The sequence below is a fragment of the Dermacentor variabilis genome, chromosome 1 (genome assembly GCF_050947875.1).
Source record: "Dermacentor variabilis isolate Ectoservices chromosome 1, ASM5094787v1, whole genome shotgun sequence".
Taxonomy (NCBI): domain Eukaryota; kingdom Metazoa; phylum Arthropoda; class Arachnida; order Ixodida; family Ixodidae; genus Dermacentor; species Dermacentor variabilis.
The window spans coordinates 118,714,633-118,817,101 of NC_134568.1; the positions used below are offsets into that span (position 1 = coordinate 118,714,633).

Here is a 102,469-nt window from a genome sequence, read left to right on the forward strand (position 1 = left end):
CCTTACATATATAAGCATGTTCTGCACCGGGATGAGGCGAGGTTGTTTGGATAGCACGGCAGATGGACCGCTTGTCTACAGTCCCCTCTCCAGCTTTCTAAAACTGCTCCTCTTGTTGCCAACGTGCGGGCGTTCCAGCGCACTCAATGCAAAGTCGGCATTTGTGTGTTTGAACGGAAGGTTACCTTGCAGCTTGTCACTGCGCAGAAAAAGCCGACAAGAGTTTCACATATCACAATTTAATTTTTTTCTATGCTTATTATTGTTATTTCTTTTTCCTATCGCTCGAAGCGGTGAAATAGTAGTCGGCGACGATGCCTCGCCTGGCCAGCCGTATTTCGGGGTTGGTGTCTGGGCCGTCCTCGCGGGAAACCACGCTCCTAGGGTACAGACAATCGCTCGCTGGGGCAGTTCTCCGTAGCCGGCGCGCGGGAACTGAAATGCCGCGCGCTACAAGCTGTATACGTGCTCAAGAGAGCGGTTTCCCGAAACGGCTAGGCTCGAGAACACGTCCCGGTTGGCTGCCGTCGAATGAAGTCGCATCCCTAAGACGTCTTAACACCACAGGTTCCGCTGGCCCTTTTCCATTCCTCCAGGTAGTCGGGCTGTAAAAGAGATAGCACGTCGTGAGTTAGTTGAAAACTTAAGAACGTTTTAACGTGTGTGTGCGTGCGCGCGTGTCTACTACTAACTTCTTATCTTTCAAGTCCCCTTTCTCACTTTCCTAGTGCATGCATGGTAGCCAACCCGGATCAGCCTGGTTAACTTACATGCATTTCCCTACTTATCTGTCTTTCTCTCTCTATCTATGTAGGAGAGTGCGACATCCGCTAACGGCTTTTGTTATAGGTGATAGATACGCTGATTTGACGAAGTGGCAAGCTCCTTTGTTGCTTGAGAAGAATTGTTAGCGATGTGTGCCCAGATAACTCTGTGATGCACTGTTAGACTTCCGTCGGCGGCGCGCCATAGATGCACACGCGGCGTACAGATCATGCGGTCGACGCGCCCAGGGGCCTTTACTCGGGGCGTCACGTGATGGGGAACTCGGCGATCGAGGCAAGTAATGCTGCTGGGAGAGAGCGAGAGAAAATAGAATTGAAGAAACTGCCGTAAGAGAAAATTACAAGCGCTTCCGAATTCCGAATGCGCACATTTTCCGGATGAAATCGCTTAACGGACTATGTTGTCCCATCGTTTCCTACGATGTCTTTTGCTCCCTACAGTAATTTCCTTTTCTAAATTCAGTATTTGAGGCTTGCTAATTAACGTGATATGATGTTTTCCTTTTTTCCTAGAGTGAGTATTTGGTACTTGTTTAAAGATTATATGATATGCTTCTTTTTTTTCTTCGAATCCCGTATTGATGCTTGCTTTATATATTAATGTGGTCTCTGTATCATTTCCCGTCATTTCAAGTTACGCGGTGAGCCGCGCTCAGGGAGCTGTGACAAACAAACAAACACACACACACGCAAACGCACACATACAAACACATAACTGAACACACAAACACATAAATAAATAAACAAGCAAACAAGCGAGCAACCAACCAACCAAACATAGAAACGAACAAGCATACAAGCAAGCAAACAAATATATAAACGAATATACAAGCAAGCAAATGAACATACAAACAAGCATACAAGCAAGCAAACAAACATACAAACAAACAAGCATACAAGCAAGCAAACAAACATGCTAACAAACAAGCATACAATGAAGCAAACAAACATACAAACAAACAACCGTACAAGCAAGCAAACAAACATACAAACGAAAAGCATACAAGCAAGCAAACAAACATATAAACAAACAAATAAGAAATTAAATAGACTATGAGTACGTCCTTGAATACGAGTGCGAACCTCCGTCAGTAAATATCTTCTCTCATAAAAAAAGGGAATAAAAGAAAAAAAATGTGAGCGCCTTCTGCACACGGAAGTGCGCTACTGCCCTGATTGAAAACTTTATTATTCGACCAAGCTGGGGTGCCCGCCTCTTACCCTACAGGCAGGTAGGGGGGGGAGGACGAAGCAGTCCCCGCGCGTTGAGGACGGAAAGCGGGAATCTCGCTAAGGTTAGACAGAGCAGACAGCAAACATTTACGGACTGGGTGAGAAAACGTAGAATTTTCGAACAGTTTATGGCCATATATAGTGCAGTAAAACACAACACTAAGTTGTTCGCATATATATATATATATATATATATATATATATATATATATATATATATATGAACATTGATTAGCAAGTTGCCGCCATATTTCATATATACTTAAGTAACGCGGAGGCGCGCGTCTTGACACTGGCCTTCGACGAAGGTAGTTTTGATGCTCCTACTCGATCAACAGACCAATTTCGCAACAACGGAAGGATATATGATCATAGCGATTGCCTACAACAATGAACCACATGTCGTAAATTGCGCGATTATACGAAGGTTGGTTACGTCTTCATAAAACTGTTACATCGCGGCGTCCGGTCGATCAAACAATGTGGTCGCACACGTAGATTGTACACATGCTCTGCATTGATTTTTGCTTTCTGTGACAAACTTTGTAAAAGTTCATGCTGAACACTTTCTTATTACAAACTGTATTCGTTCATTTGCTAGCGCTTGGCGCAACCACGATTTGGCGGTCTACTTTAGCTGCCATTTACTATACCCGAGGGAAGCGGGTAGTCCAAGAACAATTCCTGCTTTACAAGAAGACACTGTCTCTAATTGGCACCAGGAAGGAAGTTGGGCAATTTGTTACATCCACAGTAATTGGCAGAAGGAAGCTAACAGTGGGATTGCGCAGCTCATCAGACATAAAAAGACAGAGAGATACACGCGGGAGCAAGCAAGTAAAACGTGGATGCCGTGCAATGAAGGCAATGGTATGGCAACAAAGAAAAAAAAAAGGAAAACCAAGCAAACAAAGGAAGCCAGACGCTATTGCTTCAGTGGCACAAGACTGTGGAGGACAAAGGCTCTGAAAGCGGCACATTTTCGCCCTTGTCGTGCTACTTGCAAGTAAAATAGGACAGCCTCATCTGCAAGTCAAAGCCGTGAGCTCACTCGCAGCTACTGGTGCCCAACAGCCGCAAATTGCACGGCGACAGAAACACGCGTGGTAAGCTTAGCCGTTGTCAAATCGTTGGTAACAGGGAAGGTTTTCTCGACTGTGCTATGGAAATAACTACCTTTACTATTCCAATCCCCCATAATGGATGTCCCAGGGTGACAGTAGGTGTATGTAGCCTTAAATATATTAAAGCGATAGCGCCCCATCCTCAACAGACACATCCACGTTGCCTAAACACCGTTACACTTCTGAAAAAAAAAGGGAAAAAAAGCTAATCGCGAAGCGCCATCACTGTATTTCCTGTACGTGAATCTGTTCTGACTCATTGTCACCATGGTTTTCGAGATAAAGGGTTAACAAATATGGAAGTGTTAGCTTTGTCTGATTACGTTAATTTACACTTGAACGACAGAAAAACTGTGCTAGACGATTTTTCTAGAAGTGCGAAAACCGTATGATACTATGAATAACGACATATTGTTACAGAAGTTATAGAATGCTACAGGTTTTCCAGGCATAACTGTTCAATTATTTTTGCAGCTACCTTAGTAACAAAAAACAGGTAGTTGCCGTCGTAGATACCAAATTCGACATTTTGGCATAGTTATAGGTATTCCTGAAGGCTCGGTACTGGGGGTGACTTATATTTCTTTATATGCAAATGATTTTCCCAGTGCCTTAAGCGACTTCTGTAAAGTATGCAGACGGTACCGTTCTTCTTTCTGCACTAGCCCCGCCAGACCAAGCTTTCCAGAATGCTAATAATGAGATTTTACGTGTTGACGAGTGGTTCCCGTCAAATAAGCGAACTATGAACAAAAATGGTATATTGCCTTTACTTCTTCGTGGAAAATACCTCTTAAAAATAATGTCATTCTCTTTCTCTAAATGATAGTGTACTTAAGCGCGTAACCTCTATTTTTTACTCTATTTAATACTGTTCAGTACGAAACCTCTTAAAAGGTTTTTAACCTACCCTCTTTGGTCTGCGTTCTCACTGTTTCATTCATTCAACATGCCCCCTCCAGACCAGACGAGATGTAGTCAAACCATCCATTTCATCAAGCTAGGACAGGCGTTCGGCCGAACTATAAATAACTCAAGTTCATCAGTACATTTCGCTGATGGTCAGGGTGCCTTCGTTCAAGGCCCATTAAGTGCAGTTTATTTTCCGTGAACAAGGCTTCCGCACGGAAGCCGAAAAGTGTTAAGAGCTTACGACCTACCCTTTTTTTGGTCAATGTTTCCACTGTAGTTCGTCCGTTCAATATTCAGTACTTGGTTGTCACATCAGATCAGCATCTTCACTGGAAGCCTCATATTACTTCTCCGTGTAAACAATTAAACAAAGCTTATTTTGTCCTTTACTGCCACTCTGAGAACAATTTAGGATATTTCCCAGCCATCTACCCTAGTGTATTGTATCCTGGGGTCATACCTATGTACGTTTCATATATAGAACCAGTTGCACTTCTTCAAAAGAGAGCATTGCGATTTATGACGTTCTCTTATTACAATGCTAAATCTACGCCGCTGTATACTGCAATTATACTGCCTTTCAATGTATTACAAGAATAAGAGGCTCAAATTAGCTTAATCAGTAACTGCCCTTCGAGGTCATCAAAGTTTTTACACTCCGATTGCTATACACGCAATGACTTCAAAGGGAACTTTCTCTTGCCAAAAATTCACAACGTATATGGAAAGAGAAGATTAAGCATACAGCACTGGATCACTCTTGTGGAACAACTAGCCATCAGAACTAAAAGACGCCTAAAAAAGCTTCATCATCATTGAAACGCCATTATCATGGCTGCTATGATCTGTGTAGGGTTAGGTTCTTGTTCCATTTGTCTGCTTTTGTAACTGCTTGTGTATCTTTAATTTTAGTGATATCACCATCTGTTTTAGGTCTGTCGTAGTCAATATCAGAAATGCCTGCCTTCAGTTCTGTATATACGCATTTATGTATTTTTGATTTGTTGTACTTTTTTGCAGTTTCGTCGTAAATGTTGTGTGGAAAGGCGATAAGGGCCGAGTAGCTACGGCGCACTACGGAAGCCTCACAGGGAAGCTACATAGTGAGTTGCGTGTCTCTTTAACGTGCTAGCCGGTGTGGCCGTAGGCGGTCCTAGGAAGGCGTCGCCGTGTTCAGTGAGACTGCGGTGCTTGTCCTGTGGAACGTTCTTATTGTCCTTAACATTCTCATGCTAAGTGACGCACTAGGTTTGAGGATACTCCGCTTGCTTTAGCAGCGCTTGTTGTCAATTACAGTAGTCAGTTCATAGCTCAAAAACAACATACAAATACAGTAGCTCAAAGCAGAGAGACGCAAGAAAGAGAGCGGGGCGTATCGTTCTTGGGTCTGTTTTAAGCTATAATTTTTCTGGTAAGGTCACTTTGCGCCTTCATTACATTTCGCTTACGGCGGTGATACTTTTTTTGCAAATGCTTTGTTGGGCGCGCAGGCTCGGAACTGCGTTATCATGAGTTTATTCCCACAACCCGTACGTTGCACGCACAAGATGTGGTGAGGAAGACGGGGTAAACGCTGCTATAAAGCAGCCGTGACCATCCCCAGCTCCCGTCTTTCTGTTTCTTTCCTTTGGCAGCCCATACAAGAATAAATACAAGTAGGCCAAGTAGGGTCACAACGACAAAATAAACAAGATCTCGACGTTATACAATTCAACAAGAATAACATGCGTAGGGATTCAAGTGCAATAAAAAAATTCTGCTCTTAATGTGTCACCCGGCCATGCTAGATATTGTAATAAATAAAAAATGTACGAAAAATACGCAAGAAGAAAACAACGCGCAACCGAAAATAATCACAGAGCAAAGTAGGACACGACACTGCAATCCTACGGAAGAAGCAATAGAACAAGAACACATGCACACACACACAAACACACAAACACAAAAGGCACACTACCTTACAAAAAAGGTATCGGGTTTTACGTGCTCGAACTACGATCTCATTATGAGGCACGCCGTAGTGAGGGACTCCGGAAACGGTGGCCCCCATCGAAATGCGGCCGCCGTGGCTGGGATTCAATCCCGCGACCTTGTGGTTAGCAGCCCAACACCATAGGCTTACAAAAACAGCTGAAATAATAGAATATATTTGCTGAGATTTGCTTCAGCAAAAGATCACGCAATCTATTATTTGGTTAATTCGCGTAATCCTTCCTCTGTTAACTTGTCTTTGTGCACAATATGTGGGAGACTATATTTTAACGTTTGGAATCCATAGTTCGAGCGTGGTGTAGGAACATACCTATGTTCGTGGCAATGGGTAGAGTGAACTGAAGTGTTTACCTGCAGGCCTAGCTGTAAGAGTGTGTACGATAGCCTATATTTATGAATTTATGATTTAAGTGTTACGGGAATGTGGTATTCGTAAAGAGAAGTCAGTTCTTCAATTTTGTATTTTTTAAACAATAGGGAAGTATGTGCATTGTATGACAGGTCTGCTGTCGCACACAATGCCCCCCCCCCCTTTTTTTTGCAGCACTACTACACTATCGATTGATTTCTTGGTGTTGTTTTTCTACACTAAGTGGCAGTAACACAGGTTGGAAAAGAAAATGCTTGTACCACAGCATCAAATTCTGAGGGACAGGTAGGATTTGCTGAACACTTCTCATCACACCAAGAAATTTGCATAATTTGGATTGTAAGCTATCAGTATGAGAGCCCCATATCATGCTTTCCGGAAATATTACCCCCAGTGTTCTTGCTGTCGACGAAAGATGTATCTCATTGTTATTTAGTGTTCGTGTACTAACAGCAATATTTGTATTTTTAGCGTTCATTCGGCTAGTGTTGAAGTGTTTCAATGCAATGCCCCCACCTTTGGCACTATATACCAGACAAATCAGCATGGCGAAAAGTCTCGTTTCTCACTGTACACTTCAGGAAGCGCCGCCAATAAGTGGGTCGTGCACGCGTGCGGAAAAATCCCGACTTCTTTATTTTTTTTATACAATCAGTGCCACAGCCACTGCCAAAGCCAACGAGGCAACTCTCAACCGCATTCCTCGGCAGTGTCCGAAAAAGAGTGCCGACTTGCCGCGCGCTGACGCAGTAATGAAGCTATTTAGAACGCGAGCCGAGAGACGTTTTCACCCCTGTCTTTGGATTTATTTCCGCGTCCGCGGGCATTGCCTCTCCGCCACCGCTTTCGGAGCTGGTGCGTTTGCCCGTGGACTGCCCACAGCTGGCCTTTCTCCCAGCGCGCTCTCTGAGCCTCGGCGATTTATAAGTACGCTGGCTATTTCGACGCCGCTGCCGCGCAAATCACAACTACAGTCCTATTCATAATGTGAGTGCACCTCTCGTGCGTCGACGGGCGCAAGCAGATGGCCGCACCGCTACAAACTTCCTGCAGGAAAAAGAAGCAGAAAAAAACAAACGAAGCGTTTTCTTACCGTGTGCAGGAATGGTAGAAGTTCCTTCTGCAAGCACAAGAAAGAGTTCTCGTTTTAGTGCTCCGAAGTAATTATTAATGAGAACACCTTTTGGATTACGTATACACGCTCCTCGATTAAACATATACGTTCAGAAAAACGTGACGATTCAGGGGTCAGAGTTCTTCGACGAGTGGTCCGATGCCTCCTATCCGTCGGGCTCGAACAGAGTAGCAATTAAGAAATGTCGTGGGCTGCAAACATTCCGCGAACATATCGTGCCAAGTGAATTATTTTCTGCTTTAGGAAATCGACGCCTTTTTATGTCGTTCTTTTATTTCCAATAAAGCTTTCGCTTTCAGTTCAGCACAATGTTCTCTGCCGTAAAGCTGTTCAGTATGCATGCCAGTTCACCTGTTGATCATTTCAGACTAGCCGCTGCATGACTCCATGAAATATATGTATGTCGTTTATACAAAGTATCGAATCCACTCGCAGCTTTGGCAATTCGGCCCGAATAGCCGACTCGACCGAATTTTATCGAGTTTGTTAAACTTGCCCACTACGCGAAATAAAAAGACGGCGTTTTGATGTCGCACATGCTGGGAGCGTTTTCGTAAGCTGGAGACCTAATGTGTGCACGTATACAAGTGTTTTTTTTTTAGCTGCGTCAATTTTTTTAAAGATTGCCTATGGCAGATAGCATAATTCTAACCCTTGATCTAAATTACTCGACGAGGCGGCCATTACTTCTATGAGAAATCAAAATGTTCAATTGAATAACGTAAATTGCGCTAATTACTTTTTAATTATTTTACATCACGTGTTTCAATCTACGACTTATAGCAGCTGAGTTCGCACGGCGCGTCCACTTGGAAGAATTCTCTGGACAGCACCACTTCTGAGATATTAATTTTATTTTTTTTATTTAACGAAAAGCATTGGCGTTCCAGTTACTTTTTTTTTGTTTTTCAGAAAACGCTTTTTATTCTTTGAAGCACAAAAGTGACTGGAACACAAACTCATTTCGACAGACACATTGAAAATTAATATCTCGGAACTGGTGATGTCCAGAGAATTCGTTCCAAGCGGACGCGCCGTGCGAACTCAGCGGCTATAACTGATAGATTGAAATGTAAAGCAATTAATTAAAAAGATAATTAGCGCAATTACGTTGAATATTCAATTGAGCATTTTGATTTATCATTGAAGTAATGGCCGCCTCGTCGAGTAATTTAGATCAAGGGTTAGAATTCTGCTATCTGCCATAGGCAATCTTTAAAAAATTTGGTGCAGCTAAAAGAAAAGAAAGAAAACGTCCTGTACACTGACACGCACGAATGCGGCATCCCGCTCCAGGTGAAAGAAACAGCGCACAGCCGCGATTCATTACGCGCGTCCGCAGTTCGTCCCCTCCAGATACGCGGAGCCCCCGGCGCTTCTTGGTACGGGCATATTCCTGTATACGCAGAAAAGCCCTGGCAATAGCGTGATTACTTTCAAGCGAACAGGTTTTCCCGTTTGCATTCTGCGAAACCGCTTGTCTAATCAAAGTGGCTCATTAAGTGAATGGCAGATGCTGATGTACTCAAAGAAAAGACGCACATACACAAAAGTATAATAATAAAGGAGGGGGGGTGGGGGTCGGGCAAGGTCAAAACAAAGAAGATATCAAGGTTTAAAAAAAAAAGGCCGTAGATTTTCTTACGAGATTTCCGCCGTTCTGGCACACTTTGCGGATGAAAGCTCCTCCTTTGGACGGCAGCCTGGCCATAAATTCAGCAACCTGGAAGAGCCACAAATGGTCGGAAGCGAATCAAACACTGTTCGGCGGTATACTGTGAAAACGCTTCCTTCACTGATAAGCAATCTCTCTATATTTGAATATATATATAGTGCACGAGGGGTGCAGCAGGTGGCGTAGAGGTAGAGCATCCGCCTCGCGTGCAAAAGGACCGTGGTACGAATCCCGGTGCCGCGCAATCTTCCACCAGATTAAAAAAAATCAGCGTGTTGATAACATTGCATAAAACAGGCCTGGAGTGCGGCCTGATCCCGGTGACCAGAACCGGTAACGCACTCTCTCACCATAGCAGGATAGGCCACCCTGGTGCAGCACTTGGCCACAACCTCCTATATGAAAACAACAATCCAACCCCGGCCCTCAGTCCCCAGCAGCGGCGAAGCAATTGACCACGGCGGCGGTCAGACCTGCGACGCAGCAGAGGGTGCTAAGAATCCCTGGTTCCGGAAAGGCCGCCATTGGAATCTGAACCTGGCAACGTTTAGCGCCAAAACGTTATCTAAGGAGGCGAGTCTAGCAGTGCTATTGGAGCAATTAGATGGCAGTAAATGGGATTTAATAGGGCTCAGTGAGGTTAGGAGGACAAAAGAAGCATATACAGTGCTAAAAAGCGGGCACGTCCTATGCTACCGGAGCTTAGCGGAGAGACGAGAACTAGGAGTCGGATTCCTGATTAGTAAGGACATAGCTGGTAACATACAGGAATTCTATAGCATTAACGAGAGGGTGGCAGGTCTTGTGGTGAAACTTAATAAGAGGTACAAATTGAAGGTAGTACAGGTCTACGCCCCTACATCCAGTCATGATGACTAGGAAGTCGAAAGCTTCTATGAAGACGTGGAATCGGCGATGGGTAGAGTGAAAGCAAAATACACTATACTGATGGGCGACTTCAATGCCAAGGTAGGCAAGAAGCAAGCTGGAGACAAGTCAGTGGGGGAATATGGCATAGGCTCTAGGAATAGCAGGGATCATCCGGATCATGAGACTGAAATATTCAGAAGAATAAGAATGGGCTGGGGTGCGTTTGGCAGGCATTCTTAGATCATGAACAGCGGGCTGCCATTATCCCTCAAGAGAAAAGTGTATAACAGCTGTGTGTTACCAGTACTCACGTATGGGGCAGAAACCTGGAGGCTTACGAAAAGGGTTCTACTTAAATTGAGGACGACGCAGCGAGCTATTGAAAGAAGAATGATGGGTGCAACGTTAAGGGATAAGAAAAGAGCATGCAGATTGGGTGAGGGAACAAACGCGAGTTAATGACATCTTAGTTGAAATCAAGAAAAAGAAGTGGGCATGGGCAGGACATGTAATGAGGAGAAAAGATAACCGATGTTCATTAAGGGTTACGGACTGGATTCCAAGGGAAGGGAAGCATAGCTGGGGACGACAGGAAGTTAGGTGGGCGGATGAGATTAAGAAGTTGGCGGGGACAACATATGGCCACAATTAGTACATGACCGGGATAGTTGGAGAAGTATGCGAGAGGCCTTTGCCCTGCAGTGGCCGTAAGCAGGCTGATGATGATGATAGTTTACGTGTTAAATGACGCCATCGCGCAAAAAAAAAAAAAAGGGATGTTACACATCCGCCCACCATGGCTCGTGAGTGGAGCTGTCTAACACTCCCAGGACTAGATCTAGTAAGCATAAATACCCAAGTTAGTGGACGAATTGGTAGCCGTCGCCGTGGCACAATTAGAAGTGGAACGCGCGCGTAATGTGGAGGTTGTGGGTTGGGCTCCCACCGGCGGCAGGTTATCTTTTCGCCCAATTTCATTTCACTTTTCTTGATTATTTTCTACATATAAATTTCAACCACAGTGAATTTCCTCGATGGGTCCCTTGGCTTCATTGTCTGTTGGATTTATGCGGTCATGATTAACAAAAAATGAGCCCCTTGGTTTCCCGCCTCCTCTCGTTTATATATAAATGTATATTTGTAATAGTAATTTTAACGAGCGGTTAATTTAACCTCGAGCTCCATTCAAGCAGTTGCGTCGACTCAAGTTAGGAAGAGTAGTTTGGTACATTCGAACCAGTCATGAAGTTATCCGTTGAAGCAGACGACACCCGGTACAAGCCATAAATGTTGCCACATGTACAGGGTGCCCCACGTAACTTGAGCTAAACCTTAAAAATACGCTAATGCCACGTAGCTGGACAGAACCAAGGTAATGTTTGCCGTCGCTCGGAGATACTCTGATTATTATTTTTTCATTCTGCCTAATTAGATAATTAGGTTAAATATAATTATTCAACTTCTAAAATATTGTAATTAGATAAAACGTGAACATGAAAAACTCGCTATACAGCTTTCTGTAGCACAATACGTGCTACATAAAACTGCTTTTCCAAGCGTGAAAGAAACCCGCGAATACACGCAAAGTGCCTCGAGCGGCCTAGTAGCGCGGCAATTTTGCGTGCATTTGCGGGCTTCTTTCACGCTCGGAAAAACCATTTTATGTAGCACGTATAGAGCAACAGAAAGCTGTATCGGGAGCTTTTCATGTCGCTCTACAAATTTTTCTTTGAAATTTTTCATCTAATTACAATATTTGAGAAGTTGATTAATTAATGTAGACTAATCTGACAGTCTCGGAAGAAAACAGCAGTTTACGATAGGTAGCGAGGCGCTGGAAGTGGTAAGGGAATACATCTACTTAGGACAGGTAGTGACTGCGGATCCGGATCATGAGACTGAAATAATAAGAAGAATAAGAATGGGCTGGGGTGCGTTTGGCAGGCATTCTCAGATCATGAACAGCAGGTTGCCATTATCCCTCAAGAGAAAAGTGTATGACAGCTGTGTCTTACCAGTACTCACGTACGGGGCAGAAACCTGGAGGCTTACGAAAAGGGTTCTACTTAAATTGAGGACGACGCAATGAGCTATGGAAAGAAGAATGATGGGTGGTTTAACGTTAAGGGATAAGAAAAGAGAAGATTGGGGGTGCAGGAACAAACGCGAGTTAATGGCATCTTAGATGAAATCAAGAAAAAGAAATTGGCATGGGCAGGACACGTAATGAGGAGGGAAGATAACCGATGGTCATTAATTGTTGCGGACTGGATTCCAAGGGAAGGGAAGCATAACAGGGGGCGGCAGAAAGTTAGGTGGGCGGATGAGATTAAGAATTTTGCAGGGACAACATGGCCACAATTAGTACATGACCGGCGTAGTTGGAGAAGTATGGGAGAGGCATTTGCCATGCAGTGGGCGTAACCAGGATGATGATGATGATGATGATGATGATTAGGCGGAATGCAAAAAAAATCTGAGCATCTCCAAGCGACGGCAAGCAACATTAGTTTGGTTCTGTTCAGCAACGTGGCATTTGCGTATTTTTAAGGTTTGTCTCAAGTTACGTGGGACACCCTGTATAGTCCGCGTAATGCCGTCAAATCTTGGCCCTGCCATTCATTCGCTTAAATAACGCGAAGAACTCAGTTTTTCTTTTTCTGCGTCGGGTGACACGTGACGTGCGTCTCCGTCTCTCTCTGTTTCCTATCTGAGATCTCAGCCCGTGTTTTCATGGTTTGATCAGAACTCGAAAGCTTCAGATTTATTTCACATTGACACTCGGTTCAATTTAAAATCCCGTCCACATCGGATACAACCAGAGCCTTTGAAGCACTCATTCACCGTCTGCGGCTCGGTACCGCGTATGCAGAACACTTTCTACAAAAGATTTCAAGAGCCGATAGTGCGGAATGCACTTGTGGCCTCGCGGATGAGGATATACACACCATCTTCTCTTAGAATGCCCGCGACACGACACACACAGACAACGCTTAGCACTTGATTTAGTGGCATTGGATCGCAGGCCATTCAGCCTCAAGAAGATCTTAGGTCCTCGGCCAGCATATTCATGGCAAAGACGAGCGTTACTGGCCCTCCAAAGATTTCCAGAAGCGAGCAATATTCTCTGAAACTATTGAATAGACTGTTTATCTGTGATAAGCTCACTCTATGTGATTAATCTGGCCCGACTTTGTTCCATTCAGTGCCTGGACTCATGTACCTTCGTTTGAATCTAATCCGTGTTTTCTTATGTGCTCTGATTTTAGTGTAGTTATGTGACCGGACTTTGTGTTGCTGCGTTTCTGAGTCGGCTTTCAGTTTTAGTGTGGCATTAGTGTAGTTAGGTGACTGAAGGTCGTGTTATTGTGGTTTGCAGTTTACGTTTAGTTTTAATGCTTTTCAGTAATTTTTTTTATATATCCATGTGAAAAGAAGTAGCCGGCGCCAATTGAAGGCGACAACATCTCCTAAGCTCCATATAATAACAATAAAAAAATGTCCTCGCGTTTTCACGCGCTACGTATATAAAGTCAAGACGTATACCAACTCGCCCAAACCACCCCACTTGTGGGTCCTTCCAACTTCGACATAACGCGCTGCACCGGCCAGTAAACGACCCGAGGGCATGGTGCGCTACACACAGAGACGTGGGTCAAGCCGCTACGTCGCAGTCGTGGACTACTGTCTTGCTGTCACAAAAGTCCCAGCGTTGGCGCAACGCGTTCGTGAGTTGTCTGAAGTCTCGTCAACATATATTGCAAGTGCGAGGAAGCTGGAGCTGGCGCTGAGCCACTCACGTGACCAATATAGTGGTGCCTTCTGTGCACAGCGCTGGCGTCGAAGAAAATGGTAAAAATTGAGAGTATTCGCAGTATCGTTCGTGTCGTATAGCTTAATTCTACCATTCAACAGCGTTTGTGGGTTATACGGTATGCCTAATAGCTTAGCGGTGGAAACACATTTGCCGCCTCATATCGACAACGACCGTGTGTGTTTGTAAAAAACAGCAGGTACCTAATTACGTGCGGTGCACCATTTGCACAGCAGCCTGGATTGAATTTAGGCGAAAGTATCTATTCTGGAGAGTATCGAGCTGTCGCGAACCAACTTTCTCGTATCTGAGCCGCATCGGCGCGAAATCGGCCGTCGCACGATCAAGAAGCAGTTAGCGGAGCGGGCCAGCGTTGCCGCCAAGGTTGCTTTGCGGCGAGTCTCGCTTTTGCCTTGCGAACTCCTTGGGCTCGAAGGACAGCTTAGATAGTACACTGCACGAGAATGGCGCATATTGGAGTCAGGTATTCGCCCGTTTATCCAGTGAGCAATCAGTATAGATACCAGATTTTACGGTACAATGCCGGCTAAGGTTTCACGACGCATATCCGTCGTATACTTATCGTACCGGAAACCCAAACGCCGTTTTACCACAACGACTCAGCAGCGCCTTTTTATACGCATAACTCGTTACACTGCAACGACCTTCAAAGCGACATCACTTTCGATCGACACCGACCACTTCAAAGGGGCTGTTGACGATGCACAACTTACACTCCTTCTGTACACGCACCGCCACGTAGGAAGAATGTGAGATAAGAACAGATATACAGTCGAACGGATTTATAACGAAGTGCTTGAGGCCTCCGAAATCATGCGTTATGCATGATTTTGCATGCATGATTATACAATCATGCAGGTCACTTCGTTGTAAAGGCGTTCGTTGTATAGAGGCATTCGACTGTACAACAGAAATATAAAGCATGGTGTCTACAAACGTCATCGTAACATATACCATGTACAAATCTTTATACGCGCTGAGGGCTGAATTTTTTCATGCTTAGAAAAAAAGAAAAGAAAAAGAAAAGCGCTGGCCGCGATTTTTATTCCGTAACATTGAAGGCGGAACAACGCATTTCGCTTAATGTTCCCGAAGCTATGAGCGTCTAGAGCTCTTCGACCAACTGGAGGGCTGCCCCACGGTGTATACATGGTGGCAGTGCGCGGATGAGCTTGTGCTAGAGAATATTGGCGTCCCAGGCGCGACGTCGGTAATGTGAGGCGCTCCGCAGGTAGCTCTTCAAATTTTCGCGCAAGCGAGACAGCTCTATCCATGACCCTCGGGGCTGTGTTCATTCGAGTCGCGGCAACTGAAGGGCCGCCCCTTCCCTGGCGCAGACGGTGGTCTCAGCTAAAGAGCCCTTGTATACTTACAAAAAAAAAAGGCATATATCGTGACTTTAGACTCGTCCCACCACCGGCTCATCCTCACACCAGCATTTAGGGAGCGGCGAAGGCGTACGCTGCGGTCAGTAGTGGCCGTACGTGTGCAAGCTTCCTGCTTGCCAACTCTGGCTCTACAAGTGTGCGCAACACCGCGGAACCAAGAAATCTCGTACGCGCGGTACCGCTTGTTGTGCTTTAAAAAGAAAAAAAAATGAAAAAAAAACGTGCGCAGAAGAAACTAGAAACTATGCACCGAAGCATGCTTCGCGAGTGCTTCGCAGCGTGCTGCACAGATCACAGTGCTGCGATTTATTGCTTAATACATACAGTAAGCACATCTCGGACTCTGAATGAATTCTGGGGTTTTACGAGCCAAAACCACGATTTCATTATGAAGCACGTCGCAGTGGAAAACTCCGGATTAATTTCGACCGCTAGGGGATCTTTGACGTGCCCCCAATGCACTGGACACGGGCGTTCTTGTATTTCGCCCCCATCGAAATGCGGCCGCCATTTGATCTCCAGACCGCGTGCTTAGGAGTGTGACAAGCCGCTAAGTAATTACGTCAGGTCATCTCGGACTCTATGTGAAGCGAAGCTTTCGATCGTGAAGCGGTGAACCAAAATGCTATAAATTTGCCCATTCTATTCCTGCGTATTTGTCGCGTGCACCCGCGCTACACAGATTGTTACATATGTGGCGATCATCTCGAATAAGTAGTGGGCGTTGGCACAATAGAAGTAGATACGTTCTATTCTGGCTTAATGATTCGAGAGCATCGAGGCTGCTGTGCACATCAGACCGAGGTTCGATGCCACCGTGGGGCTCGTAATTAAGTTTTTCTTAAAGAGTGAGCAAGACAGCAGCCACGGTCGCGAAAGTCGGCAAGGGTTCGCAAAGAATCAAAGCTTCGCTTTAAAACGCAAACTGATATTTGGGGAAAGGAGACGAACGCAACCGTCCAGCAAACTGTCCATTCGAAGTTCGATCGAGGCGCGTGCGACGCCCATGTCTTTTTGTCGTTTCACTGCGGGATAAACCTGTGACCCTGTCGTTTAAGCAAGGCGGAAAGCAGATCCTTATCGCACGGCTTGTACAGCAATGCGACTACCTCTGACGCTGACGCATTGCCGTTTGATCGCGACTTGCACAGCAGCTCTCTGTGCGTCATGCCGACTGTCTCCATCGCGCGCCAGGCGGCGGAAACTGCCACAGCGGGAGAGCAGGGAACTCTCGATGTTATACTGCGCATGCTGGCGCGCGATGCACCACTTCGTCAGTGGGTGGACAGTGGGGTCAGTTTCGGTATCGGTCAATAAAGCGTCGAACCATGACAGTGGTGGCCGAAGGAAAATTCAATTACTTGTGCATATGTGGCTCTATCTTTCCAACCTACATAACAACAAAGTGAATTGATGCAATTATGTGGCGAAATAAAATGTGCTTTCGGATAGTTTCTTTTTCGGCGTCTTATATCTTTATTTGGTCGCTTCATTTGTTGCGCCAACGGGCGGCGCTTTCGTTCTTATCGCTTCGTCTGCTCCTGCCGCTCTCTGTGCACGTGCACGTTTTTTTCGTATGCTTCGAAGTTTAAAACTTCCTTTCTGTGCCTGCGAATGTTACGGCAATGTCGGAGAAACTGAGGAAAGGATGCGCGGCTATGCGATGTGGCAACTCGGGGAGCAACACGAGGGCGAAATTTTTCCGCTTCCCGGCGGACGAGAGATGAGCACACTTTTTCTGCGGTTGTTATGAAGAAACGAGCGCTGTGTTTATCAAAACAGCTATAGGACGAAACGAAACATCTTCCGCGCTTGTTTTCCAGTGAATATCTTTTTTGGTTTGGCGCGGCGCATTTTTCTGTGGTGTTGTAAGAAACTGGAGCTGCTTGGCCGATGGATGCAAGCTGACGGGCAGGTGGAATTTTCGCTTCGGCATATATTAGCGGTTGCTCCTCATTTTTTCCACGAGCAGAAAACTTGCAATTTATATCTGCCGCAGGTATTTGAATGCTTGCTGAACAAACTGATTACGCTGGACAGCATTCCGGTGGCCAGTTTTTTGTTACTACATTACCACCTTTGAATGGTCATTAACACGGTCGAAGTAAAAAAAAAAATATTACGTAGCAGTCACCGTTTTCGTTTTGAATTACAAGAAGTTCGAGCTACCTATGTGACGACATAGGTTCGCTTCAGTTTTCAGCCTGTGCTTAAAAGGTCAGAATTATTTAGTCGCTTCTTCGTATTATCAACTTTGGTTTCGCTTTTAAGTGTTCTTTAATCATAACCACGCAGTATTGTCCATTTTTCAGATGTGACAGGTGAAATGACGCTAAATGGGCAGTCCTGGCGGGGCTGGCACGGGAACAGATGTGCAACGGCTACGGCCTCTGCTCGGACCACTTCGGAGGAAGGGACTACGCCGACCCGGTCGTGGTCGGCTGCACCGACTGTTGGAGTGCAAGAGCGGTCCCTGATCGATGAAGGTAAGGAAAACAAGTTATTAGGGGTTGCCAATCTGTGCTTCCGCAGTTCATTATTTTCGCACAAAAACCACTTGACAGGGGACGGCGCAAGCGTAATGAGCACGGCCAGCGCTGTCTTTTCCTCGTCGTTTGCTACGGTGCCGGGTGCCCTGTGACGTTACGAAGCGAAATTTGGTCCGCGTGCGCGAAGACACCGCATGCTTGTCAGCTTCTCGTTATCGCTTGCTCGTCTGCGGTACGCGATGTTCCCGATTATAGGCTAAACTAAAAAAAAAAAATATACGAACAGTTTTCTTCACGTTCGTAAAATGTCGCGCCTTGCTTGGCGCTACCGCATACGTCGCGGCGAAGCCACTTCTTCCCGCGCGCCGCCGTCTTCTCCCTAAGCTTGGTTTGCCGCTTTATAGCAGAAATTCTTCTGGAGCGAAAATCCAATTCTCAGTTGCCCAGCATCTTTAAACTATTGGAACTTAGTTTTGCTGTTATGGGTATATTGCAGAAAAAAAAAATGAAGCCAAAGTAAATAACACGCTCAATTACCCAATCCTTAACAATAAGATGAATCAAAACTTTAATCGATCAACAAAAATAGCTCTAAAAACTTATGTCTAGTATTCTCAGCCAGCTATTGATAAACCAGATATATAATTAACATGTTACATGTAGCAACACTGAAACTTGGAACATTTCTTATTAAATTTTAGGGGCGTATTTCTACTTTAAATCTTGCAACTAAATATAATCAGAACTAACCTGCATGGATTAAAAGTACTATTTTACGAAAACAGTTCCGTTTTTTGTCACGTGCACTAGAAGTTTCATAATGAACGGGCTTTTCATTGTCGTCTTTTCATAAACGTAAAGCGGTGTCACATGGCACGCGCGTGTTACCAATGGAATTCTCTTTATACAGTGGAGCATGACACTCAAGCAGAGACAGGGCTCTGCGCGTGTCCTGTGTGCCTGTGCGTAGTGTTCCTTGACACAACGTGCAAGGTCGGCGAAAATTTGCCAACTCGCCTGACAAGACGTTCTGATGGTGTATCTGTCTTTACAGGCTCTACACTGCCGCAGCGAGGCCGAAAGCAGAAAATATGCCCACCAGAGACTACAGGCTTCATCAACCTATTGAGAGATGATACACAAGTCAGTATCACAAGTAACGCAAGTCAACAAAGTTTAAAACCTGCAGAAGGATTACCACGAGGGAAGCGCCAGAGAATTTGGTGTATCATGTGAGCTGTTACGTTTCGCCTACGACGCGCGGTTTAGCCGGCGCGACTGCAACAAAGCGGCAGACATTTTGGCCCGTTCGGCGTCGCCGCTACGCCTCCCCGCCAAGCGCGTCCAGGCATGTTCCGATGCCACGTGTCTTCATGTGCGTGTGTGAGTGTATGTGCCATTGTGCCCGACCGGCGGCGATACGACAGTAGGAGTCACCTTCTCCTCCCCATTGTGCCCGACCGGCGGCGATACGACAGTGTGAGTCACCTTCTCCTCCCCATTGTGCCCGACCGGAGGCGACACGACAGAGTGAGCCACCTGCTCCTCCCCATTGTGCCCGACCGGCGGCGACACGACAGTATGCGTCACCTTATCCCATTGTACAATCACGTGCTCGTCTATTGAGGGGTTCCTTCTTGCCCTCAACTGCGAGAGTATAAAAACAGCTGCCCCCGGACGCCAAAAGGAGGGCTCCGATTTCTTCTGTTGAGTAAAGTGCACTCCCGTCTCTCTACTTCGGTCAACCTGACCGCCAACTCTTTGCGATGTTAGAATAAACAAGTTGTTTTGTTGTTACCAGTCGACTCATGCTTTGCCGGGACCTTCGGATGCTTCCAGTTGTACCCCAGGCCGCCAGGCCAACGCTACCCTTGGGGCTTGCGACCCAGGTGCAACAACGGGCGTCAGCGCCGAGTTCCCAACAACTCGTACCAGCGGGTACGACCACAACAACTGGTGGCAGCGGTGGGATCGCGACAACGGAGGCCAGCAGCGAAGATATGCAGTTGACTGTATGCTGAGCAGCTCAACGACGATCCGGGAGCAGTGCAACGAGCCCTGTGTGATGACTGGTTGCCTGCAGCGGAACGACTGCGCTGAACTCTTGGCTGCGAGGTTTGGTGAGTGCGGGACTTTCTTCTTCTGAGCTTTGCCAGGCTTTTGTTAGTGTCAGAAACAGAGCTGGTAGTTGTGGTTGTCGTTGCTGCCGGGTTAGATTGCGGCAAGACAATAATAGGCAGTAGAGAAAGCAGCATTCAGAGCAGCCATGGATTTGAAGTCGTTGCGCAAACCGAAGTTGTTGGAGCTTGCAAGAGAGTTGGGTCTGGATGTCTCGGACAAACTCAGAAAACCAGAACTGCTAAAGGCTATTCTTGAGTTAGAGGCTGAGGATGACGAGCTGTCGGAATGCCTTGAGACTATTGAGGAGAGGTCAAAAAGACAGGAGCGCGAACTTAGAGAGCAAAAAGAGAGACAGGAGCGCGAACTTAAAGAACAGAAAGAAAAAGAAGAGCGCGAACACGCTTTGGAAATGAAGCGTCTCGAGGTAGAGATGGAACGCGCTCGTAATGGAAGTCAGGCACACGGTGCAGGAGAACGAGTATTGTTCAAAAGGACTGACCTGATGCGGCCGTTTAAGCTTGGAGAGGACATTGGTTTGTTCCTGGTTAACTTTGAGCGAACGTGCGAGAAGCAGGGGTTCTCTCGGGAAACGTGGCCACAGCGCTTGCTCACTTTGTTACCCGGCGAGGCGGCCGACGTAGTCGCTCGCTTGAATAGAGAGGAGGCAGAGGATTTCGACAAAGTGAAATCGAGTCTGCTAAAGAAGTACAGGCTGTCAGCGGAGGCGTTCCGTCGGAAGTTTCGGGAAAATGAGAAAAGCAGAAGTGAGTCATACACAGAGTTTGCGTACAAGCTTATGTCAAACATGCAGGAGTGGCTCAAAGAAGAGAAAGCGTTTGGTGACCACGATAAAGTTCTGCAGTGTTTCGGGCTAGAACAGTTTTATAGTCGGTTACCTGAGAACGTGCGGTACTGGGTCTTGGATAGGCCAGACGTTTGTACGGTGGCTAAAGCCGCTGAGCTAGCCGAGGAGTTTGTGACGCGTCGGGCTCGTGGAGCTAAGGACGGTCAAAAGGGTGAATTTGGCTCGAAGTTTGTGAGGCCGAAGTTCACACCCATGAGAGCAAAGGGGAACACACGTAGTGCGGATGCGAGTGAAAGCAGTGCGACCGAACCTAAGGAGACGGCGGCAGCCGAAGCCGAACGCAGAAAGCGGTTCGAGATGAGGCAAGCGCGCGTTTGTTATACGTGCCAGAAGCCGGGTCACTTTTCGGCGCAGTGTCCGGAAACAACACCAAAAGTTGTGTTTTTTTCATTATGCAGCACTGACGAGAACATGAAGCTTCTCGAGCCTTACATGCGAGACCTCCTCGTGAACGGGAAAGAGTGCCGAGTGCTTCGCGATTCCGCAGCTACGATGGATGTAGTTCACCCGTCTTACGTAGAACCCCATATGTTCACGGGCGAGTGCGCATGGATCAAGCAAGCCGTGGAAGCTCATAGCGTGTGTCTGCCGGTAGCAAAAGTGCTTATTGAAGGACCTTTCGGAGCGCTTGAGACGGAGGCGGCAGTGTCATCTATGCTGCCCCCCCAGTACCCGTACCTATTTTCGAACAGGTCCGATCACCTCCTGCGCGAGAAGGGGCTTTTGTTTGGTGAGGCTAGCGTTCAGGCCTTAACCAGGTCGAAGGTTCGGGAGCTCGCTGCAAAGGCGGTAGTTGCGGGGCCGACGTTATCGAACAATGAAAAAGGGTCAGAGGTGCAGCAAGCTGACGAACTGAATAAAATTGAGCCTGTAGCGTTGAAGGCGCCAGATACTGGAGAAGAAATGCCCGATAAGGGAAAGTTAGAAGAGCTATCTGCAGATTTGCTCATCGCGCCTACGTCAGACGGACTTGATAGGTTGCTAAAAGTCAGCCGGTCGGCTTTGATAGCCGAGCAAAAGAAGGATGGCAGCCTAGAAAACGTGCGCTGCAATGTCAAGGAAGGTATCGCCAGGAAAAATGCGCGTTTTGTGGAAAGAGGTGGAGTCCTGTACCGGAAGTATCTAGACCGCAGAGGAGTGGAGTTCGATCAGCTGATCGTGCCTCAATGCTATCGTCAGGATCTGTTGCGCTTGACGCATGGGGGTTCGTGGTCCGGACACCTTGGAGTTAAGAAAACTAAGGACCGTCTCTTGCAAGAGTACTATTGGCCAGGGTGTTTTCGGGACGCAGACCATTTCGTGAGGACATGTGACACTTGTCAGCGGGTGGGCAAACCAGGGGACCAATCAAGGGCGCCGTTGAAATTGGTACCTATCATTACGGAGCCTTTTAGACGGCTCGTTATTGATACAGTGGGACCTCTGCCGGTAACAGCCACGGGGTACAGACACATTTTGACTGTGATCTGCCCAGCGACAAAGTTCCCTGAAGCAGTGCCGCTTAAAGAACTCAGCTCAGTTGAGATAGTCAATGCACTACTGTCCATATTTGCGCGAGTTGGTTTTCCTGCGGAAATCCAATCAGATCAGGGCACAGTGTTTACTAGCGCTTTGACGACAACTTTTCTCGAAAGGTGTGGGGTAAAGCTGCTACACAGCTCAGTGTACCACCCACAGTCGAATTCCGTTGAGAAGCTCCACTCCGTCATGAAGCGCGTGTTGAGAGCATTGTGTTTTGAACATCGAATTGACTGGGAGCTGTGTCTGCCTGGGGTGATGTTTGCATTAAGGACCGCGCCGCATGCAGCTACGGGGTTTTCGCCAGCTGAGCTGGTGTACGGTCGCTCGCTTCGGTCTCCGCTTCGCATGCTTCGAGAATCGTGGGAAGGCAGGGGCGACGACCCAGTCGTGGTGGAGTACGTGCTTAAGCTCCTCGAACGCTTAAGAAGGGCACAGGAGTTGTCAGGTGAAGCAATGGCAAAGGCCCAGCAGAGGGCCAAGGTTTATTATGATCGGACAGCCAGGGCCCGTCGTTTTGAGGTGGGCGATGAGGTCATGATATTGCGCACATCGCTAAACAACAAACTAGACGTGCAGTGGGAGGGCCCAGCACGAATTGTTCAGAAACTGTCGGACGTTAACTACGTGGTAAGTCTGCCAGGAAAGCGGAAAGCACAGCAAGTTTACCACTGTAATCTGCTCAAACCTTATAGACAAAGGGAAGCAGTGGTGTGCATGATGGTAAACGTTCCTGAAGAGCTTCCGGTCGAGCTTCCGGAACTAGGCTCAGTGACGAACAGGGAAGACACCGGTCAAGTCATTAGTGACTTAGTCAGTGGAGCATCGCTGTCGCGTGAGCAGAAAACCGAACTACACCAGCTCTTACAAGAGTTTCAAGGTCTGTTCTCTGAGAGGCCTGGTAGGACTTCTGTCCTTACTCATGACATAGAACTTACCTCCCCAGAGCCAGTACGATCCAAGGCGTACCGGGTGTCACCCCGCCAGAGCGATATTATGGAGGCTGAGGTAAAGAAAATGCTACAGCTCGGTGTTATTGAGGCAGGTGAGAGTGATTATACCTCCCCTTTGATTTTAGTTGAGGTACCGGGCAAGGAACCTCGTCCTTGCGTCGACTACCGCAGGCTTAATTCCATCACTAAGGATCAAATTTATCCGATCTCTAATATCGAGGAGCGCCTTGAGAAAGTTAGTAGCGCTCAGTTTATTTCCACCCTAGATCTTGTCAGGGGTTATTGGCAGGTTCCACTTACAGAAGAGGCTAGTAGGTATGCGGCGTTCATTTCACCAATGGGAACATTCCGTCCTAAAGTGTTGAGTTTTGGTTTGAAGAACGCGCCATACTGTTTTTCAAGCCTCATGGATAAAGTGTTGCGGGGACAGCAAGAATTCGCTTTACCGTATCTAGACGACGTAGCGATATTCTCCGCATCCTGGTCTGAGCATATGGCACACTTGCGGGCAGTGCTAACCCGCCTGCGCGAAGCGGGCTTGACAGTCAAGGCTCCTAAGTGCCAGTTAGCACAGGCCGAGGTTGTCTACCTCGGTCACGTGATTGGTCAGGGTCGTCGCCGCCCCTCTGAAATAAAGGTGGCCGCTGTGCGAGACTTCCCGCAACCGCGCACGAAGACCGATATTCGGTCGTTCTTAGGTGTCGCCGGCTACTATCAGAGGTACATCCCCAGGTACTCTGATATCGCGGCTCCCCTGACGGATGCTCTAAGAAAAACAGAGCCTCAAACAGTCGTCTGGGACGAGACAAAGGAAAGAGCTTTTAGCGCCCTAAAGAGTGCCCTAACAAGCCAGCCTGTGCTACGATCGCCAGACTATACAAAAGGGTTCGTTGTTCAGTGCGATGCTAGTGAGCGAGGCATGGGCGTTGTACTGTGCCAACGGGAAAATGGAGAAGTAGAACACCCCGTCCTGTATGCTAGTCGTAAGCTGACCAGTCGTGAGCAGGCGTATAGCGCCACCGAGAAAGAGTGTGCATGTCTCGTGTGGGCCGTTCAGAAATTGTCATGCTATCTAGCCGGCTCGAGGTTTATCATTGAGACGGATCACTGCCCTCTCCAATGGCTGCAGACCATCTCTCCCAAAAATGGCCGCCTCCTGCGCTGGAGCCTCGCTTTGCAACAATATTCCTTTGAGGTGCGTTACAAAAAGGGGAGTCTCAACGGTAACGCCGATGGCTTAAGTCGAAGCCCCTAACGTAGGAATCAGCCTCAAAATTGTTTGTTACTGATGTTTTTCTTCCTGAGGCAGGATTTTTTTAACATATTGCTTTTGTTTAGTGTTTCAAAGTGATGATATGCTTTCTAGTGCAATTTTCCAATTTGTGGACGCGTTCTGAGTGATGCTAGACTACTGTAAGGAACTAGGCAGTGGTATAAAAGGGGAAAGAGCCTGGCAGGGCTTAGTGAGGGTTGTGCCGTGCTTGCTGACTGAGCGGTTGAGTTTCAGCGTAGTTCTAACGCTTGCCGGGAACGAGAACAAAAATGTGAACTCTCCCGAAGTCACTTTGCAGTGTCCCGTGCGAACCTGAACGAGAGAACGAGGCCTTCTCTGTGCGCTGCGCTCAAGAAACGTCGAGGGACGCCCGACTTCGGTTATGAGCATCATCGAGCGACATCCCTCCGGACAGCGGATGCAGTCCCCTGTCCATCGGGATCTCCTTCCCCCGGCGGGGCGGTCTGTTACGTTTCGCCTACGACGCGCGGTTTAGCCGGCGCGACTGCAACAAAGCGGCAGACATTTTGGCCCGTTCGGCGTCGCCGCTACGCCTCCCCGCCAAGCGCGTCCAGGCATGTTCCGATGCCACGTGTCTTCATGTGCGTGTGTGAGTGTATGTGCCATTGTGCCCGACCGGCGGCGATACGACAGTAGGAGTCACCTTCTCCTCCCCATTGTGCCCGACCGGCGGCGATACGACAGTGTGAGTCACCTTCTCCTCCCCATTGTGCCCGACCGGCGGCGATACGACAGTGTGAGTCACCTTCTCCTCCCCATTGTGCCCGACCGGAGGCGACACGACAGTGTGAGCCACCTGCTCCTCCCCATTGTGCCCGACCGGCGGCGACACGACAGTATGCGTCACCTTATCCCATTGTACAATCACGTGCTCGTCTATTGAGGGGTTCCTTCTTGCCCTCAACTGCGAGAGTATAAAAACAGCTGCCCCCGGACGCCAAAAGGAGGGCTCCGATTTCTTCTGTTGAGTAAAGTGCACTCCCGTCTCTCTACTTCGGTCAACCTGACCGCCAACTCTTTGCGATATTAGAATAAACAAGTTGTTTTGTTGTTACCAGTCGACTCATGCTTTGCCGGGACCTTCGGATGCTTCCAGTTGTACCCCAGGCCGCCAGGCCAACGCTACCCTTGGGGCTTGCGACCCAGGTGCAACAACGGGCGTCAGCGCCGAGTTCCCAACAACTCGTACCAGCGGGTACGACCACAACAGAGCCGAGAGTTCTACCAACTCTTGCGATGCCAAGTGACGCTCCATTATCGCAAGAGAAAGGGAAGGACATGGATAAATCTTTTCCGGAGCACGTTGGTGTAGTTGGGTTGTACGGTGTGTCCACTGTACTGAAAGATAAGCTAAACAGCAGTGTACTATAAGAAATATTTTGCTCTAATAAGTATCGCATAGACCTGCTGCGGTAGTTCTGCTATGCGTGGCTTACGCTGCACAGAAATGATATCAATGTGGATCTCAAAACTGCTTGAGAGAAAACCCGCTGCAAAAAGAAAGCTCTAAAAGCTTGAAAAGTAAGAAAAGTTTTCTTACTGATATTTTATTCTTTTTGAATTCCGATAGCTCTTACGGCGGTCTCCTGATTAGCCTATCTTTAGAAAATGTTCCGGCATATTTCAATATTAGCATAAACGTTGTGCAACGTATTCTTTCTGCAGACAGTCATTGCTCCCACACTTGCACCCTCCTCTTCAAAGGTTATTACATAGCTACCGTACACGGATATCGGGATGCTAGAATGTTCTTGAGCTTGCTTCAGTAAAATTGTGCAAGTATTAATGTTGCTCAACACTCTTCAGTGGTTTCATTAATACGGCAAAAGTGGGAGGGGGTCTCCTTTCGGCAAAGTGACGAATAATCTTAATAAGGAAAGAAAGCATGCTGCGCCAGACACGAGTGTTCTAGAAAAGTTGAAGTGCTTTCGCCTCCCTGTAGAGTCGACGCCGAAATTCTCGTGACTGATGACCTCCAGCCAATGATGAAACTCGTAACGTAGCTCTAACACCTGTCCTATGCTTCAAACAAGTCGCACAAAACTGAGGCTATAGGCTCCGTTAAAGAAAGTGCGTAATGTACGTTCAGCGTATTAGAGGAAGGTCTTGAAAACCATTCAAAAGAGAATCGTTCTGAGCAGGTTTCCCTGATGCATTGAATGCAGCCGGCTTGCGTTGCTTTTAGAAAATATTTATCCGTGTCCCGAAGCTACGCGTTCAATAATATCTTTGTGCATCAACCTCTACTGACGATCAACCGCCGATTGACACATGTTTCTCCTGCATTTACTGTTACTCAAATAAAAAAGAGCAACTTAGCGCTATCTGTTGTTATTGTCTTGGAACAGGTGACGATAGAACAAACGAAGTGTATTACAAATTTTAAGAAACATCTGCAATATGCTCGCGAGGAATTTCGTATTGAGACATTTTTCGCAATGTTACAGATCTGAATGAAACTCTAGTGGTCTTACGGTTGCATTGCAAAACAAAACCACATATGAAAAAAGACTATAGACATTTTCAATATAATTTGCTGGATATGTATGGGCACATTAACACAAGGAGAGCTATGCAGAAAATTGAGTAGGTATAGTATGTTGTTTGGACTAGCAAGTATACTCGTTGTATGGAATAAAAAGAAGTTCTTGTTGCTAGTATGCGAAAAATGTCGATCTGCTGCTCTTGATAATCTTATCATTCACAAATAACTGTTACGAAAAAAATTGCTTTGGTAGAGTTCTGTTGTGGACAGCAAACAAACATGGCCTCTGTAGCAATTTTCTACCTATGCGAAATTGTAGAAAGCTGTCTTTCGTATTTATGATCGTAGTACAGAATATGCCCATTTGTACTGCATGGCTAATGAGACACTCAGCTCTACATTATTGTATTGTGTATTGAATGCCTTGCTGTGCGATAGGTTGCTAATAAAAACAGTGAAGTGAAGTGTGCCACCAGCGGACGTGAGCTCCTCAGGGACCCGCTTTTTCGTCTTAATTTGTGAGTTTCCTCGCTTGACCAGAGCACTCACTAGCCAAAATTCGGTCGACGACTTCCCGCCTCACCAGGCGGCAGAACTTTTTCGCCTCCAAGCCGTACCAGCGGCTCCCACGGCAACCGAAGGAGCTGGCAAAGAAGGGACCCCGTTCCTCCCTGCGCTTGCCTGATGCAAGTGGAGAGACGAATGCTGCTGCAGAACAACAAACGCCCGCTGTGCAACCGGCTGGCAGTGACCACTTCAACCCAAGTGCGACAACGGATGCTGACCTCGAGGCGAACTATCCCAAGAGGGCATACTTCCGAAACCAGCCAAACAAGATTTGTTTTAACGTTTTCACCACAGTCACAAAATCGCGATCCTCTCTTTTTCACGCGTTCATTCTTAACAATGTATTCGTTTCTCACGCAAGAAGCTTGTGAATACACGCAAAATTGCCGCGCGACTGGCCGCTCGCGGCACTTCGCACGTATTGGAGGGCTTCTTTCACGCTCGAAAAAACAATTTTATGTGGCACGTATTGAGCACCAGAAAGCGGTATCGGAAGTTTTCCATGTTGCTCTACAATTTTCCCATTGACACATTTAATCTAATTACGATATTTGAGAAGCTGTTTGATTAATTAGGACTAATTCGGCGGAATGTAAAATATATAATCTGAGTATCTCCAAGCTACCGAAAAGAACATTACCTTTTTTCTGCTCAGCCACGTGACGTTTGCATATTTTTAATGTTTGGCCAAAGTTACGTGGGACACCCTGTATACGCTGCACATCGATTTTCACAATAAAAACTGTTGAGAGTAAGTGCCATGTGTTAATTCTTCCGCGCGTCCTGTCTGCTTTGCGCTGTGATTTTAGTCATAAAAAGACGTGTTGTTAAGAAAAAAAAATCAGTGGGACATGTAGCGCAGTTTACCCCAAGTTTCACGGCTCCTGTCTCATAAGTGGTGCTATAGTTTCAAAATGCATTCCAATCAAATGTACCTTGAGAATTCACCGGCATTCGTGAATTGCAATATGCGCTCTAAAGCAATTAGTTTAAAAGTTGATTAGTAATATTTCGCTTAATTTTGCGTTTCAGTTTCTTGCGAAAGTAATGGCCGCCTTTTTGAGCAATCTAGTTCAAGGATTAGAATTGTTGCGCTATCTGCCACAGGCGATGTTTAGAAATGAGCTCAGTTAAAACGTTAGCCTGCGCTGTATAGTTGGTTCATTGCTCTAATGAATGCGTAAACGGAGCTGAAAAAAGACAATTAAATACAAGAGTAAAGGCACACTGCATAAAACACGCGGACGGTTGCGCCCACGTGTGTGTCGTCCGCATGGCAAGGTCACCATCGGCGGCGGAAGTTAATTAAAATAAATTCTGCAGTTTTACGTGCCAGAATCACGATCTGATTATAAAACATACTGTATAGTTCGGGGACTCCGGGTTAATTGTAAACACGTAGAGTTCCTTAACGTGCACCTAAATCTAAGTACACGGGCGTCCTTGCATTTGGACCCCCATTAAAGTGTGGCCGTCGCAGACGGGACCGAACCCGCGACCTCGAACTCAGCAGCGCGACGCCGTAGCTACTATATAAGCTACCGCGTCGGGTGGCAGAAATTTGTCAGCGAGCATCATATATGAGGTGAAGTTGACCCGCATGTGACGAGTGCTGTGCGGTGTGTATTCTGTCGGTATACTACTCCACAACTATTCAGAGCAGCGCAGGGGAAGTACGCTAGCATTTACGTTTTTCTCAACCTGCAGAGCGATGAATGAGCTCGTGGCCACGCGGAATCCCGCTGCATGACTCGGGGCCCAGCGCGTCGTCAAAGACGTCCTAATTCACAGCTGCTGCGAACGCGTCGCGTCAACAATTGCGTGAGAAGCGCTATGCACAATGCGATGAATACAGTATAACAGAGGAAGGAACCAATTTACCACTTACATTTTGACCATAATGGATACGGAAGTGCTTCTCGACGGCACAATGGCTGACTGGGCAGCGAACGGGCAAGGACGGACATAAGATGCAAGAGAAGATACGGACGTAGGATATAAACGACATGTGTATCCTGTCGTATCGCGTGTCCCTCCTTGTCCTTTTACCGCTACACAATCTCCCTAACAGACCGACCAGCCCGAATTACTGCGCTTCTCAGTGTCTCGGCACTCAGATACCGCCTTCCTGCCGCTTCTTCTAAGACCAACGATCGTCTCACCTCGCCACCAGAGTCAAACTGCGCGCTCGCCGAAAGCATATGTTTGTGCTTCGAGTGGCGACCTTGATAGAACTGCCGTATCTGCATGCAGCTACGTCTAGCTAACGCAGTTAGCTGCGTCGGCTGTTGTCTGCACGTCCTCTGAGAGTTAAATTTATTGATGACCCAGCTCGTAACGCGTGACGCAGATGAGAGGAAAAGAGCAGACCGACTCGCGGGTTCTTCCGCAGTGAACGCACATCTAGAACAAGCGCTGTTGAAGACTGGCGGAACCGTCGCGCGAGCGGCCTTGAACGACAGGCGAGCTTTTATTTCGAAGAACAAAGGAAAAATGAAGACAATGCGGCGTTTCTCGAGTGCCGGCGAAGGGAATTCACCCTTTGTTTCCGTCCCTTCCTGGGAGACCGGCCGGCTATTTGTTATTGCCCACATTTTGCACCTACTTCATTTCGACTCGAAGAAAGAAAATAGCAACTAACTCTCTAGCAGCTGTAGCAGCCCGTTTACGCGCGACCGTCACTTAATGCCCCTTCTCGAGATCGCGCTGGCGGGAAGTACGAGGAAGAGAAACGTTCTAGCCAAATTTGGTGCGCCGCTGTGGAGGAGCGGCGAACGACGACGTCCGTTACACAGCGAGATGATAGAGAGCGACGCCGTATATGCGTCACCGTCTTTGGTTAAGTAGTTTGCGGCGCAGTGTGTGCGCTTTATTGACCCGAAAATAGCAGCGGAGGCTTTAGTGCGTGCGGACAGAACACTCGAAACCTTCTCGAGGCGACATCGCTCGCCTGGCATTACTGGTCATTACCCATGGCGGCGCGAATTAAAAAGAAGAAAAAGAAAGATGGCATGCGTCCTTCCCCACGAAGTGCACTGGCATGACAGGTGACTCATGGAGACCGTCGAAGATATAGCGCGCAGAAAAATCATGCACTGTCTATGCAAGCGAACCACGACACGCATCAAACTTTCCGCCTCGCATGAAGAAAGAAAGAAAAAGAAAGAAAGAAAGGAAGGAAAGAAAGCGCGCCTGTGCCGTAATATGGTCAGTCATAATGATATTGCGAAAATTCGGCGTCCAAATTCACGAAGCTTTTCGTTCGTGAGAACTGTTCGTAATTGGCCGACCACCCTTTGCTCTTACAATTGGCGAGCGTCTGATGTTACGCCAGTTCTAACGCACATTAGAGCTGCCTGCTTTGTGTACGCGGAATCAGAACTAGCTTGCGGCATATATACAAAGCAGTTCGTGCGCTAGAACGTTTCACAAGGTCAGGCGTTCGCCAATATCGTGGCAGCGAACATAGGTTTTAAGGGGGGGGGGGGGGGGTCGGCTAATAACAAGGTGGTAGTGGCAGAAACATTTTATTCAAGAAGTTAATAAGAGAGTTGCTTGCTGTGCGCCTGAGTGGCAGCCCCTATTCCGAGACGCCATTGGAGATGACCGCTGCCCGGGCGCGCGTCACCAAGGAACGTTGAGCTTCCAAGGTAAACATCAGCCGAGCAGGTACTCCTCCCAAGCCTCTCTAGTAGGGATGGGGTAAGGGGATGAGAAGGAGAGTAGAGTTGCGGGGCACGAAGCCACAACGTGAAAGGTATCGGCAAGGACCTGAAAAGTCGGGCACATGCCTGAGATTTCCAGCATGAAGTGCCGGGCGACCGCCGGACTAAGGAAAGTATTGGTCTGAATGCGGCGTAGTAGTCGTTCGTCCGCTTTCGCCAAACCGCGTGCAGGGTTAGGGTAGAGTCGGCGCGAAGAGCGGTAATAATCCAGAATATCGCTGTAGCGTGTGAGGCTCGAGTTGCCAGAATCCGACACAGGACATAAAGGGGCAGCGTCCCGGAGGAAAGAAGCGCGGGCAGCGGCATATTCGCCGCCTCGTTACCGGAAAGACCTGTGTGGCCTGGGATCCAGACTAAATTTCAGCATTGCCATTTGTTGGGCGTGTTGGTAAACTGAAAGCATATTTAGCGCCAGCAAACAAGGACGGAAGGGAGACGATAGCGCATTGTGGTGTCGTCGCCCTTCCGTCCTTGTCTGCTGGCGTTAAATATGCTTTCGGTCCAGACTATTCTGATGGAGTGAGGGTTGAAGCACCAGGAGGCGACCCGAAGGAGACTAGCCGCCAGCGGGGCGATGGAACCCTGCATGGATGTATCGAGAACAGGCTGAGCGCGAATCTGTCAAGATAATGCGAGTGGTGGGGTGGGAGGCGGCCAAAGCGATGGCAACCTCCTCTGCATGAGTTACAGTGTCGGCTCTGAAGGAGAGGCCATCGACGTGGTGACCCTCGGTGATCACAGCGGCCGTGCAGTGACCTGAGGCGCGTGCCGCGCCTGAAAGGCAGCGGCACGCGCTTCCCTGCGACCGGGGTGTTGTTCGGGATTCATGTTGCGGGGGAGTGGCTTCACCCACAGCTTGTGGCGCCAGAGTTCCGGTATCGGGGAGGGAGGGACCGGGTTAGAGATTGTGTTGAGGCCAAGTCTGTGTAGCAGGCAGCGACCGCAAGGCGTCTGCGACAGACGAGTGAGTTGGTTGACGCGATGGGCTTCCCGCAGCTCTGCGAAGGATTCATTATGCAAAAAGGTAAGGCGTGCAGACAGGACACACGAGAAGTGCGAACGCCGCTCGACGTCGGCGTTCGTGTTGTCCACTTCTCTTGTGTCCTGTCTGCACGCCTTACCTTTTTGCATAATGAACCCTTACCAACTAGCTCAGCTTTCTGTCGTTCTCTGCGAAGGAGTTGTGTACCCCCAGGACCGCAAAGCGGCGATTGTCAGTAGCGATGGGGAGGTCCAGCGCGCGGCTTGTACACGGAGCGGAGAAGAATATCCAGCTGGTTTTCGTGGTGACGACGCAGGCGAAGGTAGGCTGAGGCGCAGAGGACCCGACTGGTCACAAAGGCTTGGGCCAACTGCAGGGACTGGGTCCCTCGGAGGCCGTCACGCTTGGTAGAGACCCGCCGAATCATACGACTCACTTGTTCGCTGGTTCGTCGGAGAGCAGCTATGGTACGCTTAGTGTCCAGGGAGGATGAGAGGTGAACCCCGAGAATCCGAAGGTCCTGGACCGACGGGGCGGGGCCGGACGGGAGAGAAATCTGGGGTGGCGGTAGGCGGGAGACCGATAGGAGGGCCGATTTGGATGGGGAACACACTATGCCGCAAGAAGCGGCGTAAGTGTCCACTAGAAGGGCCGCCTGTTGTAGGCGTTCCTCGATTTGAGCCGGAGAGCCGGTGTTGGTGCAAATTGTAATATCGTCAGCACAGAGCGCATGGTGTATCCCGTCGATCTTCTGCAGGAGGGAGGGGAGGCTCAGCATGGCCAAGATGAAGAGTAGAGCTGACAAGACCGCTCCTTGAGGTGTACCCCGTGTGCCTTGTGGGTACGGGCCGTGTTCAGTGGAATCGAGGCGGATGTAGACGGCGCGATAAGAAGGAAAAGCGCGGATGTAGTCGAAAGTCTTCTGTCCGCAGTCTGTGGTGGAAACGTTAGCGAGAATGCTACTATGTTTGACATAGTAGAACGCGCCCCGAAGATCGAGAGCGAAAACGGCTTTGTCATTTTGGCGCATAGTAGTTGGCTCTGTGACGTCGTGGTGGAGCTGTAGCAAGACGTCTTGTGGCGCATAGTAGTTGGCTCTGTGACGTCGTGGTGGAGCTGTAGCAAGACGTCTTGTGCCGACAGATGCGGACGAAAACAAGCAGTTCTCACGAACGAAAAGAGTTTGTGAATTCGGCTCGGTGACACTCTGACTGGCCAGAATAGATATATATAGGCCTATATCAAACACGGTGGGGCTTTCAGCAAGCTCGCTGAGTCTAAGTACTTCGATCCGGCTGCCTTAATAAATCATAATAGAACAGAAAATTGGGCTATTTGGTTAACACTAAACATGGTCTTAAGCAGCGCTAACTTGTAGCACTTGGCGTGTGTCTCCTTTCTTCGTTCTTGTGTTTCGTCAAGTTCGCGCTACTTGAGACCATGCTTAATAATTGAATCGCATTGATTGATCAAATAATCTACCAAATAATAATAGAAGTAAGCAAAAATTTCTGAGGCCAAATTCATAAAGCTTTACGTTCCTAAGTGATATCTGTAATTAGCCGGCCTGCCTATGCTATAATAATGTATTCGAATGCTATAATAATACGTCCGACATCACCATTGGACATGGCATCTGCTCTGACGATCAGTTCTAGCGTAAAAACTTTTTTGTGAATACGGACCCAGTTTCTTCTGTGCCATCTTTCTAACGTTATCCTTTACAGTTCCAAGTATCTGCGAATATTAAGGTGGTCGTCGTCGAGGCACCGAAAAGCAGCCGCTGTGTTGGTTTTCGTCTGTACGAAAGTGGGCCAATATGTCCGTATACAGGGTGTCCCAGGTAACTTGAGCCAAGCAATAAAAATATGCAAATACCACGTATAGCTGGAAAGAACCAAGGTAATGTTGTTTGCCGTCGCTTGGAGATACTCAGATTATTTATTTAATTGCACCTAACTGCATAATTAGCCTTAATTAATTAATAAGCTTCTGAAATATTATAAGTAGATGAAAAGTGTAAATTAGGAAATTGTAGGGCAACATGAAAAACTCCCGACACAGCTTTCTGTTGCTCAATACGTGCTAGATAAATGTATTTTCCGAGCTTGAAAGGAGCTCACAAATACACGCAAAGTGCCTCGGCAACTTTGCGTTTATTTGTGGGCTTCTTTCGCGCTATGACTTGCGCTATGATTCACGCTGTTTCACGCTTTATTAACTTTTGTTTTCACTTAGTATTAATTGCTTTTAAGCAATTAAATAATACTTCGTGATGAAAAAAATACAGGCCATAAGTACACACGACTTCCGCTACTATGCAGTCGGTACGATTTCTCTAGAGCTCTTGGATTTTTTTTAAACCTTGGTCCAAGTTAACCGGTACACCCGGTATAAAATTACGTATAGAAAGTGGCACAAGAAGGCAAATGAAGCCCGGTGATGCTCTCTGTTAACCGCACCGATGACACGAATGCAGGAGAGGCTTCTATAGGCTCCTCTTAAAAAAAAAGGAAAAAAAATAAACAAGAAGAAAGCATGACCCGCCTGCCTTTGCGCTTCGAGAAAATAGCTCCCGTACAGATCGGTACATGGCACGAAGAGGAAGTGCATCTGTGGTTCGTTAGCGAACACGACGCGGCGGTGGATACACGCGCTCGAACAGCCGCAGAGGCATACATTTGAAAATTACTCGATGTAGTAATTACTCAAGTAATTATGCAAATTACACCCCCAATTCACTTTTTAAACCAAAAGAACCTTGCGATTGATTCCCAACACAGAAAGTGAAACTGAACATCCGAAGAGTGCAACTGTCACGCCCTCAATTATTAGATGTCAATGAGTGACGTCACTGTTTGCGCCTACCGGGGATCAGGGGCTCTATCCTCGACACGCATAGCGGCTGCACGCCGTCGTTATCCGCCATGTTGACTCTCTGATTGGCTGTCGAGAGGTCACGTGTTTTGACATTTCTGCCGGGAAGTGGAACTTTTGCAAAATGCAATTTTGCGTTTTTATCGACATCATTAAACGTGATGTGGAGCTGCAAATTTTATCTACTAATACTTTTTTCTGCACCTTGGAAGCTATATTGTGACGTAAGCGCTTCAATAAGAAATTGAGTGGTAGTTTGCAGGAGCCCGTGCAATAGATTTACACTTTTGCGAATATGGGGTGGTGGTCCACGATAACCGCCATGTGAGCTTGCTGATTGGCTGAAGGAGTATCCCGTGAGAAGCGTCACCGGAAGGGCCGTTTCGTAAATGTCAATTTGACGTTGCGTGACGTTGCACTGAGTCGCCATTGCAGGTATTTCCCACCATAATTTGCGGTGCGACGAGCCGCGCGAATTATGCTAATGAGCAGCCAAATGCAATGGCAACCGAGAGGCATGCGTATCGCCGCATTTTCCCCGAAGTTTGGGGCCATGACAACTTTTTCATAACGCGTGCTCATATTATTTGCATCGCTATCAGGTGGTGTTGACATTTGTGTTTTGGGTCATCATTTTTCTTAAAAGCACGTTTATTTGATATAATATTGGTTGACCATCGCAAACCTTCTGCGACGTTTTCCACTTTTCACTGCTTTAAACGCGGCAGTGAAAGGGTAACTTGAAGGTAACCGCAAGGCGGGGCCTTGAAGTTACCTCATGCGGTGAGGGTAAGCGGCGAAGTGAGCAAGAGATGGCAGTGCCGTCGCTTGCGTCGCACAAGCGAATACTTCTGGCGCGCGCAACGCTATTGATAGTCGGCCGTTTCTCAGCCAGCCGAGTCGGGCTGAATCACTTGCGGTTGGCGAGATAGCGATAACGCGGCCTAGGACATTCGCTCATCAGCACTGGTGGGTCACGTATGTTGTCTCAAGGCAGAAAACAAGAGCGTTGGCGCCAATATACGACGACTCATTCGGTTTCCCGGAGACGCGCATTCTAGCTAATCAAGCAGCCGACGACTTGCACGTAGTAGACGATGGAAGCGAGAGGCGTTTTAGACCAAGTAAGCGTACGCTTTGGGCTAGCTGCTTTATTTTTACTGAGGAGGAAGGCTGTTTTGCTTTATCAAGAATGTTAGGTTCACTTCATTTCAGTTTCTTAGGCAAAGCGTCAAGGTTGCGTCCCGTTATGAAAGCAAATCGGGCCCATCAGCGCCATTTCGTACGTGTCGTGCCTTCGTCACGCCTCGAATAAAATGGCGGAATGTCCAGAATCATTGAGTTTCACACAATAATTACTAGAGGGAACTCTGGCGCTAGTCTCTACGGGAACTTACGGGAGCTACAATGAGGGCGGTTGTGCCAGTATGAAAATTGTGGGAAGTACATGGATTTGCCTAAACTTCATCCTTTCTAATATGAATAAAATATTTCGCACTAACCATCCCGTATTCGTATTCGAAGAGGAACCAAATATTTCACAAGAACCGACGTTTCTCTGTCTACTAAACAAAGTATCGCAAGTTATTACAAGTGAAATAAGGGCACTTTTTTTTTTTTGAAGCACTGCAGAAGGAAAGCCTTATTTTAGGTTTTCCGGCAGAAGCCTACATGACAACCTGCAAGTTTTGCTTGTTTGTTGCCATTCAGTGTACGTGGCAGTGTCGCCACGTAGCAGTTTCTTTTTTATTGCGATAACAATTATATGGACACTCCAGGCGAACGTTCGCCGTCGGCGTTGACGTGAAGTTCCGTATAAAGTCCATGCGCGATAAGATCCTATCGCGCCCTGCGTTAGGATCTGTGGGTATGGTGGCTATAGCGTACTGTGGATGCGAGGGGAAGCGTGCGAGGGTGAGCCGAGAAGGACGGTGGCTTGATGCGCACCCAGCGTTGAAGGGCACTTGATAAAGCCCGCGTAAGGTGAGACAGGCGGAGGGGGGGGGGGGGGTAGCGCACGTCTCTCTCTCTAGTCTGGCCGTGCGCCTCCCGCACGCTATATCGGAGAAATTCGAAGTCGAATTTCGCAGTAAGCTGAAAAACACTAATAATTCACAGATATATATAGAAAGGCGAAAACTGTTTATTCAGACGTTTTGCAAACCGCTCTTCAGCTTTCTAATTGGAATTCGTTGCTTCAGAACTTGGTTAATTAATCTTGACTAATTATCTAATTAAGCAAGATACAATATATACCGTGACACACTACATAGAAAAGTGAGCAAGATGCATTTGGTCGCATCGTCTTAGAGAGCGTCCGCACATTTTCAAACTCTGGCTAAAGTTAGCTGAAACACCTTGTATGCGTCCGCGTTTGACTATTTGATTTGATATTCGAAAAATTTGATATTTGGCCCACCTCTAGTTTTTTTATGTATACGCACTACACCGCACACCAACTATGTCGAAATGCGAACACCTTATTAGGAGGATGCACAGTGTCTGTCGTCTACGCGGCGATATACTGAGGACGAAGGCGAAATGTGATGCTTGTTGAGGGAAGAATGTTGATGAGAGGTGTACAGGGGCGCAGATAAGTACGACATATATTTTGCCACATTTAATGCTGATGTACCACTTGTGTCCCATTCCAATTCTGCAGGAATGGCAATGAATGGGGCCACCGTTGTTAAAACAAAATAGAAAGCTACTAAATAGTTGGTAACTGCGGCAGTTACTTCCTTTGACTGACCGTTACTAACTTTTTACTACCTATTCACTAACATTAGTTATCCATGCAGGTGCGTGGAGGCTCAGTTAATAAAATAGGTATATTACTTCGTCTCCGCCGTGGCCGATTATGTCATGTTGTGACAATCTTATGCAACATTTAGATAAAATTGTTTCTCTCATTATGTTGGACTAACAGTTATGTGCCCTGTCGTGGCGAACATATCTGCAGACAGCACACTGTAGAAATTAGATACCAAAACTTTGAATAATTATGCTAATAGTTAAGCTCTCACTGGTACAACCAGCGCTTCCCTTAACTACGGCGATAAACAGTCCTAAAATCGTTCATAAAATACATGTCGTGTGTAGTCACATAAATTTAACGAATAAATTGACGTCGGTTACTTGGCCTATATGCCCATTTGAAAAGTGTAAACACGGAAGAAGAACTCTATGACGATTACCTTCAACTTTCCAATTTAGACATATCCCACAACATGTGTAATTAAGAACTTTATTGATGTAAGTAGCTTAATTAGTGAATGAATTGCTTTAGTTTTTCTTGCAAATGATGTCCGCCTAGGCGTTTAATTCATGTGTAGTGACGTGTCTTGATAAAAGCTTGTAAGCTTTAAAAAAAAAGCGTTCGAAATAAAAAAAAGAAACTATATGTTGTTGTTCTTGGTTAAATGATTCTTTATTAAAAGGGCCGGCTATACGAAACATCCAAAAATAAACTACAGTAACAAAGGAATCTAGGAGAAAAACGAAACAATGGGAAGAAAAAAAAATTTAAAGAGCAGTAAGGAAGGAAAGCTGTGCGAAGTGAAGTTTTTGTGAAGCGGTTAATCAAATGCCATATAAATTTGCCCATTTCCTTCCTGCGTCTTTGGCGCAATGTAAAACTGGCGCTCGTGTATGCGCACCCGTGCTACGCAGTGTTACACACGCGGCTATCATCTCAAAGATGCCGGTCATGTCATTGGCGCGATATAAGTACACTGTGTGCGATTGTGGCATAGTCGAAGGGTACAAAATACGCCTTTCTATACTCGACCAGGCTGTCCTCTCTGTAATGTACCGGAAACTATAGAACCCTGATTTATTGACTGCAAGGCCGCCGTCTTGTTTTGGGACGTTCTCCAAAGAACCTTTATAAATGGATCTTGATGTGAGTCCTCATAGGATGCGATATCTTATGCCACCTAAATGTGAAGATCTGCTTTTTTACTTGCGGATATACTTACGGCGTTGCACAGTTTATGGAAAACTCGCATGCCAGATCGGAATGCAGATCCAATTGTACCTTCGCAGCGACATTTCATTCGGATTATTTCACAACTGAAAGACTTGTATGATCAAAGAGACTGGTAATTATTGTTGATGCAGTGTACCCTTTTGCCTCCCTTTTAGAGAACTGTTTACTTTGATAATTGTACTGTGAAGTGTTTGTTTTGTGCTTGTAGACGCGGCTATGACTTTTGACCGCTATATCTTACGCAAGTACGTGTTATATTCGTAATAAATACAATGAAAAAAAAGAAGCGATTCTGGCATAATAGCTAGAGCATCGTGTTGCTGTGCTGGGGGGAACGGAGCTTTGATCCCACCATCGGGCGCGTATGGTTCATTTTCTTTAAGTATGAGCTATTCAGCGAGACAACAGCAGCACTCATGGAGCAGCCGCGGTCAGGAAAGTCTGGATGTGTTCATAAAAAAGGCTTCACACAGGCGTAGGCTGCAGTACAATATAGAGCGCGCTGTACGATCGAGTGGCGTGCGAACGTCCAGTCGCAGCCGTGCGTTACCAAAACAGTCTCTATCTTAATGTAGTCTCGGCACACACAAAAAAAAAACTGCGAAGAATAACGCACACGATATTCGCAAATATATCCGCCGAGACACCGACAGCAGCCAACAACCGCAGCAGCCACGCCAAGCCCGCGAGGTTAGGCAAAGAAAGCGTCGCTCAAAACTTTCCACCGATGGGAAGTGAACCTATAGAATGCATGACGCGTTCGTTGCTCTACAAACTCTAGAAACAAATATTAGTACCTGCGCTCATACGCAAGTTTTAGAACACTGTATACATACAGGCAATGAAGCTTTTTAGGTAGGTATATATAGGGTAGGTTCCTGTCTCGCCTCGCTTGAATAAAAGAATAATAATAATACTAATCTGACCCACTGTGGAATCGAACCTTTGCCGTCGAGCACAGCAGCCAGGTGCTTTCGGAGATAGTTGGCGCCGACAGCAGAAAAAATTACTCTTCCATTACACGGAATGTTCGCCAAGAATACCCATTTGCTAAATGTCACGTGACCAGCATCAGTTCAGAGAAATGTGTACTCAATATGTGTAGCGAAACTCATTTCTGTTTAATGTAACGTTTCTTTTTTTTAGATTTTTGGCGCATGTCCTTTAGGACAGGGTCGTGCGACTCACCTCTGGCTTGACGTTCTTCTGGACGCAGTCGAGCACCTTTCCCAGTTCCTCTTCGCTTAAGCCTGCGCATGCGTGAAAGAACACCGTGGCGGGTCACATTCACCACCAAACCAGCACGCGATCAGTGATACAAAGCTTAGAAGGCCACCTTGACTAATCTGGGACCAAGCATCATGATTGTCTGAAATTTTCTGTTACGAACAATTCTATAGCGTAAGCGGTCTTTCGTGAATACGGCCTCTGACATCTGCGGTAACCAGTTGCAATTCGGCGCTATGGCGTGCTCGCAAGCTTAGAAGCGCAGAACAAGACGTGGAGAGACAGCGAAGACGCAGCGGGAGCGTTATTTTAAACTCCTGTCAACTATTTCTCATACCACACTTCGAACCCACTTCGCACAGCAGAGTTTCAAACAAAAATTGCCAGAGGGAACTATGGTGCGCCTGTCAACGGGAGCTGCAAACATGGCGATTCAATCAGCATGTGAACGACGGTTATAGTACATGGATTGCTTAAACTTCGTGCTTATGGCTTCAAGTGGCTTTATTTTGCGAATTAATCAATTTCAACAAAAAAGTATTGCGTTATAAGTGCAACGATTCGCAATTATTACGCATGTGTGCAGATACCCATTGCCTTGCTATGCTTAAAGTACTATGGTGGTGGGGAAACTTTATTTCCGAATGGGGTCCTGAAGGACATCCGACTGTTGGACTAGGTGTAGAGGGCACCTTCCACGTCGGGACGGGGAGCCCTAGGTTCTCCGCCGCTTCGCGGGCCTTCTGGACAGCCCAGAGTTGGTCTTGTAGCTCGCTGCTCCTAAGAGCGTCGTCCCACTTGTTCTTGTCCTCCAGATAGGAGGCCTGCGTCGCACATCCCCAAAACATGTGTCCCAAGTTCACATCTCGACCACACTGTGCACAATTGAATGATCCGTTGTAGTCCGGGTCGATTCGGCTCATACGCACGCCAAGGATTGGGGTACGAGTTCGTCTGTAGCAAGCGGAGGGTGATTGACTGCACCCTTTTAAGTCCCTTGTTTGGAAGAGAGAATTCTCTACGTCCTAAATAGAAGTGCTTGGTGAGCCCTTTGTATGTCTGAACTTGATCTTTAAAGGCTTTAGGAGGAGACGAGGAGTGGAGCAGTGGAGTGCAGTGGAGCAGGACTGGAGTGGAGCGCGGCTGGCAAGTCCTCGCGCGGCCCTACGAGCGGATTCGTTAAGGTTCCGCTGTCCTCCTACGAAATCGCCAATATGGGCTGGAAACCAAACCGTAGAGTGCGAGGCTAATGGATCTACCTTCGAGTAACTTGGAAACCTTCGCATCTACCACTCCCCTAGCAAAGGCGCGAATGGCTGCCCTAGAACCACTATAGATTTACCGAGCGCTGTGGATCTAGTAGAGAGAGTGCAATGGCCATTTATTCGGCCACCTCCGCATTCTTGGTGTAAACAGAGAGTGCGTCGCAGGCTCGTTCGTGGGCGTCTATTACGGCTACCGAAAAGGCTTCGCGACTGACCACCTGGGTGGCGTCTACGAAGACAGCATCCGTAGCAGCCTCGGCAAGAAGAGCCTTCGCGCGGGCGAGCCTTGTCCCTTGGCTAAAGACGGGGTGGACGTTCCGTACACCAAGGTTAACATCCGAAATGGCCTGAAAAATTGCCGTGTGGCTACAGTGTCGAAAGCCTTCTCTACATCAAGACCGAGCATGACCCTCGTATCACGAGTGGCCCTTTCTATGAGCCTCTTCTTAATTCTAAGCATAGCATCCTGGGTCTAAAGCCCTGGCCTGGATCCGATCATGGTGTACGGAAAAAGTTAAAATACTATGATCGCTTGTAAATTAAGAAAGATGAAGCGTATAGTAAACAAAGCGAGAAATGGAAAATATGAAAAAAAAAAGGTTTACGAATTATGCTTGACGTGAAACGTCCTTAAAATCGGCCAAGGGCGTCGTTTGCTAGAACCGCATGTAACGAAAACATGTTATGCCATAATCGATCGTATATTTGCAACCGTACAACCTACGCGCCTTAGTTTGGTATCGTTGTGCAGCTAGAGGAGGGAAGCCATTACTCGATAGTGCATGTGTCGCGCACACGGACGGCACCGTTGTCGCGCCACGCACGATGATATCGGAACAAAATGTAGCCCCGCGAGCGGCATTCAGATTGGCTTATTAGCTCAGCAGTATACGCCTGTCCACCTGGCCGAGCGCATGAATGGTTGCGTTTGAGAGAGCTCATTGTGCCATAGTAGGTATAATCTATTAAAATCAAAACTGGTGCTCATCGCGAGTTATAAGGCCTACAAGTGTGCGATTGTTGCAGAAATGTCACGCTTGCTCAGCTATGCTCCCCCCCTCCCTCTCCCGCGCGCGTTCGACATACTGCTGAAAATGGCGTGAAGACACTCGGGCAGCAAAAAAAATTACCGACGATTACGTTACTTCCTAATGCGAAATTTGAGCGCAGCAAATAAGCTGTTTCACCTTTTGGATAGATTGAGGCAAAGAAATCGAGCAACACATGTATGCGCTATGACATAATTTTTTTTTATTTTTCACACGTATTCCTTTAACAAAGACTCCACTAACAGTTCTTGACAGTCATGAAGGAAGCTTTGTGGTCGGAGAAATAGACTGATATATGTTCGACTTGGTACACCAATGCTTGATTCTCAAAGACGAGATCTATACAAGTGCCTCGCGAGGTTGTCACAGCCGTGGGGGAAGCAGAGGCTAAGCGCCGCCGCCGAGAAGACCCTGCCGTTCGCGCCGCCGAAGCGGAGGCTCATCGCCGCCGTCGAGAGCAACCAGCAGTAAGCGAGGCTGAAGCAGAAGCTCATCGCCGCCGCCGAGAAGACCCTGCAGTTCGCGCCGCCGAAGCGGAGGCTCATCGCCGCCGTCGAGAGCAACCAGCAGTAAGCGGAAGCGGAGGGGGGCGGCGTGTACACCCAGCGGCAAACGATGGGGGCAGAAGCGCGCGCAGCAAGCGGACAACACGATAAAGGGAGGAGGGAAGAGATAGCAGCGACTGACTGATGCCGCTGACGGCGATAGTGAGTCAACCCCAGCTATCCGCCACACAAGAACAGGGGGGGGGGGGACCCTTTCCTCCTCTTTCTGCATGGCGGCGACGGTGTTCTATGCAGTCACGTTATCTTGACTCTCTAGCGGCGTCAGCGGCATCCAGCGGTATCAGTCGGTCGCTGCTAGCGCTGGGGGGATGAAAGGGGGGCGGAGCTGGTTACGAGGCCGACGACGACGCCGACGACGACGCGAAACCCAGGAACGGACGCCAAAGAGCTGCGCTCTAAAACAGAGATATCCAACCCCGCTGATTACAGCGGAACGTGTCCGTCTCCGCAGCGAGCGCAAACGCAGCAGATTGAAGCAAACGCAGTTGCCAACCAAGCATCGTATATATGTATACGAGTGCGGCTGGCTCGAGCGGCGCAGGGCAGTCTCGAGCGGGCGCCACCGGTGGGGGATCATTTCTTTACCCTCGTACCCAAACAGCCTGTGCAAAACAGACGGGCCCACTGATAATAGGGAGCGAGCACGATTGCAAAGTCAGACCGTAAGACGCCTACTAGCTGTAACGTAAGTTACGCATGCATGTTTTCTTATGCGTGAGTAAATGTAACTTGGTGCATTTCGCTACGTCATTTCTGTACCCTATAGTGGCCATACACCCTCTGCAGCATGCACGTTTCATGTACCCCACTGCGGCAGCGTCCTTGACACAGCCTACCCGAATTTTTTTTAACCTAATTATGGTGCATATTGAAATTTACGAATACCAGCCGGTGAGTTCGCAATTGACAGCATCAAGTGAAACAACGCTGCATTTTTTTCCTCAAGTCTGACGGTGCACATCTGGAAATCCGTGCCATCCTCAGAATTCGTACTAAGTATAAATATACCTTGCAAACTCGTCGGCTACAAATCGTAAATTGCAATATGTGGGCTGTAAAGTAACAATTAACAACTTAATTAGTGAAGTTCTGATAGTTAGTCGCTTATGCGTTTTGATTTCTCGTACAAGTAATGTCCACCTCTTCGAGTAATCCAGTTCAAGAATCAGAAATGTGCTATTTGCCACAGGCAATATTTTTTAGATTCCGTATGGATAAAAACGTGGTATTTTCACTCACGTTGTTTTACAAACGGCATCGTCAACTTTATTGGTTCGAGTAGGCTACGCCGCACAGCATTCGAAGGCCATTCTTTTTCCTTTCCTTCTTAGTTAACTACTTCCTGTTTCTTTTCGTCCCAACGAAATTGTTTTGGTTCGGTTTGTTTCGCATCGAGTATGTTTTTATCGTTATTATCATCTCTGTCTTCGTTTCCTCAGTAGTCTGTGGCTCCCTTACAAAAGGTAGAAGGTGAATGGAAGCGCATTGTGTTCGCGCTTTTTCGTGCGCGCAACGCGTGCACAAAAGCAGAAAGGTTAACTCGGAGAAAAAAAGTTAATTTGTGGTTTTTCCTTTGCGTTCGCTTCGGCATGCATGCGCACGGCTCTCCAAGAGGCTAGTTCCGTTAGTCAACAAGGAAACGCGTTCCTTTCTTCTTCATGTGCATTAAGTAGACAGCGTTGCGCGTACAGTATAGGCTTTCATGAGGGGTGCAGCTTGCAATGCGTCAGGCATATTAACGCTACAGGAGCGAGCTTATGACCTACAACTTTGAATGCTCGCCCCTCTCCGTACTGAAGAATCTAAAGCAGACCGCAAAACAAAATCGCACGACGAGGTCGGAATTCTGAATTTCACGAGCCTGGATAGTCTTTCTTATCATTTTAGATCCGAGGCACACGAGCCTCAGTTCATCCCAACGGTCGTACTAACAAGACAACCAAAACGTTTTCAGCAAGACATCCCGGCACTTTACCAGCAAGTTCCCAAGTTGAAAAGTCTGCATTACGTCACAGAACTTACGAGCAGATGATATCTGACATCAGGGAAGTGCACCACCATGCTCTGGAAAAAGGACACACCATTATATTTAAATGGATTCCTGCTCACTGTGGCATCGTCGGCAACAACCAGGCTGACAAGGCTGCCCGGTCTGCCCACGAAGATGCCCAGACGCGTTCAATACCTTTGGCGAGGTCGGACGCTGCCAGGGAACTTCGCCTACATGCCCGCAAAAAGTCGCAAGATCTCTGGAGTTCAAGTGCCATCAATTGCCGATTATATAAACTGGATCCCACGCTACGGCTACAACTGCCACCTAGCCTTTCCCACGGCGAAGCAACCTTGCTCTAACGCTTGTGGCTGGGAGTAGCGTTCACTAAATCATACTCCTATCGTTTGGGAATGGTCGAGAGCCCGATGTGCGATTCCTGTGGTTGCGAGGAGACCATCGAGCACCTATTGTGTACGTGCCCCCGCTACGATGTACAATTAACGCCTCTCTCTGCGGGAAACTTTACACCGATTGGACTTAAGACCGTTCACCGAGTCAAAGATACTCGGACTGTGGCCACACCCGTCACTAGCACGAAAGGCGAATCGTGCATTAGTGCAATACTTGAAGTGCACCGGCTCAAACCGGATGCTCTTCTGGTTGACCTCCCTGCCTTTCCTGTCCTTGCTCTCTCTCTCTCTCTCTCCCAAGTTGAAACACGCCGCGAGCAGCCACCTTTCTGACACGTCGTCCTACGGACCGGGAAGTTTTGTAGCTATAATGCAGCGTTACATTTTGCCAGTCAGATCAGGGTGAAAATTTGCAGGATACGGAAGATGTTTTACAGCATCTTCGAGAAAACTTCAAGTAGTAGATCGACAGGATAAGTACTGAAATTTTCAAATCATTGCGGGGACCTCTAGAACGCCTTATAAATAATACAAATAATTTTAAAATAGTGCACAAAGTAGAGGGCTAAACCTTAGAGCAGTTATAGCCTAGTCTCTCTACGAGCCAATGAAACCACTGAAAATTGCTTTATAAATTTGGCAGTATATTGACACGTGTACTTATCTTTACCGGGCGACCACGTTTCGCCGCCTAACAAATGTTATTCGCACAGCGCTGGACGCGCCTGCATGTATGCGAAGTTTCCGGAAAGTTATCGATGCTTCTATCCGCTGTCTGTTGTCGCCGAACCTTGTGTTATCTGATTTCATCGCCTGACGCGAATGGTGTAGAACTTTGTGGAAGGCACGCGGGTCCCAACGATTAGTCTGGAACATTCGACGACTGATGTATAAAAGCGGACGCGCTTGACCCGCTGATCAGATTTTCGACGATCGCCGACCGTGTTCGCCGCTATCGTTGCGCTTTGAGTGTAGCCTGTTTTTGTGGGCACAGGTTCGCCAATAAAAGTTAGTTTTATCTTTCACAGTATTGCTACTGTGTTCTTCAACGTCACCACCACGTGACAATATACAATTAAGCGCGTTGTGGAGTTCTCCTCCCGTGCTCTTGGGACAAAGGAACGACAACACAGTAGTGCAAACAATCACAAGGGCATTTATTGCACCTTTCATAGATCAATGCCTGCTAGCCGAGTTGCTATCCACAAAACATGCCGATGGGCGCGCGACAAATCTAGAAGTCCGACTCATCGCGACCGGATAGCGAGCGAATATGTTCGCCCCACGCTGGATCCCAAGGCCTTGTCGTTCGCGTGTACGGTCACGCGAACGGTGGCGCGTTCGAAGGCGGCCACGCGAGACAGTCTCGCAGAAGCTTGGATCGGCGCACGCGCGGCACGGCACGTCCGCACTGCTTGCTTTCCCGAACCAAAGAGCCTTGTCTTTACCGCACCCAAGTAACCCCGGAGCAGCGCAACACTCGCGCCATCTCTCGCACTGCGCTTGTACCACTCCGACCGCCGCGGGCGCCAGGCCCCGCGGCGAAGCCGCACTGCAGGAGCTATGCGGGAAAACAAGATATCAGGGGACGCGTGAGAGTCGCGCATCCCCACAGCGTTAATGAAAGCGGGGTGCCATCAGCGGCGGCATGCAGGAGGATGAGAAACTTTATTTGTCCCTCTTTAAAGGGAAGGGGGCAACGGAATAGATGGTGGGGGGAGGAACTACTTGAAGTAGGGCTCCTCTATCCTCTCAGCCCACTTCAGTATGGCCTCCTGAAGGTCGGGCCTCGAGCTGTGCAAGGCAGCCTCCCACTGCTCCTCACTAAATATTAATTGCTTGAGGAAAGGGGGTGATTAGGGCACCACCACATGATGTGGTTTAAGTGTCCTTTGGGAGAGACGCAGAATTTACAAGAGGGAGAAAGGTAAATGGAGGGATGAATGCGGTGGAGGAGGTAAGGGGAGGGAAAGGGGCGAGTCTGCAGCTGTAGCCCCAGAACTTCACACCTAGCTGCGCGGGGATTTGCCCATACTTCTATTATATACTCCTATTCATCCCTCAATGAAGGCGCGCTTCCAGATGACTGGAAGGTCAGCAAAGTAGTTCCAGTATTCAAAAGTGGTAACCGGTCAGATCCTTCAAATTATCGTCCAATCTCTTTAACATGCATTGCATGCAAACTAATGGAACATATAATTTATTCTCAAGTCGCCCTACACCTTGATAACAACGGGTTCTTTTTCGCCAATCAACACGGCTTCAGGTCTAGTCTTTCTTGCGAAACGCAAATTTTTGAATTTACCACCGAGCTTCATTTAAACCTAGATTCATTATTTCAAACTGATGTAATATCCTTAGACTTCTCAAATGCATTCGATCGTGTTCCCCATCTACGACTAATCTGCAAACTCTCTTCTGTCAGCCTACACCCGCAAATTCTAGCCTGGATTAAATGCTTCCTCACCGACCGCCTTCAGTACACTGTTATAGGTGGATGTTCTTCAGCCTCAAGCAAGGTATTTTCTGGAGTTCCACAAGGATCAGTCCTTGGTCCCCTTCTCTTTCTCATCTACATTAATGACCTCCCTTGCGGCATTTCATCATCCATACGTCTCTTCGGGGACAACTGTGTCCTTTATCGTCGAATTTCTACTGAGTCTGACCAGGTCCTTCTTCAGAACGACCTGCATTTAATAGATAACTGGGGCGCGATCGGAGATATTTTGTTCGATACGCGTTCTGTTCAGTTGCTGCAACGTCACAAAGTTCCAGTATGCAAAACTTGCGACAGCGGGGCGGAGAGAGCAGCCAATCAGGAAGCGGTGACCTCCCCGGAAGTTTACCTCCGTCGTTTGTCGTCTGCTTGCAAACAGTATACTACAAAGCCAAATGTTTCTCGTCTTCCAATTGAATGAAATCTTTATCTAAAAAAATGTATTTTTTTTTCTCAAGCCCAAACACGTTTTCAAATAGTAGTACGTGTGACTACTGCAATTTATAACTATTAGGTTCTTTGCGTCGTCCCTAGGTGGTGTCGCGCACAGCGAGAAGGAAAAAGAAACAAAAAAAACGACGGGAAGAGTGGCGCACTTTTCAAGAGGCAGCGACAACATCCCAGTGGCTCGCTGGCACCGATGATGTTGTCGATTTCTCTGTACAACCAACTAATTATTTGTTTCGAGAAACAAAAACGACGCCGGAATTCACTTTCTGCCATTTCTTCAAGCGCGTTTCGCACCGCCACCCGCTCTCCTCCTTCCTCTAGAAACGCCAACGCAACAACCTAAGTTTCCAACGGAAGCGCCATTTTCTAGAATTAAACTATGGATTCGATTCAAACGTGCGATTCCCCAGCCGAAAAGGCCGCCTGTTGGATCCAATCCAATCCACCAGACGCGCCATGCGAAGCCGTATGATCGCTCCAAACTTCTCAACTCCCGTCGCGTTCGGACGAAATGCTCGGTAGGCGGATGATTGACAGGAGCGTGTCGTCATTTTGACGTCACCAAAAACGGGGCGGCGCCCCGCGGCTGGCGACGTCGGCTCGGAGTAGGCCAATCGCGCGCGCCGGTAACCGAACGAATGCGCCGAACAACCATCTCCGATCGCACCCCTGGTGTACCAAATGGTTGATGCAGCTTAACATTTCTAAATGCAAGTTTATTCGAATTTCCCGCAAGCACACTAACATCACCCATGAGTACTCATTACGCACAGTCAACATCTCGCAAGTACAAACGTATCGCTACCTCGGTATCCCAATCGCTAGCAATCTCAACTGGTCGGAACACATCACGAAACTGATCGCCGACAGCTCTAAAACACTAGGCTTCATCAGAAGAACATTATCGTTGTCACCTCCTTCCGTCCATAAACTGGCGTACGAAACTTTTGTTCGAACAAAACTTGAATACGCTTCCGCGATTTGGTGTCCACATCAAATATATCTAATCAATGCAATAGAATCGGTCCAGAACCGTGCTGCTCGATTCATATCTTCAAAATATGATTACAAAACTAGTATCAGTAGTATTAAGTCATCGCTCAATTTAGCCACATTGGTCTATCGACGCAAGATAGCACGTCTATGCTTATTTCACAAGTTGTACCACCGTTTTCAACATCTGCGCGAATCACTTCTTCTACCACCAGCACGTTCGTCACGACGCCTGTTCAATTCACTCAATTTACAGCACCTGTCTGGATCAACTTCTGCCTTCAATAAATCATTTTTACCCACAGCAATCCAGGAATGGAGTGCACTCCCAGATGCGATTGCCAGGGAGCATGGTCCTGAAGAATTTAAAGACCGGTTGCTTTCACATTTTGGAAACTACAATTGAACGATTTCTCTTTTCATTCCAAGTGTTGTTGCATTTGAAGTCGCCCGTACTCCTATTTTGTCTTGCTGCATTACTTAACCTGCGTTATTTCAATTCATTCTTGATGTAACATCTTTGACTTATGTATATCTATGACTCCCCCCCCCCCTTATGTAATACCCTGTAAAGGGTCCTTAAGGGTTCAATAAATGATGATGATGATGAGTGGCAGAAAGATTAAACGGTCTAATCGGTAGTGTGTGCAGATGTCGCGGTAGGTAATAAGTCAATCCCGCGCTGTAAACGGCGCCTCCTCCGTGGCGAGGTCGGACACATCTGATGCCTAAGCCCTGACTGTAAATCCTCGGGCACTGGCATGAGCCGACTCGTTTCCGGCAAGGCCCGCATGCGCGGGAGTCCAGATTAATGCCACAGTTTGTTGGAAAGGATGGGCCAAGAGGAGGGAAAGAGCTGGCTTAGAGACCCTGCCCGCTCCGATGTATGGCTGCTTTGGAGTCGCTAACGATAACTGATGAATTTGGGATTGTGAGGGCCAGGGCTATGGCCGCTTCCTCCGCCTCCTCCGAGGAAGAGCCAGAAATGGAGGCGGCCGCAGCGACCTGGCCGTGAGAGTTAATGACTGATATTGCATAATAATTTCTGTTCCCATATTCGGCGGCATCAACATAGAGCACGTCTTTTGAGGTGGAGAATTGTTTTTGGAGAGCCCTTGCTCGCTGCCTCCAGCGCTGTTTGTGGTGCACAGGGTGCATGAGTTTAGGAAGTGGGGGAAATGCAGAGGTTCTCGTGTATGTGATGTGGAATAGTGTATTTAATCTTGACGATGGGTGCCGGAGTGATAGAAAGAGTTTGTAGAATGTGTCGACCTGTTGCGGTGTTAGAAAGTCTGCTATATTGGGATGTGAGGTGGGCTTCTGTGAGTTCAGTAAGTGTGTTGAAGGTGCCAGTAAGTATTAGCATTTCAGTGGAAGTACGTATGGGGACCCCCAGAGCGAATTTATATATTTTGCGTAAAATAGTGTCGATTTTATCTGATTCTGATTTAAGGAAATGTAGATATGGTGTTGCGACTGTAATCTTACTGATAACGAAGACCTGGATCAAGTGGAGAAGTTCCTCCTTTAGTCCCCCATGTTTATTGGAGACTCGCCCTAGAAGGCGCAGGGTGTGATCGACTGCGGTTTGGAGTGTATGTAGGGTATATGTGTTGAGCATGTTGCTTTGAATGTGTAAACCGAGCACCCGGAGCCTGTCCACTCTTGTAACAGGGATGTGGTTTAGGATGACCTGTATACTAGACATGTGTTTTTCGGCTCCCCGGTGGGATGGCAGAAGTAGCTCGGATATTTGAGGGGAGCATGTGAGATTCATAGCCCCTGCATGAGCCACGACGGCGTCTGCTGCGGCCTGTAGAGTGTCTTGAATCTCTCCATCGGAGCCGCCAGTTGTCCAAAGAGTGATATCGTCGGTGTAGAGAGAAAACTTGAGATAACGAATAGATCGCAATGCTCGCGCCATCGGCATCATAGAAAGATTAAAAAGAAAAGGGGAGAGCACTGAGCCTTGGGGCGTGCCGTAGCTACCTAAAATGTACGAAGGGGATTGCTCTGTGCCTATGTGTATGGTTGCGGTACGGTTGGCTAAGAAGGCACGTATGTAATCATACGTCTTTCCGCCAACCCCGATGCGATTAAACTCTCGGAGGATGGCGGAATGTGAAACGTTATTGAAGGCTCCGTGGAGGTCTATACTGAGAATTGCTTGCGTATCTAGACTGCTATTGCGTGTAATGATGTCATGCTTCATTCGAAGCATGATATCTTGGCATGAGAGAGATTTTCGAAAACCTACCATTTCTGATGGATAAAGATTGTTGTCTTCCATGTGTTTACTAAGTCGGTTGAGGATGACGTGTTCGAGTGTTTTACCTAGACAAGAGGTTAGTGATATAGGCCTGAGATTAGAAATGTTGAGTGGTTTGTTTGGCTTTGGGGTAAAAATTACCCTGGCATCTTTCCACGAACTAGGGAGGGTGTCAGTGTCAAAGCAGTGATTGAAGTACGCCGTGATGGTTGTAACGGAGTTGTCGGCTAGATTGCGGAGTATTTTGTTGTTAATAAGGTCGGGGCCTGGTGCTGACATTGTGCGCAGGGTGGCGAGGGCATGGCGAACCTCTGCTTTTGTCATAGCGGTGCTTAGTAGCTTGTTGGGTTCGCCTGTATATTTTGGCATGTCATACTTCTGAGCGGGAGGCAGATGTTTATGGCGGAGGTCGTCGAAGAGTCTGTTGAGATTGTTTTTGTGTGCATGTAGCAGTTTGTTTATGCTGTGGTTGTACTGTGTGCGCGATGTGGTAGGGTCTAATAAGTGTCGCAAGAGTTGCCATGTGCGCTTGTTATTGAGGTTGTCATGCATGCTTTCACATACCTGGCCCCACTGCTGGCAGGCCAGTTGTGTGGCGTACTCCTGGATCTGGAGGTCTGATTTGGTAATTCTGAGCCTTATTTTTCGGTTGTACCGTTGCCTCTTCCACCGTTTGAGAAGAGACTGTTTGGCTTCCCACATGTGTAGAAGCCTGGAATCAACCGCAGTGAGAGCGGTTTCAGGGGGCAGAGTGGTAGTGTGCGTCTGGGCGTCTGAGTGTAGTTGCGGAACCCATTCTGAAATGTCTTGAATGTTTGTGGGAGCTGATATCTAGCGGGCCTCTCAAAAATTGTCCCAATTGGTAAGGCTGAGGGGTTTGGGTGCAAAGGGTTTGTATTTGAATTGTACTGTGATGGTAATGATGTAATGGTCGCTACCGAGGTTAACTTGTGAGTTGTGTCATGTGACGTGTTGGCTTCTGTATGTAAGCGCAAGATCGGGGGAGGTGTCCTTAGCTACGCTGTTGCCTAGCCTGGTTGGTGCATCGATGCCTTTATGTAATGTGAGTCTGTGGTCTTGTATGTGGATCCATAGGGCTCTGCCCTTAGGAGTAGAAACGGAGTGACCCCACAACTGGTTGGGTGCGTTGAAATCGCCAAGAATTAGGAGGGGGTGGTTGGTGGCAGCGGCAATAGCTTGTGCGAAAAGGGCAGTCAAAGCGGTGATGTTTGTCTTGTGGACGAATATAGATATTGAAAATGTAAAGGCCAGATGCATTATTTTTGCGAGGAATAATTTCTAGAAAATCATGCTCTATATCGACGCTGCCGAATTGGGTGTGATTGGCAGTGAGGTGCTTTAGCGTAAGAATTGGCGTATCGGGCCGGGAGACCTTATTGGTCTATAGACATTGTAACCTGGGAAGCTGATTAGTCCGTGAGTTTCCTGAAGCGCAATGACAGCTGGGAGATTAGAAGAGGAGGCTAGAAGCTGCTGGAGGTGTGCTTTCTTTTTTCGGAACCCCCTACAGTTCCATTGCCACACTTCAAGCTCGGAGCTTTTCGGGTTATTGGCCATGGTTAAGCGGAGTTGCAGGAGGAGTTTTTCTGCGTGATTGCGGGAATGAAGCATGTCCGAAGGACACGGTGCGTTACAGTGGCATGACTCTCTTTCGCGGGAAAGTTGGACATATTCGCTGGTCCTTGATAAATTATTCTGAAAAGTCGCATATGTCTGCTAAGAGTACTTTTTCTTTCCTACCTTTCTTTTTTTAACTTTTGCTGACTGACCCGCCAGCATACTCAACCTTCCTGTCGGTGCAACACGCTTCGCAGTAATTTTGCCCCGTATTTCGATTTCTCTTTCTACGCTCCATGGCTCCATCTAGGAAGGCAAAGTTATTTTTGCACATCTCTGTTTACCCCCGTTCCTCGCTAAATTAACACGACCGCTCTTGCGAACAAGTGTTGGGGCTGCGGGCAACGTTCTGCCGAACTACGAGTGTGCGTGAAGTCGAGATTATAAAAGTCAGCATCACTGAGACTGAGGTTCTGCGACCGCCTGCGGTAATGTCACACCAATCCCTCCTCTTCGGCGTAGTCGTGGTTGGCCATGCACACCTGCGCTCCCGCGCCTGAAGAACGTGGTTACTTCAGAAGGGTTACTTCCTTCGCAATTTTTCTGCCGACAACGGAGACAGCGAAGCGGCACCAACGACATCTGTCATCCTGCCGGCGTCAATGGAACGCAAGCACATCACGTGGACTAGCATCGTCTGACAGACTTTCATCACTTCGCAGCCGCCACATCTTCGACGTCACCAGGCACAGAACAAGTAAAACCCAGCGCCGAGCAGTCCCTCGTCCGTGGGCACGGAGGCACGATTGGAACAAGCATGAAAAGCTTAAGCCTACACCGCACGTACATGCTTGCGGACGCGCGTAAGCTCGTATCCGTGCGCCCACGCATGCGCAGACAGTGCGGCACGGCTCGTACGCGTCGAAAAGCGGCGCGATGGGCGCGAACTCGGTGAACAGCTGGCTCTCTGTTATAGCGCGCTTGGACCTTGGACTGCCTCGCGTCGGCGCGCCTGGCTACGCACCTACGGCGCGGTACATTCAACTCTCAGTAAAGCAGATTACTATCATGCAAGAAAGTGCTTAATCTTTCCTTTTTTTGCGCTAATCTAACAGCTCTAAAGATATGACGTTTATAGATGTCGAAGCATTTTAAAACGCTGTCAATAACAAAGTACGAAGTGGCTTCTTCCAAGCCGTCTATGAGTGAGCCAGCGAACGCGTGCTGTCGCACGTTACTAGACAGGGTCTAGTAACGTTGATCGCGCGCGTGAAAGCACGTCTTTGTGGATGTAAACCACCATTTCTCGCGAGGCGTGGCAGGTGCAAGGCGCGTAGACGCGAGCTCGCGCGCGTCCGCATGCGTACGTTTAGTCTGGGCTTTACGCGTTTTCTTCTTGCTGCGCAGGTTAGTTATTTCTCTAAGTCACCATATCATTGCTTCAAATCCAATTATCCTTCTTTAGACGTGCTTCCGTGCCCTGACATTTTGGTTGACCAATTTGTTTCTTTGCTTTTGCTTCTTTGCAGCAACGTTGTGAGTAACCCTGGTCCTAACAAGCAGCCTTCTGATGCACTTGAGGAAGTCTTGAAAACAGTTCGTGATCTTAACAAACATTATCAGAATGGAATCAATGTAACAATCTACCCGCCGCGGTCGCTCATTGGCTGTGGTGTTAGGCTGCTGAGCACAAGGTCGCGGGATCGAATCCCGGCCACGGCGGCCGCATTTCGATGGGGGCGAAAACACCTGTGTACTTAGATTTAGGTGCATGTTAAAGAACCCCAGGTGGTCGAAATTTCCGGAGTCCTCCACTACGGCGTGCCTCATAATAAGAAAGTGGTTTTGGCACGTAAAACCACATAATTAAAAAAATGTAACAATCTATGTCAGCAACAGTATGTGAATTAAAAGAACAGCAGACTGTTTCGCAGACGATATTCGACATAAAAGCAAGATTGCAAAAAGTTTAGAATCAAACTACTGCGCTGGATCAGTGGCAACGGGAGTCAAAGGAACTACATGAAAGTATACACCATGTAGAAAAAGACGCATGCGCACTAACGGCCCAGCTCGACGATGCGGAAGATCAGTTCCGTCGTGATAATTTGTTTTAACGCGAAAGGGTGAAGAGGAAGCTTTAGCTTGGTGCTCCTATCTAAATACATGTAAAAGGAGAATTCGTTTTTCTCGGCAAGGGGGGGGGGGAGGCACTGCACCAAATTTGGCGAGGTTTGTTGTATTCAAAAGAAAAACGAAAAATATAGTGACTGTTGGTTTCGAATTTTTGAGTTAGCTCGTCAATTTTCTATTAAGAAGCGGCAAAAATTGAAAAAAAATTTGAAAACGAAACTATCAAGTTTACAACTCTGCAACTCAAGAATGAAAAATGATATCACACTTATGTTGATTGCATCTAACAGTACATCTAAAGCGGACAATATTTATATGTTACACATGAATCTCAAGATAGGTAGCAATATGAAAATACAACTTTTGCAGAACCCTTGTACACAACCTAACGAATTCAGGTAAGATGTAAAATGACATATCAAATTTGTCCGCTTTCAATGATCTAGTGGATGCCGTTTACAGAACCGCGATATCTGTTCTTGATACAGAGCTATTAATTTGTAAATTTCGTGCTTCTTTCTTTTTAAAGCTTTCGAATGTTTGAAAATCTTTTTCACGAAAGTCGGGCCCTAAATCGAAATTGCGCTTCCATCAGTCACTAGAATTTAACTTGCTCTCTCAAATGCAACAAATTTAATTAAAATCGGTCCACGGGTTATCTCAGAAAAACGTTTTTGCGTTTTACACGGCAAAAATATTTTTCAAACCACGTATACACAGGCCTTCGATGTGATTTTTTTAAGCTGAAATACGTAGAAAAAAATCGTAAACTGCGATTTGCACACAACCAACACACATGATAGCTCTCGGATTGTAATTTGACTATACGAGACACTATAATTATGTTACGCGAAAACTCAAAGAAACCCCTTCACACACGCACACCGGCGACGGCGTTCACAGACTTGCAGCGGCGTCCGCCATTTTGCTCGCGCCGTCGCGATGGGTGTCTTGGGGGCCACGGAGCGGCGCTCCCGGTTCCTTGCAATAGCAACAAAGAACGTCAAGCTGAAATAATCTCATTGGTGGCGGCAATGGAAAAGAAACCTGTCATGAGTAACTACTAAAGAGGAAAAAACGAAATCAGGAAATAAACAATTTCATCATCATCATCAGCCTTGTTACGCCCACTGCAGGGCAAAGGCCTCTCCCATACTTCTCCAACTACCCCGGTCATGTACTAATTGTGGCAATGTTGTCCCTGCAAACTTCTTAATCTCATCCGCCCACCTAACTTTCTGCTGCCCTTTGCTACGCTTCCCTTCCCTTGGAATCCATTCCGAAACTCTTAATGACCATCGGTTATCTTCCCTCCTCATTACGTGTCCTGCCCATGCCCATTTCTTTTTCTTGATTTCAACTAAGATATCATTAACTCGCGTTTGTTCCCTCACCCAATCTGCTCTTTTCTTATCCCTTAACGTTACACCTATCATTCTTCTTTCCATAGCTCGCTGCGTCGTCCTCAATTTAAGTAGAGCCCTTTTCGTAAGCCTCCAGGTTTCTGCCCCGTACGTGAGTACTGGTAAGACACAGCTGTTATAAACTTTTCTCTTGACGGATAATGGCAATCTGCTGTTCATGATCTGAGAATGCCTGCCAAACGCACCCCAGCCCATTCTTATTCTTCTGATTATTTCAGTCTCATGGTCCGGATCCGCAGTCACGACCTGTCCTAAGTACATGTATTTCCTTACCACTTCCAGTGCCTCGCTACCTATCGTAAACTGCTGTTCTCTTCCGAGACTGTTAAACATTACTTTAGTTTTCTGCAGGTTAATTTTTAGACCCACCCTTCGGCTTTGCCTCTCCAGGTCAGTGAGCATGCATTGCAGTTGGTCCCCTGAGTTACTAAGCAAGGCAATATCATCAGCGAATCGCAAGTTACTAAGCTATTCTCCATTAACTCTTATCCCCAATTCTTCCCAATCAAGGTCTCTGAATACCTCCTGTAAACACGATGTGAAAAGCATTGGAGAGATCGTATCTCCCTGCCTGACGCCTTTCTTTATTGGGATTTTGTCACCTGCCACCCTCTCGTTAATGCTATAGAATTCCTGTATGTTACCAGCAATATTCTTTTTTAATCAGGAATCCAACTTCTAGTTCCCCTCTCTCCGCTAAGCCCCGGTAGCACAGGACGCACTGTATATGCTTCTTTTGGCCTCCTAACTTCACTGAACCCTATTATATCCCATTTACTGCCCTCTAATTCCTCCAATAGAACTTAGACTCGCCTCACTAGATAGCGTTCTAGCGTTAAACGTTGCCAGGTTTATATTCCAATGGCGGCCTGTCCAGAGCCAGGGATTCTTAGCACCCTCTGCTGCGTCGCAGGTCTGACCGCCGCCGTGGTCAGTTGCTTCGCAGCTGCTGGGGACTGAGGGCCGGGGTTTGATTGTCGTGTTCATATAGGAGGTTGTGGCCAAGTACTGCACCAGGGTGGCCTATCCTGCTCTGGTGAGGGAGTGCGTTACCGGTTCTGGTCACCGGCATCAGGCCACCCTCCAGGCCCGTTTATGCAATTTTATCAACACGCGGTTTTTTTTTTAATCCGGTGGAGAATTGCGCGGCACCGGGATTCGAACCACGGACCTCTTGCACGCGAGGCGAGTGTTCTACCTCTACGCCACCGCTGCAGTCCACGGACTGCAGCGGTAATATTCATTTATGATAACTCAAAGGGAAGCTTTGAAGCGAGATCAGGATGCCTTAGAACACGCACCTGTAAAGCCAGATGTCAGAAGGAAGAGGCATGTTTTATTAGAATGTGAAGATATCTGTCCAGCGGTCGATTTAGGCACCACTGGCCTCCTCGAAACCCTTGGGTTCAGCGAGAGCAGGGAGAAAGTAAACATATCCGCAATAGAGATTAGCAAGAGGCGATTGGAAGATAGGTGGAAGTAGGGAAACGACAAAAAACGGAGACGTACAAAAACAAAGTTCACAATAGGGGGTCAGAAATTTTGGTTATGGGAATTCATCGTGTTTTTTTTTTCCTTTTTCTTTCTTTAACTTAGGTAGGACAATATGCAGTATAATAGCAAGAGCTTGGTGGCGCAAACCACCGCCCCGGTCCAAAGGGGACGCTGATAACATCCATTCATCCATCCATCCATCCATCCATCCATCCAATACCTGCAGCTGGCGCTCTCCTCCGCCGCATCACGGCCCACGCAAGAGGCCGTGCTTCCACCACAAAGCTCGCCTTCGTGCATAGCGTTCACGGCCAGCGTTTCCCGACAAACATTACGGTTACATACGCTCCAGTTGCCGGGAAGCGTGAGAAGCAGTCAGGGATCTTTGAATGCTATCGCGTTCCACTCTAAGCATCTTCCAAAATTTTTTTTATGGACTGTCGGATGTCGCCGGTGAAACGCCATCGCAGACAGAAGAAAAAGTGCTTGAGGTAATAAATAATAAACTACAGCTTAATATTTCTCCAGACAGTATTACCCGCGCACATAGAATAGGTCAGTTTCACACGGCGAAAACGCGTCCACTAATCGTTAAGTTTGAAAAGTACAAAACTAAAGAACTGGTGCTCTCAGAGAAGGTTCTATTGAAGGAACCAAACGTATGTATGACTGAGGGCTATTTTACAGCGACACGAAACCTAAGGAAAATCCTAATTCAAGATGGTAAAGGGAAGAAGTTGCCACTTACATTGAGGTACAAGAAACTGCTCGTTGATGGCAAATGGTTGAATACAGCGAAACAGAAGGCACTGCACGCGAAATTCAAACCTCCGACAGTTCTCAGAACGCTGATCGAGCATTGCGGTCCGGTCGCGTTCTTTCGGCAATACCATAGGAAACCGAGAGGGGAGGTTGCTCTAAGTCATATGAGTACTCTGTTTTCTTTGCTAAAATACTTTTTTGAAACAAGACGAGTTACATGTTATTATTAATCACTGTTCCGCTGACATCATCGCACTGACGCTTCGCGTCGGTGCGTCTCTTCCGTGTCGGTTGTGGCTGGGAGTTGCCTTCACGAAAGCTTACTCAGCACTAATTGGAATGGCTGATAGTCCTGGATGTTATGTTTGCGGACGCGAGAAGAACACTGAACACTTATTGTGCCACTGTCCTCAATTTCAAGCACAAAGACAATCTTTGTCCAAATGATTGAGGAAACTGGATGATCGTCCTCTGAGTGAACAGAGAGTACTAGAGCACCGTCCCCACCAATCATCGACTCAGAAGGCAGTGAAGGCACTTTTGTACTCTCTGAGAACGCATGGTTCGCACGAGCGGCTTTGACTCAAGTACTATCCATGCACGTCTTTATACCCTCTCTCTCTCTCTCTTCCTTCTCTCTCTTAACCTTCTCCCTTCCCCAGCGTAGGGTAGGCAACCAGACTCTTGAGTGGTTAACATCCCTGCCTTCCTTATATCCCTCTCTCTTTCTCTCATCGCACTGATGGAAGCATGGCTGAGCAACAAAATAGCGAATTCTGAGCTGTTTCATCGTTTTACCAATTATGCTGTTTTTTCGCAATGATCGTAGCAACAGAATCGGCGGTGGTGTTTTGCTTGCTGTCAAGAAGTGCATTGAGTGTGTCAGTGTGCCTATTATCTGTGAAATGGAAATTACTTGGTGTTGCCTGACATTAAGTTTAAAAGGATAATCATTGGTGTCTGCTGTAGGCCACCCATAAGCGCTAAGTTTTTTTTTTTTTTGCGACAGTCTGCATGACTGCCTAGATCAGATTGTAATTCGGTATCCAGGTATGCAGATACTTTTAATGGAAGATTTCAATTTTCCAAACATCCCATGGACGCACACTCGTCCCTTCCCTAATTCATCAACACCGGAATCAAATAAATTTATCGCAGTTTGATGTGACTACGATCTTACACAAATTGTCGTCCGACCCACACGCTACACATACTTTCTCGTTGCTTCAGTTGATTCTGACGTCATCAGTTGATAACATTTCACCAGTTACGTACCTTCCTGGTATGAGTGACCATGATGCCTTGAATTTCACGATAACGTTAAAACGTCCATCGCAACGCAGGCGTCTAAAGACCATCAGAGATTGTAACAAAGCTAACTTTCCCGCCATTAACAAAGCTCTCTGTTGTTTTCTAGATACTTTTTGCTGCAGTTTCGTCATCGCTCAGTTGAAGAAAACTGGCGCAGCTTCAAAAATAAAGTTTCAGAATTAATTGATGAGCATGTTCCTTCTCGACGCGTCTACACAATAACGCCATATATGACCGCTACTTAAATCAACTTTCTAACAAGAAGAAACGTTTATTTCGTGTTGCGAAGCGATGTCGTAAAGCCTCTCGATGGCTTGCAGACAGATATGCTACGAACAGCTACCTGTATGCTTTAAGAACTAATAAAATGTCCTTCTTCAACACTATACTCTTGCAAATTTACTGAAATCCAATCCTAAGCGTTTCTGGAATATTGTAAGAGGAAATAGTGAAAATAAAATCTTACCATCAACCTCATCTGGGGACCCTGTGGACAGCGACGTCTGCGCCAACATGCTAAATGATTCGTTTGTTAATTCTTTTTCATCATCAGACTTCAGTGGTGAGCATCCTGTGCTATGTCCTTATCACTATTATTTAATGGATCCTATTGTATTTAGCGCGACGGCAATAAATGCAATCGTCCAGAATTTAAAACTAAAGTCTTATGGTGTTGACCAAATAAATACTAAATTCTTGCGTAACACGGTTGAATACTGTTCCATCAGTCTTGAATGTATTTTTTCGCAATCGTATCATTCTGGAACACTTTCCCACAGACTGGAAGACAAGCAAAGTAATTCGGATCCACAAGTCCGGGGAAACTCAACATCCTAACACTTACAGGCCGGTGTCCCTTACATCCGTACCCTGCAAAATAATAGAGCACATTACCTTCACACATCTAATTAATTTTCTGTAGTCCAGCAACTTTTTCACTCCCACACAACACGGATTCTGCAAATATTTTTCATGTGATACTCAGCTCCTGTCATTCACTAACGACGTGCATGCATATTTAGGCATTGATTTTGTAACTCACTGCATATTTTTAGACTTCGCTAAAGCATTTGACAAGGTAAGCCATTCGCTGCTATTACATAAACTTAGTGTGCCTAATATTGATCCCGCCATATTTACCTGGATACACGCTTTCCTTACCTCTCGTGTTCAGTTCGTCTTTGCTAAAGATGTCTGCTCCCCTTCGGCACCAGATGGAATAGGTGTGCCTCAATGATCAATGCTGGGCTCCTTGTGGTTTCTAATATATATATATATATATATATATATATATATATAAACTCACCTAGCTACTTACGTTTCTTCTAATGTATGTCTGTTTGCCGATGATTATGTGCTGTAGCGTAAAATTTCTAATGATGCCGAGATTACAGCCCTTCAAACTGACCCTGATAGCATCACTGACTGGTGTCGTAGTATTTGGAAGATGTAATTAAATACAAGTAAGTGCAAATCAATGACAGTTTCTCGTAATGACTTGACCTGCTCTACTTATTATCTGTCCCACTGCAAACAGTAACTTCTCATCGTTACCTTGGTGTTCACATTAATAATAACCTTTCTTGGAATTTGCACATAGAACATATAACATCAAAAGCTTTTTTGCACACTTGGATACTTTCGCCGGAACTTCTCTTTAGCGCCCTCATCAATGAAACTGATTTTTTACACCACCTATGTTCGTCCACAGCTTCAATTTGCAGCATCCATCTGGGATCCATCTGGGACGTACATCTGGGATATAATATAATGCCATGAAGCCGTGCAAAATCGCTCAGCTAGATTCATCCTAAATAACGACCACAGGACCGCCAGTGTAACAGAAATGAAGCTCCCCCATTTTGCGCCTGCCCTCGAAAAAAACTATCCCGTCTTTCACTTTTTCATAAACTTTTCTACCAAAACAGCACCCTGCGTTCACGTTGGATTCAGCTGGAGTCACTTATTTCTTCCCGCTTGAACCGTCCCCGAAAAGTCACCATACCTCCTTGTAACACCAGTCTCGTACTCGCATTAATTGTTTCCTAAAACATGCAAATAATAGAATAACTTGTCACCATCCTTAGTGGCCATAACAGCTCCTGTCCTTTTTAGGACCACAATAGAAAATATAATTTAGTTATTATGCCCTAACAAGTCAATGTTGCGATTTGTATTATGGTGCTTTTATGTTTAGATTTTTATATTAGCATGTGCCTGTTGAGTTCCTTTATTCTTTGTATTTATGTTTAAGTGTCTTTGTTTTGTTTTGCACTGTAATGCCATAAGTGTCACCATTTTTTTTCTTTTGCTTATGCCCCTCCCCTCTGTAATGTACAATGTACCTTGAGGGTATCATAACTAACTAACTAAATAACTAACTAACTAACTAACTAACTAACTAACTAAATAAATAAATAATGGTCGGATATGTTGGCCGAAAGAAAAAGGTTGTGTTGGACATAGCGATATCGCTCTTCTTTGGAGACAGCGACTAACGAGGTCGTGCCTCGTTCATCTTGCTTGACGCTTGAGGTGGCTGCCGTGTTTGACGATTTGCTCTTACGTAACCATATGCAGATTTACCGTGCTTCTCGACTAACCACAGTAGCGCGAATAACGAGGCTTGTTGGTACGACATTGCGAAAACTGCGCCAAGTATTACAAGACAAACAGTGAAGACAAATACGTTAGCACACCCGCGCCCCGTGTCTTTGACAGGTGCAGAAATGTCACATCTTCGAAAAGTGCATGATCGTTCAGAGAAGCAATCAAGAGGAAGTAGCAAAATTTTAAAAAATAGCTTGTTCATGTGCATTGTTAGAATTGTTTGGCTTTGTTGACCTTATCATTCATCGTTTTTTTTTTTTCATGTCACACTGGTTTAGAAGTTTGCGCCCGCAAAAACGCCATTTGCTTCTCGTGGTAGTTCACAAAGGGATCTCCTTATATTCTGCCGACCCGGGCCTCTCGCTGGGCCGAGTAGCAGCCGTCAGTGGCCAGTGCGGAAGTTCTGCTTAACCGAGTGGTTGGTTTATGTTATGTGGACTTTTTTAAAGACGATGCCTTTCTTAACGTGCCTACCCCACTTTTCCGTATTGAGTATATCTGTTTCTAGCCTCTCTTATGGTCCGATCCCGAAGATGTGCAGTCTAAAAATGTGGGCCCATCAGGAAGGTTGTGCAAAGCCTTTCCCGTGGGCATGTGCAGTCTAAAAATGAGTCGATCCCGAAGATAGTACAGTCTAAAAATTTAATTAGTCCGACGCTCCTCCTACTGCCCTCACGCGAAAACTGGGGCGATAGAGAGTCGCACGCTGTGACTCTTCACCATTCTCACCGCCAACTCGCTCTGGAAGGTACTGTCTTTGATCGACGCCAACTAGAATTTGAATTGCTTTCCAACTTTGTATTTGCATTGTGTCTATAGGAAACCAACCACATGCATACACATTGTTCCTCGCGTCTATAAATTCGGTTTAAGCAGGTTCCTCTTAACGGGAGTCTACTGTATTTTGAGCACATGGCACAGATCTCTTACAAAAGAAAAGCTCACTGAATTCGGCCTCTAGTGATTACCGCTGTGGGGATTGTTTGAACAGGACATACTCGGACATGAGTCTGAACCAAGTGAGTGGCCTGATCACAACATGCAGTGCGAATGTAACCCTCAAAACTGTCGCGGACGGTTACTAAAGAAACATTTCTGTACCAACCGAGCACGGCTGCTATTGTTTAACAGTCTGGACAGCCGAACTGTTAAATTCTTGTTAGTCCGGACGGCCGCCATTGTCAAAACGCTTAGAACGACTGAAAGTTGAGCAAGCTGGTCAGGATTCATTGTATTGATAGCAAGCGTGCACGCGAACACGTACGCTAGTAGACACAAGTGTGCACGTTGTCATTTTTGTTCTACTTGTGTACGTATTTCACACCTTTCTTTAGATATCATGAATTGCCAAGATACCAGCTGAAATTGAGACACAAATTAGGCGCGTTGTCGACGTGTAGGTGAAGTGAAACGAGGACAGGGACGGGGAACACATGGCCAGAACTTTTTTTTAATTCTTTTCTGTGGTTCACCGTCCCCGTCCTCGACTTAACTCGAGCGCGCTGTTTAGACGGGTGCTTGAAGCAAGCCGTCCACTGTGGGACGTTTTCCGCCGCGTTTAACGGCAATAGGGGAGAACACGAAGGTTGGTAGCTTCAAGTGGAGCTAGTTTCAAAGGCATTCCAGCAACTGCTCTGTCCGAATGCGCGGAGCCATAAACGTGCCATAGAAATAAAGGTGGCGATAGTTTATTGCGTCCACTACACTAAGTTCTGTTATGATCGACCAGTCAGGTGTGACAGGCATTCAAACGGTCTTCCCCACGTCGACATAATTGCCCTCTTCTGCGAATCGACGCCACCTCGTTCTCCACGAGCTGACATAAAAGGCTAGAAGCAGAGACCGAACGTCAAGACGACGTCGCGCTTTTGCCCGAGCTGACACACAAGGATAGAAGAAACGACCGGAGGTCAAGATGACGTCACGCTTTTACCGGAGCTGACACAAAAATGGTAGAAGCATAAACCAAACAACAAGACGGCGTCCCGCTTTTACCCGAGCTGACCCAAAAGGATAGAAGCAGAAACCAAAGGTCAAGACGACGTCACCCCTTTTCCCCGAGCTGACACCAAGGATGGGCAAAAGGGAAATACAGGCTCCGCAGGAAGACGGCGACGACGACAGGACCACCAGTGGTTATTTAAGGCCGTGCTGACCCACGTGTTAATAAGAGCGCTCGAGACTCAGATGAGAGTCACATCCTTGTACCAATTAAGTGAATGCAACCTTTTCTACTCTTTTTCATCCTCACTATGCCCGGATTCGTCGTTGTTTCCTAATTCCTGCGGTGAAGGCCCACCTCACCCGGTCAAGATTATATCAGCACATTCGCACTGCGCATCATGAAGCATATACCTTATTAGAAGCCCAAATCGATTATTAGGAACAAATAAGCAGTTTGTTCGCCTACTCGGCACATTTAGGAGCTTATACATGGTTGTGCATCATCAGAATGAAGTTATAAAATAGAGTATTGTGAGCGTCTGAGTGTTCTTTTTCTTTCTTTATTTTCGCCGCATGAAACACTTCTGCACGCCATGTATCCGGGGACCTACGGGCGGGACTGCAAGCTCTGCCCGCCGGGCACGCCAAACACCCTGCGCCACATGGTGCTGGGATGCAGGAATAACCCAGACATACCACCGTCATCACCACCACCAGGCGATAACGCGCAGAAAGAAGCGGAACCAGAAGAAGATACGGAAGACCATTGGGAGGCTCTACTGCGGACGCGAGACCCTGAAGACCAGCTACAGGTGGTGAACAGGGCTCGGGCAGCGGCAGCGAGCCATGGCTACTTGGACTGAGGAGGCCACCCACCTTAGGGCTGAAGTCAAAGAAGCCTGGTCAAACAATAAAGTTTATTTTCTCTCTCTCTCGTGCTGCTTGCTCTGCGGCATAGATGTTTATTGAAATAAAAGTGCGGAGGTCCTCTTCATGCATAAACATCAGTAGCGGCTCAGCGAACTTGTCGTACTTGAGCCAACGCCTACAGCTACTCTGTATTCTCCGTTCGTAACTTGGTAGCTCGCTCTCTCGAGTAACCCTCGTTCTTGGGCAGAGCCACAACAGGTGGTGAATCTCCACTGTAGAAGCTGTAGCAGGACACTTTGGACAGTTCACCAAATGTTTCATTCTTGTCATCATCTGCGTATACATTCGAGGCTAAAAGGGTAATGCGCGTCGTCCGTGACGATAGTGTAGAAAAATCCATTTTTTCTCTGTATTTAGAATGGCCGCGGCAGATGGCGCCACTGATTAAAAAAATTATGGGGTTTTACGTGCCAAAACCACTTTCTGATTATGAGGCACGCCGTAGTGGGGGACTCCGGAAATTTTGACTACCTGGGGTTCTTTAACGTGCACCTAAATCTAAGCACACGGGCGTTTTCGCCCCCATCGAAATGCGGCCGCCGTGGCCGGGATTCGATCCCGCGACCTCGTGCTCAGCATCAGCCCAACACCATAGCCACTGAGCAACCACGGCGGGTACGCCACTGATATACAAAATAATGTTGTGTATTCACATTTAGTTGAAAGAAAACGTACGGTGCTGCATGCAACCAACCCACTGCCAAATGTCATATATGAAAAAAAAAATTGAGTGCGAACGATCGCGGTTGAGCTGGAAAGACCTGCAGCTTCCTGAGCGACGGAGTGCGCTCTGCACTACTTCACTTCTCGTGTGCCATATACGCTATACGGCCGGAATGAAAATTATCGTGTTGTCCTGCAAAAAGCAGTTACGAGCTGTGGAATTGACTACAGGTGTCCGTCCATTAGCAGCAAAAATTTCGAACAATTCTCATAAAATGCCTTTTTGTTTAAATTGTGCACTCATGTGGCGAATCGAACAAGCGTTTATCGACTTCAAGCCAAAGAAAGCACTCTAACCACTACTCCACGCCCGTCTTCTGCAGCTATCAACCTTCATAAGCTATAGGAAATGGACTAAACGTCCCTGGCTGTACATATTCCCGCGGTTGTACATTTGAGGCGGAGATTCACTTTAAGCTACCTCAAAATAGGTCGCCCCCTCCCTCCCTCTTTTTTTTTTTTTTAGCATGCCGCTTTACAAAGGCGTTTTTTCAAGTTCTCCTCAACGTCTGAAACATTCACAAGTGAAATCAGCGGCCATATTCACAAAACCTTTTGTTCGTAAGAGCTGTTTGCCGGTGTCCTACCGATTTTCCTAATAATATATCTCCAACACCACGTTCGGCTGGCACCTGCTCTTACGAACAGTTCTGGTGTAGTTTTTTTTTTTATTGGGTGATTACGGGTCCAGGTGCATAAGTTGCGGCACTGGTGTAAGCAGCTGAACACCGCTGACAGCATGTACGACGGCGGCGTGCGCATGCGTAGGCCACCACTATACCTCACAATTGATGGCCGTGCATGGTTGGAACACTTCATGCGAATCCGAAATGGCGCGCAAACACTTCGTTTGCTCGTTTAATACGAGCGCGTTCGCCTCCGCAGTTGGCCATGCTGAAGCATTTGTGTACTCACCGCAAAGGAAATCACCGGCAAACACGGCGGTCACGAGGAGGAGCAAAGACAGCACGCACGCTAGAGCCACTTTCGCCATGGCAAACGAGACTGGGTTGGGCAGGCAGCGGGTGTGTTGCAGTGCGCTAGCGATAGTCGTTCGCACTGCCGAGCAAGCTGCGGTGCGGGGCAAGGTGGCTGAAATTTCCCGTGCAGAAATGCTCGTAGGCCCCCCGCGGGCCCTTGATCTTATACGCAGCCACAGAATGGCCGTCAACTCGCGCTGGGGACGAGGTGAGCAAGAGACCAGTTCAGCAGCAGCGCGACCTTCGAGCGCGCGGATTTCTCGCCCTTTTTATCACGATGTTCCGTTTCGTACACGCTTACTACGTACAGGCTCGGTCCTCAACGTGTGTTCGTGTGCACGATTCGCGACCGTGGAAGTTTCCACTGACGTCACCATTGACCACCTCGCAACAACTGGATCCTGTTCGCGAAGTTATGAGCCGTGCCGGCAAAGTGTACCACTGTTCAGCACGCACCGTTGGTGAATGAATGCGAACACCAGTGAGCACGCAACGCAAGCTAGCTTGACACTGCCGGCGCTACACTTCGGGCTGAACGACTTAACCAGTATAACGGAAGCGCAAAGTCTGGGAAACTGTCGATGTCCGGATGGGCTCGAACACCGTGAAAGGAGACGAACAAGGTGCTCGACTGGTCTGCTGGCGGCTGTCGCATGGCGTAACGAACAGTCAGAAAACAGTATAGGGCAAACGACGTCGCGTGCTCACTACTTGTCGTTGTTAGCGAAAACTTGGCGCCAAAGGATCGCGCACATGTAATGGTACGTAAAGCCTACATGAGAGATTCAGTATAGCAACTGGCACCCACGTCCACGTGTTCTTGCTTGCGGTATGCGCGTGATCGCATCGTCGCGCGCATTTCGTCAGCAGTATGAGTGTTTCTCTCGCAACAAAACACTGCTTTGGCGACACGTTATATCTGTGGGGCCAAGTAAAGATACGCAGGGCAAATTATTTCCGGGCAAATGGTATGCGCAAACGGTGAAGGCTGCGTACACAGCCGAACCGGCAGCCTCTCCACTAAATGCTGCAGAGTGGCGGCGGAGGGAAAACACTGCACGCCTGCGATACCACCGACATTCCCGAGGCTGGGCTTTTGACAAACGACGTCTCCTGTGCCTTCGTTCGGCTAGAAGTGACTCGCCTCCCGCTTCGAACGCAACCTGGAATCGCTGTTAGGTCCGCGACACGAGCTTTGGCGATGAGAAATGGCATTACTCGGCGGTGGCGACGGCCAGTGAAAGTGCGCCGGCGGCCTTGCCCCGGCCGCCGACCCATTTCGCGGCTCGTCCGCTTCGTACGACGGCACCTGTAAAACCTCCCCACCGCTCGCGAGAGCGCACATACCGCTTCTACGCGGGTAAAGTGGCGCGTCTTACTCCGCCGAGCAGCGCAGTCGCTGGAAAGCTACATACCGATAGGTTTCCGTGATAACGAGTCTATCTACGACGGCTGTGTCTTGGCTCAGCGTGGCCTTTCCAGGAAGAGTTCTCTGTGCGTCGCCATCGTGATCGTTGCTGTTGTTGCGATATTGGTGGTTCAAGCCTTGCAAATTCTAGCCGGTCGTTGCTTCGCTCGAGCCCCTCACCGGGAACATACGTAACGGTTCTGTTCCAATGTTATTCCTTTTCGCACTTCGTCAATGGCCGAGCAGCGCTCCGCTCACGTTATAACCGAGATCGGACGACCGTAGATGGGGGGTGATAAGGAAGGAATACGATCGCGCTAAAAAGAATCCTTACATTACACAGCCGTTAAAATGTAATTTTGTTCGTCTCACCAATATACGCCCACGCCAGTGTTATGCTTTAAAGAAAGCTACAGAAATTCTGAGAATCGTCTACTAATACGTAAGCGTTGTTTGGCTCGGCTGTGACCTCGTTTTTGCGTTTTTGCTTAGTTTTGCTTACTTGCTTTTCCTAGCTCATGGGCGTCTATACCCATGGCCTTTCCGGTGGCAAAGAATGATTAGGCTTTAGCAGACAATTGTCAGATTTTCTCGCCACATCCGGCCCATTCAATGCACTCGTACCAATTGAGCCGGACCGCCGGGCACGAGCGCTGCTCGACAGAGCAGGGCGGTCGAATGGGAACGCCAGCTGCCGCAGTAGCGGCGCTGCATGAGGGGAGAGTTTCCAGTGACTCTAAGAGAGTGCACTGCCGCGATGCCGTGTCACCCTTGCCCCTGCAAGCATGTGTTCTGAGCCATCCAGGACCGACTGCAGCAAGCAGTCGATACAGTTTCCGAGTACGCGAGAAAATGCGGCTTAAGATGTGCTCTGGAAAAGTCGGAGCTCATAATCATTCGCCCCCGGAGCCGTTCCTCTACTCCCCCTATCACTGTGCACGTGGATGGCACACCGATACCACAGGTTAATCGTGCTCGTATCCTCGGCCTACACGTCCAAGCGGATCGCAGGTCAAACTACACTGTTTCCTTTCTATCCAGACAGATTGAGCAAATTCTGGCCATGATCCGGAGGGTCTCCAACAGGCGCTCGGGCCTTCGAGAAGAGGACCTGCTGCGCTTGGTGGAGGCATGCGTGATCAGCCGCCTTACATACCATCTCCCATTTCAGCGGTTGACCCAAGCGCAACAACTTCGCATAGACGCAATGATTCGCAAAGCGACGAAGCTGGCCCATGGCCTCTCGAACTATACTTCCACATGCCGTCTCCTTACCTTAGGGACACATAACACACTAGGCGAGCTGCTAGAGGCACATTGGGTCAGCCATCGCCAGCGCCTCCTACTCACTCCTACTGGCCGCCATCTTCTCACACGGCTAGGATACTCTGTCCCACCCCTTGAGTCTGAAACCCGTCCAACGATCTTGTCGTCAGCGATACGCCAAGCACTAAGTATTCATCCATTGCCACGTAATATGCACCCCGAGCTAAAGGGCGGCGCAAAGCCCGTGTACGATTGCCGCATGCTTGCAAACATCCCGGAAACACACACTTCATACACGGACACATCACGCACTCAAGAGGGCTATACCTCGGTAGTTTTGGATGGCACCGAATCCCTGAGAGACTCTGCTGCAATGCGCGGAACAAATGCCGCTTACGGAGAAATTCTCGCTGTTGCTCTTGCAATTCGATACCCCATCCGTGTTCCTGAGGAAGTGTATATATTGACGGCCTCGCAACAGGCATGCCGGGCGTTCCTATCAGGACATGGCATCCCGAGAGCGGCGCACCAAATTCTCAAACAGATCCCGCAAAATACACCAACCACACCTCCCCGCATCCACTTATTCTGGACCCCTGGTCATACCTCGCTGCCGGGTAACGAACGCGCGCATGCGGTTGCCCGAGAAATTTCCCTCCGAGCGACTCGGCGTGGTGAGGCGACTAGTTCAGAGTGGGGGGATCCCTTGCTCCGTTATAAAGACATACTCCGTCATTATACACGCATTCGTCGCACCCACGCCGCACCACCGCCGTCCTCGCGGGATGAAGCAGTGGCATTACGCCAGTTACAAACCGCAACTTTTCCTAATCTTGTCTCTTTCAATAAATTCTACCCACACTGTTATGCAGATCGTTGCCCTGACTGTGGCAGCTCGCCCACAATCTTCCACGTCACGATTGAGTGCACTGCAAACCTCTTTCCTCCCTTGCCAAGTCTCCTTTACCCCCTACGCAACAAAGAGCTGTGGGACGATGCCCTCCGCGACGGACCTCCCGAGGTCCTCCGAGCAGTGATACAACGGGCTCGAAACATCGCCGGAATCATCTTAGGGACCCTGGACTGAGGGTTCCTCCCACACTGCTCTCACCATTGAAATATTATTAATAAAGATGTTTTACTCTCTCTCTCTCTCTCTCTCTGCGTGCCTTGTCCACGCAAGTGCTCCCCTGCGCTCTGACTGCGTCTCGGTAAGGCCCAATGAAAACGCGCTAAACGTCTCAACGCGCTCGCTGGCCCGCGAGGTGTTCATAACTCGAAGGACGCTCAGCAGCGTTCAAATGGACATTGGGCCACCCTAAAATCTCAAGTAGGCCCACCAACAAATTTAAGTTGGCCCACTCCCTATATTTCAGTTGGGCCACGTTCAAATTTGAAGTTGACCCACCCCCAAACCTAATTTCGCCCATGCCCAAATTTCAAGTTGACCAACCCCTAAATTTTAAGTTGGCCCACCCCCTAATTTAAGTTGGCCCACCCCACATTTCAAGTTGACCCACTTGAATATTTCAAGTTGGCACACACCCAAATTCAAGTTGGTCCACCCCCAAATTTCAAATTGTCCCACGCCCAAATTTCAGTTGGACCACTCCTACTATAAGCTTGCCCATGCATTTTCTAAGGAGCCCTATGTATCTCTATTCCTTCTACATGAAAGGAAGGAACAGACTTTACTATAGAAGCTGCTACATTTATCTTGACAAGCCAGTATGACGGCAGCGAACCGTTTATAAGCATATACAGTTATCTACAAACGCATCTCAACATGCAATAGAGAAATCAAGTTTTGAACGCGTAACTTAACGCAAACGGATAAGGACTGAGGGCATTAAAACGACGACATGGTACTGACAAGACTTTTTAATGCGAATAGCATTCTTTGCCTACTTTACCGTTTTCAACCTATCTATCTATCTATCTATCTATCTATCTATCTATCTATCTATCTATCTATCTATCTATCTATCTATCTATCTATCTATCTATCCTTTTACGCCATACCAGCGGTCCAAGTTGTCTACCTGCTTATGCCGCTAGGTATGTGCTCCTGGTCGAGATGGCATCGTCGTCGTTCCATTGTCGTCATTCCAGCCTCGTTCTCGTCCTGCCGTCGTCGTCAGGCCATCTGCTCCGACCCATCGCCCAAGTTGTCCAATCACTTGGGCCGATAGGTATGGGCTCGAAGTCATGATGCCATCGTGGTCATTGCATCGTCATCATTCCAGCTTTGTCATCCGACACTCCTCATGCCGTCGTCGTCATCCCATCATCGTCATACAGTCATTATGCATTCGTTGTCAAAGCACCAGTCATCCCCATTCCAACTTCGGGGTCTCACTCTCGTCAAGCTGTCGTCGTCACGCCTTCTACTCCGACCAAGTGGTCCAAATAGCTTGGTTCCCTATGTATGCGTTCGAGGTCGTAATGTCGTCGCAGTCATTGCATCGTCGCCTTTCCTGCTTTGTCATAAGACTCTTGTCATGCCGTCATCACGCAGTCGTCGCGTTTTTATCATGCCATCGTCGTTCCATCGACGTCCATATTTTTTGTCATTGTATAGTAATCATACTGTCGTCATTCAATCGGGATGATGACGTCCATAGACGGAAAGTTTTCATTTTACCGGGGGGGGGGGGGAGTTGACCAGCTTTCCGAACCCCATATATATATATATATATATATATATATATATATATATATATATATATATATATATATATATATATATATATATGGGGTTCGGAAAGCTTGCCTTATATGAGAATTTACAATACCTCATAGTAGGAGACAGTTCAATTTCATAGCCTTAGTCCTCTCCCACCACCAAGAATCTGGCGTCTCTCGGTGGTGTAATCTACCTTCGCGTAATTGTCGTATACTTCGCTATCACTAATACTGCTTCGCCTTTCCGGCGAAACTGCAGCCTCTCTCTGTCTTTTTTTCTGTGAGTCCGATTATAAGCGCTGCTGCGCATGACTGCTGTTGATTCCGATTTCGAGTGAATCCGGCTTGGCTTCATTTCGGTCACTGAGTGAATTATACAGGGTGCCCAAACTATCATGCACCAATAGGTGTGTTCTTAAAAATGAAGTCATACTTAAAAAAAAAGAGCAGTTGCGTTACTAGAAGAAAATCTAGTGCATATTGTTTCCAGTGCAGTGGAGTAGCCGCCAGAAATTATTTCATTCCTGAAATTTAATTCAACAATTACAATTAATTATCTAATTCGAGAAGTACTGTCTTAATTATCAAAGTGTCAATGATGCATTTGTAGGCACCCCCAGGCACCCTCGAATGACATCTAACTGCTGTGTTTTCAGCGACGGACTAATTGCGTGCATTTTTTTTTCGGCTGGCAAACAAACCTCACTAAATATGAAAAATACCACGTGACTGCGCTACCACCCGCATCATAAAGCAGCGCCCTCAAACAAGCTGCTTGAAAGCAACTGCATTGCCTGTCGCAAACCCGACGGGACAGCGCATCACCTTGATAATGGTACGGAAGGAGCACAAACAGCAGGTTTCACGGCTTCGCAGCTATTCCTTCCTCTCTACATCACACTTATTATCCGTCTCTGAAGGCCGACTTATCACATTGATTACAAAATCCCCTTGATAACGCGGCCGAAGCGCCGCTCTGACCACGCACTAAATGCGAAAAGCAATGTAATAGGCATAGCATGTTTCAAAATGCCGGCCTTGCTCGCACCGCATCGACAGAGTGCTCGCGCAGCTATATTCCGCGCCAGAAACTTGCTTCAGATCAAAGCCAAATTAAAGGGACGGTTTTAGTTTTCATGAGAGTGTTATATACGTGCTGCAAAAACAGGTTCGTGGCATAAAATAAAAGCGAAATAAACAGACCGAGACGCGACCCACGTGTTTAGAAAAGGCAAAACCAATGCGTTCAAGAAAGTAAATAGCCACTTCTAAATAAGCCGGATTGGCAATCCTGCACAAAAAACAAAACAAAAAGTAAACATCGGATTTCAGTGTGCCCTTATTATCTATGAATTCGTAAGCTCCGCTGAACACCAGCCTAGCGGACCTGTTCGAATATGTCTCCTTTTGCAGCTACGCAGTATTGTGTCCGTTTTATCACATCTTCAGTTGCTTTCTTGATGACCGACGTTCGAATTCTACGGCAGACATTCGTTATCCTTGTCTTGAGCTAACCTCACGTCCGTCTCGATCATGTCAGCACGATCTTTCACATAACCCCAAAGAAAGAAAACGAGTGGAGAGAGGTCAGGTGACCTAGCCGGCCAATATTTAGGCCCGTGCCTTCCAATCTATTGCGCATGAGAAGTCGCATCCAGCCAGTTCCGTGCTCGGCTGTTGCTGTGTGCTGGTGCTCCATCTTGCTGATACCACAGAAGTGGAAGACGTGACAGTGGGACTTCGCTGAAAAAGTAATCCACCCCTCCTTCAAGGATTTTGTCACCCGCCGTGGTTGCTCAGTGGCTAGCTATGGTGTTAGCCTGCTGAGCACGAGGTCGCCGGATCGAATCCCGGCCACGGCGGCCGCATTTCGATGGGGGCGAAATGCGAAAACACCCGTGTACTTAGATTTAGGTGCACGTTAAAGAACCCCAGGTGGTCGAAATTTCCGGAGTCCTCCACTACGGCGTGACTCATAATCAGAAAGTGGTTTTGGCACGTAAAACCTCATAATTTAATTTTTAAGGATTTTTGTCCACGTAACGCTGTCCAGTCGGTGTGTGATCGAAGATGGGACTGATTATAGCACCGGCGTAAATTCCGCACCCCACATTGAACAGCCACTGGTACTGGTGCCGATTGCGCTTTACCCAGTATGCAGTCACTCCAATAGTGTGCATTATGCAAATTTGCCTGGGCGTTTCTGTGAAAATTGGCTTCATCTGTGCACATGATGTTACTCAAGAAGTCCGGTGACTCATCGGCTTTTGTGAGGACTTAATTCGAGAAATCTAGACGATTCTACAGGTCCCTATCTTCTAAGCATTGGTGCTGGTTGAGGTGGCACGGGTGAAAGGCCGTCGTTTAGAATCCTCCAAGCTGATGGCTTGGAATTTGGTACCTGGCCGGCCACGTCGCGCACGCTAGCATGAGGGTTTGAGGCCATAAATGCTAGAACATCCGTGCGTATAGACTAGGGCTCAAAGATGGAGTCCTACGCCGCTGTTTCTTGAAGCTGCCGGGTTGCGAAACGCAGACGGAAAAACATATGTAAACTTCCTGCTCGCCGCTTCAAACAAATAAAACATATCTGCCCCATTCGACACCCTGTATTCAGATTTACGGGAAGTATTCCTACAGAAAAAGAAAAAAAGAACTGCAGTGCAAACTTCCATTCATGTTTCAGTCTTCCTCGCGTAACACAATGCGGAGTAATTGGTACAGGTTCTTTTATTGCGGTCGGACATCGGGCGCCGAAAACAGTTTTAGGTAGTTATTATTGTGCTAACGTTTGGCCCGTAAGCCGTGTGAAGTTTCTTGTCCAGTCCATGCTTAACAACAATGCCCCCCCCCTGAAAAAAAGAAAATAAATGCGGCAAGGTAGCCTAATTAGTGGCTACATAGTGTTACGTTTCGCCTACGACGCGCGGTTTAGCCGGCGCGACTGCAATAAAGCGGCAGACATTTTGGCCCGTTCGGCGTCGCCGCTACGCTCCCCGCCAAGCGCGTCCAGGCATGTTCCGATGCCACGTGTCTTCATGTGCGTGTGTGAGCGTATGTGCCATTGTGCCCGACCGGCGGCGATACGACAGCAGGGGTCACCTTCTCCTCCCAGCCATTGTGCCCGACCGGAGGCGATACGACAGTAGGAGTCACCTTCTCCTCCCAGCCATTGTGCCCGACCGGAGGCGATACGACAGTAGAAGTCACCTTCTCCTCCCAGCCATTGTGCCCGACCGGAGGCGATACGACAGTAGAAGTCACCTTCTCCTCCCAGTCTTTGTGCCCGACCGGCGGCGCTACGACAGTATGCGTCACCTTATCCCATTGTACAATCACGTGCTCGTCTATTGAGGGGTTCCTTCTTGCCCTCAACTGCGAGAGTATAAAAACAGCTGCCCCCGGACGCCAGAAGGAGGGCTCCGATTTCTTCTGTTGAGTAAAGTGCACTCCCGTCTCTCTACTTCGGTCAACCTGACCGCCAACTCTTTGCGATGTTAAAATAAACAAGTTGTTTTGTTGTTACCAGTCGACTCATGCTTTGCCGGGACCTTCGGATGCTTCCAGTTGTACCCCAGGCCGCCAGGCCAACGCTACCCTTGGGGCTTGCGACCCAGGTGCAACAACGGGCGTCAGCGCCGAGTTCCCAACAGGTCGTACCATCGGTGCGACCACAACAACCGTTGCCATCGGTGGGATTCAAACAACTGTCTGCCAGCGGTGAGATCGCGACAACGGAGGCCAGCAGCGAAGAGATGCAGTTGACTGTATGCTGAGCAGCTCAACGACGATCCGGGAGCAGTGCAACGAGCCCTGTGTGATGACTGGTTGCCTGCAGCGGAACGACTGCGCTGAACTCTTGGCTGCGAGGTTTGGTGAGTGCGGGACTTTCTTCTTCTGAGCTTTGCCAGGCTTTTGTTAGTGTCAGAAACAGAGCTGGTAATTGTGGTTGTCGTTGCTGCCGGGTTAGTTTGCGGCAAGACAATAGTAAGCAGTAGAGAAAGCAGCATTCAGAGCAGCCATGGATTTGAAGTCGTTGCGCAAACCGAAATTGCTGGAGCTTGCAAGAGAGTTGGGTCTGGATGTCTCAGACAAACTCAGAAAACCTGAACTGCTAAAGGCTATTCTGGAGTTAGAAGCTGAGGATGACGAGCTGTCGGAATGCCTTGAGACCATTGAGGAAAGGGAGACGGCAAAAAGACAGGAGCGCGAAATTAAAGAACAGAAAGAAAAAGAAGAGCGTGAACGTAAAGAACAGAAAGAGCGAGAGCAACAAGAGAAAAAAGAAGAGCGTGACCGTCAACACGCTTTGGAAATGAAGCGTCTCGAGATAGAGATGGAACGCGCTCGTAATGGAAGTCAGGCACACGGTGCAGGAGAACGCGTATTGTTCAAAATGACTGACCTGATGCGGCCGTTTAAGCTTGGAGAGGACATTGGTTTGTTCCTGGTTAACTTTGAGCGAACGTGCGAGAAGCAGGGGTTCTCTCGGGAAACGTGGCCACAGCGCTTGCTCACTTTGTTACCCGGCGAGGCGGCCGACGTAGTCGCTCGCTTGGATAGAGAGGAGGCAGAGGATTTCGACAAAGTGAAATCGAGTCTGCTAAAAAAGTACCGGCTGTCAGCGGAGGCGTTCCGTCGGAAGTTTCGGGAAAATGAGAAAGGCAAAAGTGAGTCATATACAGAGTTTGCGTACAGGCTTATGTCAAACATGCAGGAGTGGCTCAAAGAAGAGAAAGCGTTTGGTGACCACGAGAAAGTTCTGCAGTGTTTCGGGCAAGAACAGTTTTATAGTCGGTTACCTGAGAACGTGCGGTACTGGGTCTTGGATAGGCCAGACGTTTGTACGGTGGCTAAAGCCGCTGAGCTAGCCGAGGAGTTTGTGACGCGTCGGGCTCGCGGAGCTAAGGACGGTCAAAAGGGTGAATTTGGCTCCAAGTTTGAGAGGCCAAAGTTCACACCCATTAGAGCAAAGGGGAACACGCGTAGTGCGGATGCGAGTGAAAGCAGTCCGACCAAACGTAAGGAGACGGCGGCAGCCGAAGCCGAACGCAGAAAGCGGTTCGAGATGAGGCAAGCGCGCGTGTGTTACACGTGCCAGAAGCCGGGTCACTTTTCGGCGCAGTGTCCGGACAGAAAGCGGTTCGAGATGAGGCAAGCGCGCGTTTGTTATACGTGCCAGAAGCCGGGTCACTTTTCGGCGCAGTGTCCGGAAACAAAACCAAAAGTTGTGTTTTTGTCAATATGCAGCACTGACGAGAACATGAAGCTTCTCGAGCCTTACATGCGAGACCTCCTCGTGAACGGGAAAGAGTGCCGAGTGCTTCGCGATTCCGCAGCTACGATGGATGTAGTTCACCCGTCCTACGTGGAACCCGATATGTTCACGGGCGAGTGCGCATGGATCAAACAAGCCGTGGAAGCTCATAGTGTGTGTTTGCCCGTAGCAAAAGTGCTTATTGAAGGATCTTTCGGAGCGCTTGAGACGGAGGCCGCAGTGTCATCTATGCTGCCCCCCCAGTACCCGTACCTATTTTCGAACAGGTCCGATCTCCTCCTGCGCGAGAAGGGGCTTTTGTTTGGTGAGGCTAGCGTTCAGGCCTTAACCAGATCGAAGGTTCGGGAGCTCGCTGCAAAGGCGGTAGTTGCGGGGCCGACGTTATCGAACAATGAGAAAGGGTCAGAGGCGCAGCAAGCTGATATTCAGAGCACGCCCGAACTGAATAAAATTAAGTCTGTAGCGTTGAAGGCGCCAGATACTGGAGAGGAAATGCCCGATAAGGGAAAGTTAGAAGAGCTATCTGCAGATTTGCTCATCGCGCCTACGTCAGACGGACTTGATAGGTTGCTAAAAGTCAGCCGGTCGGCTTTGATAGCCGAGCAAAAGAAGGATGGTAGCCTAGAAAACATACGTTGCAATGTCAAGGAAGGTATCGCCAGGAAAAATGCGCGTTTTGTGGAAAGAGGTGGAGTCCTGTACCGGAAGTATCTAGACCGCAGAGGAGTGGAGTTCGATCAGCTGATCGTGCCTCAATGCTATCGTCAGGATCTGTTGCGCTTGACGCATGGGGGTTCGTGGTCCGGACACCTTGGAGTTAAGAAAACTAAGGACCGTCTCTTGCAAGAGTACTATTGGCCAGGGTGTTTTCGGGACGCAGACCATTTCGTGAGGACATGTGACACTTGTCAGCGGGTGGGCAAACCAGGGGACAAATCAAGGGCGCCGTTGAAATTGGTACCTATCATTACGGAGCCTTTTAGACGGCTCGTTATTGATACAGTGGGACCTCTGCCGGTAACAGCCACGGGGTACAGACACATTTTGACTGTGATCTGCCCAGCGACAAAGTTCCCTGAAGCAGTGCCGCTTAAAGAACTCAGCTCAGTTGAGATAGTCAATGCACTACTGTCCATATTTGCGCGAGTTGGTTTTCCTGCGGAAATCCAATCAGATCAGGGCACAGTGTTTACTAGCGCTTTGACGACAACTTTTCTCGAAAGGTGTGGGGTAAAGCTGCTACACAGCTCAGTGTACCACCCACAGTCGAATTCCGTTGAGAAGCTCCACTCCGTCATGAAGCGCGTGTTGAGAGCCTTGTGTTTTGAACATCAAACTGACTGGGAGCTGTGTCTGCCTGGGGTGATGTTTGCATTAAGGACCGCGCCGCATGCGGCTACGGGGTTTTCGCCAGCTGAGCTGGTGTACGGTCGCTCGCTTCGGTCTCCGCTTCGCATGCTTCGAGAATCGTGGGAAGGCAGGGGCGACGACCCAGTCGTGGTGGAGTACGTGCTTAAGCTCCTCGAACGCTTAAGAAGGGCACAGGAGTTGTCAGGTGAAGCAATGGCAAAGGCCCAGCAGAGGGCCAAGGTTTATTACGATCGGACAGCCAGGGCCCGTCGTTTTGAGGTGGGCGATGAGGTCATGATATTGCGAACATCGCTAAACAACAAACTAGACGTGCAGTGGGAGGGCCCAGCACGAATTGTTCAGAAACTGTCGGACGTTAACTACGTGGTAAGTCTGCCAGGAAAGCGGAAAGCACAGCAAGTTTACCGCTGTAATCTGCTCAAACCTTATAGACAAAGGGAAGCAGTGGTGTGCATGATGGTAAACGTTCCTGAAGAGCTTCCGGTCGAGCTTCCGGGACTAGGCTCAGTGACGAACAGGGAAGACACCGGTCAAGTCATTAGTGACTTAGTCAGTGGAGCATCGCTGTCGCGTGAGCAGAAAACCGAACTACACCAGCTCTTACAAGAGTTTCAAGGTCTGTTCTCTGAGAGGCCTGGTAGGACTTCTGTCCTTACTCATGACATAGAACTTACCTCCCCAGAGCCAGTACGATCCAAGGCGTACCGGGTGTCACCCCGCCAGAGCGATATTATGGAGGCTGAGGTAAAGAAAATGCTACAGCTCGGTGTTATTGAGGCAGGTGAGAGTGATTATACCTCCCCTTTGATTTTAGTTGAGGTACCGGGCAAGGAACCTCGTCCTTGCGTCGACTACCGCAGGCTTAATTCCATCACTAAGGATCAAATTTATCCGATCCCTAACATCGAGGAGCGCCTTGAGAAAGTTAGTAGCGCTCAGTTTATTTCCACCCTAGATCTTGTCAGGGGTTATTGGCAGGTTCCACTTACAGAAGAGGCTAGTAGGTATGCGGCGTTCATTTCACCAATGGGAACATTCCGTCCTAAAGTGTTGAGTTTTGGTTTGAAGAACGCGCCATACTGTTTTTCAAGCCTCATGGATAAAGTGTTGCGGGGACAGCAAGAATTCGCTTTACCGTATCTAGACGACGTAGCGATATTCTCCGCATCCTGGTCTGAGCATATGGCACACTTGCGGGCAGTGCTAACCCGCCTGCGCGAAGCGGGCTTGACAGTCAAGGCTCCTAAGTGCCAGTTAGCACAGGCCGAGGTTGTCTACCTCGGTCACGTGATTGGTCAGGGTCGTCGCCGCCCCTCTGAAATAAAGGTGGCCGCTGTGCGAGACTTCCCGCAACCGCGCACGAAGACCGATATTCGGTCGTTCTTAGGTGTCGCCGGCTACTATCAGAGGTACATCCCCAGGTACTCTGATATCGCGGCTCCCCTGACGGATGCTCTAAGAAAAACAGAGCCTCAAACAGTCGTCTGGGACGAGACAAAGGAAAGAGCTTTTAGCGCCCTAAAGAGTGCCCTAACAAGCCAGCCTGTGCTACGATCGCCAGACTATACAAAAGGGTTCGTTGTTCAGTGCGATGCTAGTGAGCGAGGCATGGGCGTTGTACTGTGCCAACGGGAAAATGGAGAAGTAGAACACCCCGTCCTGTATGCTAGTCGTAAGCTGACCAGTCGTGAGCAGGCGTACAGCGCCACCGAGAAAGAGTGTGCATGTCTCGTGTGAGCCGTTCAGAAATTGTCATGCTATCTAGCCGGCTCGAGGTTTATCATTGAGACGGATCACTGCCCTCTCCAATGGCTGCAGACCATCTCTCCCAAAAATGGCCGCCTCCTGCGCTGGAGCCTCGCTTTGCAACAATATTCCTTTGAGGTGCGTTACAAAAAGGGGAGTCTCAACGGTAACGCCGATGGCTTAAGTCGAAGCCCCTAACGTAGGAATCAGCTTCAAAATTGTTTGTTACTGATGTTTTTCTTCCTGAGGCAGGATTTTTTTTAACATATTGCTTTTGTTTAGTGTTTCAAAGTGATGATATGCTTTCTAGTGCAATTTTCCAATTTGTGGACGCGTTCTGAGTGATGCTAGACTACTGTAAGGAACTAGGCAGTGGTATAAAAGGGGAAAGAGCCTGGCAGGGCTCAGTGAGGGTTGTGCCGTGCTTGCTGACTGAGCGATTGAGTTTCAGCGTAGTTCTAACGCTTGCCGGGAACGAGAACAAGAATGTGAACTCTCCCGAAGTCACTTTGCAGTGTCCTGTGCGAACCTGAACGAGAGAACGAGGCCTTCTCTGTGCGCTGCGCTCAAGAAACGTCGAGGGACGCCCGACTTCGGTTATGAGCATCATCGAGCGACATCCCTCCGGACAGCGGATGCAGTCCCCTGTCCATCGGGATCTCCTTCCCCCGGCGGGGCGGTCTGTTACGTTTCGCCTACGACGCGCGGTTTAGCCGGCGCGACTGCAATAAAGCGGCAGACATTTTGGCCCGTTCGGCGTCGCCGCTACGCTCCCCGCCAAGCGCGTCCAGGCATGTTCCGATGCCACGTGTCTTCATGTGCGTGTGTGAGTGTATGTGCCATTGTGCCCGACCGGCGGCGATACGACAGCAGGGGTCACCTTCTCCTCCCAGCCATTGTGCCCGACCGGAGGCGATACGACAGTAGGAGTCACCTTCTCCTCCCAGCCATTGTGCCCGACCGGAGGCGATACGACAGTAGAAGTCACCTTCTCCTCCCAGCCATTGTGCCCGACCGGAGGCGATACGACAGTAGAAGTCACCTTCTCCTCCCAGTCTTTGTGCCCGACCGGCGGCGCTACGACAGTATGCGTCACCTTATCCCATTGTACAATCACGTGCTCGTCTATTGAGGGGTTCCTTCTTGCCCTCAACTGCGAGAGTATAAAAACAGCTGCCCCCGGACGCCAGAAGGAGGGCTCCGATTTCTTCTGTTGAGTAAAGCGCACTCCCGTCTCTCTACTTCGGTCAACCTGACCGCCAACTCTTTGCGATGTTAAAATAAACAAGTTGTTTTGTTGTTACCAGTCGACTCATGCTTTGCCGGGACCTTCGGATGCTTCCAGTTGTACCCCAGGCCGCCAGGCCAACGCTACCCTTGGGGCTTGCGACCCAGGTGCAACAACGGGCGTCAGCGCCGAGTTCCCAACAGGTCGTACCATCGGTGCGACCACAACAACCGTTGCCATCGGTGGGATTCAAACAATAGTGAATATGACGTTGCGCTGCTAAACTCGAGCTCACGGGTTCAAACCAGGTCGTGGAATTCAATGGGAACGAAATGGAAAGAACACGCGTGTACTTCTGTTTATGTGCACATTAAAGAACCCCAGGTGGTGAGAACTGTACAGGGTGCCTCCTAATCATATCGCCAGACGTAGACCGTGCGTGCGAATTTTGTTTAATTAAAAAAAACTGAAAAAAAGGTAGCTGCGACCTTCGGCTTTCTTCTAGGGGTGTAAACGAAAGAAATTTTTCTCGAGTCTGAGATAGAAGGCCTCCAGCAAAGCTTGTACACTGATGGCGTCACGTACGCTCTGGGTTGCCGAGGTAAATGACGGCCACGTAGAGCGAACGTTGCAGGCGGCGGTCGACGCGGTGCAGGAGTATCTACGCGACACGGGCCTCGAATGCCCCGTGGCCAAATCGGAACGCCGATTCCGCAGCCGAGTGCGCAGACAGAGAAATTAGGGTAGTCACATCGGACGGCACCGTGATCCCGCATGTTCACAACTTTAGGGTACTGGGCTTGCACCTGTCGGCCAACGGCGAAACCATACGCAGACTAGAGCGTGTGGTCGATGAAACGATCCGGTTGCTGAAACGCATCACAAACAGACATAGTGAAATGAAGGAAAGCAATACGATCCGCCTGGTAAAGGCGTTCGTAACCAGCCACATAAAGTACGTCCTTTCCTACCTCAAGTGGCAGGTGACCGAACGAACCAATTGATAGACCGCCTCATCCGCAAGGCGTACGTACAAACGTGCCATCGGATTGCCGATCATATCACAGATAAATTTCTCGAACTGGGTTTACACGATACCTTAGACGAGATAATCTAAGCGCACAACGTCGCCCAGTACGAGCGTTTGGCAAAGACCAGAACCGGACGACACATCCTCGAGACACTGGGCATTGTTAGGGTTGGCGTCTGGCACAATGTGCAGAGAAGAATTTCAACCGACCTTCTTCCACCAGGCCTCGTCGAAATGAAGCGTGACTTCCTAATTCGCCATGACCGTTTCGAGTGTCTGCCTGTCTGCCGGAAGCCCCGTAGCGTACAGGCCTCTTATGTGTGTGTGGGTGTGCAAGTTTAGAGAGGCCCTTTCCTCGAATTGGACCTAGAGGAGAACTTCCACGAACCCGCAACGCGCAGAAGTGACGGACAGGCGTCTACAATTCCAGGGGCGTGACGACCTCCTCTCTGCAGCAAACTCGGTATAACCAGAGGAGGTGGGGCCCCCTTTCTGTGCCGGTCACGTGACGTCGACGGAAGCAAGATCCTGCCCACGATTGTAGAGAGCCTATTTAAGGGGCTCCGAAATGTACTTTTACTCACTTCATGCTCTTCTCATTTCCTTTCTTCTACCTTTGAATAAACCGTGCAACTTTCGCACTAGAAATCGTCTCGCCCTTGCTTGGTCGCCATGGTCTACCGGATGCCTGCAGCCCGCCGACAACGCCACGCTACCCAATAAGTAACGTCGGTCGAGCTTCGATAGGCAGGCGTCGCTACAACTCGGGTGCAGTACGATACGCCACCCTGGACTACGCAACAAACTGGCTGGCAGCGATTGGGACACGGAACCCAGGAGACCCTAACTTGGACGACAACTACGAGATCGTAGCCTCTTCGTCCTGGCGACAACGTTTGGAAGGAAGGTGTCTGGATTCATGACTGCATATGGTGAGTGCACGGCTTTTCTTCACTGAGAAATCACTTGGCTTTTACGTATTTTTTGGAAAGTACATTGCAGTGATTTTTCTTTAACCGTTGACGGAAGTTTGAATGAATGAATGAATGTTTGATGTTTAATGGCGCAAGGGCCAGGTATGGCCAAAGAGCACCGATCTAGTGTTAATGAGTTTGTAGTGGTCCAATGGGATCTGTGAAACTAGTGTGACGTGGCTGTAAAGGGGCCTAAAAGACGTTGCTGTACATGGCATAAAATCTACGCGTAATAAAATTATGGCAATGATTAATGACGTGTATTATGAACACTAGAATGCATTGGGAAAAATGATGCAATGTACAAAATATGTGAGATGCTAAAATTTTTAAGAGCACTACTGCCTCGCCAGAGCCCTCGAACCCAAGGGACGAGAGGCATGTGCTATACGAAACAACTATCGCAGCGCTATCCTCTATAGACAGGAGGCGCTACGAACGTATGGGCTAATTACATGTAATACAACATCTTTCAGGAAACCTAGGACTGCGCTGGTATCAAAGAACGGTTCTGCGCCGAGTAACAACAGGATGAAGGGGGATGTGCTGCCGGTATGCTAAGGGAAAATGTTTCTTTCATATACGGCTTCCCGACACTCCAGGAGGACGTGGAGGACGGTCAGATTCTCCCGCATCTACCACAGGTTAAAGGCTCATTTCCAGTGAGTAAAAAGTTATGCGTGCCAAATGTGTGTCCTATTCTTAGACGACAGAATAGGACATCTGTCCGGCGTGATTTTGTTACAGGAGGCCAGAAACCTAATTGTGGCTTTATTACATGCAGCTTATTATTTGTTTCCAGGTCCCACAAGCGTTGCCAGTAGTTTCGCAGTTTCCTTCTTAAGAAAGGCTTCAGGTCTGTGACAGGGACTGCAGCGGCAGAATTAACAGTGTGTGATGCAATTGATGTGGCCATCTGGTCCGCTAGAACGTTACCCTGGATGCCCCTATGGCCAGGCACCCAGCATATAATCACATGCTGGTTAGATACATATGCTTTACATAAGACGAAATAGAGTTCAATTATTATAGGATTTTTGTGCTTACAGAACGATATCAAAGACTTCACAACACTCAGGGAGTCCGTATATATAACTGATTTTTTTAGTTTTGATTTCCTTATATGCTTCACGGTCGACAATATTGCGTAGGCCTCAGCCGTGAAGATACTAGTTTCCGGATGCAGTAAATCGGATTCTGAGAAGGATGGACCAACGGCTGCATAGGACACCCCGTCGTGCGACTTTGATGCGTCTGTGTAGAATTCCGTGCAGGAATGCTTATGCTGGAGTTCCAGGAAATACATTTGGATTTCAATCTCTGGAGCGTGCTTTGTAACTTGCATGAAAGATATATCGCATTGTATCATCTGCCACTCCCAAGGAGGTAGCAGCTTAGCTGGATGTATTAGGCAATGTCTAAGGAGTGGGACATCCATTTCAGCGCTAAGTGCCCTCACACGCAGTGAAAAGGGCTGTCTTACAGTGGGACGATTGCGAAAGAGTGTAGCATCTGTTATATCGTTAACGGTATTAAAGCACGGATGTTGAGGATTAGAGCGAACTTTTAGAAAGTATGTTTGGCTGATGTATGTTCTCTGCAGATTGAGTGGCCACTCATTTGAGTCTACATATAGACTTTCAATGGGACTTGTTCTGAGAGCGCCCGTGGCCAGTCGGATTCCTAGATGGTGAACCGGATCTAGCATCTTTAGCGCGCTCGGGGCTGCAGAATGATAAATCACGGCACCGTAGTCCAATCGTGATCGAATGAGGCTTTTGTGAAGATTCATGAAACATTTTCTGCCGCTGCCCCATGTTGTATAGGATAAAACTTTGAGTAAGTTCATTGTTTTTAAGCATTTCACCTTGAGATACAGTATGTGTGGTATAAATGGTAGTTTAGAGTCAAGTATGATACATGAGAACTTGTGCTCTTTGTTCACAGGGTTTTGCTGGCCATACATTTCAATATTGGGATATGCAACGAGGCCTCTCTTTCTTGTGAAAAGCACAGAAGAACTTTTGTTCGGGTTCACTTTAAATCCGTTTTCGTCTGCCCATTTAGATACTTTGTTCAAGCCCTGTTGTACTTGCCTCTCACACACTGCAAGGTTGCAGGATTTGAAGCCTATTTGTATATCATCTACGTAAACAGAATAAAAAATGGCTGGCGGTAACGAAGCACGAAGGGTGCTCATTTTCACGATAACAAATGTGCAGCTAAGCACACCTCCTTGAGGTACACCATTTTCTTGTATAAAAGGTCGCGACAATACATTGCCGATTTTCACGCGGAAGGTACGTTTGGACAGATAGCTTTCTATTATGTTTAGCATATTTCCACGGATGCCCATCGCCGACAAGTCTCGCAAGATCCCGTATCGCCACGTCGTGTCGTACGCCTTCTCCATATCGAAGAATATCGATAGGAAGAACTGTTTATGTACAAATGCATCGCGGATATTTGCTTCAATGCGTACAAGATGATCAGTTGTGGACCTCTCTTCTCTGAAGCCACACTGATAGGGATCAAGCATATTGTTTCAATGCGTACAAGATGATCAGTTGTGGACCTCTCTTCTCTGAAGCCACACTGATAGGCATCAAGCATATTGTTCAGTTCAAGGAAATGTATTAGTCTACGATGTGGGGATGCGTGACTCTCACGCCTCCCCTGAGATCTAGTTTTCCCGCATGGCTCGTCTCCTGCAGGGCGGCTTCGCCGGCCGCGTGGTCTGGTCCCTGCGGCGGTCGGGTGGTACAAGCGCGGTGCGAGAGATGGCGCGAGCGTCGCGCCGCTGCGGGGTTACTCGGGCGTCGGGAGGCAAGGCGCTCGGGTTGTTGGGTTGGAGACAGGAAGCGGGACGGCCGTGCCGCACGTGCAGCGACCCTCTTGCCCGGCAGGTCGGCGCGCGGCGGGGACGTATCCCGCGTGCGCGCCGACCCATGCTTCTGCGAGACCGCCTCGCGTGGCCGCCCTCGAACGCGCCACGATTTGCGTGACCATACACGCGAACGACCAGGCCTTGGGATCCAGCATGGGGCGAACATATTCGCTCGCTTCCGGTCGCGGTGAGTCAGACTTCTAGATTTGTCGCGCGCCCATCGGCATGTTTCGCGGATAGCAACTCGGCTAGCAGGCATTGATCTATGAAAGGTGCAATAAATGCCCTTGTGATTGTTTGCACTACTGTGTTGTCGTTCCTTTGTCCCAAGAGTACGGGTGTGAGAGGGACCCCACAACGATTAATCATCTTTTCGAATAGCTTACAAAGACAACTTGTAAGAGCTATCGGGCGATAACTTGCCGCCGAGGAATGGTCTCTACCCAGCTTCAAGACGGGAATAACAATAGCTTCCTTCCATGAGGATGGGAGGTATCCAGCAGCCCTGATAGAGTTGAAAAGTGCCAGAAGTGTCATTTGTATGTCTTCGTGTAAGTTCTTAATCATGTCATAAATGATTCTATCAGCTCCCGGTGCAGAGCTTCTACATGTGCTCAATGCAACTTTAAGCTCGGCAATATTAAAAGGACGGTTATATGGTTCATCCGGACGGCATTTACGATCAAGTGTCTTAAGTTCAGCTAAGTGTTTATAATTGATGAATGATTTTGTGTAATGTGTGGAGCTTGATACATGTTCGAAGTGTTCGCCCAGAGCGTTCGCCTGGTCCTCCAAGGTAGTCCCTTGGTCGTCCACTAAGGGCAGAGGGTGGATTTGTTGCCCCTTTATCTTTCTTACACCATTCCAAACTTTAGATTCTTGAGTGTAGGATGTGATGCCCGAGAGAAACCTCTCCCAGCTAGCTCTCCTTGCCTGTCTCCGCGTGCGCCTCCCTTGTGACTTTGCCAGTTTAAATTCAATGAGGTTTTCTGCAGTCGGGGAGCGACGCAGCAAACACCACGCTTTGTTTTCTTTCCTTCGTGCCGGTCTGCACTGTTCATTCCACCAGGGTACCCGTCTTTTACAAGAGAGACCTTGTGTTTGGGGAATGAACTTTTCAGCTGCGTCGATTATAAAATAAGTAAAATATGCTACTGCATTGTCTATGTTAAAATCAGTGATAAGATCTCGTGATAAGTAAGTTGCTTCCTTAAAATCATTCCATTCGGCGGAGGCTAGTTTCCACCGGGGTGTATGTAGGGGGCATTCATGTTGAGGCATTGAATTTAACATTACAGGAAAGTGGTCACTTCCATAGGGATTTTTTATTACATGCCATTGCAAGTCCGGGAAAATTGAAGCCGAGCCAATAGACAGGTCTATTGATGAATATGAATTATTATGGATATTATAATAAGTTGGCTCCTTCTTGTTGAAGAGGCATGCACCGGAGTTCACAAGAAAATTTTCAATGAAACGGCCTCTCACGTCACATCGCGAGTCTCCCCACATGGTGTGGTGGGCATTAAAATCGCCTGCGAGTATGTAAGGGTCCGGAAGCTGGTCAATTAGGTTATAAAAATAACTTTTTTCCAGATGAAAATTAGGGGGTATGTATAAGCAACATACAGTGATCAATTTATTAAAAAGAATTGCCCGAATTGACACTGCCTCAAGGGGCGTCTGAAGGGCGACCTGGTGACAAGCTACGGACTTGTCTACAACTATTGCTACACCGCCAGACGAGGTATTCGCCTCGTTGCGGTCTTTACGGTAGATGGCGTACTGACAAAGAAAGTTTGTGTGCATTTAAGATGTGTCTCCTGAACACACAGCACCTTTGGGTTATGTTTGTGTAAGAGTTCTTTAATGTCATCGAGGTTGCGGATAAGACCGCTAACGTTCCAGTGTATTATTTGCGTAGCCATATTGTTCGTGTTTTTATGCTGTTTGTCAAGAGGAGTCAAGTCAGAGAAATGACTTACGGAGCCTTTTCAGGCCCCGTGATTATGGTACGAGTTTTGTCTTTTTTGGAGCAGTCGCGAGACTCGCGCCGCTCCCGAGGCGCTAGATTCGCCTTCTGGCTCGGGGTTGTGTCCATCGACTCTTGGGAGCCGCTGGACTTCCGCTCACACGAGCGGGGTGTTTTCACCTTAGGCCTTGCCTCGAAAAGCAGGGCCTTGGAGGCCACCAACCCAGAGGTCGATGGGCCCTCCTTCGGGGACGGCGCACCAGCGCTGGCTGCTGACGCCAGGGGGGCTGGTGGCAAGGCCGCAACCACGCTCGTTGTGGGCTGGGCCGGAGCCGGAGTCTGCTGCGACGTTGCCCCCTTGCGCGCCGCACCAGCATACCCTGAGGTATGGAAAAAGGAAACACGTTTCCGCGCTTCTTGAAATGAGATGTTTTCTTTGATTTTTATTGTTATTATGTCTTTTTCTTTTTTCCATGTGGGGCAGGTTCGAGAGTATGCTGCGTGTCCACCGTCACAGTTGGGACAGTGGGGTGTGCCATTACAGTTGTTGGATTCGTGTTCGTGTTCGCCACACTTTGCACAGGTCAGTCGGCCACGGCAGCTTTGCGAACCATGGCCATATCTCTGATACTTGTAGCATCTTCGGGGGTTTGGGAAGTAAGGCCGGACTCGAAGTTTGGCATATCCTGTTTCTAAGGTTTCTGGTAGAACGCTGGACGCAAAGGTGAGGATGAGATGTTTAGTTGGGATATCTTGGCTGTCTCGCTTGATCTTTATTCTTTGCACCTGAATCACATTGTGTTCTTTCCAGCCCTCCAGGAGCTCTTCCTCGCTTAGGCTCAACAGATCTTCATCAGAGATGACTCCTTTAGACGTGTTCAGTGATCGGTGGAGGGTAACAGTGATTTTCACATTACGGAACGCTAAGAGACTGGAGAGTTTGCCATGCTGTAGAGTGTCGCGGACCTCAAGAAGAAGGTCGCCACTGCTCAGTTTCGTCACTTTGTAGCCAGCACCTAGTGTGTCGGTAAGGCATTTAGCTACGATGAAAGGTGAGATAGTTCTGACTGTCTTTTCAGGATCTTGACTGTGTATTACATGGTAGCGGGGGAAAGTTTCTTTGCGCTGGCTGAATAGCTGAAAAGTTTCTTCGGTGCGCCCTCTTTTTGAAAGAGGACGATAGGAAAAGGGGGGGGGGTGGAATGACGTGTTAGCCATGCAGAATTCATTTATTTCGGTAGCTACGCCAGCCGCCCACCACCGAGCCAAACAAGGGGACGCCACGAGTCCGGGAGGAAACGCAGACGCCAGCTGTACGTAGCCACTATAGCCTAATATAATATAACCAAGGTTGGATACATACACCAGGTTAACCCTTGCCGCCTAGAAATTCGGAAGTGAGAAGAAGTGATAAGAAGACAGGAAAGAAGAGAGAGGGAAAGCAAAAGATTGAATAGAGGGACAGGAAAAGGCGACTGCCGATTTCCTCCAGGTGGGTCAGTCTGGAGGTGCCGTCTATGTGAAGCAGAGGCCAAAGAGGTGTGTTGCCTCCGCCGGGGGGCCTTAAAGGTCCAGACACCCAGCATCGGCTCAACCTCCAGGATCCCCCTTTCCCCAGACACGGCTAAGCCGCGCACGGCTACACGCGGGAGGGTCCAACCCTCGTGTGCTCGGGTACGTGGTGTCGCAACACACCAAACGCCTGCTGCCGCAGACGCCCCTGCGGGGGACGGAAGTTTGAGTACGTCAAGGCTGTATAGAGTGAAGATTTAGCAGCACTAAGGGCTGCCATGAATTTGAAGGCACTAAAGAAGCCGGAATTGTTGAGCTTGGCCAAAGAGTTGGGCCTCCAAATTGCCGAATCAAAGAGAAAGCCGGAGATCATAGAGGCGATCGAAGCGATCGGGGCAGACGACGATGAACTGAAGGAATGCCTAGAGAGTATCGCAGAGAAAGAAGAGCGTAAGCGCCTAGAGAAAGAGGAAAAAGAAGAGCGTAAGCGCCTAGAGGAAAAAGCAGAGCGCGAGCGGGCAGCACGTGAGGCCAAAGAAGAGCGCGACCTCGAAATGAAGCGCCTAGAGATTGAGCTCTTGAAAGCTCAAAATTCTGAAAGACCTAGCCCAGAGGCACGTGAAAGCGAGCGCAGAATGACAGACTTGATGGCATCCTACGCAGTAGGAGGGGACATAGGTCTTCTTCTGGTACAGTTTGAGCGCACGTGTGAGAAGGCAAAATTCGCGAGAAACACGTGGCCGCAACGCTTGCTTACGTTACTGCCACGTGAGGTAGCTGATAGTATCGCCCGCATGGGGAAAGAAGAAGCAGAGGACTTCGATGAAGTCAAAGCAAATCTACTTAAAAAGTACAGATTATCAGCAGAAGCATTCAGGCGGAAATTCAGGGAAGTCGAGAAAAACAAAAGTGACTCATACTCAGATTTTGCATACACCTTGGAGGTAAACCTAAGGAATGGTTCAGAGAAGATGGTGCACTCGGCGACGCCGAAAAGACAATGCAGTGCGTTACTTTAGAACAGTTCTACCGCCGGCTGCCAGTAAACATCAAGCATTGGGTTCAGGATAGGCCAGGCGTAGACACTATCCTGAGAGCGGCCAATCTCGCTGAGGAGTACGTAACTCGCCGTGCGGACGAAGGCAACGAAGCTCCTAAGAAGGAGATGAATAAATACAGACCCGACAAGCCAAAGCGATGGTCAAAGTCGAGTCGGTATAAAACAATGGAAAGGTCAAATTGGGTGAAAACTAGTGACGAGGAAAGCGAGGGAGAAAAGGAACCACCCGAACGGAGTGCAGAAAGGCAGAAGGAAAAAACTTTCGAGGCCAAGAAACCAGTAGTTTGCTACAACTACCAGCAAACGGGGCATATCTCCGTAGGGTGCAGAAATCCCAAACTAGTTTTGATGTCACTGAGTGGTAACGCAGAAAATCTGAACTTGCTAGAACCGTACATTCGAGACCTCGTGGTAAACGGCAAACCATGTAGAGTGCTTCGCGACTCGGCAGCCACAATGGACATGGTGCAACCGTCGTACGTAGAGGAAGGCCAATTCACAGGAGAATGTGCTTCGATACGGAAAGCCGTAGAGGCCTCCAGTGTTTGTCTCCCTGTGGCCAAGATTCGTATCGAAGGCCCTTTTGGAGTACTGGACACTGAAGCCGCCGTCTCGGCACATCTCCCGCCGCAGTATCCGTATTTGTTTTCTAACAAATCAGAGGATTTGCTACGACGTAAGGGAATCGAGTTTAGTGAGGGAACAGTGCAAGCCCTAACTCGTTCCAAGGCAATGTATGACTGTTCAGTGGTGGAAGAAACAGGTTTGACAGCTGATTCGTCAACCAGTACCGAACAGGACAGCCCTATAGGGGATGACGCGGAAAGTACGCCAGCTAATGAAAAGGTCAGGAAAGCAGCGGAGCCTGAAATGTCTCGCGAGGCAGAATGCGGAAAGTTATTGAACGTAAGCCATGCCACAATGATCGCTGAGCAGGAAATGCGTCAGGCACAAAGCAATGCTGAGCATTACTATGACAGGACGGCTCGCACGCGACGCTTTGAAGTTGGGGAAAAGGTAATGATCCTGAAACCCTCGTTGAATAACCAACCTGAGGAGATGCCTGCCGACTTTCCAGAGTTAACAGCAGTGACGGAGGCAAAAGACATTCACGAGATCATTGACAAGTTAGTAGAACAGGCGGAGTTGGATCCCAATCAAAGGGCCGAACTGAGGGAACTCGTGTTTGAATTTAAAGACGTATTTTCAGACACACCGGGCAGGACCACTGCGATCGTTCACGATATCGAGTTAACCCCGTCGGACCCAGTTCGTTCGAAAGCTTATCGCGTTTCGCCTCGTCAACGTGAAGTCGTGACCGCTGAAATAAACAAGATGTTAGAACTAGGTGTAATCGAGCCAGGAGAGAGTGATTATACCTCGCCTCTTATCTTAGTTGAGGTCTCAGGAAAGGAGCCGTGACCATGTATCGACTACCGCAGGCTCAATTTAATCACGATCGAAGGACCAGACTTATCCAATACCGCATATGGAGGAAAGGCTTGAGAAAGTGAGCAGTGCTAATTTCATCTCTACGCTCGATTTAGTCCGAGGTTATTGGCAGGTGCCGTTGACCGAGAGGGCAAGCAGGCTTGCGGCGTTTATTTACCCGATGGGAACCTTTCGTCCGAAAGTCCTGAGCTTTGGATTGAAGAATGCGCCATATTGCTTCCCTAGCCTTATGGACCAGGTGCTACGAGCAATGGAGGACTTTGCACTTCCGTATCTCGATTACATAGCAATCTTTTCTTCATCATGGGCCGACCATATGCAACACCTGCAAACCGTGCTGTGTCGTCTACGAGAGGCCAACTTAACTGTTAGGGCTCCCAAATACCAATTAGGGTGCGCGGAGGTAGCTTATCTAGGTCATGTAATAGGGCAAGGCCATCGTCGGCCTTCCGAGGTTAAACTGACCGCCATAGACAACTTCCCGTAACCACGTACCAAGCGGGACATCAGATCATTCCTTGGCTTGGCAGGATATTACCAAAGATATATCCCGCGGTATTCCGAGATTGCGAGTCCTTTGACGGACGCTCTCAGAAAAACAGAAGCACAAACGGTGAAGTGGGATGACGCAAAAGAAAAAGCTTTTAGTAGGCTGAAGAAAGCATTAACGAGTCAGTCAGTGTTGAACGCGCCCGACTACTCTAAGCCATTCATTCTTCAGTGTGATGCCAGTGACAGGGGTATGGGGGTGGTGCTCTGTCAAAAGAGAGATGACGAGAACGAACACCCTGTACTGTACGCCAGTAGAAAGCTTTCAGTTCGTGGGGAAGCATACAGTGCATAAGAAAAATTGGAGGACGCTTAAGCTTCGCCTTCAAGAGTGGAACGCGACAGCGTTCCCATCGACCCGCCAAGGGGTGTAAGACAATGCGCTACGGCGCAGGGATCACTTACGAGGCGCCCCGCATCGGACTTTGCGGCCACCTATCACACGGAGAGCGTCTAGCAACGCAGCGTTCGGCGCGGCAACGAAACGTGCGCCTGAGCAAACGGAACGAACCAAAGAACTCGGTGTCTCGGAGGGAAGCGATCTACGCCAGCCAAACGTCGTGATCGGCACGGGCAGAGAGATAGATAGATAGTGATCTAAAGAAAGGAACGGCGCTTGATTCTGCAACCCGCGTGGGAGCACGGCGAAGCGTCGTCAGGGGAGAGGGAGTCGGAGCCGCGACGCGCCTGGCACCGGTCCGCACACAGCCCCAATGCGCGCATGGCGCGCCACCTGTCGGGGCAGCGCCGTACATTGAGAGGAGGGGGTCTTCTGTGTTTGCCGCAAGATGGCTCTGCGTGTGCGGTAAGCGCAGAAGAAATGTAGCGGAAACTTACTTCGCTACTCGTGTAAATGCGACTTCTGTAAGTTACATGCTCATAATTACCGATATACACCGCAGTATAACTTTCTACGGCACGTTTTTAAGGCAACACCGCGTTCACTAGAAGCGCGTTTGTACCGCTTTCAAGCGTCGAACTGAGGCTGAGTGGCTGAGTGGTAGCGTCTCCGTCTCACACTCCGGAGACCCTGGTTCGATTCCCACCCAGCCCATCTTGGAAGTTGCTTTTTATTTATGAAGTGCCTGCCGTGATTTATCGCTCACGGCCAACGCCGCGGACGCCGACGACACCGGCTTTTCTGCGACACGAGCTCCTTAACGCTATCGCGTTAAAAGGAATGCACCTGCGTAGTATGGGCCGTGCAGAAGCTAGCTTGCTATATCGCTGGTTCAAGGTTCGGCATAGAGACTGACCACTATATCGCTGGTTCATGTCTGCAGTCCATGTCTACGAAAAACGGTCGTCTTTTGCGCTGGAGCTTGGCTCTTCAACAGTACACCTTCGATATTCGCTACAAGAATGGTAAACTTAACGGCAATGCCGATGGTTTGAGTCGTTGTCCCTAGAGTAACGAAAGCCTCATGCTCATCCGGGTTTCCGTGGATTTTTTACGTTCGTTCATACGTTTTTCCGAATTCATACGTTTTTCCGAAGCGTTGTCAATGGTTAGCTGATTTTAATAACCACGTCATAACGCTTTCAAGAAATGGCTGCTTTTAGTGTTCAGGGGGGGAGGACGCTTGTAGGGAATGGGAGCGGGTGTAGCGGGCGAGGTGTAGCGGGTTTTCTTTTTTTAAAGCAGGGTGTGTCTTGGGGGAGGGTGGCCTTGTGCTCGTTGCTTTGTGGTTGTGGGTCCGGCACTGTTCTCGGGTGATTGCTTGCCCACGCAGGAGACGAAAAGTTGCGAGACCTGCTTGCAAGACCAATTTCACCGGACCGGACCAGAGAAAAAAGTCACAAGAGCGCCATGAGGACTGATGACCACTCCCAGGAATCTACCTGCTACGAACTAAGGGTTCGTGCACCTCTAAGGGGAATTCTGCTACCGAAACGCCGATCCCTCGTACAGCGGCTGCTGGCCCCTACACGTCGGGATCTCCCCCTCCCCCCACCGGAGACGCTGTTAGGGTTGGCGTCTGGCACAACGAGCAGAGAAGAATTTCAACCGACCTTCTTCCACCAGGCCTCGTCGAAATGAAGCGTGACTTTCTAATTCGCCGTGACCGTTTCGAGTGTCTGCCTGTCTGCCGGAAGCCCCGTAGCGTACAGGCCTCTTATGTGTGTGCGGGTGTGCAAGTTTAGAGAGGCGCTTTCCTCGAATTGGACCTAGGGGAGAACTTCCAAGAACCCGCAACGCTCAGAAGAGACGGACAGGCGTCTACAATTCCAGGAGGCGTGACGACCTCCTCTCTGCAGCAAGCTCGGTATAACCAGAGGAGGTGGGGCCCCCTTTCTGTGCCGGTCACGTGACGTCGACGGAAGCAAGATCCTGCCCACGATTGTAGAGAGCCTATTTAAGGGGCTCCGAAATGTACTTTTACTCACTTCATGCTCTTCTCATTTCCTTTCTTCTACCTTTGAATAAACCGTGCAACTTTCGCACTAGAAATCGTCTCGCCCTTGCTTGGTCGCCATGGTCTACCGGATGCCTGCAGCCCGCCGACAACGCCACGCTACCCAATAAGTAACGTCGGTCGAGCTTCGATAGGCAGGCGTCGCTACAACTCGGGAGCAGTACGATACGCTACCCTGGAGTACGCAACAGCATCAGCTACCACACGCAGCACGGCGATAAGGTCGCGGTACCCACACCGATTCGCGAACGCATCGTCGTTTCGCCGTTGCCCAAGAACTGCACCCGACGCATCACGTCGGCCGGCGCAACAGGCGCGCGCGAGACCTGGAAAAGAAATACGGCAGCAGCAAAGAAATCGTTTACGTAGACGCGGCCCGCTGCGAGCGTCGACGCCGTTTCGCGGAACTTGCGTCGCGAGCGCGACGATACGCATGGAAGAGACGGAGGCGGCCGAGGAAGCGGCGATAGCCCTCGCGGTAGCCACCACGGACGCCGAGCGACTCGCAGGCAGCGGTACGCAACTACGCTAGCGGCCGGATTTCCCGGGAAGCGGCCCGCATGCTCCAAATTCATGACGGCAATATTTGCCGCAAAAATGGCAATTTCCTCGTGTGGAGCCCCGCCCACACGGACCCTTCGCTGCCAGGCAACGATACGGCCCACGCCGCGGCTCGAGGACTAAAATGCTGAGCCGCGGCGCCTGCCGGCAATGCCGACTAAAGTCCCTCATATGCCGACGTCTCGCCCACCGCGAGAGCGATGCGGGAGTGGACGCGGGGGGGGGGGGGGGGGGAGGGCACGTATTTAAACCCGGCGAGAGAGAGAGTGAAACATCTTTATTAATAATATTTGAATGGCGAGAGCAATGTGGGAGGAACCCTCAGTCCAGGGTCCCTAAGATGATTCCGGCGATGTTTCGAGCCCGTTGTATCACAGCTCGGAGGACCTCGGGAGGTCCGTCGTGGAGGGCATCGTCTCACAGCTCTTTGTTGCGAAGGGGGTAAAGGAGAGTTGGCAAGGGAGGAAAGAGGTTTGCAGGCGATCCTTCGCCTCTACTATCTCGACCTTTAGTCAGAGCGACGCTGCAGCACATACTGTGGGAATGCACCGGTAGTGAGCAGCAGGAGTCCCCGACGAACGGGGTATGGCAACCTCGAACCGAGGGACGCGTTTGGAGGCGGCCCTGCTCAGCCACGACCTCGCCGATCAACTGTGGGCCGTCCGGCGCGCCGAGGAAGCCGCCCGTGTCCAAGGGCTCGAGGCCTTCACCTACGCTGGGGTGCTTATGGCCCTACCCCGCCCAAATCGCCGGAAATTTCGAATAAAGTTTTCACTCCACTCTGATTTCAGAGAAAAACATGTTACGTTTATCTTACGTTTCATACCTAAATGTAATGCTGGGTGCCCAATGTGGTACCACACTTGTCTTCTTCAACGAACACAGCAGATCTACAAATATATACGTGTGTGTGAGGCATGCCGTTCCTTTAATTGCTTCATTATTGTCCTTATGAAAGTGCACCGGTTAACAGAAATCAGCTGATTTTAATACAGAAGCTGCTTAGTTGCGCGGAAATTGGCCCGGTTGCAGACATGGTGAGACTGTCAAAAAAATGTTTTCATTGCCCAATTCAAGTTAGTAGATTTACAGGCTGCCCCAAAACGGGGCATTTATATTGAATGAAAGCTAGGAACTTGTTCAGCAGAACTGATTAGCACCCGTACGTATGCATTAATTCTCTCAGGAACTGGCGCCCTCTGCGCAACAGCCACGACTCTCCAGCAGGACAATCATTCGGGATAAGATTCGATCCTCACAAGCTTGCATCGGCCCCTCATCTTCGAGACTTCAAAAGTGCCGTTATGCGTTACATTCGAACGAAAACGGCTATTCGATAATTTTAATAGTGAATGCTGAAGTCGAATACCATCTGAATAGCAAATACCATTCGATTAGACTATATGTTTCTGCTTCATTTCGCCTGCTGGCACGTTGAAGGAGCTCGCCAGACAAGCGATGGAGATTAAATTGCTAGACTTCCCGGTCTCCTCCATTCAGTCTGATACATAGGCAATATCTTTTCCCTAACATTGTTGATCATATTAACGTCCAGTAATTGCCTTGATATATATATATATATATATATATATATATATATATATATATATATATATATATATATATATATATATATATTCCTTTTCTCGGAAAGTCGATTGGTTCACCTGGGCCGACTGCAGCTTTTAGAAAAAACACGCTTATTCCGGTTGGCAGTTTTCACTTTTTCAATCAGTGCATTTTGAATATTTGATAATTTCTCTCTTACATATATGTCGTGGATATATATCTATATGTACTCTTAGATTTACCTAGTGCATTGGTCATCTGTATCTCTTCGCGCCACGCAGTTAATAAACCTGGCTTATTTCACTATGTTATTGTTTCCTTCACGGTTTCCTTTGATCATTGTCCCTGATCAATATTCCACGAACAAGAAGCGCGCATAAAATGACACGATATCAATAAAATCTTCTTACGTAGCTTCATGTTCTTTGGCAAAAATTGTGTTACCTTTAGAAAACAATGGTAAAAATAGCAGTTCACCTGGATAAAACTACAATTGGTACCGACCGACGAGAGTGGCGGGCGCACTAAAGCAAGTAAAACCATAAAAAAAAATTACTGCACAGACTTTCTGCGAGAAAAACTGGGCGTCCGCCAGCGTCCGCGCAATGAATTCTGTGGCTATGAAGGGAAAGCCAACATTGGGGAAGCAGCTCCTTCTTGCTGCTGCCGGCAGGCGGCGACACAAGTTTGTGCCAGGTAAAACCCCTTGATAATTTGAAAGTAGCGACACTCTCCTCCTCACGGCGCTTTCCTCCTCGATTCTCCTCACCCGCCGGATGCGCACGGCACGCTATTCCTCCTGGGCTCCCGCGGACGGGCCGCAGGATTCTATGGAGGCGTGTTCTTTTGGGCCAGTTGCGCGCCCCACTGGGGTTCAAAATTTTGAGAAATGCTAATAACAGCATCGATAATGCTGAAGGCAACGTTTATGAGGAGGTTGGTTTTTTCTTAAAGCCGTATGAACGGCGTATACCGATGTAAAGGGAGCTTTGGGGCGAGTTCTATGCTCCAGACAATTTTTCTGCCACGTGATCAGATGCTTTACTTCGTGCGTCTGATCTAGTATTGCTTGTGACACATCCCTTTGTGCGTGGTTTATTAAGCGAAAGCTTTAGACCTCTGTTTCAAGGTCCCGTTGTGAGCTACAGAAAATATCACGTGACCGAAGAAAGGCGGGAACCGAACCAAAGCATGTGCAGCCGCGCATAGGAGATGATTAATTATTAGCAAAGTAATGATGATTAGTGATTGGATTAAGATGAATTCGGGTGTATTAAGGAGCGTTAAGGTGGATTAAAGTTGACGAAAGTGGATTAAGGTGCATAAAGGAGGACAAGGTTGGATTAAGGTCGATGAAGGTGGATTAGGGTGGATGAAGGTGCGTTGAGGTGCATTAAGGACGATTATAGTGGATTAGGGTGGATTAAAGTGCATGAAGGAGGATGAGAGTGGATTAAGGTGCATTAAGGATTATGGTGGGCTAAAGTGAATTAAAGCGAATTAAGGAGGATAAGGGTGGATTAAGGAGGATTAGGGTGGACTAACGTAACTGAATGTGGATTAAGGTGAATTAAGGACGAATATAGTGGATTAGGGTGTATTAAAGTGAATGAGGAAGCAGTAGGGTTGATTAAGGAGGATTAAAGTGCATTAAAGAGGGTTATAGTAGATTAAGGTCGATGAAGGTTGATTAGGGTGCATTAGGGAGGACTCGTGGATTATGGTGGAATAAAGTGAATGAAGGAGGATTAAGGTAGATGAATGTGGATTCGGTGGATTAATGTGCATTAGGAGGATTGTGGTAGTCTAATCGGTCTTAATACTCAATGAACCCTAATTCACCTTAGTCCACCCTAATCCACCTTAATGCTCCTTCATCCACCTTAATCCAGCTTAGTACTCCCAATCCACCTTAATACAACCTAATCAACGTACATCGCCCCTAATGCACCTTAGCCTACCATATACGGTCTTAATTCTCCTTTATCAATCCGCATCCATCATAATCCGCCTTAATCCTCCATCCACCTTAATCCTTATTCATACACCTTAATCCAACGTTATCCTGCCAAATAGTCCCAATCTACCTCAATACACCCTAATCCACCTTAATCTACACTAATCCAACGTAATCGGTCTTAATCCCCCTTTATCAACCCTAATTCACCTTAATCCACATTGATGGACCTTAATCTTCCTTTATCCACCATAATCCTCCCTAATCCTAGTTCGTGCACCCTATTCCACCCTAATACCCTTTCATTAACCCTTCACCGTAATCCACCATAATCCGCCTTAATCCTCCTCCACCCACCTTAATCTTTATTCATGCATCTTAATCCTTCTTAACGCACTCTAATCCACCTTAATCTTCTTTAATACACTCTAATCACATTAATCCTCCCTAATTCACCTTATGTCAATCACTAATGATTCATTAATTGGGTAATATTACCCAATTAATGAATCATTAGTGAGAATGATATCATTCTCTTATACAGGGGTGGACATGATTTGGGTCACCTCTGGCCTTCCTTGGGTCACGTGATACTTCCAGTTTACAACGCGACCTTGAAATATAGAGATCTAAAGGCTTTCGGCTTAAAACTAAAAAAAAAACACAATGTTGACTAGCTAACGTTTATCACCTGCAATATACGGGTATATTTGCCACTAATTTTTTCAGGGCGCAAAGCAGAATCTATAATGCTGCACTTCCGACTGAATAACAACAGTTAGCAACATGCGAGGGTAATATTAAGCATACTGAGGACAACCGCAACAAAAGCGCTGGTGAGCAGACCGGAAGAACGAAAAAAAAAATGCAGCATTACGGGATGCTGTGCTACGAGCTCTAAGAAAGACGCCTCAGCTCGCAAACAACGCTGTTCTTTGTCGGAATAAAGTTCTTTCGGCCAGTGTCACGCAGCCACTGCTTCCTGCGCAAGCGGTCACGCTTTCCTTGTGGTATCATAAAAACGGCATAGCCATCTTGAGGCTTCTTGCTGCAGTCATATGCGCAACAGCCCGGCATAGCGCTAGCACAGATAGCAGGAAACACGGCGTACAACGTTCGCTACGCCGAGCTAAAGCGCCGAGCCAGCAGTGCTCAGGAGGAAAATGGCGTGAACGAAAAAGCAAAACACAAGCAAAAACCCAAGATACGCGCGTTTCCAAGGGCAACGGCAGGGAGACCAATCGGCGTGCAGAAAAAACTGGGGCAAATCTGGTTACCGCGGGGGGAATGCACAAGGGGCGAGGAGGAGGCGAGGAGGTCGCGCGGCGGCGGCAGAGTTCAAAGAGTGTCGTTACTTTCAAATTATCAAGGGACTTTAGTGCCAGGGTCGGCTTTTCAGACCCCATTGTTCCCATAGGCGAAAACAGTTTCTCATTTTTGTCTTAAAAACAGGCGAATAATCGTGCCAAGTGTTATACTAAACGAAGTCGACAACAAAATGCGATCGTTCTGCAAAATTTGAGCAAGAACAGTGCAGCGATGAGTGCAAAATCTTTTTTTGAACACGCGCAGCCAAATCTTCAGGACCCTGTATACCCTCTTTGCTCGGACAACGCCTCCGGTTTCGCGTTTCCCCAGATGCGAAAGGGAAAAGCCGCAAAATAAGTAAACCTCTACACTCAGCGTTTTATTAACATATTTAACTGTTGCTAATAAGGTGTTTATGTTTTGTCTTCCCCAGCCTAAACTAACG

General features: G+C 48.1%; 1 protein-coding gene across 3 annotated transcripts; it reads right to left on the reverse strand.

The window, feature by feature from the left end:
• Positions 1–284: 284 nt before the first annotated feature.
• LOC142571896 (uncharacterized) lies at positions 285–68,023 on the reverse strand. 3 transcript variants are annotated; one of them, XM_075680584.1, is made up of 5 exons: positions 67,730–68,023; positions 40,375–40,436; positions 9,197–9,274; positions 7,510–7,536; positions 285–605 (listed from the first exon to the last, which is right to left on the reverse strand). In XM_075680584.1, exons 1-5 carry the CDS (start codon positions 67,806–67,808, stop codon positions 546–548), a joined length of 306 nt encoding a protein of 101 aa, XP_075536699.1. In that variant the 5' UTR covers positions 67,809–68,023; the 3' UTR covers positions 285–545. The 3 variants fall into 3 exon arrangements, with proteins under 3 accessions (XP_075536699.1, XP_075536718.1, XP_075536708.1); XM_075680603.1 differs by lacking the exons at positions 40,375–40,436; positions 67,730–68,023 and adding an exon at positions 29,774–29,896; XM_075680593.1 differs by lacking the exons at positions 40,375–40,436; positions 67,730–68,023 and adding an exon at positions 29,500–29,765.
• Between the last annotated feature and the right edge of the window lie 34,446 nt (positions 68,024–102,469).

What these genes read in the sequence shown, in the direction of transcription:
- LOC142571896 (XM_075680584.1), bottom strand. Translation starts at nt 67,808, where the DNA reads ATGGCGAAAGTGGCTCTAGCGTGCGTGCTGTCTTTGCTCCTCCTCGTG. An exon ending in TGCCGGTGATTTCCTTTGCG is followed by an intron (nt 40,437 to 67,729) that starts GTGAGTACACAA and finishes ACGCATGCGCAG; the next exon opens with GCTTAAGCGAAGAGGAACTG. An exon ending in AGAAGAACGTCAAGCCAGAG is followed by an intron (nt 9,275 to 40,374) that starts GTGAGTCGCACG and finishes TGGCTCTTCCAG; the next exon opens with GTTGCTGAATTTATGGCCAG.